This window comes from Syngnathus typhle, linkage group LG9 (genome assembly GCF_033458585.1).
Source record: "Syngnathus typhle isolate RoL2023-S1 ecotype Sweden linkage group LG9, RoL_Styp_1.0, whole genome shotgun sequence".
In the NCBI taxonomy this organism is placed as follows: Eukaryota; Metazoa; Chordata; class Actinopteri; order Syngnathiformes; family Syngnathidae; genus Syngnathus; species Syngnathus typhle.
In genome coordinates this window covers 13,256,069-13,400,247 of record NC_083746.1, presented here as the reverse complement: position 1 = coordinate 13,400,247, position 144,179 = coordinate 13,256,069, and the positions used below count along the sequence as shown (strand labels likewise).

The 144,179-nt window shown below is 44.2% G+C and overlaps 1 protein-coding gene across 19 annotated transcripts; it reads right to left on the bottom strand.

The window, feature by feature from the left end:
* Positions 1-63,499: 63,499 nt before the first annotated feature.
* LOC133160251 (interferon alpha/beta receptor 2-like) lies at positions 63,500-123,054 on the bottom strand. 19 transcript variants are annotated; one of them, XR_009715843.1, is made up of 11 exons: positions 122,824-123,054; positions 122,539-122,627; positions 117,818-117,938; positions 112,492-112,714; positions 98,594-98,609; positions 98,442-98,508; positions 97,359-97,525; positions 91,571-91,727; positions 83,382-83,509; positions 65,156-69,403; positions 63,500-65,057 (listed from the first exon to the last, which is right to left on the bottom strand). XR_009715843.1 is itself a non-coding variant. In XM_061287941.1 (7 exons), the coding sequence occupies exons 1-7, from the start codon at positions 121,028-121,030 to the stop codon at positions 68,702-68,704; spliced, it is 1,569 nt and encodes a 522-aa protein (XP_061143925.1). In that variant the 5' UTR covers positions 121,031-121,646; the 3' UTR covers positions 63,500-68,701. The 19 variants fall into 19 exon arrangements, 4 of the variants coding, with proteins under 4 accessions (XP_061143925.1, XP_061143927.1, XP_061143928.1 ...); XR_009715837.1 differs by having other exon boundaries at positions 98,446-98,609; positions 122,539-122,632; positions 122,824-123,053; XR_009715836.1 differs by having other exon boundaries at positions 98,446-98,609; positions 122,824-123,053.
* Between the last annotated feature and the right edge of the window lie 21,125 nt (positions 123,055-144,179).

Here is a 144,179-nt window from a genome sequence, read left to right as displayed (position 1 = left end):
TGCAGTACCTTGTTGATTTTGAGTATGAATTGTTATAAATCAGGATATTGTTCTATATTTTTTATTAAAAAAAAAATAATAATCGATCGTAGAGCACTATATCGCGATATATCGTGAATGAATCGCAGCAGGCTTTAAGATATCGGCAAATATCGTATGGTAGTTCTTTGTATCGATATTATATCGTATCGTGACAAAACCCGCGATTTACACCCCTACTAACAACCATAAGCACTCGCACTCACACCTAGGGTCAATTTGGAGTGCTCAATTAGCCTACCAAGCATGTTTTTGGGATGTGGGAGGAAACCCAAGTGCCCGGAGAAAACCCACGCGGGCATGGGGAGAACATGCAAACTCCACACAGGGAGAGTCGGAGGTGGAATCGAACTAGTGTTACATGACAACTTGCTCCCATATTACCGTAATTTTTGGACTAAAAGTCGCTCCGGAATATAGGTCGCATTAGCCATGAAATGCACAATGACGTGAAAAAAACATATATAAGTGGCTCTGGAGTATAAGTCGCATTTTGGGGGGAAATTTATTCGACAAAATCCAACATCAAGAACAGACATGAACGAGCAACAACAGGCTAAACAATACATGACATAAACACAAACGAAGAGCTGAGAACAGGCCTGACGTAACAGCTCAGTGGCCTAGTGGTAGAGTGTCCACCCTGAGACTGGAAGGCTGTGGGTTCAAACCCCGGCCGGGTCATATCAAAGACTATAAAAATGGGACCCATTTCCTCCCTGCTTGGCACTCAGCATGACGGGATGGAATTGGGGGGTTAGATCACTAAATGATTCCCGAGCACGGCACTGCTGCTGCTCACTGCTCCCCTCTCCCCCAGGAAATGGATCAAAATCACACGGGGACGGGTTAAATGCAGAGGACAAATTTCACCACACCTAGATGTGTGATGTGACGATCATTTGGACTTTAACTTTTTAACTTTAACATTCAGAGTTATTCAAAAACTATTACATAAATAAAACCATCTGTGTCAGTCCAATTCATTAAATCCATCAATCGTCCTTTATGTCAACAATGCGTGCGCGCCGCTGACGGCGCTTGCACTTCAAAATATTCCACAGGTCCATCTAAAAATATATAAATTATATATCAAGTAACTATTTTATAAGCAATCATATTATCAAACCACCTGTGTCACTCCAAATCATTAAATCCATCGATCAAATTCCTCGTCATTTGTCAACAACGCCGCGCGTGCGCCCTGACGTCAGCCTTGTCGTTATTCCACAGATCTACTATATTACTATATTGTAGCGTTAAAGTACAAGGAAAGACGTGGGTTTGGTAAACGGCTCTTTATTTAATAAAACAAACTTCCAGGCATGTGGCGGCGTGGACTTCCAGCAATGGAGGTGGAAGAGAGATCCATAGAATAGGACCAGGCGTGCGTAAAAGCCATGACTGAGCCCAATCCACCGTCCCCGGATAGCCACTCGGCCGAGCGTCGCCCCCCGACTTCTATCCACGGAGGTGAGAGCTCCGTAGAGTAGGACCGGGAGTGCGTAAAAGCCGTGTCCGAGCCCCATCTACCGTCCCTGGACAGCCACCCGGCGGCGCGCCGGGCCCCAACTTCAATCCACGGAGGTGAAAGAGAGCTCCGTAGAGTAGGACCGGGCGTGCGTAAGAGCCATAATAGTTTTTCAAACCTTTTGTGTCACTCCAAATCCTTAAATCCTTTAAAACTCTTCGTCCTCCGTGTCACTTAGAAACAAAGCCGCTAATGATGCCGGTAGTACGTGGGGCCCTTTGTCATCCCGTGATCTTTGTCTTTTTTGTAAACAACCGCCACGCCGCGCTGCTGACATTACTTGAAATTCAAATTACGGTAATCCTTTGCTACATCGCGGTTCGTTTATCGCAGTTCCCTTTTTGTTTTTAAAATTTTTTGAAAAAATTAACATAATTCGGTCATTAGTATAACCCCACCCAAACTATGAAAAAAAAACGCAATTTATAGTCCGAAAATTACGGTATCTTCCTCCCTGTCTCGAGTTACAACTGTTAGGGTAAAGCGAGTTGCACAGTTTTGTGTTTCCCGACTGCAGATTTGTCACAATCGACATGGAATTTGCCTGATTGCTGTTCAAATTCACAATAAAAACGTTGAACGAAACGTCTCGTTTACACTTCTGACTGACAGGAAGAAATAGCAAACACTAAAAAAATCTGCGAGATTTGAACCCGTGACGTAAAGAAATAAAGGACAGCTCACTTGGGACGGCCTTAACTCCTGTGCTATCGTATACTCACTGCAACTGGATTAAATTATCTTCAATATGGTCAAAACTAAATTACTCGGCGAGGGTACGTGTTGATCTGATGTCTTGTGTATACCCACGCATGTTAACTGGCTCCCCGGAAACAACTTGACATGGTCGCGTTCCCAGGCTTCACGCTAACCTCGCAGCAGGGCATCATGCATTTATGACATGATCAACTTTCTAGACACATAGCGAATAGGTCCAAGCACTAAAGCAGCGGAGGCGTCCAGGAGGCATCCTGATGAGATGCCCGAGCCACCTCATATGGCTCCTCTCAACGTGGAGGAGTAGCGACTCTACTCCGAGTCTCTCCCGGATTACCGAGTTTCTCACCCTATCTCTAAGGGAGAGCCCGGACATCCTGCGGAGGAAACTCATTTCGGCCGCTTGTATCCGGGATCTCGCTCTTTCAGTCTTGACTAGAGATGCACCGATCCGACTTTTTCAGTTCCGATACCGATACCGATGCCGTGGCTTTGCGTATCGGTCGATACCCGATACCGATCCGATATTATGGTTGATTTTTTTTTTTAAACGTTTATTTCGAACATTAAAGAAATACAAGAAAAAAATAAAAATACAGAAAAATGATAACTCCATAATACAATAGAATATAAAAGAAAAAAGATATTGCATCATAATTTTCCTTTATCGTAAAATCATATTTGTTCAAAAAGGGAGTAGAAGGAAGCCTAAGCTTGTACCCCTTGCTACCCCATGTAACTACATGTTTCTATTTAATTCTGTCAAGAATTTGTCCATAGTCAATATATTAAAGAAAGAAAAAAAAAACATACATATATATATATACATATATATATACATACATACACACATACATATATATATATATATACACATACATATATATACACATATATACACATATACATACATATATATACCATATATTTTCTCATTAAAATACAAATCAACTTAAACAACTTCACAGCATGTTACGGTATCCCGTCAATATTTTGTCCTTATACATTTTTTTAAACTTAGGTAAGGTACTACAGTTCTTTAATTCGTCACTGCTGGTGTTCCATAGTTCCACACCTCTAACTGTTATACAATGTAACTTTAAGTTTGTTCTCACCAAATCTCTTTTAAACATACGTGTTCCTCTTAAATAATGGGTACTTTCCCTCCACTCAAACAACCTCTGGATACTGTTTGGTAATTGATTATTTTTTATTTTGTACATGAGTTGGATGGTTTTAAAGTCGACTAGGTCGTTGTATTTCAGTGAGTTCAATTTAATAATTGAACTCACTGAAATAATAATTCCGATTTTATTTAAGAAGCTACATAACTCTACATGTGGAACAGAAAAGACCAAAGGCAATGGCATCAGGCAGACTACACAGTCCTCTGCTCTAAATTAGGGGTGTCCAAACTAACGGTCCAGTTTTTATTGGCCCGCAGCAAATTCTGAAAACATAATTGAATATGACCCGCACAAGAAGCTTGAGCTCAGCTTCTCAGTTTCCACACTAGATGGAGCCCGCCACACAAAGCGTTTGACGTCCCATTAACACCCCCCCGGAAGAGAAGCGAACACGCAGCGTTTGACATCCGATTAGCCCCCCCCCAATTCGGGAGAGAAGCGAACGCGCAGCCTTTGACGTCCCATTAGCAACCCGAAGAGAAGCGAACGCGCAGGGTTTGACGTCCGCTTAGCAACCCGGGGAAGAGAAGCGAACGTTCGCTCCATGTTTGCGTTTGTTTAGAAAACTCTCGTGGCATGCGGCACACGTGCTGCTAGCGTATGACGTAGCCCGCGTCCCAATAGATTAAGGAAAGTATCGGCTCACAGATCGGCTGTATTTTCCGATACCCGATCCATCTATTTTGTTGATATCGGGACCGATATCCGATCCAGATATCGGATCGGTGCATCTCTAGTCTTGACCCATAGCTCGTGACCATAGGTGAGGGTAGGAGCGTAAATCGACTAGTAAATTGAGAGCTTTGCCTTTTGGCTCAGCTCTCTCTTCACCACGACGGACCGGTACAGAGTCCGTATTACTGCGGCGCTGCACCGATCTGCCAGTTGATCTCGCGCTCCATCCTCCCCTCACTCGTGAACAAGACCCCAAGATACTTGAACCCCTCCACTTGGGGCAGGACCTCATCCCCGATCCGGAGAGGGCATTCCACCTTTTTCCGACCGAGGACCATGGACTCGGATTGGGAGGTGCTGACCCTCATCCCGACCGCTTCACACTCGGCTGCAAACCACTCCAGTGAGAGCTGGAGATCACGGCCTGCAGAAGCCAACAGCACCACGTCGTCTGCAAAAAGCAGAGACGCGATGCTGAGGTCCCCAAACCCCTTCAACGCCTCGGCTGCGCCTAGAAATTCTGTTCATAAAAATTATGAAAGGAATCGGTGAGAAAGAGCAGCCTTGGCGGTGTCCAACCCTCACTGGGAACGAATCCGACTTACTGCCGGAAATGCGGACCAAACTCATGCATCGGTGATACAGCCCTTATCAGTTGGCTCAGCACCCCGAAGCACCCTCCACAGAACCTCCCAGGAAACACGGTCGAACGCCTTCTCCAAGTCAACAAAACACATGTGGACTGGTTGGGCGAACTCTCGCACCCTTGGGATGCACCCTCGAGGATCCTGCCGAGGGTGTAGAGCAGGTCCACAGTTCCACGGCCAGGACAAAAGGCACACCGCTCCTCCGGAATCCGAGGTTCGACCTCCCGACGGACCCTCCTCTCCAGCACTCCTGAATAGACCGTATCAGGGAGGCTAAGGTGTGATTCCCCTTCTTAAAGAGGGGAACCACCACCCCAGTCTGCCAATCCAGAGGCACTGTCCCTGATGTCCACGCAATGTTATAGAGGCATGTCAGCCATGACAGCCCCAAAACAGCCAGAGCCTTTAAGAACTCCGGAGTCCCGCAGGCCAAAACGACCCGATAGGACTCTTTCTTCAGCTTGACGGCATCCCTTACCACCAGTGTCCACCAGCGTGTTCGGGAATTGCCGCCACGACAGGCACCAACGACCTTACGGCCACAGCTCCGGTCGGCCGCCTCAACAATGGAGGCACGGAACATGGTCCACTCGGACTCAATGTCCCCCGCCTCCCCAGGGACGTGGGAAAAGCTCTGCCGGAGGTGGGAGTTGAAGCTCTTCCTGACAGGGGATTCTGCCAGACGTTCCCAGCAGACCCTCACAGAGCGTTTGGCCGGCATCTTCCCCCACCATCGGAGCCAACCCACCACCAGGTGGTGATCAGTTGACAGCTCCGCCCCTCTCTTCGCCCAAGTGTCTTAAACATGCGGCCACAAATCCGATGACACGACTACAAAGTCGATCAGCGATCTGACGCCTAGGGTGTCCTGGTGCCAAGTGCACACATGGACACCCTTATGTTTGAACATGGTGTTCATTATAGAAAATCCGTGTCGAGCACAGAAGTCCAATAATAGAACACCGCTCGGGTTCAGATCGAGGGAACTGTTCCTCCCAATCATGCCTTTCCAGGTCTCACTGTCATTGCCCACGTGAGCATTGAAGTCACCCAGTAGAACGATGGAGTCCCCAGAAGGAGCGCTCTCCAGCACTTCCTCCAGGGACTCCAAGAAGGGTGGGTACTCTGAGCTGCCGTTTGGTGCATAGACACAAACAACAGTCAGGAACCGCCCCCCCCCCCACCCGAAGGCGGAGGGAGGCTCCCCTCTTGTTCTCCGGGGTAAACCCTAATGTGCAGGCGCCCAGTCTGCACAATAAGTATACCCACACCTGCTCGACGCCTCTCACCGTGGGCAACTCCAGAGTGGAAGAGAGTACAGCCCCTCTCGCGAGGGCTTGTACCGGACCCAAACTGTGTGTGGCGGCAAGTCCGACTATGTCTAGTCGGAACTTTTCTGCCTTGCACAGCAGCTCAGGCTCCTTTCCAGCGACATTCCATGTCCCAAGAGCCAGCTTTTGCAGTCGGGGATCGGACCGCCAAGGTCCCTGCCTTTGGCCGCCGCCCAGCTTACACTGCACCCGACCCCTTTGGCCCCTCCCACAAGTGGTAAGCCCATGGGAAGAGGAACCCACGTTTCCTTTTCGGGCTGTTCCCGGCCGGGCCCCATGGCCCCAGACGCTCGCCTTCGAGCCCCGCCTCCAGGCCTGGCTCCAGAGGGGAGCCCCGGTGACCCGCGTCCGGGAAAACGAAATCCACGTTTTTCTTCATAAGGGGCTTGTGTGAGCCGTGCTTTGAAGCCCCAGACAACATGGCTCCTAGGATCATAGGGGCACTCAAACCCCTCCACCACGATAAGGTGACGACTCACGGAGGGTGCCCCCCAGCCAAGGAATATTTATTGTTCTGTTAAGTTTGACATCATAGCCCTCCTAGCAAAACGTTGACATTCAAAAGTCCTTAGAGGCATTTGAATACAATTTTGCTCAATTTAGCTTTCACTGTTATTATTATTGTCATTTCCAGTTCACATGTAAGTGTGATTTTAACAAGAATAGCAAATATACAGTCAAACCTCGGTTTTCGACCACAATCCGTTCGAGAAGCGAATAGGTCGAAATCCGAATCTATTTTTCCCATTACAAATAATAGAAACATTTTTAGTCCGTTCCAAGACTAAAAAAAAACCAACCTTTTTTTTAAAGCATTTTTTTATTTGCGCATTTTTGTCCGATTGCGCAACTGCAGCGCACCCCCAAACGTGCAACTGTAGCGCGTCGTCCACCGCGCAACTGCATCTGGTCGCATTATTGTGGCAGGGCCGTCGCTGAAATTTAGAAAATATCTTTAAACTCCTGATGTACTTTCCAAAATTTAAGTGGACCTCAGTGCGCAGGGAGCTAAATTTGGTCCGATCGCGCAACCGCAGCGCGCTGGCCGCTCACTGTCGGATTGCTTTAGGAGCGTCTTTGTGTTTTAGGATGGCTTTACTGCTCCCATTTGCTTTCTTTGGAGGCATGATTAGGGGTTAATACAATCCTCAAAGTAATGAAAATACAATAACTACGGAGTCAGTCGGCATCCGGGCCGCACAGTCGGGTTTTCTCGGTTCCTCATCTCGCGAGGTTCGACCTCCGAATTTTGTTCAACAACCCAAGCAAAAAAATCTAAAAAATTTTGTTCAAATTCCGATTAGTTCGAGAAACGGGACGTTCGGAAACCGAGGTTTGACTGTAAAATAAATAGATGCAGCTCGCTGACAAGTGACGCTATTTGAGCTAATTTAAGAACAGTCCTGCGGGCGACTCATGCGGTCCTCACGGGCGACCTGGTGCCCGCGGGCACCATGTTGGTGACCCTGGTCTAAATTACAGTGCCTTGGCAAAGTATTCGCCCCCCTTGAACCTTTCAACATTTCGCGACGTTTCAGACTTCAAACATAAAGATATAAAAGTTAAATTTTTTTGTCAAGAATCAACAACAAGTGGGACACAATCGTGAAGTGGAAAAAAAGTTATTGGATGATTTAAACTTTTTTAACGAATAAAAAAAATGAAAAGTGGGGCGTGCAATATTATTCGGCCCCCTTGCGCTAATACTTTGTAGTGCCACCTTTTGCTGCAATTACAGCTGCAAGTCGCTTGGGGTATGTCTCTATCAGTTTTGCACATCGAGAGACTGGATTTCTTGCCCATTCTTCCTTGCAAAACAGCTCGAGCTCAGTGAGGTTGGATGGAGAGCGTTTGTGAACAGCAGTCTTCAGCTCTTTCCACAGATTCTCGATTGGATTCAGGTCTGGACTTTGACTTGGCCATTCTAACACCTGGGTACGTCTATTTGTGAACCATTCCATTGTAGATTTGGCTTAATGTTTTGGATCATTGTCCTGTTGGAAGATAAATCTCCGTCCCAGTCTCAGGTCTTTTGCAGACTCCAACAGGTTTCCAGAATGGTCCTGTATTTGGCTCCATCCATCTTCCCATCGATTTTAGCCATCTTCCCTGTCCCTGCTGAAGAAAAGCAGGCCCAAACCATGATGCTGCCACCACCATGTTTGACAGTGGGGATGGTGTGTTCAGGGTGATGAGCTGTGTTGCTTTTACGCCAAACATATCGTTTTGCATTGTGGCCAAAAAGCTCGATTTTGGTTTCATGTGACCAGAGCATCTTCTTCCACATGTTTGGTGTGTCTCCCAAGTGGCTTGTGGCAAACTTTAAAAGAGACTTTTTATGGATATCTTTGAGAAATGGCTTTCTTCTTACCATTATTCCATAAAAGCCAGATTTGTCCAGTGCACCTCAGCTGTAGTTATCTGCAGTTCATCCAGAGTGATCATGGGCCTCTTGGCTGCATTTCTGATCAGTCTTCTCCTTGTTTGAGATGAAAGTTTGGAGGGACGGCCGGGTCTTGGTAGATTTGCAGTGGTCTGATACTCCTCCCATTTCAATATAATTGCTTGCACAGTGCTCCTTGAGATGTTTAAAGCTTGGGAAATCTTTTTGTATCCAAATCCAGCTTTAAACTTCTCCACAACAGTATCTCAGACCTGCCTGGTGTGTTCCTTTGTCTTCATAGTTCTCTCTGCGCTTTAAACAGAACCTTGAGACTATCAAAGAGCAGGTGCATTTATACGGAGACTTGATGGCGGCGCGTGCACACTCTCTCTGTCCCAAACGGTGTTTTGTTTTGTCGTTTAATGTGGGTTTGTCCGATAATTTTGTGTGTTCGTCTCATCGTATCGGGTTGTGCTACAAGTACAGCGGGCTGGTTCTGCTCGACATCGGCGAAAGCGAGTTTTATGGCGATCTGGACTTTGAAGCAGGGACATTAAAGGCGCTCGGTCTGCTCCGTCCTGAAGCGTCGGAAGCGGTGTGCGAGGAGGCTGAAGAGGGTCGAGAGCGGGGGCGTCCGGGCCAGGCTGGCGGCCAACCCGGCTCGCCCGGCCGTGCCTTCCATTCTTCTGGCGAACGTTTGATCGCTGGACATCAACATGCCTGCTGAGATCTACGAACCGGACAGTGCGTAACTGCTGTGCATCTGGAGCGGCTAGCGTGCTATCGGGCGGACCGGGCCATTGTACGAGGGGGAACGTCGCGAGGAGGTGGAATGTGCGTCTACATCCATGACAAATGGTGCCGGGACTCTGTGGTGGGATGCAAGCAATGCTCGCCAAAGTTTGTGATCTCCAGGCTGTGGGGTCCTGAACTCTCTCCCCCGTTGTTTACTTGTATGTTAGTCGTGTACTCTGTCTCGTCACCGTGGGATGGAGGAAACGTAATTTCGATTTCTTTGTGTGTCTTTGCAGGAAGGAATTGACAATAAAGCTGACTCTGACTCTTACACACAGGTGCATTCTATTTATCATCATCAGTCATTTAGGACAACATTGGATCATTCAAAGATCCTCACTGAACTTCTGAAGTGAGTTTGCTGCACTGAAAGTAAAGGGGCCGAATAGTATTGCACGCCCCACTTTTCAGTTTTTTATTTGTTAAAAAAGTTTAAATTATCCAATAGAGTTCGTTCCACTTCACGATTGTGTCCCACTTGTTGTTGATTCTTGACAAAAAATTAAAACTTTATATCTTTATGTTTGAAGCCTGAAATGTGGCGAAATGTTGAACGGTTCAAAGGGGCCGAATACTTTCGCAAGTATGTTGTATTGTGTTATTAGGTTATGTTTGTGTTACACAAGTAAAATTCACCTTTATTGACTTTACAGTTGTTTGTCTCTATTCATCACATTTTAACGGTCCTTACACTACTATTTCAAAATCCATCACCGGCACCCTCTTAACTGTGAGGCGGACGAGCTAACCAGTGCCCCACCGAGCCGCCCGATATAAGGACCGTATGAAGCTAAATAACTAGCACGTAACTAGCACTAAGCAAAACCTTAGCGCTATGGATTTGATTAACTTCTGAGCCCATTTTAAAGGCATTTGATATTAAGAAGTTAGGCTGTTTGATCTTTCTGAATGCTTTATTACAGTGTTACGGATAGCTAGGATTGTATTTTATTCGGAAAGGGGGAAGTTCGCCGAAGCCCCTCGTTCACAGTCACACACAAGTCAAAAAGCGTGGCCGGACACAGTAGTAGAATAAGCGGCTTCTTTATCCTTTCTTCCATCCAATTCACATCGCATCAAAATTACTTACTCAATTCTCCTGATATTTTGATCTGCGTATTGCTTTTCCAAATAAATGTCAACACTGTGTGGGGAGCATTCACGGTCACGGGCGGTAGGCGGACCTCTTCGGCTGCCCAACAACATGCCTGACATAAATTAACGCAACAAAGATCCCTTTCAGTTGCCTAAAAACATGCCTTTCTATAAAAACAAGACTTTCCATACAACGCACTTTGGGGGTTAACGCGATTCCAAAATTCTGGACCCCAAAATCCGCGTCAAATCGAGATTTAAGTGTATTATTATCAACTTTTAAAGTGACTAAAATAATCTGATTAGTACAAACATTTGAGGATGTTGGTATTCATTCAACACATGCACATCCTAGCGAACCTTAGACACACTACATTCTTTTGCTCATCAGCGTTGCTACAGACACAATCTCCCCTCCCTTTAGTGTAGCAACGCCTCTGTAACATGGGCAACCAAAACATTAAATAGAGGAGCACGTGGAGGGAGAACTCAGAATTGATGGAGATTGTAACTGAGTTTCCTCTCTCTATCGTTCTCCTCGCGAGTAAACCTGTTCTGGTTTTTTCTTTCTTGTGCGGACCGGTACCAAAAAAATATTCGATTATTTCCGGAATGATCCTTTATTTTGAAAGTCGACCGGATTCTTTCCTACATCTCGCTCACGTGAACGCTCGTTTGTCACCCACAAGCAAGCAAAATAAATAAAAAAACAAACGTCTTGGAAAAGTTTCGTTGTGAAGGGGAAAAGGCCCAGTGATGAGACAGAACAAAAGCCGACGACTCCCAAGAAAAACAAACCCGCATTCAACAGACTATACCAGGAGTCCTACTTAAAATACGGCTTTATTGCAACAGGTGACGCTCACGCACCGAGCCCACTTTGAATAATATGCGGCGGGCATTTTTCCATTTCATTCGCTATATATTTGTTTTTGTGTTGTATCTGTGGCTTATTTGTTCATTCGTGTTTAAACGTTACCATAGCGACCAGAGTCGAAGAGTGTTCGGCGCACAGTGGATATTACTTGTTGTTTGCACAATGTTACGACGCTGCTAGTAAAGTTGCATTGAAGTCGTTTTTGTGCCAGTTGTATCATTTTACTTTATTGTATTGTTGTGAATTTTTATTCTGGTATCATGCAATGTATATCTCACTAGTAAGCCGAAGTGTGACCGGGTCAGGTTCGTGTGGAATTGTTTGGGGCTTTGTCCAGGAATGTAGGCTCATTGGCACCAGACACATCTGGTTTCCATTAACAACTGCTAAGATATGCACCGCGTAGAGTTAGGGAGGCTGACTGCGGGGTCATAGGTTAGCCAACAGCCCCATGTGCGCGCTCCCGCGTAAAGGGAAGGGCAAGAGTATCAGTTTTAGGGCGAGAGTAGACAAAGGAACTCGACATCTTGGCTAGAGCGCGAGACACTTCTCTCTGACGTCGGTTGACTAAAATCTTTCCCCAACCAGCCGTGTGTGACTGAAGTTTTCCTTCCCCAAGCCAGCCACTTTTTCACCGTTTTGTTTGGAAGACCAGCTGACCATCGAAGAGAATTCACCACAATTTTTGGCGTCACGAACAGTTCTCGTGTCCTTCGGGGGAGTCTCTTCAATATCTCGTCTAAATTTAGACCAAAATTTGGTTGATTAATAGAGGTCAGGGTCAACTGGTTGGTTTGGCCGAATGTCAGGGCAATGTTTTGTGCTTTATTTGCAGGCTAAAATGTCACTCATAATAACAACATTGAGTATCGGTACCAGTTCGCGGAGCATTTGGTACCGGTCCGCACAAGAAAGAAAAAAATGATTCCATTATTTCCGGAATGATCTTTTATTTTGAAAGTCGACCGGATTCTTTCCTACATCTCGCTCACGTAAACGCTCGTTTGTCACCCACAAGCAAGCAAAATAAATAAAAAACAAATGTCTTGGAAAAGTTTCATTGTGAAGGGGAAAAGGCCCAGTGATGAGACAGAACAAAAGCCGACGACTCCCAAGAAAAACAAACCCGCATTCAACAGACTATACCAGGAGTCCTACTTAAAATACGGCTTTATTGCAACAGGTGATGCTCACGCACAGAGCCCACTTTGCATAATATGCGGCGGGCATTTTTCCATTTCATTCGCTATATATTTGTTTTTGTGTTGTATCTGTGGCTTATTTGTTCATTCATGTTTAAACGTTACCATAGCGACCAGAGTCGAAGAGTGTTCGGCGCACAGTGGATATTACTTGTTGTTTGCACAATGTTACGACGCTGCTAGTAAAGTTGCATTGAAGTTGTTTTTGTGCCAGTTGTATCATTTTACTTTATTGTATTGTTGTGAATTTTTATTCTGGTATCATGCAATGAATATCTCACTACATAGTAAGCCTAAGTGTGACCGGGTCATGTTCGGGTCAGGTTCGTGTGGAATTGTTTGGGGCTTGGTCCAGGAATGTAGGCTCATTGGCACCAGACAAATCTGGTTTCCATTAACAACTGCTAAGATATGCACCGCGTAGATTTAGGGAGGCTGACTGCGGGGTCATAGGTTAGCCAACAGCCCCATGTGCGCGGTCCCGCGTAAAGGGAAGGGCAAGAGTATCAGTTTTAGGGCGAGAGTAGACAAAGGAACTCGACATCTTGGCTAGGGCGCGAGACACTTCTCTCTGACGTCGGTTGAATAAAATCTTTCCCCAATCAGCCGTGTGTGACTGAAGTTTTCCTTCCCCGAGCCAGCCACTTTTTCACCGTTTTGTTTGGAAGACCAGCTGACCATCGAAGAGAATTCACCACAGTATTTATTCGCCACACCTCAAAGGCCCGTAGGCCCTAAAAAAGACATTTCCAAGAATAAGAAAACTGGATTAAAATCAGGGCAGAATATCCCGAGATCGCCACAAAAGCAATGAAAACCCTGCTTCCCTTTCCAACATCGTATCTTTGTGAAGCGGGATTTTCTGCGGTTACAGCAACCAAAACAAAGCTACGGAAGTAATGGTGAGTTTTATTTTTTTGCGCTTCCTATTTGTTTTTATGCCAGTCGCATCATTGTCTTTAATTGTATTTATATATTTATTACAAGTATATTGTTTATTTATATACATGTATTATTTATTTATATAAATGTATTATTTATTTATTTCTTTATTAATTTTTAATTTATATATAGGCCGGTCCGCGAAGATATTTCTGACACGTGACCGGTCCGTGGCGCGAAAAAGGTTGGGGACCACTGCATTAGGCGGCCGTGTGATTACGCAATCCTCAGAGGAGGCAAGGCAGGAAGTTGGCTCCTCCGAACGAATCGTCTTCGGTTTTAAAATATTTATAAAAATTCATCAATTTGTGTTCAAAATGATACAAAACTACTGAAATTCAAAGGAAAATGACTTTATAATAAAAACAATTGAATTTATTTTTACCCCTTTTCATGATGCAGGGGAGGCGTGGCCTCTTTTGCCTCTTATCGCACGTCCCTCTTACCGCCGTGTGTGTATGTGTATATATTAGGGGTGTAAATCGCGGGTTTTGTCACGATACGATATAATATCGATAAAAAGAACTACGATACGATATTTGCCGATATCTTAAAGCCTGCTGCGATTCATTCACAATATATCGCGATACAGTGCTCTACAATCGATATATTTCTTTTTTAATAAATAATATAGAACAATAACCTGATTTATAACAATTCATACGCAAAATCAACAAGGTACTGCAAACTCTTTATTTAGGAAATTACAAGAGTATTGTAGTATACAAAGTGCTTATCTTAACACTGAACTTTGATGTCGTGTTTTTTCTTTAAATGTGCGGCGAGATTTGCGTTTCCTGAATATTTGATCACCGCATGGCAGGATTTACAAACTGCACGTGTCTTGTCCGTTGAGTTATCTTTTCTTTGGAATCCAAAGTGCTTCCAAACGAATGACTTGAAGTCTAAAGGGGAGCAGAGACGAGGGTCTTTTTGGACACTAGCCATAGCACCAGCCCAGGAGCCGCGTACTAGTTGTCGACTCCCCTTTTACGTGCAGCAACGCCGCCCACTGCTCCCTGCTGCCGGAAAGAGGAAGCAAGCAACAATGAACTGGATTTCAAAATAAAGTCGCCACACGGCGATATAAATCGATGTTTACGTTTAGCATCGATGCCAATGAATCGTAGAGCATTATATCGATTAATCGATGTGTATTGATGTATCGTTACACACCTAGTATATATATAACATATATAACATATATATATATATATATATATATACACATACATATATATATATATATATATATATATATATATATACACATACATATATATATATATATACATGTATGTATGTATGTATGTATGTAAGTTTGTATGTATGTATGTATGTACCGTAATTTTCTGACTATAAGTCGCTCCGGAGTATAAGTCGCACCAGCCATAAAATGCCCAAAAATGTGAAAAAAAACATATATAAGTCGCTCCGGAGTATAAATCGCATCTTGGGGGGCAATTTATTCGACAAAATCCAACACCAAGAACAGACATGACACACACTATAATAATGTGCTTAACTTTGATGTCTATTGTTATGCAAATGAGGCAGGTGTATTATATTGTTATGCAAATTAGCTTTATGCAAATGAGGCTGGTGTATGTGCATTTTTATGCAAATGAGCTCTGTGCAAATGATGCAGGTTTATGTCTATTGTTTTGCAAATGAGCTTTGTGCAAATGATGCAGGTGTATGTCTATTGTTTTGCAAATGAGCCCTATGCAAATGAGGTGGGGGGTGCACTGTCACTAAGATAACACCAGGAGGCGTTGTAAGGTGTTATGTTGGGGGATGTCCAGGTGTGGGTTTTTAGAGAGGGCTGGACCTACTGCTGGTATATTAAAGGTGGGGCTATTGATCGTTTTGAGAAGACACGCCAGCACATGAGCTCTGATCGGAGGAGTTGGAGTGCTCAAAAGTCGGAGAGCATCAAAAGTTGTTTCGAGATGGTTAAAGGTAAGTCATGTTACTATTTATACTGGTATAATAATAATAATAATACACTGAGGTTGTCATATAAAACATGATGTAATGTGTATGTAATATCATGCAGATATATTTATATATTAGATTTGACGACGACTTTAGTGGAGTTTATTTAACACAATCAGACTACGGTGAGGCAACCGTTCATCTACGCTAGTTAATATGAATGCTATTAGTTGGTGATTTATTTTTATGTATGTAACAGATCTCGTGGCAGCTGCCACTAGACAGAAAGACCCACCGACACGGATTGGTTTTGAGGCAGAACCATCAGAATCGCGTGATAGCAGCCAAATCATACCCTTCTCCGGCCGACAGGAGGTTGTCACGAGCTCTGGACGTCATTTTGAACCATCAAAGACGGCAGAGTTATCAGAGTCACGTGATAGCCCCCAAATCATATCCCCCTCCGGCCGACAGGCGGTTGTCACGAGCATAGAGACGGAAGAGGAAGCATCCACAGACAAAGAATTGGCGGACGCTTTATCTGCTTACGAAGACGATAAGCTTCCTCAAGAGTCGATAAACAAAGTCAGAGGTATTCCTTCTTTTTTCTGTTTTTAAGTTATCATTCGAATGTTTTTTTGATGGTATTATAACGATTTAACTGTTTTTTTCAAAAAGCGACTTCATAAAGCGAGAAAGAGCAGACGTGCAGCCTTCTACAACAGTGGTCCCCAACCTTTTTTGCGCCACGGACCGGTTACATGTCAGAAATATTTTCGCGGACCGGCATTTATGTAAATAAATAATACATTTATATAAATAAATAATACATTTATATAAATAAATAATACATTTATATAAATAAATAAATAAATAAATACGATGAAATAAAATGATACGACTGACATAAAAACAAGTACAAATGACAAAAATAAAACTCATCATTCAACCATTACGTTGAATTAGTGGGAGCACTGAGTTTGTTTCTCAGAAACGAGCCGGTCCCATCTAGACGTAATCGGAGACAATGACACCCGGAGTGATTAAGGTTTGTCTTTTATTGCACGATGCTTGGTGTCCATGTGTTGAAGCAGTTTTGAATGCTTCATTGCCTGGTTAGTTACCCTGTCGCCACATATTAGCTTTGCGGGCTCGACTGGGGAAACATGTCACGTGACCGGGACGAGTGTCTTGACCTGAATTAATTGATCGTCGCAAATTTTTTTTTTTCTGTGCGGCTTGGCGACTCGGTACCAAGTGACCCACGGACCGGTACCGGTCCGCGTCCCGGTGGTTGAGGACCACTGTTCTACAACACGCGCTACTCAACCAAGGGGCCTGAATCGACAAGCGAGAGCCACCACCACAAGACAAGGCATCCTATAAAGTGCAGTGGTAATTGTGTTTACAAAAATCGGTTACAAGAATGTTTTAAGGTAATACGTATTCTGACAGATTTGGCCGAATCAAGATAGGTCCGATTTTTTTTACTACATTGTGTTGTAACAGTCCTGATATTCCTGCTCAACTGTTAAACATGATCCAAAATCTAAATACGCAGCCTCTGATTGATCCAATGACCGTTAACCCTATCGATCATGAGATAGATGTTAATGATGACAGCGCACCAGCGTTTCAAGACATACCCCACCAATCTAACAACAGTGCTTCTGTAATAACTGATCAGCGCGGCGGTTCTGTTGTAGTTAATAGACCGCATTTCAATAATATTGAGGTAAGGCGGCATTTGAATATACCATCACAAACAAACAGCAATGATTTTGCAACCTTTTACCTCCAGATTGAGGAAAAAATAGATGACGTCTTGCGAGAGGTTGATGTGCGAACACAACCAGGTGACGTGATTCAAGTCGAGTTAGTAGCTGGAAATTTACCAGCACGTTTACCAGCAAAAGAGCGACATAAACAGTATCCGAGATCATGTATCGGCTCTGCTTGAACGTCTAGCTCAATCAAATGTAGAGCTTCTGGCTGATGAGAATTTAGAGCTTATTGTCCAAATAGTCACCCCAATACATGGCGGAATGCGTCGTCGACTGGTGAACAGTACCAACAAAGAAATTTTGAAGCGGAAAAAACGACACTTGCACATACCTCGTAATAAGGACAACGATCTATGCTTTGCTCTCTCACTAACCTATCTGCTAAATGACATGCTAACATCAAAACAGGCCGTAAGGCAAGCCAGGCTTTTACATCAGAGTGTGGGTTTAGATTGTCAAACACCTGTGAGTCTGGGCGATGTACATAAATTTGAAAAAGTTCTCAGACGGAAAATAACTGTAATGTACCGAAAAGGAGACAGCCGCCCCATGACTTTCTTTGACACACATTACCCTAAAACAGACGAAGACACTTTTTGTCTTACACCTCGAGAATCATTACTACTGCGGTTGTAAACAACGACGATTTAAACATGTTGTCTGCCCCGATTGTAACAAAACTTGTCGTAATGAGGAATGCTTTGCCAAACAAAGAGTTTTGAGCGACGAATCGTGTGAGCAACTGCACCTCATACAAAAAGTGCTTGCAATGTGGCCTCCAATATTATGTGAAAGCTGATGGTACCGGTGTTAAACATCGTTGCCCCGTTAAAAGATGCGCGGTGTGTGATGAGATCTTAAACCAAGGTGATGATGCTTTGCTGAACCCGCACCTGTGCTATATGCAGCCCATCAAGCCTCAACCACCTTGCAAAAATGATTTTGAAACTTATGTAGATGCTGATGGTTTACACAACCCCTTTCTTATCTGCTGTAAATCAAATAGACTGACGAAACAGTGGTTTGGGACAGACTGTGTTGACAAATTCCTCACATTTTTTCGAAACCCCCGGTTTAAACAAACGACATTTGTTGCACATAATGCGAGAGGTTTTGATTCCTTCATCTTGATAAGGAGAATGCTTGAATTAGGTATCAAACTTGACATTCTGATGCAAGGGAGTAAGGTTCTTTCATTCGTCGATTTAGACACAAAATCTCGTTATATCGACTCATTGTCATTCTTAACGATGCCGCTAAGTGCGATGCCTAAGGCCCTGGGGCTTGAAGACAAATCAAAGGGTTGTTTCCCACATAAATTTAGCTCATTAGAACATCTAAACTACGTAGGATGTCACCCTGACCCTACATACTACAATGTCGAGCGAATGTCATCCTCTCAACGAGCTAAGTTTGATGAATGGTATGTCAAAGAAGCTAACGGTGTGTTTGATTTTGCTAAACAGGCGCTAACCTACTGTGAGAATGATGTTGATTTGCTAATGCAAGGATGTGAGAAATTCAGGAGCGAGTATTTCGAGGCTACAGGAACAGACCCTTTCAACGCTGTCACAATAGCCTCGGCTTGCATGAAAGTTTTTCGCACTAATTTCCTAACTCCTGAAACACTAGCCATTACACCTTCAGACAACTACATGCGACAGTACAAAGCTTTTCACACGATTCTATTCAATACTTGCAATGGGTGATGCATAGTCAAAATATCCACATTAGACATGCATTGAACGGGGGAGAAGTTAAGATAGATAACTACACTGTAGACGCAAAGTACAGGACGCTACGCAGAAAGGGGGGGCGAGTTCAGGATCCTATATACCCAAACAATAAAACGATGACAAAGCTTTTAAAAACAAATGCGTCGTTACTCAAGTCTTTGTTTACATCCAAACGTAAGCATTTACTCCTCAGAGGTCCTAGTAGTTTAGTAAGAGCATTGTGTGAGATTGCTCTGAATCATTTAAAAGGACATCTACCCTTAAAATCAAAACTCTATAAAAAACTAAAAAAGCAGAAGGAAAATATCTGCTTTTGGGCTGATAAGAAAAATACTCTGAAGAAGAAAAGTGCTGTGTTAGTTCAGAAACGTGGTTTCATATTGCCTTTATTAGCGGCATTCGCACCTGTTTTGGGGAGCGTTATTAGAGGCTTTATGAACAAATAATAAAATGAGTTTGAAAACGGCGCAGAAAATATACCTGATCTCCCCTTAGCAGCTCGAGAGGCTCCATAAGTCAGCCCCTACCATTCGCGACACAGCGGAGTATCCTTTGGATGAAGAGATGAAACAGGTTTTGGATAATAAAAATTTAAATCAATATGAAAAGATCAAAATGTATCAATCCCTGATGCAGCGTTATATGGGGTTGATCAAACAAAAAGATTCTGAGCAGATTCCTATTACGATTCGTAATGAAGAGAGGGGCGATGAAGGGGAAAGGAAAACGGCCCAAAAGGTGACAGATGAAGATTGGGCGGATATTTTAGATACCATAAGGCCACGTTATCGCCGCAACGCCTACTATGTTTTGAAAAAATTATCGGCGGAAGATGTAAGGTGGACGCCGCTAAGCAAATTTATTTTTAGAGGGAAAACTGTCAAGGGCTCCCACATGAGCGATTTGATAAAACATTTAATTGTAACCGGTAAGAAACTAGCCGCTCAACCGGCTGGCTGGACAGAATTTCTGCGTACATTAGCACACCTAAATCAAGCATTTCCAACCCCTCTGCTCGTGCTGATTTCAAACTGAAATGAAAAAATGAAGATGATGTTTCTCACGCAAAATATGTAAGCGTAAAAGAAAAAAAAAGGAAAAACAGATCGCCGGTAGTAAAATGGGTTCGTTATTAAAATGTTAGATACGCTAATGTTGTTACTGGAAAAAAAAAAATGACTCTGTAACTCTCTTTAACAATGTTTATTGAATAAAAGAGATTTTATAAAACATTAACACGGTTTCAGACAATGACATTCTTTAAATTTATGTAATGAACATGATATTTGCCCGCCACACAGCCGGTCCGGTCTTCGACATCTCTTGACAAAATTGATAACCATAGCGTCGTTATTCAGAGGGTCGGGATTATATTGCGTCATCACTTCACTGTAGCTCAGCCCCCACCCTCGCTGCGACAAGTAGTAGGCACAGTGTTGGCCACAAGTGTCATTCAATTCGTGTTGGAGTTGTCCGTTATGGTATTCCAAACGATTGGAATACTTCTTCAGAAATCTGTATATACTTGACGGGTAATAAGGACTGTCGGGTGGCAGACCAAAAGGATCAAAGAATGTGGCCGAACCATCAGATTCTAAAGTCAAAGCGAGCCAATGTTCACCAGGCAAACGTCGAGGGTGTGTGTTGACAATATGTCTGGGGGGCGTGTCTTTGACGTCAGCTAGCTCGTCTGACGCGTAAAGACCTCCAAACAACGTCCTTTGCATCCGGGTCATAATCAAGTCCAACTCACGACCATTCATAGCTTTAATAATAGTCCATCAACACTTCCCTCTTGGCATTAATCTCAATAAGGGGATCATAAACCGCGTAAACTGTAATGAATGAACGAATATTGTAATTTCCCACACTAGCTGGTCTTTGAACGGCCCATACTCTATCGCGAGAGCTTAAGTGTGATTCTAGAGTCGGTACTCGAGAGTTGAAGAATAAAGTACCACCAGTTTTCTGTTCAGCACACGGTGTGGCCTGTTTTATGTCAGGACGACATTACATGGTGTCAGAAGTGGGATCAGCCTTTACCGAACCGAGATGTCCAAGTTTAACCCTCCGTCGGTGTCTAACTTCGCTCGCCCAAGTGAATGGCCGGAGTGGAAGCAGAGATTTGCACGCTACAGGCTGGCTATGAAACTGATCGCAGAAAGCGGTGAGGTCCAAGTTTGCTCACTGATTTACGCGATGGGTAGTGAAGCAGAGAAAATCTTTGCCTCGTTTGAGTTCGCGGGGGAAGACAATAAGAAAGACTATGGAGTTGTTCTTGGAAAATTTGATGAATACTTTATACCCAGACGAAATATAATACATGAAAGGGCGTGCTTCTACCAAAGCAACCAACTACAAGGAGAAAAAGCGGAGGCGTACATACGAGTCCTGTATGAATTAGCAGAGAACTGTGACTTTGGGGACAAGAGGGACGAGCACATTCGTGATAGGCTCGTTGTGGGCACAAGGGACAAGGAGTTGTCGCTGAAACTACAGCTCACAGTAGACCTGGCGCTGGCGCATCTTATACAGCAGGTACGACAGTCTGAAGAGGTCACCAAGCAAATTAGCATGCAAGCTAGCGGTCTCCCACCGGAGCTCCAGGTCGCAAGTGTTTCCGTAGAAGGACGTCGAAAAGGACCACACAAAAAGTCCACACAACATACTCAAAGAGAGTCCACAAGCTGTGGTAGATGCGGCACACAGCACTATAAAAAGAACAAATGTCCAGCAGCTAGAAGTGTATGTAAAAAGTGCAACAAAGAGGGGCACTGGGCTCGTGTATGCCATACCAAGGTTGTGAAGGAACTCAGTGAAGCCACCCAATACCACTTTCTAGGTGAAGTCACTGGCTCAGCAGACCCTGAGAAATGGACCGTCACACTGGACATTGCAAAGATGCCTCTGACCTTCAAAATAGATACAGGAGCTGATGCAAGCGTCATTGGAGACAAAAAATTCAGTCTACTCAATAAAAAGTACAAACTAACCCCTACCACAACACCCTTCTCAGGACCCGGAGGTCCACTCCAGTGCTTTGGGATGTTCGAGGCAAACACAGAGTACAAAGGAGAAAACTACACCTTTCCAGTGTACGTGATAAAAGGGAACAGCTGCTTGCTCAGTCGCACAGAGGCGGTCAGGATGGGTTTGGTGAAAAGAGTAGAGGAAATCAGTGCTGTGTTCGGAACTACTGGATTGTTGACAGAACCAGTAAAGATCCTTCTCAAAGAAAATGCACAACCATATGCAGTCCACGTGGCCAGAAGAGTCCCACTCCCACTCATGCCACTCGTTAGGAAGGAATTACAAAGACTAGAAACCGAAGGCATAGTTGAAAAAGTAACCGAACCTACTGAGTGGTGTGCAGCAATGGTGCCGGTCTTAAAGCCTAACAAAGTTGATGTAAGGTGCTGTGCAGACTTGAGAAAACTAAACAAGGCCGTAGCACGGGAGAAATATGTGTTGCCGACAATGGAAGAGATAATGCCAAGACTCTCAGGATCCAAACTGTTCACATCCCTGGACGCTGCGAGTGGGTTCTACCAGATCCCGCTGCACAAAGACAGTCGCAAACTAACCACCTTCATTACTCCCTTTGGGAGATATGCTTTTTGCAGACTTCCATTTGGAATATCGAGTGCCCCCGAGATTTTTCAGCGCAAGATGGCAGAGACACTACAGGGGCTGGAAGGTGCAGAGGTGTACATGGACGATATATTGGTCCACGGAGAGACAGAGGAGGAGCATGACAAACGCTTGGAGCAGGTCCTCAGAGTCATTGAGGAAGCCGGACTGAAACTAAACAAAGGCAAGTGTAAGTTCAGACGGAGGCAGATTAAATTCTTGGGACACATCATTGATGAGAACGGGGTGAGGCCAGACCCAGCAAAGGTTGAGGGGATTGAGAAGTTCCCTAAACCCCAGAACGTCACTGAGCTGAGACGATTTATTGGTATGGTCAACTACCTAGCAAAGTTTGTGCCTGAAATGGCGACAGTTGGACAACCACTCTATGAACTTCTAAAAGCCAGTGTGAAATGGCAGTGGGGTCCGGCACAGGAATCCTCCTTTCAGAGACTGAAATCAGCTTTGGCATCTGCACCGGTTCTCACTTTCTATGATGCCAATAAACCCACAATGGTGTCTGTTAGGGTGGTGCTCACTCTAACTTATTTTGCAAGAACCACACTGGAGACAAGTTAGTCGTTTTAGACACCTGCAGGCGGAGAGTTCACTCGTCGCTGTGCTTACAGCGATGGTCGAATGAAGTCTGACTCAGGCCTCGTCAGGTGCTTATTTATTGAGAGAAACAGAGTGGGGTTGAAAGTGGGGGTGTTGGAACACACAGGATAGGGTGGAGACGCTCCCCTGCTGATCAAATCATAGCAGGGGGCCTTTTACGACTTTCTGTAAACAAAGCAACTTTGATTGCTTCCTCTGCGTCTAGTCAATCAGTTGAAAGGATCTTAGCACTTTGGTAAACTAATTTTGTCTAGACAGGACAAACTAGTTAAATTATTACAGGTTACATTCCAACATAATCATACGATGAAGATATTCTGCAAACCCTAACAGTGTGCGCTGTCGCCAGTAGCTATGGGCTCGGAGGAGTCCTACTTCAGCGACATGGTGAAGATTGGAGGCCAATCGCTTATTGCTCCAGGAGGCTTCGTGATCCTGAAACAAGATACGCACAAATAGAGAAGGAGTGCCTAGCGAGCGTCTGGGCATGTGAGCGCTTTGAGAAATACCTGATCGGACTAGAGACATTTACATTGATCACGGACCACAAACCATTGGTGCCTTTGATGAACGATAAGGACTAAGGTGCCAGAGATTCTTGATGAGACTGATGCGTTTTAATGCAGAAGCAGTATACGCACCCGGCAAGACATTGGCAGTGGCGGACGCACTGTCAAGAGGGCCCCTTGAACAAACCGGTAACGAGCAGCTGGAGGAAGACGTGATGGCTTTCGTGACGTGACTTTCCCGTATTCAAAGCCGACAAGTGTGTTTTGATCTGTTCGAAGACTACCGTTTTTTTCCGTGTATAGTGCGCAAAATTTAACTAATTTATTGTCCTAAAATCTGGGGTGCGCATTATACATGGGTACAAAAAATTTTTTTTTTTTTTAAGTCCCAATGATCGTCACACACGCAGGAAGGCAATGGGTCCCATTTTTATAGTCTTTGGTATGGTCTTAACTAGGCTGGATGTAATTTTTTTTGTTGGCGTTGATTTCTCCCACTGCCCGTAAACGCACCACCGCGCACGGGAAAGAGGCGGCTCTGTATGGGAGAGACGTTGAAGAGGAATAAAAACACCCTTGGAAACCAAAACTTGCCCCTCGTCGTGACTCGGAGCCGCAACAAATGTTTCGGGTTTGTGTAGGGTACATTGTGAGACAGCAAACGAGCAGGTGATCGAGCAAGCCTTGTCTGATACGAGAGCATTGCGGTCGCATGGAGCGTGTTTGAAGTGAACAGCAGAGAAGAAAGGAACAAGGCAAAGTGTTGTGGAATAAAATATTACCTGTAATACGGATTTAGGTAGAGAACTGAACTCTCGCTCTTTATATAGCTGACGTGTCTTGCGCATCCGTTCTGCGCATCTGTAATGGCGGCCTCCGTATGATATCCAGTTTGCGTGTGTGCGCGTGTGCGTGTGTGCGAGAGCGAGAGCGAGAGAGAGAGAGCGCGAGAGAGAACGCTCAACCGTAGCGCGCCGCCGACCGCCCAACTGCACCGCGCTGGTCGCATTAGTGTGACAGAGCCGTCGCTGAAATTTAGAAGATATTTTTAAAGTCCTGATGTACTTTCTAAAATTTAAGTGGACCTCAGTGCGCACTGCGCAGGTAGCTTAATTTGGTGCAGCGCGCCGGGCGCTCACTGTCGCATTGCTTAAAGTGCGCCTTTGTGTTTTAGGATGAACAGCAGAGACCAAAGGAACAAGGCAAAGTGTTGTGAAATAAAATATTACCTGTAATACGCATTTTGTTATTTGCTGATTGAAACTGCTAATTAAACTGTGAATTGAAACTAATAGGAAGAAAACAACTGTCGCTCTTTATATAGCTGACGTGTCTTGCGCATCCGTTCAGTGCATTTTATTTCACAACACTTTGCCTTGTTCCTTTCTTCTCTGCTGTTCACTTCAAACACGCTCCATGCGACCGCAATGCTCTCGTATCAGACAAGGCTTGCTCGATCACCTGCTCGTTTGCTGTCTCACAATGTACCCTACACAAATCCGAAACATTTGTTGCGGCTCCGAGTCACGACGAGGGGCAAGTTTTGGTTTCCAAGGGTGTTTTTATTCCTCTTCAACGTCTCTCCCATACAGAGCCGCCTCTTTCCCGTGCGCGGTGGTGCGTTTACGGGCAGTCGGAGAAATCAACGCCAACAAAAAAAATTACATCCAGCCTGGTTAAGACCATACCAAAGACTATAAAAATGGGACCCATTGCCTCCCTGCGTGTGTGACGATCATTGGGACTTAAAAAAAAAAAAAAAAAATTAAATTCTTTTTAAAAAAATTCATAAAAATTGGGTGCGTATTATACATGGGTACAAGCTTTTTTCCAGCATCAGCATGCCATTTTTAGGGGTGCGTACTATACATGGGGGCGCACTATACACGGAAAAAAACGGTAACTGAAATGGTCTCGATATGAGACCTGCACACGTTTAAATAGTACACAGGATTAAAGGTCTTATTTATAACATCTTCAAATTTTCCTTCAATAGGGAGAGCGCGAAGCATCGGCGCGTAAGCGTCACCGACGGTCTGGGGTTGAACAATATCTGTATAAACGAATAAAAAATATAAACCGGCTTTTTTATCAGCCGGATGTTGTCCATAGACGCCTTCCGGTTTGAGCTGGAGCCAATGTTCCGGATTCATTCCAACAATATACGCTAGGGGGCTCTTGAACATAATTCTCAAACCTTCTTCGCCTGTAAACAGATATCTCCGCATATGCTGGTCAAATTGAATGTCAATCTTTCGTACTGGCTTTGGTTAATAGAGTTTGAATTTCAGAAGCTAACGACTCATGATCGTTGTAAACGCCTCCTCGAATTTTCAGCGTATGTTAAACTTCGGAATCACCATGTAAAGACTCATCTCGCGAGATAAAAGGTTTTGGCTGTTTGAGATAGAAATTCCGAACGTCTTCTCGATTTTTCAGCATATGCCTAATTTCAGAATCACCTTGTAAAGATTCATCTTTACTAAAAGGTTTCGGATGTTTGAGGTAGAAATCCCGTTTTTTCTCAGGAACGTCAGAAATTGAGTTGATGTATGAAATCTCACATAAACCGACCTCCCATGAGCCTTTTAAATCGATATGTTGCGCTAATTCTACTTTAAATTCTGAAAGCGTGTTCTTAGGAAAGATGTGCATGCTAGCATTTGAGGCTAATGTTACGTAGAATTCTCTCTGGACATCACCCATCTTGAAATTGTCACAGAATGACCATCCTATCAGGTTTTAAATACCTTTAACGCTATATGCAAGCACCCAGCTGTCAAATTTGGTTGGCCAGCCAATCCAGTGGACGAGAAACTCCCTTTTGCCTGACACGGAGCGTGATTTAAGAATTTTCTGTATACGGAAAATCTTCCATCCATCCATCCATCCATCCATCCATCCATCCATTTTCTGTACCGCTTAGTCCCGACGGATGTTTCGGATTTGTGTAGGGTACATTGTGACAGCAAACGAGCAGGTGATCTAGCAAGCGTCTGATACGATAGCATTGTGTTTGTATGGAGCGTGTTTGAAGTGAACAGCAGAGAAGAAAGCGCATCTGTAATGGCGCCCTCCGTATGATATCCGGATTTAAAAAATATATATATATATATATATTTCCTTTTTTTTGTACCCATGTGTAATGCGCACCCCAGATTTTAGGACAATAAATTAGTTAAATTTTGCGCATTATACATGGAAAAAAACGGTAACCCTTTTCAAAAACGCCTCTTAGTTTGGAAAGGTGGACTGTATCGCCTGGAGCGAAGCGGAACTTGATTCCCCGTGGGAAAGGGATTGTTTGCGTACAACGTCGCGATTATCCTCTTTCCCCTTATCTGTCTGGAGTCGTAAGGGTATCCCGCTAACTGCTAAGACATCTTCGCATGTCGTCTGACATCTTCACATGCGAAGCTGATTTGGTCTTCAGAACTCGTACAAACGCGTGTTTCGATAAACACATCAATTGTAGTCAGTAAATACTTATATCCGTCATTGTAGCGTGCTAGTGATTGCATATCACATAAATCTGCTTGAAATTGTCTCATAGGACCTCGAACAAAAACTTTATTTCTAGGAAAAGTTATTCTGGCTGGTTTATGTAAAGTATAAGCATCCTGATCTGACAGAAACGCTTTCACTTTTTTAATACTAGTGTTTTTACAGTTAACAGTCGCTCCTTTGTGCAAGTGTCCCTCCCCTCCGTAACTAGCTGGATTATCAGTTTTATAATAGAGCTTTTGAAGACATCTGTCACCCGCCATTGTGAGATGCGGTTTGACGCATAACAAATTGTGGCAAAGCTAATAAAGTATAAAGGTATGAGATTTTTTAATAGAATAAACACAGAAAACAATCACTTTGTTGGTCACATTAGTTTATTACAAAAAAATTCAGATAGTTTTAAAAAGAATATAAAGCACACAGCAGTAAAAAAAAAAAAAAAACATAAGAAAAATAAAAAAGTCTTTCTACAACTCCCGAGATTTAACATAACGTATGAATGAGTAGAAAGCAAATAGCAGTAAAAAATAAAAAACATAGTAAGAAAAATAAAAAAGTTTTTTCTAAGATTTAGCACAACGTATGAACGAAAATAACATAGGCAGTGGTATTTTGGCTTCAATTAGGGCAGTGCTTCTCAATTATTTTCTGTTACGCCCCCCCCTAGCAAGAAGAAAACTATTCGCGCCCCCCCCTCCCCACCGTGACTATCCTAACTTGTCTTGTAAGTCGTAAAATGTTGCACTGTCGCAAACGTCACAGAAGTAACAATGAGAGCGCCACTGCCCCCTGCTGGGAAGATGCATAATTACACTTTATTCTAGTACTGCAAAAAAAAAGCCTGTTCCCCAGGGTCACACGCGCCCCCCCAGGTATAGCACGGCGCCCCACTATTTGAGAAGCACTGAATTAGGGTTTTAAGTCTCCTTAACCATGTAGTTATATCACCCGGCAAATGGTTTTCAATATAGTCTAAAAACAATGCTAGATCGGCAGCCAGCTGGGCCCATGTTTTTCTCACAGCATTTCCCATTGTCTCTTTCCAAAGGTTCTGAATAATAGCCCGACTTCACTCTTACTCAGCACCACAATGTTACTAAATTCTTGTTTTATACAGGGGAGCCGAGCAAAGATCTTGCATTCATGGGCGAGGTCGTGTAAAATGGCAGCAGCTGTGTTGCGTATGTTTTTAAGAGGAGCAGCTGTCCTAAATAAAACAGCATGGTCGATAGTGTGTGAAGAAAGTTAGCATTGCATAGCTCAGTCGTCACTGTTTCATAGTTTGCATAAAAATAAAAGCAGCGATCCTCGATAAACAAACAAGTATGGTGAAGCTGGCTAAGATCATCGAGTGCACATCCGTCACACATCATTTTTGCATGTTGTATTAAGGCATCGTACAACAGATAAGTTATCATTAGTTTCACTTGTACGTAATCTTCCACCACCACCCATGAAAGGGGTTCTACACTCATCGTGTATACGTCCTGATGATCGTGTCGAGTCTCGCAGGTGTTGACGTCAGCGGCAGAATGTTAGGGTAGTCTTCGACAACTGTATCGTCCATCAGCGTCAGGAGATCGATGTAGCTCTCAGAATCATCAACCACCATGGCTAATGGCTCAGGAGCGAGCATGTGGGCAATATCAACGCAGGATAAGTATGGCAAGTCCAAAACGCTTTCAGGATAACTCACACGTGTCGTCGAACAGGTGTCGGGCTGGATATGAAGACCATTGATCACGTTGCTCCGCCCCGTTTGGTAAGCGGGTCTCGTCCCCCGCCGGACCCACAGATGGCGCTGGCGGCCCCGCAGATGGCGTTGGTAGACTCTCTACCAGCTCAAAGGTTGGCGATGGCGCTCTAGTTTCCTCACTCTCCGAACCAGCAAGTGGCGTTAGCTCGAAGGTAGATGGGACTCCAAAGAGGCAATCGAATCTCTGTCTGTAGCCGGACGGCGAGGGGAACTCAAAAACCCTTGATGGTGGATGCATCGCCACCTCAGCAGCCATGTTTGGTTGTGGAGTTGTGATGAACGCCATATCTGCTTGGTTTGTCTCGGGGGTAGAATTGTCAGGGATGGACCGCACGTCACCTGTTTGTGGCCCCGTCCCATACGGCAAGAGGAACTCAAAAATCTTTGATGGTGTCTGCACCGCCACCTCAGCCGTCACGTTTGGTTGTGGAGATGTGATGATGTGTGTCTCTGCGGCAGATTTGTCGGGGCTGGACCAGAGTGTCACCGTACAGTTTGGTACAGTCTGCATACCTCTTGAGAGCTTCTCTCCTGGTCCGTTCTCCACAGGTGGAAAACTCGGTAAAGGTCGTCTGGCAGATATTTTTTGGGTCATCTTCTTGTTGATCTCTCTTTCTTGGCTTCAGGTGTGAGGGGCTGAGTCCTAGAAACGGGCTCCTCTTATACAGAGGTGTGCTAATGATTACACCCCTTCCCCTAAAAAAAACGCCTCCTCTTGTCCATAGATAGGTATGCTAATGATTACACCCCCCATCCCCACCTTCTGTAGCAGTAGGTAAAAAAGAGGGGGGTATATGTGTGTGTGTGTGTGTGTGTGTGTGTGTGTGTGTGTGTGTGTGTGTGTGTGTATGTGTGTGTAGTAAAGTAGTGTAAGGAGGTGGGGAGTTTAAAGTTATTTTTTAGTAAGGCTAATCTAAAGTCAATTTTCGTTTCGCTCCAATGATATTTGTCCAGACACGGCTAGCTACAAAAAGCCTTGTAATACTCTCACCAGATGCTTGCATCTTTTCATGCCATTCTGCTAAAGGCACGTTAAGTATTGTTTAAAAAATGCCGCATTCGCTATTAAACACTTCTAGCGTCAGATACAGTAGATCGATTAGCTCTCCATCTTCTACCCCATCAGTAGTTTGAGGAGAAACTTTAACCCGTAAAAAACATTTCCCGCTGGCCGTAATTCTTGAAACCCAGGTTATGTTCAGCTCGCCTTGTAAGCCGTACTCGTTTAGAAATTCAGTCAAAACCTGGGGTAGGAGCTGATTTAACACCCCCCAGTCATTTGAGTTTAACAGCCCATACGTACTGTTTGGTTCAGAGTTGTTGCTGTTTGATCCAGACAGTTCTCGGTTTTTCATGAAGAAAAATAGCTCCCCATAAATCCCCATAGAGTCTCCGTTGTCAGGTCCCAGTTCTGCTCAAGTTTTTCCGTAGGAGGCTGTTCCATACGTTTGAGATACATATGTTTTTTTCTAGGAGCATTTAACAAACCGTCACCGTCTTTACGGCTAAAATGAATACCGATAGGTGTTTCGGCTATCATGATTTAAGCTTCATAACACCGTCGCTTTAGCTTAGCTCTTTAAACTCATCGCTCAACAGCCCGACCTTTAATATACCAGCAGTAGGTCCAACCCCCTCTCCTTAAAACCACACCTTTGTCACGTGTTTTACTCAAGACATGTTAGACTACTCCCCTAAAACTATCTAAACAAAATGTAACACACGAAATATGTTAGAGGTACAGCAAATATACTGAAATATAAGGCTTTCAGAGGCCTTCGACTGTCTTCTCAAAAATGATCTCCAACACAACCCAGTCATTTGAGTTCAACAAACCAGTTCGTACCAGTTAGTTCAGAGTCGTTGCCTTTGCGAATGGTTCAACTCTAATCTTTCTCCTTTGTCTTGACCCCCTCTCTAAAAACGCACACCTGTGCGAATCCTTCAACTTTGCTTGTAATTCTAATCTGCAGGTTCAGAGTCGTTGCCTTTGTGATTGCTTCAACTCAAATCTTAGGATACTAATTTCCCTCCTTTGCCTTGACCCCTCTCTGAAAACCCACAGCTGTGCGAATGCTTCAACTTTGCTTGTAATTCTAATCTGCAGGTTCAGAGTCGTTGCCTTTGTGATTGCTTCAACTCAAATCTTAGGATACTAATTTTCCTCCTTTGTCTTGACCCCTCTCTAAAAACCCACACCTGTGCGAATCCTTCAACTTTGCTTGTAATTCTAGAGCTACAGGCAACACAGTTGTTGCTTTTGCGAATGCTTCAGCTCAAATAGTCATGAAGGTGAAGAGGATCACGCAGACTCACAAACGCGTTGCAAAATCATTGCTGTTTGTTTGTGATGGTATATTTAAATGCCGCCTTACCTCAATATTATTGAAATGCGGTCTATTAACTACAACAAAACTGCCGCGCTGATCAGTTATTACAGAAGCACTGTTGTTAGATTGGTGGGGTATGTCTTGAAACGCTGGTGCGCTGTCATCAATAACATCTATCTTATGATCGATTATAACAGAACAGTTGTTAGGCTGAAATGGTGGTGGCATGTTACCAGTTATTACAGAAGCATTGTCACGATGGTGTTGGAATACAGGTGTGCTGTCATCATTAACATCTATCTAATGATCAATAGGGTTAACGGTCATTAGGTCAATCAGAGTCAGTTTTTCTCCCTTTGCGAATGCTTCAACCCTAACCCCTAGGATACTAACTTCAAACATGTCCCAACATAACACCTCTATTGCAATTCTAATCTTCAGACATCTTGTCTAAAAAAAAAAACACACCTGGACACCCCCCAACATAACACCTTACAACGCCCCCTGGTGTTATCTTAGTGACAGTGCACCCCCCACCTCATTTGCAAAACAATAGACATACACCTACATCATTTACATAGAGCTCAGTCGCATAACAATACACATACACCTGCCTCATTTGCATAAAGCTAATTTGCATAACAATATAAGACACCGGCCTCATTTGCATAACAATAGACATCTAAGTTACGTGCATTAACGGTACGGTATGCAAATGTGACAAACACAAACGAGGAGTTGAGAACGGGCCTGACGTAACATTCAGTTATTTTAAAAAAATTATTACATAAATAACACATTTATAAAACCATCTCTGTCACTCCAATTTATTAAATCCATCGATCGTCCTTTGTCAACAATGCCGTGTGCCGCGCCGCAGTTCAAATTATTCCACAGGCCCATACAACGATATATAAACTATATTTTAAATAACTATCACATAAACAACAATATTATCAAACCATTTGTGTCACTCCAAATCATTAAATCCATCGATCAAATTTCTCGTCCTTTATGTCATCCTGGTGACAGAGAATATGGCGCTTTAAAGTGTTAATTACTTTATTTGATTTTTTCTCTCTATTTTACATGTTTTGAATATGTTCAAGATAAAGATATCAAAGCATGTGAAGTGATCAACTATACTAAAAATAACTGGTGAAGTGGTCAACTATACTTGTAAGTAAGTGAAGTGTTAATGATCAAGTAAAAATTTGTGAAAAAAAAACCATAAGTTGCTCCTGAGTATAAGTCGCCCCCCCACCCAAACTATGAAAAAAAACGCGACTTCTAGTCCGAAAATTACGGTATACATGCTCCATGACAAGCCGCTCAAAGCACTTCATGATGATGGGCGTAAGTGCCACGGGGCGGTAGTCATTGAAGCAGGACGGAGCAGGTTTCTTCGGCACAGGTACGATGGTGGCAGCTTTGAAACACGACGGGACGATGGCCTGCTGCAGGGAAGTGTTAAAGATGTCTGTGAAGACATCCGTCAGCTCACCAGCGCAGTCCTTCAGCGCTCGACCCGGGATGTTGTCAGGGCCCGCCGCCTTACGGATGTTGATAGCGGCAAGCGCCCTCCTCCTATGTATGTATGTATGTATGTATGTATGTATGTATGTATGTATGTATGTATGTATGTATGTATGTATGTATGTATGTATGTATGTATGTATGTATGTATGTATGTATGTATGTATGTATGTATGTATGTATGTATGTATGTATGTATGTATGTATGTATGTATGTATGTATATACAGTGCCTTGCAAAAGTATTCGGCCACCTTGAACCTTTCAACATTTCGCCACATTTCACGCTTCAAACATAAAGATATAAAATTGTATTTTTTTGTCAAGAATCAACAACAAGTGGGACACAAACGTGAAGTGGAACGAAATTTATTGGATAATTTAAACTTTTTTAACAAATAAAAAACTGAAAAGTGGGGCGGGGCGTGCAATATTCTTTGGCCCCTTTACTCTCAGTGCAGCAAACTCACTCCAGAAGTTCAGTGAGGATCTTTGAATGATCCAATGTTGTCCTAAATGACTGATGATAAATAGAATGCACCTGTGTGTAATCAGGTCTCCGTATAAATGCACCTGCTCTTTGATAGTCTCAGGGTTCTGTTTAAAGCGCAGAGAGAACCATGAAGACAAACGAACACACCAGGCAGGTCCGAGATACTGTTGTGGAGAAGTTTAAAGCCGTATTTGGATACAAAAAGATTTCCCAAGCTTTAAACATCTCAAGGAGCACTGTGCAAGCAATTATATTGAAATGGAAGGAGTATCATCCATCCATCCATCCATCCATCCATTTTCTGAACCGCTTAGTCCCCACGCGGGTCGCGGGAGTGCTGGAGCCTATCCCAGCCGTCATCGGGCAGTAGGCGGGGGACACCCTGAACCGGTTGCCAGCCAATTGCAGGGCACACAGAGACAAACAACCATTTGCACTCGCACTCGTACCTAGGGACAATTTGGAGTCTTCAATCGGCTTACCAAGCATGTTTTTGGGATGTGGGAGGAAACCGGAGTGCCCGGAGAAAACCCACGTGGGCCCGGGGAGAACATGCAAACTCCGCATAGGGAGGGCCGGAGGTGGAATCGAACCCGCACCCTCCTAACTGTGAGGCGGACGCGCTACCCAGTGCTCCACCGAGCCGCGGAAGGTATGATGCTACCACCACCATGTTTGACAGTGGGGATGAGCTGTGTTGCTTTTATGCCAAACATATCGTTTTGCATTGTGGCCAAAAAGTTTGATTTTGGTTTCATCTGACCAGAGCACCTTCTTCCACATGTTTGGTGTGTCTCCCAGGTGGCTTGTGGCAAACTTTAAATGAGACTCCCAGACGCCTCCCTGGTGAGTTGTTCCGGGCATGTCCCACTCGCAGGAGACCCCATGGCCGACCCAGGACGCGTTGGAGAGACTATGTCTCTCAGCTGGCCTGGGAACGTCTTGGGATCACCCAGGATGAGCTGGACGAAGTGGCTGGGGAGGGAGAAGTCTGGGAGTCCCTCCTAAAGCTGCTGTCTCTGCGAGCCGACCCCTAGATAAGAGGAAAAAGATGGATATATATATATATATATACCGTATTGGCCCGAATATAAGACGGTGTGTTTTGCATTGAAATAAGACTGAAAAAGGGGGGGTCGTCTTACATTCGGAGTCTAGTTATACCCATACTATTATACGCATTCACAACACCAGATGGCGCCAGATATCTTTAAAGCAAATCCTTAAGTCTCCAGGCCAAAGCGAACCGCTGTCACGAAGAAGAAAAAAAAATAGCGGTAGCACGAAGAAGAAAAACAAAAAATATCGGTAAGCAAGAAAAGACAAGAAAATAAGAGAAGAGATAACAGAAGATGGAGAAACATAGTGACACTCTGGAGAAAAGTGGGTTGAAGATTGGCCAGGTTAACTGGCAGCTGAGGAGATTGTTATGATGCAACTTCAAGATGATGGTAATAAATGAGGCAGAGTCTTCAAACAATTGCAAAGCAGCTGGGAAACATGGTGTCACACAGTGTAATATACAGAGATGGAGAGCTCAAAAAGATCAGAGAAAAGCGTCCCGTGATCCGCAGAGCGGCTGCTTTCAAGAGCTCAACAGGAGTCTGTGCGCGCACGAGGACAGTGACACTGAGCACAGCGAGGATGTTTGTGAGGAGTAATGTTCTGACATGACAGATCTCAGCTACTCTCAAGTTTAAACCAGTTTGCATTTTTTATTCCAATGTTTGTCCTTATTCAGATTTGTTTCAACACTACAGTAAACAGTTAGACTTCACTTTGATGGTTAATGCAGTTATTGCAATTTTGTTGTTTTATCACAGTAAATTGGTATATTTACATTTCAAAAACCAGAAGCCATTCATTTACAAATGTGATTGCACTTTAGTTTACATATTTAAATGTTCAGATATTAAGATGTGATAGACGGTTTTTGCATGATTTGAATGAGGCAAAATAACATGCTTTTTCTCTCGAATATATTGTCAAAATCATTTGTTTCAGATGTACTGTAATCTTTTGTTCAAAAAGTCTTTTTTCAAACCTGAGTTTTGAAAAAGAGGGTGTCGTCTTATATTCGGGCCAATACGGTATATATATATGTACATATTTTTTATTTCTAACAACTGAGTGGAAAGAGTGATTTATAACGCAGAACACATTATATATGGATCAATTGATGAATTTGTTGAGCCATACTCGTACACAGCACTCTGCCAAAATGTTTCAGTACTAGGGGTGTAAATCGCGGGTTTTGTCAAGATACGATATCATATCGATTCAGAGAAACACGATACGATATTTGCCGATATCTTAAAGCCTGCTGTGATTCATTCACGACACATCACGATATAGTGCGCTACGATCGATATAGAACAATATCCTGATTTATAACAATTCATACGCAAAATCAACAAGGTACTGCAAACTCTATTTAGGAAATTACCGTATTTTCCGCCCTATAAGGCGCACCTAAAAACCTAAATTTTTATCAAAAGTCAACAGTGCGCCCTATAGTCCGGTGCGCCTTATATATGGATCAAGTGATGAATTTGTTGATCCATACTGGTTGTACACAGTGCTCTGCCAAAATGTTTTAGTACGTTTTAGTACGACTAGTAAATTACAAGGTCGCATCGCTTCCCAGCATTACGGTAACTGTAGTCAGAGGGCGTCACCGAATAGCTGTTGTACCCGCGAGGCTATTTCATTTCAAAATAGGCTGCTCCGTTAATGTTTCGAGTAAATCTACGGATCGATATGGAAGGGAAACATAGGTAAGTAGTACCAATGCGTTAGATCGAACTTTAGTCAGTTCTGATCATTTTATAGGAGCTCGTTTGAGAGACGCGATTGTTTACACTTTGCTGAGGCTCATGGGAGATTGCGAGCTGAGGGTCATGGGTTTTTGCGGATGGCTAATGCTATAATGATAGCTGCTATACGCGCGAGGCTATTTCATGTCAAAATAGGCTGCTCTGTTAATGTTTCGAGTAAATCTACGGATCGATATGGAAAGGAAACATAGGTAAGTAGTACCAATGCGTTAGATCGAACTTTAGTCAGTTCTGATCATTTTATAGGAGCTCGTTTGAGAGACGCGATTGTTTACACTTTGCTGAGGCTCATGGGAGATTGCGAGCTGAGGGTCAGGGGTTTTTGCTGATGGCTAATGCTATAACGATAGCTGCTATACGCGCGAGGCTATTTCATGTCAAAATAGGCCGCTCTGTTCATGTGTCGAGTAAATCTACGGATCGATATAGAAGGGAAACATAGGTAAGTAGTACCAATGCGTTAGATCGAACTTTAGTCAGTTTTGATCATTTTACAGGAGCTCGTTTGAGAGACGCGATTGTTTACACTTTGCTGAGGCTCATGGGAGATTGCAAGCTGAGGGTCATGGGTTTTTGCGGATGGCTAGTGCTATAACGATAGCTGCTATACGCGCGAGGCTATTTCATGTCAAAATAGGCTGCTCTGTTAATGTTTCGAGTAAATCTACGGATCGATATGGAAGGGAAACATAGGTTAGTAGTACCAATGCGTTAGATCAAACTTTAGTCAGTCCTGATCATTTTATAGGAGCTCGTTTGAGAGACGCGATTGTTTACACTTTGCTGAGGCTCATGGGAGATTGCGAGCTGAGGGTCATGGGTTTTTGCGGATGGCTAATGCTATAACGATAGCTGCTATACGCGCGAGGCTATTTCATGTCAAAATAGGCTGCTCTGTTCATGTTTCGAGTAAATCTACGGATCGATATGGAAGGGAAACATAGGTAAGTAGTACCAATGCGTTAGATCGAACTTTAGTCAGTTCTGATCATTTTATAGGAGCTCGTTTGAGAGACGCGATTGTTTACATTTTGCTGAGGCTCATGGGAGATTGCGAGCTGAGGGTCATGGGTTTTTGCGGATGGCTAATGCTATAACGATAGCTGCTATACGCGCGAGGCTATTTCATGTCAAAATAGGCTCCTCTGTTCATGTTTCGAGTAAATCTACGGATCGATATGGAAGGGAAACATAGGTAAGTAGTACCAATTTGTAGATTGAACTTTAGTCAGTTCCAATCATTTTATAGGAGATCGTTTTAGAAACGCAATTGTTTACAGAGGGCTCATTTGTTATTGGCTAGTGGGTGCATACCGCAACCCTAGTCAACCTCAGTTTGTTGCAGTAAAGCTTCTATTTTATGCGCCTTATAGGCCGGTGCGCCTTATATATGGACACAGTTTTAAAATGGGCCGTTCATTGAAGGTGCGCCTTATACCCCGGTGCGCCTAATAGGGCGGAAAATACGGTACAAAGTGCTTCCAAACGAATGACTTGAAGCCCAACGGCGAGCGAATTTCCTCGTCTTCTTGGACACTAGCCATAGCACCAGCCCAGAGCCGCGTAGTTGTCGGCTCCCTTTTCCCGTGCCTGCTCTGCTCACAACACAACACGTTGCGCACTGCTCCCGGAAAGAGGAAGCAAGCAACAATGAACTGGATTTCAAAATAGTCACGTCTAATGTCCGAGGTCAAAAACGGGGGATATAGATCGATGTTTACGTTTAGCATCAATGCCAACAAATCGTAGAGCATTATATCGATTAATCGATGTGTATCGATGAATCGTTACACCCCTATTCAATACGTTTCAGTACGACGAGTAAATTGCAAGGTCGCATCATTTTCAGCATTTCGGCAACCGTGGCCAGGGGCGTCACCAAAGTAAGCTACTACTAGTCAATCGCATGACATTTAAAAGAATGTTTTTTTCTATAGGCTAGAATCCATCTCATCGCTTGACTGACATACAGGTAAGCCTGTCACAGTGAACCGCACATGCGCAATAGACAGTGACCACACCCCCTCACCGCACCAAAGCTAATAAGCTAATCAACGCATTACGCATCAACACACACACTCGTTTTTTTCTTTTAAACTAAAGAAAGTTTATGACCACCAAAAATGAGTAAGTAAGAAAGTAAGAAGTAAGAAGCCAAAGCGTATCACTTTCATACGGAATGGGAGTTGGACTTATTTTCACCTCATTGATTGGGTTAACATTCCCTTTAGCACAGCTCCATCTAGTGGATGCATAACGCAACACTAGTCAACCCCAGTTTGATGCAGTAGCTTCTATTCTATGCACCTTTTAATCCGGTGCGCCCTATATGAAAAGAAATTCTAAAATAAAAATAAAATCAATGAAGGTGCGCCTTATAGTGCAGAAAATACTGTAATAAAAGTAGCTCAAAACAGTCTAGAATAGATTTTTGGTTTATATCTAAAAATCTTGAAAATGACAGTATTGAAGTGGACATTCTACCAACTATATCTGACAACAAGGCTATAGTTATTAAATTAAATACTTCTACCTCTCATAATAGATCAGCTTGCTCAGTTAACTGGAAACTATATGGTGTCAGGGTCCGGGAGTTTTCTCCTTTCTGTCCACAGGTGGCGTCCGCGAGCAGGATGGCCGAGGAGCCACAGGTGCCACTGATCAGGCTCATCCAGGGGAAGCTCTTAAGGAGCTTGCCGTCAACAACCCGTCGCCCGAGTGTTAGACGATGTTGGTTTTCAATGTTACGCAGATGACACTCAATCATATATCAAAGTCAAAAGTTAAAGTCAGCTTTATTGTCAATCCCTTCATATGTCAAGACACACAAAGAAACCGAAATTCCGTTTCCTCCATCCCACGGTGACGAGACACAGTACACAATAAACATACAAGTAGACGACACAAAATAAAAACAAGAAGGCACAAACAATAAATAATAAATAAATAAAATGAGTGATTAATAAATAATAAACAAATAACCCAATAAATAAGAGGAGCAAAACTGAGCCAGTGTGCGTACAGCAGACAGTAAGCATAGCGCAAAGTACAGGATGCTACGCAGAAAGGGGAAGCGAGTTCAGGATCCTAACAGCCTGGAGTATGAAGCTGTTGGAGAGTCTGGTGGTGCGGGAGCGCAGGCTCCTGTACCTCTTCCCAGAGGGCAGAAACTCAAACAAAGAGTGAGCGGGGTGACGCACATCACTCACAATCGTGGTCGCCTTGCGGGTGAGATGGGAGGTTTAAATGTCCTTCAAGGAGGGGAGCGAAGCACCAGTAATCTTACTAGCCGTGTTCACTATGCGCTGCAGGGCCTTCAAGTTGTAGTCAGTGCAGCCGCCACCCCAAACAGCAATACAGCTGGAGAGGACGCTCTCAATGGTGCCGCGGTAAAATGTAGTCATGACGGCCAGAGGAGCGCTCGCTCGCCTGCGCTGGGCTTTCTTCGCCAGTGATGCGGTGTTGGTGGACCAGGAGAGATCCTCACTGATGTGCACCCCCAGGAACTTGGCGCTGCTCACTCTCTCCACCACAGCACCGTCAATGGTCAGCGGCAGGTGTTGGGTGTGACCCTTCCGGAAGTCCACAACAATCTCCTTGGTCTTGTCGACGTTCAGCAGGAGGTTGTTGTCCCCGCACCACGTGGTCAGAAGGTCAACCTCCAGCCTGTATTGAGTCTCGTCTCCCTTGGTGATGAGACCCACCAGAGTCGTGTCGTCAGCAAACTTCACTATGCGGTTGTCGCTGTAGGTTGCAATGCAGTCATGCGTCAGGAGGGTGAAGAGCAGCGGACTGAGCACGCAGCCTTGGGGGGCCCCCGTGCTCAGCGTGATGCTGGCGGAGATTTTGTCGCCAACACGTACCACCTGTGGCCTCTGACAGAGGAAGTCCGGTAGCCAGTTGCAGAGGTAGGTACTGAGGCCCAGCGTGTCAAGTTTGCTGATGAGGCGTTGTGGCACAATGGTGTTCAAGGCAGAACTGAAGTCCACAAACAGCAATCTCACATACGAGTCCCTTCTCTCCAGGTGGGTGAGGGCAGAGTGGAGGGCAGAGCAGATGGCATCCTCAGAGGACCGTTTGGCTCGGTACGCAAACTGGTGGGGGGGAGAACGGATCGGATGTGCTCCATGACAAGCCGCTCAAAGCACTTCATGATGATGGGCGTAAGTGCCACGGGGCGGTAATCATTGAAGCAGGACGGAGCAGGTTTCTTCGGCACAGGTACGATGGTGGCAGCTTTAAAACACGAAGGGACGATGGCCTGCTGCAGGGAAGCGTTAAAAAGTGATATGCTGTTATCGATGACAAATCCGCGGGATTTTTGTAATCTTGAGGCGTAATCTTGGAGTAATATTTGACCAAACGCTCTCCTTTCAAAAGCATATTAAGAACATAACTAGAATTGTGTTTTTTCACCTCCGTAATATTGCTAAGATTCGTGCGATTCTCTCGACCGGTGATGCGGAAACTATTATACATGCGTTTATTACGTCGCGTCTGGACTACTGTAACGCATTATTCTCTGGTCTTCCTAAATCCAGTATCAAAAGTCTATAGTTAGTACAAAATGCTGCTGCAAGGCTGGTTTCATGGACAAGGAAATTTGATCACATTACCCCAATATTCGCCAACTTACATTGGCTCCCGGTCCATTTAAGATGTGACTTCAAGGTTCTCCTATTAACCTATAAATCCTTGCATTGCTTAGCGCCTTTATATTTCGTCGACTTAGTTGTTCCTTACGTTCCGTCCCGTAACCCCCGCTCGCAAAACGCTAGTCTTCTCTTCTGAGGGCCAATAAAGTGTCTGCAGGGTCCGGAACATTTTCTATTTGGGCTCCAGAGCTTTGGAATGCCCTACAAATGGATATTAGAACAGCTACCTCAGTAGAAACATTTAAGACGTGTTTAAAGACGCATTTTTATGATATGGCCTTTAATTAACCTGTGGTGGCCGATTCAGCTGGAGTTTGTGTTTTCGCATTGAGGATCCTCAAAGAAAAAAAAAAAAAATTGAAAAAAATTGTAAAACCTAAAACTTCTAAAATTAAGATGGGAAATAAAAACGGTACATCTCTAGCTCTCGAAGGAGATGAGAAGTACATGGCGAGTAAATTTCTTAATTGTATGCAATACATGCCAAAGTGGAAGAAAAAGTATGGAGTAGAAGGGAAGTTGAAGTGTGGAAGATAGTGGTTGATGTTTTGGAGGAAAGTGTGGCTAGGAAGGGACTGAAAAAGAAAAGAAAGGAGAGAGAGTTGAATTGTGCTAGACTGTGGTTGAAAGCTTCAAAAGAGAGAAGAGAACAAATTCATAAGACAAAAAATAGAAAGATAAAAAGTGATGAGGCTGCCATTCAATTAAGATTTGAAAAAGAATTCTGGGTGCACAGTGGCATCTCATTCGATGATGCAGCTGAGAGTGCTTCTCAGCAACATCTTAAAAATGCGCTCCTCACTGGTTTCCCCCCCGACATAGGCAACTGGGTGAGGAAACTCTTGGTAGAAGTGGATACTGCTACTGTTACAACAGCTATGCAGTGGGCCAGACATGCTGAAAAAGTGATCCAAAAAGGCAAAGGTTCTGATGTATTTCATCTAGAATTCTAGATGATGATGGTAATGATCTAGATGAAGATACAACGGTCTTCTTCCAAAGTTCCCAAAGGGGCAGAGGAAGAGTTAGAGACTAACAGGGCCGCCAGTCAATTCAATCTCCACATCAAATTTGAACTGTTGGAACTGTGGGAAACGGGGACACTTGGCAAGAGTGTGTCGTCGTGTAAAACAAGACCAATCAAAGGGTGGAGGAACGGGCAGAGGAAAAGCCAAATTTTCAACATGACAAGCTTCCTCCCCTTTGACCGCTCAAGCTCATACAGAGAAAGAAATAACAGATGTCCATATGAAAGCAAAACATGTCATTGTCAGATTATTAGAACATTTTTTAGATTGTTAGAGCTCCTGTCCATACAAGAAGTATGACAATGCTGTTTGTATGCCCAATGACAAATGACCTGAGATCAAATTGTGCGCACACTAAAGTTAAAATTTGCAAAATAAATGGAAAAGAATTACAAATAGCTTCTAAAAGTAAAATAGAGAATAAATCTGACGAGTAAGACGAGCAAAAAGGTGTTTTTATATGTTGTGTGTCATCCTTTTGTGCTGGTGTGTGCGTGCGTGTGCGCGCAGAGGATCCTCATGAATGTGGTGTAAATGTGTGCGCGAGTGAGATGTGTGTCCTATGGAAGAAATGAGTAATGGAGAATGTTCAGGAGGCTGTTGAGGAATAATAGGGAAATTGAGAAGTGGACGATGATGTGTTTAAGTTGGTTGGAGAAACTAAGATGAGCAGCGTGGGGCAGAAAATGACTAGAACGGTGGTTTGATAGGATGAGAATAAGAGACAGCAAATGTTGTGTAGAAGACAGTGAAAGATGTCGAATGTGAACATGATGAAGGGGCCAACAGCAAAGTTGGCCTGCCCTTTGAGAGGGTGAGACTGATAAACATGCCTGCGCTCGCGCGTAGTCGCGGGGCGGGGCTGTGCGCGTGGGCCTGTGCTATGCTCGTGTGGGCGGTGGGCCGGCATCATGATTGTTGCAGGAAATGGCCAGCCTGTGACCAATCAACATTGATGCTGCCCCCCCCCCCCCCTCGCACGAGGGGTGCTATGGCTGCGGGCGAAGCAGAGAAAGTGTGAGTTTCTCAGAGAATGTTTGAATATTTGAAGCAGGGTGATGCTTAAGGAAGATGTGACAATATTTGCATGAAGGATAAAAGGCACTGATGAAAAAGAAAGTATAACCAAAACGTCAAAATAGAGGATGACGTTTGCGCAGCGTTGTTTGTTGATATTGTTTGTGAGCTGTGTCTCTGCTGTTTTTGTGTTGTCTGTGCGCTGTAAGTGTTATGTGTTAAAAGGATGAAATTGGCTAATATAGGTGCACTAAAGAATTTATTAGTCTGTAGTCTAGCTGATTTGCACAGCAAAACAAAAACGATTTTGTAAAAATAGGAAGGGAAAAAAAAAAAGCAAGCAATTTGTTTGTGGGCAGAAACTGGTCCACACTGCATGCTTAGCGTTGACGAAACAAAATTTGAGAGATGGAAAGAACTTGGTTTCTGGAATTGGATGAAGAAAAATTAAGAAATAACGACATTTCAAAGCTAAATTTAAACTTTGAGAATAAGAGAGTGATTGAGTTAGTTAAAGTTAAGAAACAACAACAATTAACTATTACATTAATTTACTGACAGTTATTTTGTTGATTTTTTTTCCGATTAGTGGATTGGTTTGTCACCTTGAGAAAGGAAAAATTCTGATACAAATGGTCAGCAATATTATCTGCCCATACAAATGAACTGATACAAATGGGCAGCGATATTGAGCCATGGTGTTGTCATATGGTGTAGACCAGTGGTGTCCAAACTACGGCGCGCGGGCCAACTGCGGCCCGGGGTCCAGTTTTTATTGGCCCGCAGCAAAGAAGAAGTACTAGGCAGGCCAACGAGTTAGCGCAAAGATGTTAATTTGCAATCGTGCTAACACGCGCAAACGGACCTCTAAAGGAAATTAAACGAACATTTGGAGCAATATTACATTGTCCTAGACGTTAGACACATGTGATCATTCATTTCTCTTGTTAGGAGACACACATCGCCAATGACTCCTGTACCACTGTAACCGACTTATGTACAAGAACGTAAAAGAGGAAGTGGTATCGCCTGAAAACGGCCTTCAAAATGAATCACCCTACCTCAAATCAAAGCATGGCTGAATAACATAAATAACATGGAGAATTCTTAACACAAATTGTAAATGTGTTTTTAGAACAACTTTTATTATTATAAATTTTTTTATAACAAGGTAGAAGTGTACATACTGTAAATATGTTCTTAGAACTCTTTTATTATTATAACAATTTTCCATAACAAGGTACAACACTGTAAATATGTTTTTAGAACTTTTATTATAATAACCTTTAAAAAAAAAAAAAAAAAAAGGTACAAGTGTACGCACTGCAATTGTGTGGGCACTCATTGCCTTCTGCTGGCGTGTGGGCAAGTTTTGTGCCATAATTCCTCAATTAAGAAGTTTTATTTTGACTTTTAATTCTTTTTTTCAATTTGGGAAAAAAATCTGCGATGTAGTGAAACCGCGATAAACAAACCGTGATGTAGCGAGGGATTACTGTACATCACTGAAAATCAAGGCAATTGTGTTTGTCTAATTTGTAAAGAGACGGTTGCCTTGTTTAAGGATTTCAACTTAAAGAGACACTATCAGACTAAACATGCAAACACAAACGACCAGCTAACAGGGAGTGACCGCGCTGATAAAGTGAAGCAGCTCCAAGCTGAACTGGCATCACAACAGCGATTCTTCACACGGGACTGTGAGTCAAAAATAAATATTACTAAAGCAAGCTACGAAGTGGCCATGTTAAGAGTGTTGATGTTATGGACCTGTTGACCTGACACAAACTATTATTTTCTGAAAGATAATGTAAATGACAAGAGCAAAATTCACTAGTTTTAAGTTTTAATAACAGACAACTTTGCATTACTTATAACTCCCGTTTAAAATGTTCATGAGGCAAAAGTAATTTTAAACTCATGTAAATTTAAGGTATTTCATACAGTTTGTTCAATGTTATCTGACTCTACAGATATGAATGAAAGGCAGAATTTGTGTTTTTAGAGTTGTTCACATCTGCCTGAGTGACTCATATTTGGTTATTTTGTCATTTGAAAAAATAAAGACAATTGTGACAATGAAAATTGTTTTATAACACTGTGTATTTGCATGACATTTTTGTAGTTAAAAAATGTCAGAAAAAACTATTGGTCCCCGGGCCCCTTCACTTTATCAAATCTGGCCCTCCTTGCAAAAAGTTTGGACACCCCTGGTGTAGACACATGGCTCAACAGGGGTGATGAAAGGGCAGTTCAGTCAGCTTTATACAACATATGAATTTGATTCATACTCAAAACATTTATAAAAGAAATAAATAAATAAAATGTAGAGCTTGTTTAACATGTGCTAAACACAATCCACAGGGTTATAATGCCTGGTAAAGGGAAACGTACTTTTGGCAGTTTGCAAACCTATTTGATTAAGGATGCGTTAGACATATATAATCATACCAATATAATTTCTAGTGTGCTCGTGTAGTCGCATGATGAGCGGTAAGGAATGTGCAGGCAACTGTATGAACTTATTTTCTACAAAGTGTTGTGGAACAGGATGTCCAGACAGGGAGGACATTTCAAGGCCGGTGAGGAACGCGAATAACAACTCGTCATTGTGGTCCAGACCCAACCGCCCACAACTGAGACCAGACACCTGCGCTGAGCAGCGGAAAAACCCGAACGAGGAGGAGATGACCATCGACCAATCACCACACAATATTTTGCATGCTTGAATATTCATATTGTGTTTCTTTAAAACTGGGCAACCCAGAAGAATGTGTTGTCTCTTGATGGTCACAAGAACACACGAATCTTAGTGTGAGGGACCCGGGGGACCCAGGCGCCTGTATTAGCTTGCTTTGTCAGGATTAAACAATTGGTAAATTCGGCCTAATTGATCTACTGGTCTTCTCTTTGACAGAACGAACTCGCAAAATTGTTAGGTGCGACAGTGTGTGGATTTGGACATAACAACTCTTGTGTTAAGTGTTGATCACAATTTGGAGTCAGATCAATAACTAAAATCCGTAACCTAACACTGGTCATAATAGATGCATTCTCAAAATGGATTGAATTGGCTTCAAAATAAACACTGAATGCCTTATCTCTAAAATGAATGTGGATAGTTTGTTTCAGGTAACTGGTAAAAGAAACAATTGATTGCTAATGGCAAAACAAGCTGCAAAGACCCATATGTATGGTTTTACGACCAATTCTTTATGTTGTACCGTTGCCATTGACAAAAGATTGTGTGGAATCTGTCACATCTACTGATTGTGAAAGGTGCGACAGTGTTCGATATAATATCTGTTGAGAAAAAAAAAAGAAAAAAAAGAAAAGAAACCATTGCTTTTAGAGAATGTAGTCAACCCAAATATGTATCGACACGCCAAGATCTGTGAAAAAGCTGGAAAAAACCAAAATGTCTTTAAATTTGAGAGGCGACGATGATCTGACTGAAATTGATACAATTAGAGTCCCCAGATGAGTTCCTGATTAATAAGAATTAATTGACCAAATTGCAGCGGGATAGGAGTCCTCCATTTGCTGCTGGTGTACGATGAACAAGAACGTTGACAGAAAAAATTACATCCATTGCAACATGCAAAAATTGGGCAAACGGACACAAGCGGGACTTGAGGCAGTGCACGAACAGCTAGCCACGCCTGCCCTAATGTCAATCCAAAACCGCAATGCTCTTGTTATGTTGTTGTCTGAGAAAGGAAGGGTCTCCGCAATGTTCAGAGAACAATGCTGCACCTTCATCCAGAACGACACCGCCCCTGATAGGAGCCTGACGAAGGCGATTGCAAGCTTGCAATCCCGCAACACGAGGATGAAAGAGCACTACAAGTGGATGACTGTTTTTGGGAAGTATAAAGCCCTTGTGTCCTCAATTACTGCGATACTCACTTTGTGTGGATGTTGTTGTATTACATGTCTGCGTGCTCTGATTAATCGTCTCATCACTACAGCAATATCGCCCATGGAAGACGAGATGGCCCGGGTATGCCTAATGTCTGAACGCCAGCATGTTGATGATAACGATTGTCAGGTTTAATTCGCTGACTGAATAATTGTTCAGAGAAGAGCAACAGCAAACAAACCACAAGTGAGACAGAATATTAAGTATTTTCTCGCAAGGAGTGCAGTACAGATAGCTTACAACAATCTCACTACACTAAATAGCTCTATACACTCCCGCTCTTTTTATTTGGATTTGCCCTACCCACAATCGTGAGACAAGCCCCTAAAGGAAAAAGCATGTGGGCTTTGCCTCGTAAGCAAAAATTACCAGGTGTTATATACTGATAAGAACATGTTAGAAAAGGAGTTTAACTTGAGAAGAGAAAGCCCTTGTTCTCTAGTCAAAACATAGCAAGGGATGTATTACGACCTTGTGTAGGATGAGACAAGCAAGGTTATTTATTACTGGATACGCACCAACATAATCTTACGATCAAGATAGTTTGGAAAACCCTGACTTTAATGGTCACTTGGAGGTTCATCTGGGGTGCAAGACAGCAATGAGGCATGTTGTCTAACAAAGTGGTCTTTGTTAGAAAGGAACTGTCTCAGTAGATGTCTTCTTTTTGCTGAGTTGCCACTGAGTTGCCAGCTGCGTCCTGTCTGACCAAGCCATAACTTTTCTCTTCTGTGGTACATCATAAAAACAGCAAGGCCAAACAGCAAGCATATATTGTGCAGTAATATTGCGGTAAAGCATTGATTAGAGAACGCATGATAACATATATACACATTTTTCTAACAACGATGATGATGATGCAATTTTTGCACTTGAGTTTACAGACTTTTTCCCAGATCTGTGTGTTTTCGAATGATGATGACGCAACATTTATCCTTTTGTGGTTGTTTTGGGTTATGTAAAAATTGAGCAAATGTGTGATATACAGGAGGGAAATGTTGGAATAATTTAAGTGAAGCCTTGGCCTGCCAGACCTTGAGGCCTTGTCTTTACGAGTTTATGACTTTCCTTTTATCTAGGTTCTTCCTCTTTAGTGACAGGGATGTCTTTTGATCCCTGTCAGCTATACAGTATGTATCCTTCCTGTCCTTATGTTATCTGTGTGTTTTTGTTCCTGTAAGAGGCCTTCACTAACAATGAGCAGAGCTTATTTGCATAGGCGAAATGTTCTTATTTGGTTCAAATAAACTTCCTTGGTTCATAGATTGTTGTTGATCAGAACTGTTTTTCTTTGTTAAGTGTTATATACAGTTTGAAGTAGTTGCGTACAAGTTATCCTATGATTACTCAATGTTAAAGGAACTGCATACCAGTTACCTTACATTTACTTAACATTTGTTTTAGTGTTTAAGACAAGTTACCGTTTTTTTCCGTGTATAGTGCGCAATATTTTACTAATTTATTGTCCTAAAATCTGGGGTGCGTATTATACATGGGTACAAAGAAAAAAAAATTTAATTTTTTTTTTTTTTTAAATAAAGTCATGGTACAACAAAACCAACAACAGGGTGACATTACCAAAGACAGGAACAGAATGACAGTAACACATGCAATGATCCAACGGTGAGCGAGGGGCAGACAGGACTTAAATACAAAACACGTTACATCGATTGAGGTGACACAGGAAGAGCGGGGTGACACGAACAGAAACTATGGCAACCTAGACACATAGCAAAACTGGGGACGAGACATGACAAATCTCCCCCGAAATAAAACTCACCTTTCTTCTTGTTTGTTGTCAATCGCGCATCGCATTCAGCCATCCTGCCCAACACACTTAGTAAAATTCATAATTGACGACACATCGTTTGATGCGATGGTGCAATCCTCGATGGTGTGTTATTGTCAAATATTGTTTGTTTTTTAATCTCCATCGCGGACCGGACGTCATACGGAGGCCGCCATTACAGATGCGCAGAACGGTTGCGCAAGACACGTCAGCTATATAAAGAGCGAGAGTTCAGTTCTCCACCTATTAGTTTCAATTCACAGTTTAATTAGCAGTTTCAATCAGCAAATAACAAAATGCGTATTACAGGTAATATTTTATTTCACAACACTTTGCCTTGTTCCTTTCGTCTCTGCTGTTCATTTCAAACACGCTCCATACGACCGCAATGCTCTTGTATCAGACGCTCGCTCGATCACCTGCTAGTTTGCCGTCTGTCACAATGTACCCTACACAAATCCGAAACATTTGTTGCGGCTCCGAGTCACGACGAGGGGCAAGTTTTGGTTTCCAAGGTTGTTTTTATTCCTCTTCAACGTATCTCCCATACAGAGCCGCCTCATTCCCCTGCGCACGGAGCGCGGTGGTGCGTTTAGGGGCAGTCGGAGAAATCAACGCCAACAAAAAAAATGACATCCAGCCTAGTTAAGACCATACCAAAGACTTTAAAAATGGGACCCATTGCCTCCCTGCGTGTGTGACGATCTTTGGGACTTAAAAAAAAAAAAAAAAAAAAAAAAAATTAAATTTCTTTTTAAAAAATTCATAAAAATTGGGTGCGTATTATACATGGGTACAAGCTTTTTTCCAGCATCAGCATGCCATTGTTAGGGGTGCGTACTATACATGGGGGCGCACTATACACGGAAAAAAACGGTACTTATTATTATTGTGTGTTAATTTACCAACTAGATACAGTTAGCCAAGGTTTAGTTGCATTGTTCCACAGGAAAGCGGCAATTCAAGTTATCTGATCACACTCGAGGAAGAGTCAGCCAACCATGGGAGAAGAACAGCTGGTTGAGGAAAGAGGACAGATTCTGCGGGGGTCACGGGCCGACAATGAAGTGCTAATTCACACCACAATACATTCCTTGGCTAATCAGCGTTGCTACAGACACAATCTCCCCTCCATTTAGTGTAGCAACGCCTCTGTAACCAGAGCGGCCAAAACATTAACGTGAGGAGCACGTAAAGTGAGGACTCAGAATTGATGGAGATACGTGGTATCATCTGTCCCAGTGCGCCCCAGTAAAGGGTTCCTGCAAGGAACTAGATCCGCCATCGACAGCGTCCCCACCCCCAGTTCAAACAGAGGCAGAATAATCCTCTTCCCCCTTGGTGGCCAGGTAGTCCACCCTGAGCCACTGAAGACAACGACCACGCAGCAGATATTTCCAAGTTCTCCCCGGACGGAGCAGAGATGCGAAGGGGGTGAGAATTGTGCTCACCCTCCACGAGTGGGCGTGCCAAGCCCCCAACGGCTGACCAATCACGAGCAATTTTTGTCTTGAACTGTTATTATTGATAGCGTTCTGGTCGCCTAAGGCAGAGGGACCGTGTGAGACTTTTCCTACAAAATAATATCTAGCCACAGGTTTTTCACTCATACAAAATTTGGACTGGAGTATTGAGGATAAACCTCATCTTCACTGGAAATTTTTGCTGTCATTGTATTTTCTTACTTATGTTTGATTGATCGGGATTGGCATAATAATATGATAAAACAGGAGGGATATGTTAGGGTTTACAGATTATCTTCATCGTATGATTATGTTGGAATGTAACCTGTAATAATTTACCTGGCTTGTCCTGTCTTAACAAAAGTAGTAGACCAAAGTGCTAAGATCTTTTGAACTGATTGACTAGCTGCAGAGGAAGCAATCAAAGTTGCCTTGTTTACACAACGTCGTAAAAGACGTTTGCTTTGATCAGCAGGCCAGGGGCTTCAACCCCATCCTGCCCACTCTCACCCCCACTCTCACCACCACTCTGTTTCTCTCAATAAAAATGCTCCTGCATGACGCCAGAGTCAGATCTCATTTGACCATCGCTGTAAGCACAGCGATGAATGAACTCTCCACCTGCAGGTGTCTAAAAGGACTTGTCTCCCGTGTGGTTCTTGCAAAATAAGTTAGAGTGAGCACCAGGGCTGTGGACTCAGTCGGATTTTTGCACCGAGTCCGAGTCCGGCCTCTTGGCCATGAGTCCGAGTCTGAGTCCGAGTCCGGCTGTCCATTTTTCTGTTAATTCATGTGACTGCTTAGTCTTTATTCAAGGCTAATTTAGATCAAAATCTAAATAATTACAACAGTTTTGTGATGGCTTTGTCTTTATTAAACATATAAACGAATACAATAAACAGATACTTTCAAGTTTTAATCATTAATTACACCATTATAGCTCAGACATTTATCTAAACACAAATAATTAGTGACGACCCCTTATTTGGAAAGCGAAAAACCCATGTCGTACGGCGTCAGCACTATGTTGTTTTCAATAAAAACATGAACTCACGTTTGCGTCAGTCAATTTTAATTTTTATAAAGGATTATTCTCATTTGATGCCATCCGCGTTCTGCCATTGAAGCGGGGTGCATTCAAAGACCAGTCGTACAGACGGAACACTCATTCACTTCACCAAAACGCAACAATATAATTGTGTAATTATAATTACGTGAGCTCTTTGCATAAACATCGATGCAAAGAAACTCCTCTTTTTGGGTACAGGCTACAAGGAGTATATATTACAAAGGAGACTTTCTACTTAATTGTGATCATCATTTATCCATCCATCCATTTTATTTTATTACTCAGGTATTTTCAAAGCAAATTAATATTGTTCCATTTATTAATTTGCTTTAACATGACAGCGCAATATAATTAAAAGCTAACACGATAGCAATGTCAAACGTGTTCATTTAAGAAAAAGCCACACACGTTTTGTGATCAAATCTTTCATAATGAGAATGATTTGAGTGAATTGATTTTACAATTTTTAGCCCCCTTCCCCACCATCTGTCACTTTGCTTGGGACAAAAGGAGCCTTCAGAACTGAAATTTTGTCTCAACTATCCATTCAAATCAATTCACTCAAATCATTCTCGTTATGAAAGATTTGATCACAAAACGTTTCCGTCTGTACGACTGGTTTTTGAATGCACCCCGCTTCAATGGCAGAACGCAGATGAATTTAAAGACATCAAATGAGAATAATCCTTTATAAAAATTAAAATTGACTGACGCAAACGTGAGTTCTTCATGTTTTTATTGAAAACAACATAGTGCTGACGCCGTACGACGCCGTACGACATCGGTTTTTCGCAATAATTCGGTATAATTTGACGTAGTCCAAACGCACCCAAAGTTAAGGTTTCATGGGAATATTATTGTCATAATTGTCTGGACCATATATTATATTTGTTTAATGGTAGTTATTGATAGATCTTGAAGATGTCAAGTTATAGGTGCATATAGCACGTTCATTGTAAGAGGGGAAGAGATGTTGTGTATTTTGGGCTAACTCAAATTCCGTAGTAGAAAAACCCCGGAAGTGGGATGGGCGCATTCTGTGTTGTTTTGGTACGCCCTGTGAACGCACTGTGAGTAAGGAATAAAGCAGTTATCATTCACGTCGTTGTCCGACCTATTCTTGCTATCTAAGAACCTGGAAAATAGTAAGGATATAACATATATCACGGGTCATTACGGTGAGTTTGGTGGAGTTTTTACTGCTTCTTACAACTCCTACCGCGCTGACTGTAACGTGACACTCTCTGGCTGCGTCTTGCCTCTTTTTTTTTTATTGTCGGACTCGGTGGACTCGGTCAAAATCAGCACTGAGTCCGAGTCCGGCAAAAATGACCGAGTCCGACCGAGTCCCTGAGTCCGAACCGAGTCCACAGCCCTGGTGAGCACCACCATCACGGCTTGAAGAAACCAACAGCACCGCGTCGTCTGCAAAAAGCAGAGATGTGATGCTGAGGTCCCAAACCGGAGACCCTCAACGCCTCGGCTGCGCCTAGAAATTTTGTCCATACAGATTATGAACAGAATCTGTGACAAAGGGCAGCCTTGGCGGAGTCCAACCTTCACTGGGAACGAATCCAACTTAGTGCCGCAAATGCGGACCAAACTCTGGCATCGGTGATACAGGGACCGAACCGCCCTTTCAGTTGGCTCGGCACCCCGTACTCCCGAAGCACCCTCCACAGAACTTTCCGAGGGACACGGCCCAACGCCTTCTCCAAGTCCACAAAACACATGGTTGGGCGAACTCACATGCCCCCTCGAGGATTCTGCAGAGGGTGTAGAATTGGTCCACTGTTCCACGGCCAGGACAAAAGCCACACTGCTCCTCCTGAATCCGAGGTTCGACCTCCCGACGGACCCTCCTCTCCAGCACCTCTGAATAGACCTTACCAGGGAGACTGAGGAGTGTGATTCCCTTGTAATTGGAACACACCATCCGGTCCCCCTTCTTAAAAAGTGCCAATGATCGTCACACACACATCTGGGTGTGGATAAATGTGTCCTCTGCATTTAACCCATCCCCATGTGATTTTAATCCATCCCCTGGATGGTGCCGCGCTCGGGAATAGAATGGGTGATCTAACCCCCCCAATTCTAACCCTTAATGCTGAGTCCCAAGCAGGGAGGCAATGGGTCCCATTTTTATAGTCTTTGGTATGACCCGGCCGGGGTTTGAACCCACAACCTTCCAGTCTCAGGGCGGACACTCTACCAATAGGCTACTGAGCTGATAAAGAAGGGAACCACCACCCCAGTCTGCCAATCCAGAGGCACTGTCCCTGATGTCCAGTCACACAACCCTGAACCGCACTAGGGCGGAAACTCACACAAACCTGAACCGCACTCGGCCAGCACTCACACAAACTCGGGGGACATGAACCGCACTCGCCGGAAACTCGGGGAACGGAACCGTGCTCGGTGGAAACTTGAAAAGTCAGAGCCGCAATCGGCGGCAGTTTGAAGTCCGGACCGCAATCAGCGGCAATTGGAAGGCGGAGCTGTGCGCAGCGGCAAGAGCCACCACGCGCTGCAGCAGTGGGGGTGGGGCCATGGACCATCGCGGGTCCAGCGCAGCTGGCTCGAATCTGGCGACGCCCGCGGGTCCTGCAACGCTGAGGTGGAGCCCGATGGCGGCCGCGGGTCCGGCGTTGCGGCAGCGAAGTCCGATGATTCTCGCAGCCGATGGCGCCGGGAGGACTCCGATGACGGCCGCGGGTCCGGCGTCACGGCAGCAAAGTCCGATGGCGACCGCGGAGCCGATCGCGCTGGAACCTGCCCGGACGATGGATGTGGATCGGGCGTTGCAGTGGGAGCTGTGGTGGAGGGAGGTCCAAGCGCTGGTCGCTGTAGTGGTTGGATCATTCTTTCAGGCTTCGGAGGGGAGTGGGAATGGAGCAGGGCGACCATGCGCAGCTTGGACCAGGGTTCATTGGAAGAACTCAAAATACATACTTGGTACACTAACCTAACTCACTGACAAAACAAGACTGACTGAAAAAGACGGGAAACAAAAATACATCATGACGTTAACACAGCTATAACTAGACTGACTGACCAGGACGGGAGACAAGAAGACAATAGGACCTGACGACAACACACGCAACAACTGACAAGCAATGATCCGACAGTGAACGAGGGGCAGACAGGACTTAAATACAAAACACAAAACACGAGGCAGGTGAACGCGGTTACATTGATTGAGGTGACACAGGAAGGGAGGTGCGACGCGAACAGAAACCATGGCAACCTAGCAAAACTGAGGACGAGACATGACAGAAGCACACTGACATGATCCACGGACATGAGCACACAGACAGACGGACAAAACAATGACAACATGGACGTGACCGAGGACGAATCATGACACGAGTCCTTGGGCATTCTTAATAGTTCTGACAAGGGCTCGACTGATTATCGTTCTTCCAAATAAATCGGGCAGATATCTTTTCAAAATAATCATTATCAGCCTATTAGGCTGAGTATTATTTAAGTCTCTCAAACAGTACATACATGCTGATGTTCCTTTAAAAAAAACTGGACAAATTGCATCCCGGGAGAGATTTCTTTCCCCCATTGTATAGCTGGTAAAAAAAAAAAAGAAATGGTGGCAATGTATCACCAGCAAAGCATTACCATTCCAACATACTTCACTGTGGGAACCACACATGTATGATCCCTCCACTCACCTTTTCTGAACCTTACAAAGACATGGGGATTGGAACCCAAAGTCTTACATTTGGACTCATCAGCCCAAAGGACAGATTTCCACTGGTTTATTGTCCACGGTTTGTGTTCCTCGGCCTATTTTCTCCCTTTTTTTGTTCTTGCTTAGACGTTTTTTCCCACCCAGGAATTCGACCAAATTCCAGATTCATGCCATCTTCTCTAAACAGTAGATGGCGTAGTCGTAGTATCTATCCTTTATTCTTATGTTTTAATCCCATGATTATTTTAATCCACTTTATTAACTGCATCTGGATTAATGCTCGATTTTAATCATTTAAATTTTATTTCATATAATTTTATGATTTTTTTCAAGGTCTTCATATTTTGTTCCTCTTTCTGCTATGCTTTGTTTATGTAAAGCACTTTGAATTGTCTTGTACTGTATTTTTCGGACTATAAATCGCATCTTTTTTTTCATAGTTTGGCCAGGGGTGTGATTTAAACTCAGGAGCGATTTATGTGTGAAATTATTAACATATTATTATATCATTTCACATGTTCTTGTCACACAAAACCGCAGGAGGGCACTCTAGGCCTGTGGAATAATTGGAACTGCAACTGGCAAGTGTATTTTAACGTCATGGGTTTCCACACTTGAAAAGGAAGGACTTAACCAGACTGGGATTCCACTCTTTGTTCGGGTTTTTAATGAGCGAAACAATCAAGGTGAAAAAACGGTAGTCCCTTTGGTCTCCTCTTCCCATAAGTTTTTTCCTTTCTCCGTGAAGCTCGGTGCGATTCGTTGCTACTGCTGTGTGGCTCGCTGATCGAAAGGATTGTTGTTTGCTGCTGCTGCTCACTGGACAAGAGGATTGTGCTGTTTGCTGCTTATGAACCCTGGTGTGTGCGTGCTCCCAATCAGGATAGATTGCACTCAGCTGTTGAGGCGCTCTGAGGAGCGCCACTGTGTGCTGCGTTCACGTCATACACCTGCAGTGACCCCTTGCTGTCACATGCCCCCACAGACAGGTGCGCACCTCCTAGGTCGCCGCAACCATGACGATGAGTTTGACGAAAGCCACGTAGAAGAGGAAGCGCTGCATTGTCTACCTCCGGAGTTAGCGGGGTTGGACGAAGATTTCATTGGCTTTAGAGTGACACGGATGTTTAGGTAAACTTGTTAGCATGTTATTTATAGTTATCCGAATAACTCTTAATATGTTATGTCAGTTCGTTCTCAGTTTGTTCTTTATGTGTGGTGTAACATTAGAGTACCGTACAATTATTCAGTCCATTATTGACGCATGACTGCACTGCAACCTACAGCGACAACCGTATAGTGAAGTTTGCTGACGACACGACTCTGGTGGGTCTCATCACCAAGGGAGACGAGACTCAATACAGGCTGGAGGTTGACCTTCTGACCACGTGGTGCAGGGACAACAACCTTCTGCTGAACGTCGACAAGACCAAGGAGATTGTTGTGGACTTCCAGAAGGGTCACACCCAACACCTGCCGCTGACCATCGACGGTGCTGTGGTGGAGAGAGTGAGCAACGCCAAGTTCCTGGGGGTGCACATCAGTGAGGATCTCTCCTGGTCCACCAACACCGCATTACTGACAAAGAAAGCCCAGCGCCGCCTGTACTTCCTGCGGAAACTCAGGCGAGCGAGCGCCCCTCCGGCCGTCATGACTACATTTTACCGCGGCACCATTGAGAGCGTCCTCTCCAGCTGTATTGCTGTTTGGGGTGGCGGCTGCACTGACTACAACTTGAAGGCCCTGCAGCGCATAGTGAACACGGCTGGTAAGATTATTGGTGCTTCGCTCCCCTCCTTGAAGGACATTTACACCTCCCATCTCACCCGCAAGGCGACCACGATTGTGAGTGATGTGAGTCACCCCGCTCACTCTTTGTTCGAGCTTCTGCCCTCTGGGAAGAGGTACAGAAGCCTGCGCTCCCGCACCACCAGACTCTCAAACAGCTTCATACTCCAGGCTGTTAGGATCCTGAACTCGCTTCCCCGTTCTGCGTAGCGCCCTGTACTTTTACTGTCTGTATGCACACTGGCTCTTATTTGTTGTTTTATCTGTTTATTTATTATTTATTATTACTCTTATTATTTATTGTTTGTGCCTTCTTGTTTTTTATATTGCGTCGTTTACTTGTATGTCTATCGTGTAATATGTCTTGTCACCGTGGGATAGAGAAAACGTAATTTCGATTAGGGATGGGCGATACCAATGATTTTGGAATCGATCCGATACCAAGTATTTCCTACCCAAAATACCCGATATTCGATCCGATATTGATACCGGAAGTGTAATTTCCCGCCAAAAAAACAATTTAAATGCAGTGGCATTCTTGCTCTTGGAGAGTCATCTATTGAATTTTGTAGAAAAAAGTATTACGTCATGTACATGAATTATTAACCTTTTTAGACATTAGAGCATTAGTGGAAGATGCATATTAATAGTATAACTTTAATTAAAAGGAGCTATTCTTTACTTTTTTCTCTCTCTCTCTCTGTTGTTGGGAAAAAGTTTTGTCTTTTAGTATAATCTAAAAAGAGACATGGTACCAACAGAAATGCAGGGCTTAATCGTCATGAGCAGCAAAACGATCAATTTGTAAAGCCACTGGATACTTACATTTAATATTGTAATACTTTAGTGTTGTTTATAGGAAGTGGAGTTACAAATAAAACGTATGGCGTTCGACCACAAATTGAAAAGGGGAAAACTTTATTTATAAATGACTGACTAAAGCGTAGTAATTATTGCTTCAAATAGCACATCAACCACAAATGCTTACGATTTTTGGTTAGCACCTGATACCTGGATATGTCTTGCCTTTCTGAAACGCTGCTTCTAAGGTACTTTGGTACCTTAGCCTCGGTGTGGCTGCAGGGTTTTCCGTCGCTGCCTTAGTGTCTGCGGCACGTTTCAACTGCAGCTCTTCATGAACCGTGGGGTGAATTTTGCTTAAATGTTTTGTCAAGTTTGTGGTGTTGCCACAATATTTAATTGTTTTGTGACATATTTCACATTTTGCCTCTGTTAAGTATTATTGTTTATGTCCGCCCTTAGACTCACTGTGTGTATTAAGGTACCAATTCTGTTTACCTTTATGTTTGTTATATACGGTAATGACGTCACTACATTGATGCTACCGGGAAAGAAAGTCCTGTGACAACGGACATGCGGATTGTTGTATGGAATTGACTGACGGAGAAGTTGTTGCGTTTAGCGCCAGTGTGTTTGTAAAATAAATAAGCTGTGTTTTCAACTGAAAAAGGAACCACGCATCGTCCTACTTTTCTCCACCACGCAGACAGCGGAAAAAGTCACCGCTGCACACCATTTATTTGGTGAAGAAAAAGGAACACCCCCCTTTTTCACTTTACAGGTTATGGGCCCAGGGAAGGTTTGGACATGAGCTAACGTTAGCATCGGTAAGAAGACCGGAAAAAGTTATCGCGAAGTATATACGTGAAACTTGTGTCAAGCTAACAAGAAAGCTATCCGTGTACCAACCACCTGGAAATAAGTGGACGTGTTTAGATTCCCGGAAGAAGTGAAACGTGAGTGGCGATATTTGCATGTGGTAAATGCTAAAGAAGCAAACAACCTAGCTTAGCAAGTGAAAAGTATTTTAGCAAGCTAGAGTGAACGTGGCGCGTCAACAACAACAAGAAGAAAAATGGCAAGCACAACAGCAGGAATCATTGCAGCACAGATGTTATTCGACGGTTCAGAAGATAAATATGAACTATGGGAAACAAGATTCCTGGGACACTTGCACATCCGTAAGTTAAAAAGGACAATTTTGAATGAGCCCGCAACCGACACCAGTGAAGAGGAATTAGCCCAAGATGTAGCTAAAAATGCTGACTGTTATGCAGAGCTGATAAGGCTGTTAGACGACAAAAGCTTATCACTTATCAGACATGATGCAGCTGATGATGGCAGGAAAGCCTTGAAAATGCTCAGAGAACATTATTCAGGAAAAAGCAAGCCAAGAATCATAAACTTGTATACCTCGTTGACCAGACTGAACATGACAGGTAACGAGAGTGTAACAGACTATATGATAAGGGCAGAAAACCTGATTACTGCTCTGAGAGATGCAGGTGAGACTATGAGTGATGGATTGACCATAGCAATGGTGTTAAATGGCCTACCTGATTCCTTCAAGCCACTAGCCGTACATGTAACACAAAATGAAGATACAGTTACATTTACAGATTTCAAGAGAAGGCTACGGATTTATGAAGAAAGTGAGAGGATGAAACTAATAGAGTCTGCAGATAATGTGATGAAAACTTGTGTGAAGCCAAGCCGAGGCTCCACTAAAAAGCACATCAGCAACAGAAACGGTGAAGATTCTGCTGACCTGACATGCTACAGATGTGGAACAAAAGGGCACAAGTCAAGAGGATGTACCAGAAAAGTTTGGTGCAGTTACTGCAACAGCAACACGCATCAAGAGTCCATATGCAGGAAAAAGAGGACTCAAGATGGAGCGAGACAAATCGCAGAGGGAGAGACTGGTAACCAAGATCACCTTTTCAAAGCCGAGCACATGAAAAAGAAGAGACTGTCAGATAACGTGAAGATGAAAGGCATCATGGTGGACGGGGGAGGTACATCTCACATTGTGAATGACATCCAGACGTTCACCAGCTTCGATGAGTCATTCAAGCCTGAGTCTCATTCAGTGGAACTAGCCGACGGGACCAAGTGCAGTGGAATAGCACAACGCAGAGGAACAGCGGTGATCTACCTACGTGACGATGCCGGGCGCCAGCAGACAGCGCAGCTGAGAGAGGCGTTGTACATGCCCTCATATCCTCACAACATCTTTTCGGTGGCAAGAGCAACAAATGGAGGAGCGACTATCACCTTCAAGAAAGGAGACAGTCACATAGTTACCAAAGACGGCAGCAGGTTTGACATCCATGAGAGTGGTAACTTGTTTTATCTGCCAACCATTGAAAAGAATGTTATTGATAAATGTAAACAATGTGTGAGTCATGATGTGCAAACTTGGCACGAGATTTTTGGACACTGTAACTACGATGATGTACAAAGATTACAAGCTGTAGTGAAAGGTATGGAGATAAAAGGCAGTGCAGTAAAACCCGCATTCTGTGAGGTATGCACACAGGGAAAATTCACCCAGACAAGGAACAGAGAGCCAGATAGTAAAGCTAAAAAGCCTTTAGAACTAGTGCACACTGACCTAGCGGGTCCCATGCGGACACCAAGCATAGAAGGGCACAGATATGCACAGTCTTTCACCGATGACTACTCAGGGACCATATTGGTGTATTTTCTTATGTCTAAAGCAGATACAGTACAGGCTACAGAGCGGTTCTTAGCAGACATAGCACCTTATGGGGAAGTAAAATGTATCCGTTCAGATAACGGGACTGAGTTCACAAGTCGAGACTTCCAGACATTGTTGAGGATAAATAGGATTAAACACGAGACGTCTGCACCATATTCTCCCCACCAAAACGGTACAGCAGAAAGAGGGTGGAGAACACTGTATGATATGGGCAGGTGTTTTCTCATAGAGAGTAAGCTACCAGATACGCTGTGGAACTACGCTATCCAAACAGCAGCTTACGTGAGAAACAGATGTTACAATAGACGTACAAAGAAAACGCCATACGAACTGTTAAACGGCAGGGAACCAAATGTATCCAAACTACAAAAATTTGGATCCGTATGTTTTGCTTACAAACAAGAGAAAGGCAAACTAGAGTCAAGGTGCGAGCAGGGTGTGTTCGTAGGTTATGACAAAAACAGCCCAGCTTACCTGGTGTATTATCCAGATACAGAGAAGGTTCAGAAGCATAGATTGGTGAAATTCACCCAAGCAGCCAAAGAGAAGGAAACACAAACACCTGAGTCACATACAGGATGTAATGACATAGAGGTACATCCCAGGGTCAACAAGGATGAAAATGTTGATGATGAATGTGTGTATGTGCCAGATGATTGTACCCAAAGTGATGTTTCCAGAGCTCTACCTGACATGACTGAACGTACACCACGGGGTAGAGCTGCTGAGACTGAGATTAGAAGGAACCCACCGAGAAACAGGAGACTTCCAAGCCACCTACAGGAGTTTGAGACCGAGGACACTGTTGACAAACTGATAACATGCGTGGACTTTTGTTACAAAGCCGTATGCGACATTCCTCAAACCTACCAGGACGCCATAGTGTCATCCAAGTCAAAGCAGTGGAAAAATGCAATGGACGAGGAGATGAGATCGCTGGAGGAAAACAAGACCTTCACCCTCACCCAGTTGCCACCGGGTAAACAGGCAGTGGGTGGTAGGTGGGTCTATACACTCAAGAGTGACATTGATGGGTCAGACAAGTACAAGGCAAGATTTGTGGCAAAAGGCTACAGTCAGAGACAAGGGACTGACTACGAGGAAACATTCTCACCTACAGCCGACATGACAAGTGTGCGAATAATGATGCAAAAAGCGGCGCAAGAAGATCTTATTCTACACCAGATGGACGTTAAGACAGCTTATTTACATGCACCAATTGACTGTGAGATATATCTGGAGCAGCCACAAGGTTATGAAAAAGAGTCTGAAAATGGTGAAAAAATGGTATGTAAATTGCACAAGTCTCTTTATGGTTTAAAACAATCAGGCAGGAACTGGAATGTGATGTTACATACATATCTGAGTGAAAATGGTTTTGAACAGAACCCAGCAGACCACCGTGTGTACACGAGAGAAAAAGATAATGAGAAGGTTATTTTGCTAGTATGGGTGGATGATCTCATAATAGCAGCTAGTAGCGAGAATGTACTGAACAGTGTAAAAGGGATGCTTGCAGACAGGTTTAAAATGAAAGACCTTGGTAAGTTAAACCATTTTTTAGGGATAGACTTTAACCAGACAGAGGGCCAGGTAAAAATGTCACAGAAGAGATATGTAAACAAGATACTGGACAGATTAGAAATGCATAATTGCAGGCCCAGAGAGACTCCTTGTGAGCCAAAGCTTGAGTATTCAGAGCATGCTCAGAAAATGAAAGACTCAAGGAAATATAGGGAAGCTGTGGGAAGTTTAATTTACCTGTCCACATGCACTCGACCAGATCTAAGTTATGTGGTCAGTAAACTATCCCAGCACTTTGCTGATCCAACAGAGGAACACTGGAGCACAGTTAAACATGTGTTCAGATATCTCAAAAACACCACAGAACAGGAGTTACGTTTTAAAAGAAGTGAGACTCTAGGTCTAAGAGTGTACTGTGATGCGGATTGGGCATCAGATGTAACAGACAGGCATAGTACAACAGGATTTTGTGTCAACATGAGTGAGAGGAGCGCTCTCATCTCTTGGAAAACAAGAAAACAATCAACTGTGGTTTTGTCTACATGCGAAGCAGAGTACATGTCCTTAGCATCAGCTATACAGGAATGTATCTACTTAGAACAGCTGCTGAGAGGCATAGACAAATACGAGTATGCACAAACTAAAGTGTACGAAGACAATCAAGGTACTATTGCACTAGCCAGAAACCCAGTAAGCAGGCAAAGATGCAAACATATAGATATAAAGTACCACTTCATCAGAGAACATGTAAAAAGTGGGAAGATAATCTTAGAGTACTGTCCTACTGAGCAAATGGTTGCTGACGTGTTAACTAAACCAGCTACTAAACTTAAACTAAGAAGGTTTGCTCAGGACATGTTTGGTACTTAAATGTGCATAGTGTATTTGTGTTATTGTTTTATTTGGCCCAAAGAGGCAAACTGTGTTATTGTTTTGTTTTTCTAGATAACACAGTGAGTTAAGTGCGAGTGGGTGTGTTAAGTATTATTGTTTATGTCCGCCCTTAGACTCACTGTGTGTATTAAGGTACCAATTCTGTTTACCTTTATGTTTGTTATATACGGTAATGACGTCACTACATTGATGCTACCGGGAAAGAAAGTCCTGTGACAACGGACATGCGGATTGTTGTATGGAATTGACTGACGGAGAAGTTGTTGCGTTTAGCGCCAGTGTGTTTGTAAAATAAATAAGCTGTGTTTTCAACTGAAAAAGGAACCACGCATTGTCCTACTTTTCTCCACCACGCAGACAGCGGAAAAAGTCACCGCTGCACACCATTTATTTGGTGAAGAAAAAGGAACACCCCCCTTTTTCACTTTACAGCCTCGTTGTTATTAAGTAAAATATAATATCCCCAAACCAGACTTCTCTTGCGTTCGGACTGGGCCGCCGCCGTGGCCATGCTTGTTTGTGTTTGTTTGGATTGGAACGGGGGGCGGAGGAGGAGGGCTTGGCTTGTGAGAAAAGGGGGCGGGAGCAGAGCAGAGCAGGACACGCCGGTGCAGCAGGCGGAAGGAAAAGTAGTGCTAGCATGAGTGCAAGTCGTCAAATTGGAGCAGAAAAAAATGAGGAAAAATATAATTAAATAATTGTAAGTATCGATATTTTAGCTAGGGAGATCGATACTCAAAAATGAGCCGCCTGGACCGATATATCGATATTTTGGTATCGATCCGCCCATCCCTAATTTCGATCTCTTTGTGTGTCTCGGCATGTGAAGACGTTGACAATAAAGCAGACTTTGACTTTGACTTATTGCCTCTATTCTATTTTTATTTTAAATGTCTGTTCTTGGTGTGGCATTTGATCAAATAATTTCCCCCATAAATGCAACTTATGTATGTGCTTTTCTTCTTTATTGTGAATGTTATGGCTGGTGCGACTTGTACTTTGGAGCGACTTATGGTCCAGAAAATTGATTGATTGAAACCTTTATTGTCACTTCTGGGGAAAATCAGTTGTCAGTTGTCAAACAGCTCATGACGTTTAAAAAGAGGAAGACAAACAGAAAAACAGAGTTGACAATGTAAAATATAAACACACTGCTGGTCCAATAAATATGCAATGCAAGCTGGAAGTTTTCTAAAATGCATCATGTGCAAATAAAAGTCCCAAGTCAGTTAGCCTATCAACTCTAGCTCCCGGTCTCCCCATGCCGGCAGGGCCTGGTTGTAGAGTCGGAGTGCAGCTCGAATAAACGACTGTCCAAATCTCTGTGTGCTCTGACGGGGGAGGACAAATATGTCGCTGAATTTGCTCCTCATCACTGTCAGCTCGATGTACAGTGGATGGGAGGGATTGGCCAACATGGCCGCCAGTTTTTACCCTCATCCTCTGTTCAGCCACGACCTCCAGGCTGTCCAACCCGGTCCCCACCACCGAGCTGGCTTTCTTCACCCGCTTGTTCAGCCTGGTAGTGTCCTTGGCACAGATGTTGTCTCCCCAGCAGGCCACAGCAAAGAACAGGACACCGGAGACTACTGACTGGTAAAACGTTCTCAGTAGCCTATTAGAAACATTAAACAACCTCAGCCTTCTCAGGAAAAACATCCTGCTCTGCCCCTTCTTGATAAGAGCCTCGGTGTTGTCGGTCTAGTCCAGTTTGTTTTTAATGTGTACCCCCAGTTACCTGTAGGAAACACGCTCCATGCGACCGCAATGCTCTCGTATCAGACGCTTGCTCGATCACCTGCTCGTTTGCTGTCCCGTGCGCGCACGGAGCGCGGTGGTGCGTTTACGGGCAGTCGGAGAAATCAACGCCAACAAAAAAAATTACATCCAGCCTAGTTAAGACCATACCAAAGACTATAAAAATGGGACCCATTGCCTCCCTGCGTGTGTGACGATCATTGGGACTTAAAAAAAAAAAAAAAAAAATAGAATTTAAAAAAAATTCATAAAAATTGGGTGCGTATTATACATGGGTACAGGCTTTTTTCCAGCATCAGCATGCCATTTTTAGGGTGCGTATTATACATGGGGGCGCACTATACAGGGAAAAAAACGGTATTAACTCTTGAAAATGCACATCTTTTAAATGAACGTTGTCAGCATCTTTCCGTCCAGGAGAAGATGGAGTAAATCTGTTTTAATGGCTCAGTGGCACCTGCAGGAGTGGCTGAAGAGCCCGACCTGTGAGTGACAGTCTCTATTACACTTGGTCTAAATCAGGAGTGTCCAAACTTTTTTCATGGAGGGCCACATGCAGAAAAATATATGAAAGGCTGGGCCACTCACTAGAGATGAGGTTTATTGCCTCACCTCTAGTGTATTAAAGTTAACAAAATCAAATTTCAAATGTAGGTAAATTATGCTTAATAATTGAATATGCTTAAAGGAAAAAAAAAAACCTACATCACAACTTTCCATTAATGTATGTATTTATATTTGTTTCAAAAAGGATTGGCAGCTCATTTTCAAAATAGCAGCCTTAGATTGCCTCTTAGTCAGGATGGTGATCCCTCTTCATAGCCCTGTATAAAGGGAGAAAATAAAATATTTATGCAAATAAGTTATTAAATAATTGAGCTTGTGAACACATGAATACTGTAAAATATCTTTTTTAACTCACCTTTAATAGGAACAGCGTTGCACTTAGTGGGAGCAGTGATGCTGCGCTTTGGACTGAAGGATTGCTGGCAGGTCAGGAGTGAGTTTGATGGTTGAGATGCGAAGGACATCATGCAGATGGTCATTTTGGTTCTCAATGTGCTTTTGTTCAGAGTTAACAGAGAAAACGTTTGCTCATATATGTATGCCGAGCCGAACAGACTCATCATCTTTTTTCAGTTTCTTCGCACATTAGCGTCTTTCATCACTGCAACAGTTTTTTGGCAAATCAGACACATTTCCCCTTGACTTCTATGAAGAAATATTTATTTTCCCACCGTTTCTGAAATTTTCTGCATCACCTGCTATCTTGCGTTTCTTTGGTTCTCCCATTTTTTTCGTGGCAAATGTTTTCTTTTATTAATTTTATTTAGTGGAAAACCTGCCTTGTTGAAAACTGGCGCTCCACCTAGTGTTGAAACTAAGAATTACACCACACCAGTGCAAGTTTTATGTGAGGGCGATTTTCAATTATATATTTAAAACTTGCTGCGGGCCGATAAAAAATGGACCATGGGCCGCAGTTGGCCCGCGGGCCGTAGTTTGGACACTGCTGGTCTAAATGAACATTGTTTAATTCTGTCTTGCACTCTCTTCTCCTTCCTCCTAGCACTTTTTCTCAGCAAGGCCCTCATGTTTTGCTTTTTCACCCTCTTACACACTGCGTCTCGTGCAGTCCTCGGCATCGATACGACACTGCTTTAGGTCCTACTTGGACACATCCTAGTGGAGGCGTGGGCATCCGGTCAGTTGAGTAGCCTTCGCCAGTTTGTCTTACAAGAGGTCCATCCTGCAAAGGTGGCCGAGTGTCTCCCTCCCTCTCTCAGGATGGCCACCATGCTCATTATACCGGCATGTACCAGCGCCTCCTGGTCCGGTACCTCATCCTTCGAGATTTGCTGAATGTGAGGCAGTATCTTTGGTGGGAACTGGAGTTTCCTCCACTCTCTCGCATCTGGTTGCAGGCCTTGTTGCCATAGAGGGGAGTCCTGAGCATGCAGGCTTGGTAGACATGCAGCTTGGTCTTCTCCATAAGGCTGGGGTTGTTCCAGACATCTGGTGTAATGCGGATAAGACTGCTCTTGACTGCTGCCTCAGGGTGCGCAAGCTTGTGATGGTGCACATAAGGTACCAATTTTTTCCGTGTATAGTGCGCAATATTTTACTAATTTATTGTCCTAAAATCTGGGGTGCGTATTATACATGGGTACAAAGAAAAAATTTTTTAATTATTTTTTTTTTTTTAAATAAAGTCATGGTACAACAGAACCAACAACAGGACTGACCGACAAAGTCGTGGAACAAAAAGACAGGGTGACATTACCAAAGACAGGAACAGAATGACAGTAACACATGCAATGATCCAACGGTGAGCGAGGGGCAGACAGGACTTAAATACAAAACACGTTACATCGATTGAGGTGACACAGGAAGAGCGGGGTGACACGAACAGAAACTATGGCAACCTAGACACATAGCAAAACTGGGGACGAGACATGACAAATCTCCCCCGAAATAAAACTCACCTTTCTTCTTGTTTGTTGTCAATCGCGCATCGCATTCAGCCATCCTGCCCAACACACTTAGTAAAATTCATAATTGACGACACATCGTTTGATGCGATGGTGCAATCCTCGATGGTGTGTTATTGTCAAATATTGTTTGTTTTTTAATCTCCATCGCGGACCGGACGTCATACGGAGGCCGCCATTACAGATGCGCAGAACGGTTGCGCAAGACACGTCAGCTATATAAAGAGCGAGAGTTCAGTTCTCCACCTATTAGTTTCAATTCACAGTTTAATTAGCAGTTTCAATCAGCAAATAACAAAATGCGTATTACAGGTAATATTTTATTTCACAACACTTTGCCTTGTTCCTTTCGTCTCTGCTGTTCATTTCAAACACGCTCCATACGACCGCAATGCTCTTGTATCAGACGCTCGCTCGATCACCTGCTAGTTTGCCGTCTGTCACAATGTACCCTACACAAATCCGAAACATTTGTTGCGGCTCCGAGTCACGACGAGGGGCAAGTTTTGGTTTCCAAGGGTGTTTTTATTCCTCTTCAACGTCTCTCCCATACAGAGCCGCCGTGTGCGCACGGAGCGCGGTGGTGCGTTTAGGGGCAGTCGGAGAAATCAACGCCAACAAAAAAAATGACATCCAGCCTAGTTAAGACCATACCAAAGACTTTAAAAATGGGACCCATTGCCTCCCTGCGTGTGTGACGATCTTTGGGACTTAAAAAAAAAAAAAAAAAAAAAAAAAAAAAATTTTTTTTTAAAAAAATTCATAAAAATTGGGTGCGTATTATACATGGGTACAAGCTTTTTTCCAGCATCAGCATGCCATTGTTAGGGGTGCGTACTATACATGGGGGCGCACTATACACGGAAAAAAACGGTAGATGATGTTGTTCACAGCCACAAAACATGTGTCCATCAATGGTGGTTTTTAAGGGGTGGTCTGTGCCCTGTCCCATGACGTTCGTCTTGTTCTTGCAGGCATCAGAGATTCAGCTATAAAGTGAAAGTAATTCTGGTGATAAAGCATCATCCACATCATAAAGCTGACTGAGAAAATGAAAAGCATGAGAAACAAGATGACCGCATCGAGAGTGAGCACGTCTTAAGCTCGAGTCTGCCAACTGCTTCCATATTAGCGTACTGAATCCTGAGCGACTTTCCAATTCAACTAATCCCACCTACATCGGAGCCTTAATCTAACAGGACATTTTGTGCACTACTTATAGTACGATGGCTGGAACAAATGATGCTACAGGCAGTGTTGGCTGCTATTCAACAGGTGAGAGCTGATATGCTGCCTCACCTGGACACTAAAATTGATACAGTCCAGACCAGCTTGGATATGATTCAAAGCTCACTATCCACCCAGTCTGAGCAATTCGATCTGCTTGAACAACACATCTCATCTAATGAGGACAACGTAACAATCTCATGACCGGCATTTATCGACTGGAGTCGGACAAACAAAGTTGAGGATCTTGAAAATCGCAGCCGACGTAACAACCTTTGTTTTGTTGGCGTACCTGAGTTTGCAGAATCTGGAGACATGGTCAGACTCATGACACAGCAGATCTTCCACATTCTGGGGCAGGAGAACTTCCCATCACCGCTTAAGAGCTAGAGGGCTCACTGCACTCCTACCACTTTTCCGAAGCGTCCAGATCCCCGCAACAAACCAAGAAGCATCTTAATCAGACTTCTTCATTTTCACGACAAGAATGTTTGTGTGAATGTTATGTATGTTGTATACGTTTGTTATTTGTTATCTGTTTATTTCCATTTTTGCAAAACTTTTTAACATTTTTATTTTTACCTGGTACCCCTTCAAAAATGAGGTGATACATATAAATTTGAACAAAATACCAAGATGTGCAAAGTTGTCTCCGTTAAAAAGTGCCTACTTTGAAAAAAATGAACAGGTAACTGAGGCAACATGTGTGTCTAGTAATTGTTTCTATGACTGTATGTTGCAGAAGCAAATCAGCGTCGCACATATCCTAAGAATTGTTCTTCGTCCAACCTATCTTGTGTTTCAACGTCATCACACTTACTCTCATAGCGAGTTTCACCAAAGCATGTATAGACCGTTGATGTCAAGTCATTTAAGTCTGTATGGGCCAAAATTTCATTTGTGTCTCTGAACATTAAAGGTTCAGAAAGCCTCAAAGAATCAACAAGTTCTTTCTCGCATATGGTTATAGCAGTCAGAGTCACAGATGATAGGTTGACATTTTCAGACACGCTGACAGTATTCTCATTAATTTCCTCTTCCAACTCAAACATGAGTTGCTCCTTGACTTCCATTTCTGGTTGCTGAAACAAAAAAGTGCAATTTTCAACTCCAGTCTTGAATTGATCCAGCTCTGCTGAAACAGTCCCAGATGATATCTTTGATGCATCTGCTTCAGTCTGTGACCTCACAGTCAAACTTGTCCTTAATACATCACCAGAATAACGACAGGAACTTTCCTGTGAGGACGTTTCACCATCTCTGTTAATGTAGAAATCATTTCCTTCATTTTCTTCCTCTTCATCCACTTCCCCCTCATCCTTCCCTGAGCATGTGGTTCTGTGGGCAGGATATAATGCTGTGCCAATAGTGCACTTCTGTTTGTATGTATCTGTGCAAACTGAGATGAAATCAGGGCTCGTTTCCTCTACTGCCAGAGATTTGGCATGGATCTACAGTGGGGGGAAAAAATAAATAGCAATTAGTACTTTTTTTTTCCATTCAAACTTTGATTTCAGGTCACTCCAAGTTAAAGCATGATCACTGCACGGACCTTGGACACAAACCAAGGCTACCAGACAAACAACAGCAAGAGGGGGGGAAAAAGAAACGCAAAGAAAAAAAGGGGGGTTAACGTCAAAGGCCTAGTTAGATCAGGGCGTATTTGCAGAATGACAAAATGTTGTGACATGGCCTTTATACAACACCAGAATGGATGTGATTTACGTGTAGATGTTCAGCTTTAATTATGGGATTTTGTGTATTGTGGTTTTGATGTATTTATTTACATTAAGGAAGTAAGGCCACTCTATGCAGTTAGTCCTTTTAAGGGACTCAATAATACTTGGAAAAGCTATATTCTTGAAAACGTATAAATATGTTTTTCAGTCAATGACTGAAGTCCAAATCCCATTAACATGCATGCACCAACATACAGTATCTCACAAAAGTGAGTACACCCCTCTCATTTCTGCAATGTTTTAATTATATCTTGTCATGGGACAACACTGAAGAAATGACACTTTGAGACAATGTTAAGTAGGCACTGTAGAGATTGGATAGCAAAGTATATTTATTGTTACTTCAAAGTAACTCAAAATACAACAATGAATGTGTAAAGTGCTGGCAACAAAAGTGAGTACACCCCAACTGAAAATGTCAAAATTGGACCCAAATGTCACTATTTTGTGTGGCGACCATTATTTTACAGGACCGTCGTAACCCATTTAGGCATGGCGTTCACCAGAGCTTCACAGGTCGCCGCTGGAATCCTCTTCCACTCTTCCATGATGACATCACGGAGCTGGTGGATGTCGGCGCTCCTCCACCTTCTGTTTGAGGATGCCCCACAGATGTTCAATAGGGTTTAGGTCTGGGGACATGCTTGGCCAGTCCATCACCTTCACCCTCAGCTTCTTTAGGAAGGCAGTGGTCGTCTTGGAGGTGTGTTTGGGGTCATTATCGTGTTGGAATACTGCTCCACGGCCCAGTTTATGGAGGGAGGGAATCATGCTCTGCTTTAGTATTCCACAGTATTGTGTGTATATATATATATATATATATATATATATATATATATATATATACATCCATCCATTTTCTGTACCGCTTAGTCCCCACTGGGGTCACGGGCGTGCTAGAGCCTATCCAAGCCGTCATCGGGCAGTAGGCGGGGGACACCCTGAATCGGTTGCCAGCCAATCGCAGGGCACACAGAGACAAACAACCATTTGCACTCGCACTCACACCTAGGGACAATTTGGAGTGTTCAATCGGCCTACCAAGCATGTTTTTGTGATGTGGGAGGAAGCCGGAGTGCCCGGGGAAAACCCACGCGGGCCCGGGGAGAACATGCAAACTCCACACAGGGAGGGCCGGAGGTGGAATCGAACCCGCACCCTCCTAACTGTATTATGTATTATGTATTCTACATGTTGTCATTCATTATTCCATCAATGAATTGTAGCTCCCCAGTGCCAGCAGCACTCATAAAGCGCCAGACCATGACGCTCCCACCACCATGCTTGACTGTAGGCAAGACACACTTGTCTTTGTACTCTTCACCTGGTTGCCACCACACACACTGGACACCATCTGAACCAAATATGTTTATCTTGGTCTCATCAGACCACAGGACATGGATCCAGTAACTCGTATCCATATCCTGAAGACAAGCAGACTAAGATCTCAAAACTAATCTATCCACAACGTATAATTGCAAATTTCAACTCTATGACTGGGTAAACTTAACTCCTCCTGTTCAAATGACCGGATTGGATTACAGAGGCCTTCAGCCTATCCCTGAGCAGGAGGCGGGCCAAGTTTTCTTGCGGTTATAGGTCGGGCTACTTCCTCTTCTCCCTGGACACTCGCTTCTTGGCGTCTCTCTTGCTGGAACCTTTGGTGAAAATCTCCCCTCTCTGCTGTTGGAGGGGGCCTGAGGTTCTTTGTTCGCGGAACAAGCACATTACCTCACTACTTTGGTCCTGAAATCTATTTCTTGTTTGTTTGGCTGTGTGCCAGCACTGGTCCACATGTCGCTGCTTGCCAAGGCAGTGCGTGTGAGCTCATATCGGTTCCTGCCCAACTCCACCATGGTGGTTTCAGCATGCCAGAACTTCTTGCAAGTCCAAACCAGGCCGGATACTGCAAAAGGCAGGTGTGTATCACCAGGGCAGCACTGGTTGAGAGCTCCCCCTGACCACATGCTGGTCAAAGCCATCCTATTTCAATTTTCCCATTTTTATTTTTATATTTTCTTCCTACATGGCCTGCCTTACTGAAAAGACACTCCCAAACTGCCTCCGGCTTCAGGCAAGAACACAATCAGTGAGTGCAATCTACCAGTGTACAAACACTAGTGCATAGATTAGAGCACAGGTGTCAAACTCAAGGCCCGGGGACCAGATACGGCCCGCCACATAATTTTATGTGGCGCGTGAAGACAAATTGTGCATCAAATTTGTGTCATTACTAGAATTGCAAACCGTATTCTTTTAATATATATATATATATATTTTACCAATATTTGACCAGTTTTTACTCATCTGATTTGAAAATGAGATATTTGTCAGTTTGTTTTGTAGCTTTAACTGTATATAATATGAGGTGCTCATACATTTATTTGGGTTGACAGTCATAATGGCCCTCGGAAAGAAGCTATGGCTACAATGCGGCCCGCGAAAAAAATGAGTTTAACACCCCTGGATTAGAGGAAAAGGAGTTAAGCTTTCTCACCTTTTTGCACATTCATACCAGATCGCTGATTTTATCATTTATCTTGTCTATCCGATGATATTCTTATTTCTTTGCTATTCTTTAGTTTTCTTTCCCAACATAGTCATTATGATTCCCTTGTAGATCTACCCAATAAATGTCCACATTATTAAACGGCATCGGTTATTGTGTGTGTGCGTGTGTGCGTCAGTTCAGGTCAGGTATGGGGGCACGCGTCGCGGTGACGCTTCGCTGCGCTCACCTTCTTGCCCCACTCCATTGGTGACCATACGGCGTAGGACCGAGCGCATGCCCAGCCCGACACCCTCACAGTCTCAAGATGCTTCCCGAGCTGCTCTAACCACCGCGCACGCGGTCGCCCTACTAGGCGCTTCCACCCCCTCGGGTCCGGAGCGGACAGAATCCTGTTCGCTGGATCCGAGGACTGGTAGCGTACCACGTGGCCGTAGAAGCGCAGCTGTCGCTCCCATATCTGTCAGTTGACGGAGTCCATCCCCGCTCGCTCGAGAACCGTCTGTTATAGTGCAAACTAGAGTCATAAACGAGAGTACACTACAGCAATTACACACCGACCTCCAGGCTAAAGACTGGGACAATGTTTATCTGTGCAGTGATCCAAACACGACATATGACAGCCTGGTCCTGGCAATCAGTGCAATATTAAATACCATCCCTGTCAAGAAGGTCATATGCGGCAAGAGGGAAACCTGGGTAACCCAAGGGCTAATTCCATCAAGCAGAAAAATAAATTATGCAAAAGATATTTAAGACAGACAACAATTGAAAATAAAAATAAATATACCGCCTACAAAAATAAACTTACACATTTATTAAGTATTAAGTAAAGCCAACCATTATAGCAAACTCCTGCAAGATGCGCAGGGTGACTCAAAAAAAATCTTGGCACATATTAAACAATGTCCTAAACAGACGCCATAAACAAACTACGGTCCCCGACTCCTTTACTAACAGCAACATTGACCTCACTAATTAATTCAATGACTACTTTATATCCATAGGTGAGAATTTATCAAATAAGATCAGCCAACTACAGGGAGCTTCGTATCAACATTACCTGACAGGTATTTACCCAACCTCTTTCTTCCTGAAATCATTAGACAAAAATGAAATTCTCAACAACATAAAGTCCATGAAGTCCTCCAACTCAGCTGGTCAGGATGAGATTAACAGCAGAATCTTTAAATCTATAGCAAATGTAATTGCTGACCCACTTGCCCACTGTCTCAACCTCTACCTATCCACAGGCATTGTTCCCGAAAGGACAAACATTGCAAAAATCATCCCTAGATACAAATCTGGTGACAAAACTGATAAGACCAATTACCGGCCCATAGCTATACTACCCACCCTCAAAACGTAATTTTGATCTCTTTGTGTGTCTTGACGTGAAGAAATTTACAATAAAGCAGACTTTGCCCCTCCGTGAGTCGTCACCTTATCGTGGTGGAGGGGTTTGCGTGCCCCTATGATCCTAGGAGCCATGTTGTCTGGGGCTTCATGCCCCTGGTAGGGTCACCCATGGCAAACGGGTCCTAGGTGAGGGGCCAGACAAAGCACGGCTCACACGAGCCCCTTATGACGAACAAAATATATGGATCTCGTTTTCCCTCGCCCGGACGCAGGTCACCGGGGCACCCCTCTGGAGCCAGGCCTGGAGGCGGTGCTCGAAGGCGAGCGTCTGCTGGCCAGGCCTTCGCCCATGGGTCCCGGCCGGGCACAGCTCGAAAAGGAAACGTGGGTCCCACTTCCCATGGGCTCACCACCTGTGGGAGGGGCCAAAGGGGTCGGGTGCAGTGCGAGCTGGGCGGCGGCCAAAGGCAGGGACCTTGGCGGTCTAATCCCCGGCTGCAGAAGCTGGCTCTTGGGACATGGAATGTCACCTCTCTCTGGCTGGAAAGGAGCCTGAGCTGTTGTGCGAGGGAGAAAAGTTCCGACTAGATATAGTCGGACTTAACTCCACGCACAGTTTGGGTTCCGGTACAAGCCCTCTCGAGAGGGGCTGGACTCTCTTCAACTCTGGAGTTGCCCACGGTGAGAGGCGTCGAGCAGGTGTGGGTATACTTATTGCCCCCCCCGGCTGGGTGCCTGCACATTGGGGTTCACCCCGGTGAACGAGAGGGTAGCCTCCCTCCGCTTTTGGGTGGGGGGGACGGGTCCTGACTGTTGTTTGTTTCTATGCACAAAACGGCAGCTCAGAGTACCCACCCTTCTTGGAGTCCCTGGAGGAAGTGCTGGAGAGCGCTCCTTCTGGGGACTCCATCGTTCTACTGGGTGACTTCAATGCTCACGTGGGCAATGACAGTGAGACCTGGAAGGGCGTGATTGGGAGGAACGGCCCCACCGATCTGTACCCGGGCGGTGTTCTATTGTTGGACTTCTGTGCTCGACACGGATTTCCTATAATGAACACCATGTTCAAACATAAGGGTGTCCATGTGTGCACTTGGCACCGGGACACCCTCGGTCGCAGTTCGATGATCGACTTTGTAGTCGTGTCATCGGATTTGCGGCCGCATGTTTTGGACACTCAGGCGAAGAGAGGGGCGGAGCTGTCAACTGATCACCACCTGGTGGTGGGTTGGCTCCGATGGTGGGGGAAGATGCCGGTCCGACCTGGCAGACCCAAACGTTCTGTGAGGGTCTGCTGGGAACGTCTGGCGGAATCCCCTGTCAGGAAGAGCTTAAACTCCCACCTCCGGCAGAGCTTTTCCCACGTCCCGGGGGAGGCGGGGGACATTGAGTCCGAGTGGACCATGTTCTGCGCCTCCATTGCTGAGGCGGCCGACCGGAGCTGTGGCCGTAAGGTCATTGGTGCCTGTCGTAGCGGCAATCCCCGAACCCGCTGGTGGACACCGGCGGTAAGGGATTCTGTCAAGCTGAAGAAGGAGTTCTATCGGGCCGTTTTGGCCTGCGGGACTCCGGAGGCAGCTGACAGGTACCGGATGGCCAAGCGGAACGCGGCTTCGGCGGTTGCTGAGGCAAAAACCCGGGCGTGGGAGGAGTTTGGCGAGGCCATGGACAATGACTTCCGGACGGCTTCGAGGAAATTCTGGTCTACCATTAGGCGTCTCAGAAGGGGGAAGCAGTGCAACGTCAACACTTGACTCGGGACGTCGTGTGTCGGTGGGGAGAATACTTCGAAGACCTCCTCAATTCCACCTACACGTCTTTCATTGTGGAAGCAGGGCCTGGGGACTATGAGGCGGACTCTCCAATCTCTGGGGTCGAAGTCACTGAGGTAGTTAAAAAACTCCTCTGTGGCAAGGCCCCGGGGGTGGATGAGATCCGCCCGGATTTCTTAAGGGCTCTGGATGTTGTGGGGCTATCATGGCTGACACGTCTCTATAACATCGCGTGGACATCGGGGACAGTGCTTCTGGATTCGCAGACTGGGGTGGTGGTTCCCCTCTTTAAGAAGGGGGACCGGAGGGTGTGTTCCAATTACAGGGGAATTACACTCCCCAGCCTCCCTTGGTAAGGTCTATTCAGGGGTGCTGGAGAGGAGGGTCCGTCGGGAGGTCGAACCTCGGATTCAGGAGGAACAGTGTGACTTTCATCCTGGCCGTGGAACAGTGGACCAGCTCTTCACCCTCAGCAGGATCCTTGAGGGTGCATGGGAGTTCGCCCAACCTGTCCACATGTGTTTTGTGGACTTGGAGAAGGCGTTCCACCGTGTCCCTCGGGAGGTTCTGTGGGGGGTGCTTCGGGAGTACGGGGTACCTGGCCAACTGATAAGGGCGGTTCGGTTCCTGTATCGCCGATGCCAGAGTTTGGTCCGCATTTTCGTCAGTAAGTCGGATTCGCTCCCAGTGAGGGTTGGACTCCGCCAAGGCTGCCCTTTGTCACCGATTCTGTTCATAATTTTTATGAACAGAATTTCTAGGCGCAGCCGAGGCGTTGAGGGTGTCCGGTTTGGGGACCTCAGCATCGCGTCTCTGCTTTTTGCAGACGACGTGGTGCTTTTGGCTTCTTCAGGCCGTGATCTCCAGCTCTCACTGGAGCGGTTCGCAGCCAAGTGTGAAGCGGTCGGGATGAGGGTCAGCACCTCCAAATCCGAGTCTATGGTCCTCGATCGGAAAAGGGTGGAATGCCCTCTCCGGATCGGGGATGAGATCCTGCCCCAAGTGGAGGAGTTTAAGTATCTTGGGGTCTTGTTCACGAGTGAGGGGAGGATGGAGCGTGAGATCGACAGGCGGATTGGTGCAGCGTCGGCAGTAATGCGGACTCTTTACCGGTCCGTCGTGGTAAAGAGAGAGCTGAGCCAAAAGGCAAAGCTCTCAATTTACCGGTCGATTTACGCTCCTACCCTCACCTATGGTCACGAGCTATGGGTCGTGACCAAAAGAGCGAGATCCCGGATACAAGCGGCCAAAATGAGTTTTCTCCGCAGGATGTCCGGGCTCTCCCTTAGAGATAGGGTGAGAAGTTTGGTCATCCGGGAGAGACTCGGAGTAGAGCCGCTGCTCCTCCACGTTGAGAGGAGCCAGATGAGGTGGCTCGGGCATCTAATCAGGATGCCTCCTGGACGCCTCCCTGGGGAGGTGTTCCGGGCATGTCCCATCGGTAGGAGACCCCGGGGACGACCCAGGACGCGCTGGAGAGACTATGTCTCTCATCTGGCCTGGGAACGCCTTGGGATCCCCCGGGATGAGCTAGATGAAGTGGCTGGGGAGAGGGAACTCTGGGAGTCCCTTTCAAGCTGCTGCGACCCGACCCCGGATAAGCGGAAGAAGATGGATGGATAATATTAGTTTTCAATGCTACGCGGATGACACCTAATTATATATGACAGATCCGCAGGATTGTTGTAATCTCGAGGCGTGCCTTGCGGAGATCAAGCAATGGATGTCTCTCAACTTCCTTCGTTTTAACCCAGATAAAACTGAGATGTTGGTAATTCTTTCAACTCGTTATCAAACTTATTTGAGGAAACCACTATAACTATAGATAACCGTACTATCACTCAGCGCGATACTGTAACTAATCTCGGGGTAATGAGTCGGGGTAAAAACGCTCTCCTTTCAAAAGCACATTAAGAATATCAAAGTCAAAGTCATAGTCTGCTTTATTGTCAATCTCTTCACATGCCAAGACACACAAAGAAATCGAAATTACGTTTCCACCATCTCACGGTGACAAGACATAGTACACGACATACATACAAGCAAACAACACAAAATAAAAACAAGAAGGCACAACCAATGAATAATAAGAGTGATTAATAAATAATAAATGAACAAATAACACAATAAATAAATAAGAAGAGCAAAACGGAGCAAGTGTGCATACAGCAGACAGTCAGAATATAGCGCATAAGTACAGGACGCTACGCAGAAGGGGGGAGAGAGAGTTCAGGATCCTAACAGCCTGGAGTATGAAGCTGTTGGTGAGTCTGGTAGTGCGGGAGCGCAGGCTCCTGTACCTCTTCCCAGAGGGCAGAAGATCGAACAAAGAGTGAGCGGGGTGACTCACATCACTCACAATTGTGGTCGCCTTGCGGGTGAGATAGGAGGTGTAAATGTCTTTCAAGGAGGGGAGTGAAGCACCAATAATCTTACCAGCCGTGTTCACTACGCGCTGGAGGGCCTTCATGTTGTAGTCAGCGCAGCTACCACCCCAAACAGCAATACAACTGGAGACGACTCTCTCAATGGTGCCACGGTAAAATGTAGTCGGAGGAGCACACGCCTGAGTTTCCGCAGGAAGTACAGGCGGCGCTGGGCCTTCTTCGCCAGTGATGCGGTGTTGGTGGACCAGGAGAGATCCCCACTGATGTGCACCCCCAGGAACCTGGTGCTGCTCACTCTTTCCAGCACAGCACTGTCGATTGTCAGCGGCAGGTGTTGGGTGTGACCCTTCCGGAAGTCAACAACAATCTCCTTGGTCTTGTTGACGTTCAGCAGGAGGTCAAAGTCAGCTTTATTGTCAATCTCTTCACATGTCAAGACACACAAAGAAACCGAAATTACGTTTTTTTTCTATCCCACGGTGACGAGACATATTACACGATAGACATACAAGTAAACGACACAATATAAAAACAAGAAGGCACAAACAATAAATAATAAGAATGATGAATAAATAATGAATAAACAGATAACACAATAAATAAGAGGAGCAAAACGGAGCCAGTGTGCATACAGTAAGCGTAGCGCAAAAGTACAGGACGCTACGCAGAAAGGGGAAGCGAGTTCAGGATTTTAACAGCCTGGAGTATGAAGCTGTTGAGTCTGGTGGTGCGGGAGCGCAGGCTCCTATACCTCTTCCCAGAGGGCAGAAGCTCAACCAAAGAGTGAGCGGGGTGACTCACATCACTCACAATCGTGGTCGCCTTGCGGGTGAGATGGGAGATGTAAATGTCTTTCAAGGAGGGGAGTGAAGCACCAATAATCTTACCAGCCGTGTTCACTATGCGCTGCAGGGCCTTCAAGTTGTAGTCAGTGCAGCCGCCACCCCAAACAGCAATACAGCTGGAGAGGACGCTCTCAATGGTGCCACGGTAAAATGTAGTCATGACGGCCGGAGGAGCGCTCGCTTGCTTGAGTTTCCGCAGGAAGTACAGGGGCCGCTGGGCCTTCTTCGCCAGTGATGCGGTGTTGGTGGACCAGGAGAGATCCTCACTGATGTGCACCCCCAGGAACCTGGCGCTGCTCACTCTCTCCACCACAGCACCGTCGATGGTCAGCGGCAGGTGTTGGGTGTGACCCTTCCGGAAGTCAACAACAACCTCCTTGGTCTTGTCGACGTTCAGCAGGAGGTTTTTGTACCTGCACCACGTGGTCAGAAGGTCAACCTGTACCGAGTCTCGTCTCCCTTGGTGATGAGACCCACCAGAGTCGTGTCGTCAGCAAACTTCACTATGCGGTTGTCGCTGTGGGTTGCAATGCAGTCATGCGTCAGGAGGGTGAAGAGTAGCGGACTGAGCACGCAGCCTTAGGGTGCCCCTGTGCTCAGCGTGATGCTGGCGGAGATCTTGTCGCCACTACGTACCACCTGTGGCCTCTGACAGAGGAAGTCCAGTAGCCAGTTGCAGAGATAGGTACTGAGGCCCAGCTTGTCAAGTTTGCTGATGAGACGTTGTGGCACAATGGTGTTGAAGGCAGAACTGAAGTCCACAAACAGCAATCTCACATACGAGTCCCTACTCTCCAGGTGGGTGAGGGCCGAGTGGAGGGCAGAGCAGATGGCATCCTCAGAGGACCGTTTGGCTCGGTACGCAAACTGGAAGGGGTCTATGGTGGGGGGTAGAATGGATCTGATGTGCTCCATGACAAGCCGCTCAAAGCACTTCATGATGATGGGCGTCAGTGCCACGGGGCGGTAGTCATTGAAGCAGGACGGGGCAGGTTTCTTTGTCACAGGTACGATGGTGGCAGCCTTGAAACACAAAGGGACGACAGCTTCCTGCAGGGAAATGTTGAAGATGTCCGTGAAGACACCAGTCAGCTCCCCAGCGCAGTCCTTCAGCACTAGACCCGAGATGTTGTCAGGGCCCGCCGCCTAACAAGTGTTGATAGCGGCAAGCGCCCTCCTAACGCTATCAGCAGAGAGGCACAGGGGCTGCTCTTGTGGAGGAGGAGGGGCCTTCAGCGGGCAAGTGCTGTTCTGAGCGTCGAAGCAAGCAAAGAAGCGATCGAGATCGTTGAGCAGACGGATGTCTCCCTCACAGCTCTGCGGCGCAGGCTTGTAGTCCGTGATGGTCTGAATGCCCTGCCAAAGCCTCCGTGCGTCCTTGCTGTCCTTGAAGTGGGCGGTAATCCTGCAAGAGAACGCCCTTTTCGCCTCCTTGATGCCCCGGGACAGGTCAGCCCTTGCTGCCCTCAAGCCAGCCTCATCCCCCGCTCTGAAGGCTTTGTCCCTGGCCCTCAGCAGCCCAAGGACAGCCCCGGTCAGCCATGGCTTCCGGTTAGCCCGAGTGACGATGGATTTCGAGTGAGTCACATCATCAATGCACTTCATGATGTAAGAGGAAACAGAGTCAGTATACTCCTCAATGTCTGTCCGATCGTCGCAAGTGGCAGCCCGTCTAAACATGTCTCAGTCAGTAGTGCCAATGCAGTCACGAAGCGCATCAGAGGCACCCTCAGGCCACACCCGTACCCGCTTGCGAACCAGCCTGGATGCTCTCACCATGTGTCTGTATGCGGGCAAAAGCATAACAGTGAGATGGTCAGAAAGTCCAAGATGGGGGAGGGGGCAGCTTTGAAACCTCCCTCATGTGAAGAGTAGACCAGGTCCAGGAAGCTGTCGCCACGTGTTGGAAAATTAACATGCTGGTGAAGCCTCGGAAAAACAGACTTCAGATTAGCATGATTAAAATCCCCAGCGAAGATGGTGAAACCGTCAGGGTGCGCCGTCTGTTGTTCACTGACAGCCTGGTACAGTTCACCAATAGCCGCGATCCTGTCGCCTTCAATGTTGGAAGGCGGGATGTATACCGCGACTAGCAGAATCGCGGTAAATTCCCTTGGCAGGTAAAAAGGACGGCACTTAATGATCACAAACTCCGCCAGTGGCGAGCAGTGCTTGCATACCACCACAGAGTCCCGGCACCATTCGTCACGGATGTAGACGCATATTCCACCTCCTCGCGATTTTCCCCCTTTTACAATGGCCCGGTCCGCCCGATAGCACGCTAGCTGCTCCAGATGTACAGCAGAGTCCGGAATGTTGACAGTCAACCAAGTCTCAGTGAACACGAGCACACAGCAGTTACGCACTGTCCGGTTCGTAGATTTCAGCAGGCGAACATAATCCATTTTGTTGTCCAGCGATCGAACATTCGCCAGAAGAATGGAAGGCAAGGCCGGGCGAGCTGGGTTGGCCGCCAGCCTGGCCCACACGCCTCCGCGCTTGCCCTTCTTCAGCCTCCTCGCACACCGCTTCCGACGCTCCCTAACCGGGGGAGGAATAGCAGGAGAGTCCGACGACATTTCAGCACGGAGCAGACCGAGCTCCTTTAATGTGCCCGCTTCAAAGTCCAGAACGCCACAAAACTCGCTTTCGCCGATGTCGAGCAGAACCTGCCTGCTGTACTTGTAGCACGACTCAGTACGACAAGACGAACACACAAAACCTTCGGACAAACACTCATTAAACGAACAAAACACCTCACGAGCGGGACAGAGAGAGGTTGCTGCGTGTGCACGCGCCGCCATCTTGAAAACTTGACGAACTTAATGAAACCAGAATTGCGTTTTTTCACCTTCGTAATATTGCAAAGATTTGTCCGATCCTCTCGAGCGGTGATGCGGAAACTATTATACAGGCGTTCGTCACGTCGCGCCTGGACTACTGTAATGTATTATTCTCTGGTCTTCCTAAGTCCCTCATCAAAGGTCTACAGTTAGTACAAAAATGCTGCTGCAAGGCTGCTCTCACGGACAAGAAAATTTGATCACATTACCCCAATATTAGCCAACTTACACTGGCTCCCGGTCCATTTAAGATGTGACTTCAAGGTTCTTCTATTAACCTATAAATCACTGCATGGCTTAGCGCCTTCATATCTTGTCGACCTAGTTGTTCCTCATGTTCCGTCTCGTAACCTTCGTTCGCAAAACGCTACTCTTTTAGCGACACCGAAGGCCAAGAAAATGTCTGCAGGGTCTAGAGCATTTTCTATTCGGGCTCCAGAGCTTTGGAATGCCCTACCAATGGATATTAGACCTGCTACCTCAGTAGAAACATTTAAGACACGTTTAAAGACACATTTCTATGATATAGCCTTTAATTAACCTGTAGTGGCCGATTCGGCTCTACCCAAGCTGATAGCGGCTATCTGGATTCTCGTGGGCCAATTCAGGATGGGGGAACTGCAGCTCAACCTCCTTGAAGACACTGCCAGGATAATAGAGGGCTCCTCCGGCAGCCCTTCGCTCTGACTTGGAAATCCACTTTTTTTCATTGATTTTCATATTATGTATTATTTGTGCCAGGGCTGTGGACTCGGTCGGATTTTTGCACCGAGTCCGAGTGCGGCCTCTTAACCATGAGTCCGAGTTTTTTCTAATTTTATAAAAATTAAAATTGACTGAAGCAAACGTGAGGTCTTCATGTTTTTATTGAAAACAACATAGTGCTGACGCCGTACGACATCGTATTTTCGCTATAATTCGAGGTAGTCCACCCTCACCCAAAGTTAAGGTTTCATGGGAATATTATTGTCATAATTGTCTGGACCATATATGATAATTGTTTAATGGTAGTTATTGATAGATCTTGAAGATGTCAAGTTATAGGTGCATAAGATTATGTTGTTCATGCATATAGCACGTTCATCGTAAGAGGGGAAGAGACGTTGTGTATTTTGGGCTAACTCAAATTCCGTAGTAGAAAAACCCCGGAAGTGGGATGGGCATTCTGTGTTGTTGTGGTACGCCCTGTGAACGCACTGTGAGTAAGGAATAAAGCAGTTATCATTCACGTCATTGTCCGATCTATTCTTGCTATCTAAGAACCTGGAAAATAGTAAGAATATAACATATATCACGGGTCATTACGACGCGTTTGGTGGAGTTTTTACTGCTTCTTCCAACTCCTATCGTGCTGACTGTAACCTGACACTCTTTGGCTGCGTCTTGCCTCTTTTTTATTGTCGGACTCGGTAGACTCGGTCAAAATCAGCACTGAGTCCGAGTCCAAGTCCGGCAAAAATGACCGCGTCTGACCGAGTCCGAATCCCCGAGTCTGAACCGAGTCCACAGCCCTGATTTGTGCTCTCTCTGCATACATTTCAACCTGGTGATCCTGAAAGGGAGATCCTTCCATCTGTGGTCCCTTCTCAAGGTTTCTCATTTTCCCCTGGCAGGTTTTTTTTTTAGTTTTTCCTTGCTCTTTTGGGAGCTTAAGATCAGGGGATGCTTTGAGAATAATTGTCAATTTTTGTCTATGTGAAGCCCTTTGAGACAGTTTGTGATTTAGGGCTATACAAATAAACTTGACTTGACTAGTTAATGAAAAATGTCAAGTGGGATAGGTTTCTCCCTGCGGTGGTGAACACGGGATGGATGTTATATTAATGTAATAATGATTGCAAAACTTGTATTACTCCTGACAGCCTCTAGAATTGTATATTATACTTAACAGTTTTAAACAATTTTAATTCCTAATGCAATGCAAACGTTTTAATTCATTTTTATCCATTTTATCAAAACACTTTTCTTTACTTACAATTAGTGCTCTTGGAAGAGTTGCTTGAAATTTAGAAGCGAATCCATTGTGGTACAGACAATATGTCAATGTCATCAAGGCACCAATGCAAAAAATCCCAAGACCTATCAATGTGCCGGGAACAGGTACTGTGGAAATAAACACACATGCACACAGACGCAAAATAAAATGTTTGTTCCTTCAACTGCCTCTAGAATGTCAATCTATTAGATAAAGAAAAGAGTCTGAAGGAAGAAGCAAGCAACAATTGTATATGACGAATGATTAATTCAAAACAAAGGCCAAGTTTTACACCTTGTAAAATTGAGCATGGATTTTGAACATTTTGGTGGAACACTATGTTTGGGCAGTTATTTTGTCTCCCACTTTCAAAAGTATATTTTGTTACATATGGGTATTTGACAATATACTACAAAAGCCCCCACCAAATACCTTTACCATTGTGACAGTTGTAAAAAGTCAAGCATATTGGTGGCCTTGCTCAAACACTGACACTGCTTGTATGTTACTGTAGCAGGTCACGACTGGCAGTAAATTGTCAGCACCACTGTGGGTATCAGACAAGATCAGAAAACATAGGGAAAACCATGATCAAATATTGTAGAAAGTAAAATATGAGTGCAATAACAAAATATACATAATAAAATAATCAAATTATAGGATTTGTAATTCATTAATCTAATAATAACATTTTAAGAACATATCCGTAGATTCTTTTCTTCAGACAAATGAACAAATTTTTAGTTACCTGCTGACAGTTTTGACTGCGCAATCTAGTCTTTCTCAGAGCCGTCATCCGACGCGTCATTTATTCATCGGCCGATCTGTCAAAGTCCGCCGAGCCGGCCCGTCCGACCCCGGTGGTCCTTGGAGAAGGGAGTCTCAGGTGTGTGATAGGGTGTACGCTCCCTCGTGCCTGTTGATGGTCCTGCTAGCCCACTTCTTGATTTCGATGGCCTCTTTGGTCCACCGCTTAAATTTGTTGGATTCTGTTATGGTTTTCGCCCGTCCCAGTCCATGGTGATTGTTTTTCTTGCAGTGATCTGTGATGGCTGATTTGAGGTTTTCTTGTTCTGCCGTTTCTCTAAGTGACCTTGTGAATTGCCCCACTGTCTCCTTTTCGCGTTCTTTTTGATGTTCCCTTTTCCTTATGCTGAATGACCTGCCTCTTTCCTCAATGTATGTTTTGTTGCATAACTTCCACGGTATCTCGTAGATAGTCTTGCACTTTTGTTCCGGTGTTATTTTATCTTTGGGATGCACGAGTAGTTGTTGGAGTTTGGTGTAATGTTTGATGGCTGTGTTGATGTGATGTCTCTTCATTGCTCGTTGTATTGGTTCCGTTATCCCTCGGATGTTTGGTAAAATTATGATGTCTGATGGTTTCTCCGTCTCTTGTGTACGTTTTGTATTCCTTTTCCTTGTATTGTCCTTTTTATTTTTGACTTGTTGTTTTCCTTTGTTTCTGGCCCATCTTGGATATTGACAGTGTGAGAGCTTGTTCAATGTGTCTTTCCTCTTCCTGTCTGTCTTTCTCTTCAGTTATGCTGGTGGTCCGGTCGTATAATGTTCTGACTACTGATAGTTTGTGTGCTGTAGGGTGTTCTGATGTCCAGAGGAGGTATTGGTCCGTTTGAGTAGGTTTTCTGTCTACTGTAATCTTGATGCTGCCGTCATCTTTGTGGTTGATGTTCATGTCCAGGAAAGATATCGTCCGGTTTATTTCCTTGTGTGTGAGAATTGTATGTTGCCGGGGTTGTACATGGTGTTCGTAGTGAACGTATTCCATTCTACATCCTGTACAACACAGTCCTGTGGCGATCAGGAAGTGGTAATGGGGGCAGGACAGTGAGGTCTGGCAGCCCCTAGCCACAACCTGGCACACAGGCGGTGGGTGTTAGATTCAGTCGTTAAGTTCTTGGACGGAGGCAGAAGAGCTTCTCAGCAACTGCACCCATGACTAAGCAGCCCTATTTAGGATCAACTCTGCTCACCCCATTTAGGGGAGGGGGTTAGAAAAGGTACCCTAAACATAGCCTGCCTCACAAATTCCGGTCTGGAATACCGCATCCAGAGGGATCACCATCACGCGGTCAGAAACAAAAACATGGACACATTGGAGCCTGGAACGTGCGGACCCTAACGGACAACCAAGCCAGTGATCGACCTGAAAGGCAAACTGCCATCATCTCCAGAGAGCTAAGGAAGTTCCAGATCGACACCGCAGCACTCTCAGAGACCAGACTAGAAGATAAAGGGCAGCTGAAGGAGGAAAAAGGTGGATATACTTTCTTTTGAAAAGGAAAACCTGCAACTCAGCCAAGAATCCATGGTGAGGGTTTTGCAATAAAGAACCGCCTCAACCACCTCCATGAACTCCCTGTGGGCATTAACGAGCACCTAATGACCATACGCCTGATGCTTGCCAACAATCAGATGGCCACGGTCATTAGTGCCTATGCACCAACACTTGCTGCACAGGACGAAGTTAAGGAGGCCTTCTACGCTGACCTAGACAAAGTCCTATCGGAAGTCCCCAAGGAGGATAAGCTAATCCTGCTTGGAGACTTCAACGCCAGAGTGGGACGAAACCACCACCTATGGAGGGGTACGCTGGGAAGAGAATGGGTTGGAAACACAAACTCTAATAGCACATTACTACTAACCAAGTGCTCAGAACACAACCTGGTCATCCCCAACACACTTTTCCGTTCAAAACATCTTGGATGCATCCTCGCTCCAAACTGTGGCATCTCATCGACTATGTCATTGTCCGCTCTAAAGACCGCCGCGATGTCCTAAACACCAGAGCAATGACCAGTGCAGACGACTGCTGGACCGACCATCGCCTCATGCGCTCAATCATGTCCATCCGCCTAATGCGGAAAAAACGGATGCAGAAAAGACAATGCCGGCCAAGAATAAACATCGAGCTGTTGAATGACAACGCCTACCAACAACAGCTGCAGGAGGCTCTTAGTGCATCGCTGCCCAACCACTACCCAGAGGATACTGAAACACACTGGAGCACACTTTCGACTACCATAATGAACACCTGCAAAAAAATACCCGGGCACAAAAAGCAGACGCATCAAGACTGGTTTGACGAGAATGACACTGAGCTCCAGCAGCTAATTAAAAACAAGCGGCAAGCTTTCATCACGTGGCAAAATGACATCCACTGCAAGGTGAAAAGAGGAGCCCACGCCAAAGTGAAGGCAGCCGTCCAAACACAGGTTAGGAAACTGAAGAACCAATGGTGGACAAAGAAGGCTCGGGAGATCGAGCAGCTTGCTGACTCTGGAGACACGAGAGGCTTTGATGCTACAAGAGCGGTGTATGGTCCCAGCCACCGCTGCCTAACCCCGCTTCGCTCAAAGGATGGCCTGCTGCCGAAGGTCAAGGAGGCAATTGCAAACAGGTGGAAAGAACACTACGAGGACCTCTTAAACAGGGACACTATACCCGAGATGGAGGCTCTTGATCAACTACCACAACAGCCCACAGCTGAAAACATGGGAGAGCCACCCAGCCTGAACGAGCTGCAGGATGCCATTGGGAAGATGAGGAACAACAAGGCTGCTGGGCCCGATGGAATTCCAGCAGAGGTCTTGAAGAAAGGCGGACCCGACCTTTTCAGGCACATCCATGCCCTGCTTCTTAAGATCTGGGAAGAAGAGGAAATCCCTGCGCAGCTCAGAGATGCCTTAATCGTCTCCGTTTTCAAGAAAGGAGACAAGGCAAACTGCGGGAATTAGCGTCGCATTTCTCTCCTCTCCACCATAGAAAAAGCCCTCACTCGGGTTCTGGCCAACAGACTCACCCCCCAGTCAGAAACCATCCTTCCTGAGTCTCAGAGTGGATTTCGCCATTGCTCGACAACTGCAAGAAAAATGCCGGGAACAAAATCAACCACTATACATGGCCTTCATAGACCTCACCAAAGCATTCGATTCAGTTAACCGTCAGGCTCTTTGGCTGGTTCTATCCAAGATTGGCTGCCCAGACAAATACATCAGAGTACTGAGACTACTGCATGATAACATGTCAGCCACAGTGCTCAGCGGCAGTGGAGACGAGACGGAACCCTTCAGGGTTGACACAGGTGTCAAACAGGGATGCGTCATCGCTCCAACACTATTTTCCATCTTTGCTGCTATCCTCCGCCATACAAGCAAGCATCTGCCCCACGGAGTCAAAATCATGTACAGAACTGACGGTCAACTTCTCAACATCAACCGACTCAGGGCTAAAGGTCAACCCACCACCATATCCATCATGGAGCTGCAGTATGCGGACGACAATGCCCTTGTAGCCCTGTCGGAAGAAGAACTACAGAGTATTTTGTCTGCCTTTGCGAAGGCATACAAACAGCTTGGTCTAGCCATATATATAAAAAAGACCCAAATCCTCCACCAACCACTACCAAACTGCAGTTTGCTTGTCCGCCCACTAAACATCTCTATTGATAACATCCGATTGGAAAAGGTTGACCACTTCCCCTATCTTGGCAGCCTCCTGTCATCTAAAGCCACCATTGATGATGAAATTGACCATCGCCTCAGCTGTGCCAGTGGGGCTTTCTCAAGGCTACGGAAGAGAGTCTTCGAGAATCGTGACCTCCAACCAAAGACCAAAATCCTGCTCTACAAAGCTATGGTCCTCCCCACCCTTCTGTATGGGTCAGAAGCCTGGACCACATACAGCAGGCACTTAAGGGCACTGGAGACCTACCATCAGAGATGCCTCCGGAAAATCCTCAGGATCAGCTGGAAACACCGACGCACCAACACCAGCGTCCTGGTGGAGGCTGGCTTGCCTACCATCACTGCCACCATTGCCCAAAACCAACTGAGATGGATTGGCCATGTAATCCGCATGCCTGACTCTCGCCTCCCAAAACAAGTTCTTTATTCCCAGCTCGCTGAAGGAAAGCGGGCCCCGGGAGGTCAGAAGAAGAGGTTCAAGGACAACATAAAAGCAAACCTGAAGAAGTGTCACATAAACCTTAAAACTTGGGAAGACAAGGCCGCAGACAGGACGGCGTGGAGAAACCTTGTCCGTGACGGCGCCGCTCAATATAACGTTGACCTCCACCATGCCGCTCAAGTCAAACGCAGACGCAGAAAGGAGGCCCAACCCAAACCTACCACCATTACATCCCCCTGTCCACACTGCACCAGAGTTATCGGGTCCAGGATCGGCCTCTTCAACCACCTGAAGACCCACAAAGACGAAGAAGGAGGACCGTCATACTCAACTACGAGTGACCGCCGATGATGATGATGACATGGTGTTCAGATGGTTAGTGAGTTCTTGTGTGTGTCCAGATTTAATTTTTTCCAGGATGTCATCAACATATCTTTTCCAGAGTGTGGGTTTGCAGAGAGTGGGTGCTGTGTTGATGGCTTTGGTTTCTAGGTCCTCCATGAAAAAACTGCTCGGATAGTTCACATAGCATTGCGAATCCTTCTGTCCGTGTGTATATTGTTTTTAAAATGACTGTGGATTTGGCTACAAAATTAAGTAATGTGGTGATTTCACTAACTGTCAGGTTTGCGCGTTTTTTGAGGGTCCGGTCTTCCTTAAGGCCTTCTTGTACAATGTGTAATGTGATGTCAACAGGGTTTTTTGTGAATAATGAAACTACATTTTGGGAAATGAGGATTTCATCTTTTTGCACTGTTATATTATTAAGTTCATGTGCCAGTTGTTTTGAATTTTTACAGTGGTGTTCTGTTGTGCCAAGGAGGGGTTTGAGTATGTCAACGAGTACTTTTGATAGATTATATGTGAACGATCCAATGCTGCCAACTATTGGGCGTAACGGGATGTCTTTTTTTATGTATTTTAGGTGTACCATATATCCGGCGGACTTTGACAGGTCTGCCGAGCCGGCCGATGAATAAATGACCAACACATCGGATGACGGCTCTGAGGATGACTGGAATGCGCAGTCGAAACTGTCAGCAGCAGGTAAACAACTACTTTTTTTTTTCATGTATAACACGCCCCCATGTATAATACGCACCCTAAAAATGGCATGTCGATGCTGGAAAAAAGCCTGTACCCATGTATAATACGCACCCAAATTTTTACTCCTACTTAAGTCCGTAAACGTAAAATTATTTCAGAAAAAAAAACATCTTTGGGAACAACCGGATGTTATTCTGCCGGTCAGTATCACTGCGCATGTGAAAAAGGCGGCTCTGTATGGGAGAGAAGTTGAAGAGGAATAAAAACACCCTTGGAAACCAAAACTTGCCCCTCGTCGTGACTCGGAGCCGCAACAAATGTTTCGGATTTGTGTAGGGTACATTGTGACCGTAAACGAGCAGGTGATCGAGCAAGCGTCTGATACAAGAGCATTGTGTTTGTATGGAGCGTGTTTGAAGTGAACAGCGGAGAAGAAAGGAACAAGGCAAAGTGTTGTGACATAAAATATTACCTGTGATACGCATTTTGTTATTTGCTGATTGAAACAGCTAATTAAACTGTGAATTGAAACTAATTAGAAGAAAACTGAACTCTCGTTCTTTATATAGCTGATTAGGGGTGTAAATCGCGGGTTTTTTCACGATACGATATAATATCGATATAAAGAACTACGATACGATATTTGCCGATATCTTAAAGCCTGCTGCGATTCATTCACGATATATCGCGATATAGTGCTCTACGATCGATTTTTTTTTTTTAATAAAAAATATAGAACAATATTCTGATTTATAACAATTCATACGCAAAATCAACAAGGTACTGCAAACTCTTTATTTAGGAAATTACAAGAGTATTGTAGTATACAAAGTGCTTATTTTAACACTGAACTTTGATGTCGTGTTTTTTCTTTAAATGTGCGGCGAGATTTGTGCTCCCTGAATATTTGATCACCGCATGGCAGGATTTACAAACTGCACGTGTCTTGTCCGTTGAGCCATCTTTTCTTTGGAATCCATAGTGCTTCCAAACGAATGACTTGAAGCCTAAAGGGGAGCAAATTTCCTCGTCTCTTTGGACACTAGCCATAGCACCAGCCCAGGAGCCGCGTACTAGTTGTCGCCTCCCCTTTCACGCGCGTGCTCTGCTCACAACACAACAACGCCGGGCGCACTGCTCCCGGAGAGAGGAAGCAAGCAACAATGAACTGGATTTCAAAATAAAGTCGCGTCTAATGTCCGAGGTCAAACACGGCGATATAAATCGATGTTTACCTTTAACATCGATGCCAATAAATCGTAGAGCATTATATCGATTAATCGATGTGTATCGATGTATCGTTACACCCCTATAGCTGATGTGTCTTGCGCATCCGTTCTGCGCATCTGTAATGGCTGCCGTATGGTATCTGGTTTGCGATGGAGATTAGAAAACAAACAATATTTGACGATAACACACCATCAAGGATTGCACCATCGCATCAAACGATGTGTCGTCAATTATGAATTTTACTGATTAAGTGTGTTGGGCAGGATGGCTGAATGCGATGCGCGATTGACAACAAACAAGAAGAAAGGTGTGATTTCAAGTTTTATTTCGAGGGAGATTTTCTCCAAAAATTGTTGTACCCATGCATAATGCGCACCCCGGATTTTAGGACAATAAATTAGTTAAATTTTGCGTATTATACATGGAAAAAAACAGTAAGAATTCTTTTATTTGTCTGAAAAAAAGAATCTACGGCTAGCATTCAGAAGACATTATAAAGCTAATTGAAATAATTTTAAGCTCATATCTGGTAAAGGGTCCCCAAATAAAGATTTGGGATTCTAGAACATTACAAAATTGCATGACTAATCAGTTGGGTACAGAAAAGAGAAGATTTGAATTCTACCTTGAAATTGGTGAAGTGTGCTTGGTAAATGAAGTTCAAAAGGAAAAAAAGTCACACACGTCAGCAAACAAGCGCTGCATGCTGTGCTCCAAGCTTTTGCTGCACTGTATTTTTGTTGGTTTTGTGAGTTTCATGAACGACATTCTCATTGAGCTGAAGTTTAATAAAATATGCTGAAGCAGACGCCATCAGACACAGGCCAAGTTTGACCTTATTTGACAACTGAGGCATAATTTCCCCCTTTTGTTTTCTTTCAGTTTCCAAAATTATTCAGCCTTTATGTGCATGACTGGAGGCTCCACTCTGTCAGAAAAAGTCACAATTTACAAACTGTGGTAGCTTTTACTGTTCACCTTACCTCTGATCAAATCTGCAGTCGTACTTGAGAAGGTGCATACCCAGGTTGATGGCTTAGTATTATTATTCATGGTAATTTCAGTTTGAATCTGAACACAGTACTCTTTGCCCGTCTCCAAGTTGTCAATTTTAACACTACTGGCTTCAGTTTTGCAAACCTGCAAATCAGAGGTAAAATAAGTGAATGCAGAAATACAGCGTTGGGAATTTTATCAATGCCCCTTTCACTGACAATTGATACAAACACACCAGCCTGTTCCGCACGTGGGTTACTTCGAGAGGACTGCACTGACTATACAGGTGCTGGACAGTAAATTAGAATAGTGTCAAAAAGTTGAATTAATTCAGTAATTGGATTCAAAAGTGAAACTTGTACATTATATTCATGTCCTGCACACAGACTGATGTATTTCTGAGACGAAGCCTGAGAGACCATTTAAAGGCCTTTACAGGTGTTTTGAGTTATTCAGCGGATTATTGTGGCACCAGGTGGCCTCTATATTGAACCTTTTCAAATTATTCAAACTTTCGGAGATGCTGAATTTGGTGTTTTCATAAGTTGTCAGTTATAATAATCAAAACTAAAATGAATAAGCACTTGAAACTAGGGGTGTAACGATACATCGATACTAGGGGTGTAAATCGCGGGTTTTGTCACGATACGATATAATATCGATATAAAGAACTACGATACGATATTTGCCGATATCTTAAAGCCTGCTGCGATTCATTCACGATATATCGCGATATAGTGCTCTACGATCGATTTTTTTTTTTTTTTTAAATAAAAAAATATAGAACAATATCCTGATTTATAACAATTCATACGCAAAATCAACAAGGTACTGCAAACTCTTTATTTAGGAAATTACAAGAGTATTGTAGTATACAAATTACTTACTTTAACACTGAACTTTGATGTCGTGTTTTTTCTTTAACTGTGCGGCGAGATTTGTGCTCCCTGAATATTTGATCACCGCATGGCAGGATTTACAAACTGCACGTGTCTTGTCAGTTGAGCCATCTTTTCTTTGGAATCCAAAGTGCTTCCAAACGAATGACTTGAAGCCTAAAGGGGAGCAAATTTCCTCGTCTTTTTTGGACACTAGCCATAGCACCAGCCCAGGAGCCGCGTACTAGTTGTCGCCTCCCCTTTCACGTGCGTGCTCTGCTCACAACACAACAACGCCGCGCACTGCTCCCGGAAAGAGGAAGCAAGCAACAATGAACTGGATTTCAAAATAAAGTCGCGTCTAATGTCCGAGGTCAAACACGGCGATATAAATCGATGTTTACCTTTAGCATCGATGCCAATAAATCGTAGAGCATTATATCGATTAATCGATGTGTATCGATGTATCGTTACACCACTAATCGATACACATCGATTAATCGATCTAATGCTCTACGATTTATTGGGATGATGCTAAACGTAAACATCGATTTATATCGCCGTGTTTGACCTCGGACATTAGACGCGACTTTATTTTGAAATCCAGTTCATTGTTGCTTTCTTCCTCTTTCCGGGAGCAGTGCGCCCGGCGTTGTGTTGTGAGCAGAGCAGGCACGTGAAAGGGGAGTCGACAACTAGTACGCGGCTCCTGGGCTGGTGCTATGGCTAGTGTCTAAAAAGACGAGGAATATTGCTCCCCTTTAGGCTTCAAGTCATTCGTTTAGAAGCACTTTGGATTCCAAAGAAAAGATGGCTCAACAGACAAGACACGTGCAGTTTGTAAATCTTGCCATGCGGTGATCAAATATCCAAGGAGCACAAATCTCGCCGCACATTTAAAGAAAAAACACGACATCAAAGTTCAGTATTAAAATAAGCACTTAGCTTGTTGATTTTGCGTATGAATTGTTATAAATCAGGATATTGTTCTATATTTTTTATTACCGTTTTTTTCCGTGTATAGTGCACCCCCATGTATAGTACACACCCTAATAATGGCATGTTGATGCTGGAAAAAAGCTTGTACCCATGTATAATACGCACCCAATTTTTATGAATTTTTTAAATTTTTTTTTTTTTTTTTTAAGTCCCAATGATCGTCACACACGCAGGGAGGCAATGGGTCCCATTTTTATAGTCTTTGGTATGGTCTTAACTAGGCTGGATGTAATTTTTTTTGTTGGCGTTGATTTCTCCGACTGCCCGTAAACGCACCACTACGCTCCGTGCGCGCACGGGAAAGAGGCGGCTCTGTATGGGAGAGACGTTGAAGAGGAATAAAAACACCCTTGGAAACCAAAACTTGCCCCTCGTCGTGACTCGGAGCCGCAACAAATGTTTCGGATTTGTGTAGGGTACATTGTGACAGACAGCAAACTAGCAGGTGATCGAGCGAGCGTCTGATACAAGAGCATTGCGGTCGTATGGAGCGTGTTTGAAATGAACAGCAGAGACGAAAGGAACAAGGCAAAGTGTTGTGAAATAAAATATTACCTGTAATACGCATTTTCTTATTTGCTGATTGAAACTGCTAATTAAACTGTGAATTGAAACTAATAGGAAGAAAACATATCTCGCTCTTAATGTAGCTGACGTGTCTTGCGCATACGTTCTCCGCATCTGTAATAGCGGCCTCCGTATGACGTCCGGTCCGCGATGGAGATTAAAAACAAACAATATTTGACAATAACACACCATCAAGGATTGCACCATCGCATCAAACGATGTGTCGTCAATTGTGGATTTTTTTGACTAAGTGTGTTGGGCAGGATGGCTGAATGCGATGCGCGATTGACAACAAAGAAGAAGAAAGGTGAGTTTTATTTCGGGGGAGATTTGTCATGTCTCGTCCCCAGTTTTGCTATGTGTCTAGGTTGCCATAGTTTCTGTTCGCGTCTCCCCTCTCTTCCTGTGTCACCTCAATCGATGTAACGTGTTTTGTATTTAAGTCCTGTCTGCCCCTCGCTCACCGTTGGATCATTGCATGTGTTACTGTCATTCTGTTCCTGTCTTTGGTAATGTCACCCTGTCTTTTTGTTCCACGACTTTGTCGGTCAGTCCTATTGTTGGTTTTGTTGTACCATGACTTTCTTTAAAAAAACAAACAAAAATAAAAAATAAAAAAAAAAAGAAATTTAAATTTTTTTTTTTTGTACCCATGTATAGTACGCACCCCAGATTTTAGGACAATAAATTAGTTAAATTTTGCGCACTATACACGGAAAAAAACCGTAAAAAAAAAAAAAAAATCGATCGTAGAGCACTATATCGCGATATATCGTGAATGAATCGCAGCAGGCTTTAAGATATCGACAAATATCGTATCGTAGTTCTTTGTATCGATATTATATTGTATCGTGACAAAACCCGCGATTTACGTACACCCCTAGTCTTTAGGTCTAAAACTCACAAAGTCACAAACTGCCGCAAACATCTCACGGCTTTGCTTTGCTCTCACAATCCTAGCCGGCTGACGTGGCTGCGCATATCCAATGAGGAACTGCGGGCGCAAGTCAGTGCTATTCACTGCCACCTGTGCCCGTGATACTGGCTGATAGGGTGTGTATTTAAAGCCAGCAAGTCTGTCAGTCTGCAGGGGTTCGTCTGCCTTGATACACGTATGCCTGCCATCTGTTTCTGCCATGATACCTGATTTCTATTTGCCTGATCTGCTGTGTAGCGTGATGACTTTTTCCTGTTTCGCTGTGTAGCGAAAGCCTGTTTTTATGATCTGCTCTGGACTCTGGACTTTGGCTCAACCATCTGCCTCTCCCCAACCACGAGCTTGCTACTTTGCCCGTCTGCATCAATGATGCACAACATGCGGTTGGTGACCGGCTCGTCAGCTTGCCTCGTTGTCCTACTCTGCCGGCATTCCTTCGCTCCTTTTTCTATCTATCCATCCATCCATCTTCTTACGCTTATTCGGGGTCAGGCCGCGGGGGTAGCAGCTTTAGGAGGGACTCCCCTCTCCCTGGCCACTTTATCCAGCTCATCTCGGGGGATCCTAAGGCGTTCCCAGGCCAGCCGAGAGACAAAGTCTCTCCAGCGCGTCCTGGGTCGGCTGCGAGGTTTCCTACGGGTGGGACATATCCGAAACACCTCCCCAGGGAGGCGTCCAGGAGGCATCCTGATAAGATGCCCGAGCCACCTCATCTGGCTCCTCTCAACGTGGAGGAGCAGCGGCTCTACTCCGAGTCCCTCCCGAATGACCAAGCTTCTCACCTTATCTCTAAGGGAGAGCCCGGACACCCTGAAGAGGAAACTCATTTCGGCCGCTTGTATCCGGGATCTTGTTCTTTCGGTCACGACCAAAAGCTCGTGACCATAGGTGAGGGTAGGAGCGTAGATCGACCGGTAAATTTAGAGTTTTGCCTTTTGGCTCAGCTCTCTCTTCACCACTACGGACTGGTAGAGAGTCTCCGCATTACTGCCGACGCTGCACTGACCCGCCTGTCGATCTCGCGCTCCATACTGCCCTCACTCGTGAACAAGACCCCAAGATACTTGAACTCCTCCACTTGGGGCAGGATCTCATCCCTGATCCGGAGAGGGCATTCCACCCTTTTCCGACCGAGGACCATGGCCTCGGATTTGGAGGCGCTGACCCTCATCCCGACCGCTTCACACTCAGCTGCGAACCGCCCCAGTGAGAACTGGAGATCACGGCTTGAAGAAGCCAACAGCACCATGTCGTCTGCAAAAAGCAGAGACGCGATGCTGAGGCCCCCAAACCGGACACCCTCAACGCCTCGGCTGGACCTAGAAATTCTATCCATAAAAGTTATGAACAGAATCGGTGACAAAGGGCAGCCGTTGTGGAGTCCAACCCTCACTGGGACAGAATAAGACTTACTACCGGAAATGCGGACCAAACTCTGGCATCGGTGATACAGGGACAAACCGTCCTTATCAGTTGGCTCGGCACCCCGTACTCCTGAAGCACCCTCCACAGAACTTCCCGAGGGACACGGTCGAATGCCTTCTAAAAGTCCACAAAACACGTGGACTGGTTGCGCGAACTCTCATGCCCCCTCAAGGATCCTGCCGAGGGTGTAGAGCTGGTCCACTGTTCCACGGACAGGACGAAAGCCACACTGCTCCTCCTGGATCCGAGCTTCGACTTCCCGACGGACCCTCCTCTCCATCACCTATAGTTGGAACACACCCTCCGGTCCCCCTTCTTAAAGTGGGGAACAGCCACCTCAGTCTGCCAATCCAGAGGCAACGTCCCCAATGTCCACGCAATGCTGTAGAGGCGTGTCAGCCATGACAGCCCCACAACATCCAGAGCCTTTAAAAACTCTGGGCGGATCTCATCCACCCCCGGGGCCTTGCCCCCGAGGAGTTTTTAGTGACTTCAATCCCAGATTGGAGAGTCCACCTCAGAGTCTCCACGCCCTGCTTCTACAATGGAAGGCGGGTCGGTGGAATTGAGTTTGTGTTTGTGTTTTCGCTCCCCCAACCATACTGTAAATATGTTTTTAGAACAGCTTTTATTATGAGAATTATTTTTTATAACAAGGTACAAGTGTACATACTGTAAATGTTTTTAGAACTCTATTATTATAGCAATTTTTTCTAACCTAGTACAACACTGTAAATATGTTTTTAGAACTCATTATTATAACAATTTGTGTAGTGTACGCACTACAATTGTGTGGGCACTCCCTGCCTTCTGCTGGCGTGTGGGCAACTTTCGAGACAAAGTTTTATTTTGAATTTTAATTTCTTTAATTTGGAAAAAATAATCCGCGACGTACTGAAACCGCAATAAATAAACCACGATGTAGCGAGGGATCACTGTACTTTAACATCTGTGAGTAGAATTCCTTACCTCAGTTTTGTTAGATTTCTTCCACAAGACCCTGAACTTTCCTTTGTAGAAGGCCAGGATGTCATTGTTTGGTATTCCTGAGCTTTTGTCAGCCTTGGGCAGGGATATGTTGATAAGAATGCAGTTGCCACAGTCAGTCACCATTACCTTTGGAGGACCTATCAGAGCTAGGAAAAATAAGAGAACATATTTAACATAGGTTGCGTTCACACTGCAGGGCTTGATGCCCAATTGGGATTTTTTGCCAAATCCTCATTTTTTATGTGGTTCTTCACATTACAAAATCAAATGTGATAATTTTGGAGAATTAATTAAAGCCATTATCTATTAAATTAAAGCCATCGTGCTCAAGCGTAATTACTGTCTGTTGCTAGCGTATATGATGCCCTTGTGCATTTGATAAGATGCCTACATGTCACTTGTGAAGGCATATAAACTGAACCTTTGCATTAACAAATGAACTTCCCACTCTCACAGCCAATGTGTCGTGTTATTATTTTCCACAAAAACTTCTACGGTATTTTACGGACTATAAGTCGCGTTTTTTTTCACAGTTTGGGTGGGGGGGGGGGCAACTTATACTGAGGAGCGACTTATGTGATTTTTTTTCACGAATTTTCATAATTTAAAAAAAAAAAAAGTGAAGCCGTAATAAATGAACCGCGATGTAGCAAAGGATTACAGTAGCGAGTGACGTCAGCAGCGCGGCGGTTGTTTACATAAAGGACAAAGGATTCGATCCCGGGATGACGAAGGGCCCCACGTACTACCGGCATCATTAGCGGCTTTTTTTGTAAGTGACACGGAGGACGAAGAGTTTGAAGAATTTAATGATTGTTCTTGGTGTTGGATTTTGTCGAATACATTTCCCCCCGAAATGCGACTTATACTCCGGAGCGACTTATATAAACTTTTTTTTTCATGTTATTGTGCATTTTATGGCTAACGCAACCTATATTCCGGAGCAACTTTTAGTCCAAAAATTACGGTAAATGAAACATTATCACCATATAAGTGCACCATATGCTTCATGTTTTAAGTGGGATTAAACAAAAGTTTTCATGTAAAAATGTTCATGCTTACATACTTTGTTCAAAAGGAGTGAACGAGATTTCTTCAGACTCTGGAGACCAGGTTCCATTGAAGAATGCTTGGACAGTCAAATAGTACTTATAATCATCCAACCTCAGCTGTAAAGACGTTGCAGTTGTGTAGTCATTCAGTGCTTCTTTTACCTTTTCACCGCTTAACCTGCACAGAGACATTTTTCAACGTATTCTAGTTTCCTTATGCCAAATAAGTAAATTAAGGCAACAACGTTTAAATGTCCTGATACTTAAAGACTTGAGGGCCATGAGAAGGTCAATTATGCAGAATGCAATCAATAAATAATGGCATTAGGGTTGTTCAATCTAAAAATAATAATAAAAAAACATCAAGCAAAATTTTCACTATGACTGTTACAAGGAATGGGTTTCCTGCAGGTGCCTCCATATGAGATAAGTGGTGTTGCCATCTGATGTGAATTAATTATCCTATCAGTCAAGATTAAGTTCTCTTGCTGCCTTCGTGTGCGTATTAGCTAGCACTACATTATCAGACCATATGACATTATTTTGGCCCATTCACTGGATTTAATATGCCTTATATCATCCTTGAGAGTCGTTGGTGACTTGTTCTTCTCTGTTCCAGAAACTACACTCGCACTCCCAGACATGCATCCCACATACACATACAAAAACCCATCCATACCTGTCGGTCGGCACAAACAATCATCAGCTCACCTACGCAAATACACAATAATTTACCTGATTGGAGACTGCACACTACTGGATACCAAACAGTGTGGATATATTAATTAAATATGGAATTAAACTAGAATTTTGCAATTTCTGGAGAAATTGCGTGTGAAGGCGAAATGTATGAATAACTTTTTCGGGGAATGCTGCCGAACGATGTTGAAACGTGTTGAATTACTTGAGAAATGTAGAATATTTGGAGAATTTGTGGTGAATTTCAAAATTGAAAGTTTGGAATATTTGGTAAGTGGGAAGTTGTGGAATAGGTAGGCAAAAGATGAACAGTTGAAAGTTGGAATGGGTTGAATCGGTAGAAAAATGTAGAAGTTAGAGTAGAAAAACGAAATTTTGGAGAATTTGGTTGAATTTTAAATTTGGAATTGTTGGTAAGTGGGAAGTTGTGGAATAGGTAGGCAAAAGATGAACAGTTGAAAGTTGGAACGGGTTGAATCAGTTAAAAAATGTAGAAGTTAGAGCAAATGTTGAATCCCCATAGAGAATGAATGGGAAAATAAAAAAAGGCAATTGTGCCAAAATCTTTCTAGATTTGGAACAAAACCAAAAAAAACGGCCTCAGGAGGTTCACTTTTGGGGTAAAAATGTTGAAACTGGTTAAATCGGACAAAAAACGAAGACGTAAGCGCAAATGTAGCTATTTGGGGCACTTAGTGTTGAAATAAGGTCACTTCCGGCTTGATTCGGGTCATTTCCGGTCTAATTTGGGTCACTTCCGGTTTATTTGGGTCACTTCCTGTTTAAAACAGGTCACTTCCGGTTTAGCTGAGGTCACTTCCGGTTTATTTGGGGTCATTTCCGGTCTAAAAAGGTCACTTCCGGTTCATTTTGGGTCACTTCCGGTTTGATTTGGGGTCACTTCCGGTTTACCAGAGGTCACTTCCGGTCTATTTGGGGTCACTTCCGGTCTACTTGGGGTCACTTCCGGTTTATTTGGGTCACTTCCGGTTTAATTTGGGTCACTTCCGGTTCGTCTAAGGTCACTTCCGGTTTATAAGGGGTCATTTCCGGTCTAAAAAGGTCACTTCCTGTACATTTGGGGTCACTTCCGGTTTGATTTGGGGTCACTTCCGGTTTACCTGAGGTCACTTCCGGTCTATTTGGGGTCACTTTCGGTTTGATTTGGGGCACTTCCGGTTCATTTTGGGTTCATTGGGGGCACTTGAGGGTCAATCCAAGATGGCCGCCACACTGGAATTGGGGGTCAAGGGTTGAATGTGTAAGCGTAGTGGAAGTGGGGGTGAATGGGAGTGAATGTGGGAAGCATAAGGTGAATAAGGGGAATAAATGTGGAATGGGTTGAATCGGTCGAAAAATGTAGAAATTAGAGTAGAAAAACGAAATTTTAGAGAATTTTGGTTGAATTTCAAATTTGAGAATTTGGAATTTTTGGTAAGTGGGAAGTTGTGGAATAGGTAGGCAAAAGATGAACAGTTGAAAGTTGGAACGGGTTGAATCGGTTGAAAAATGTAGAAATTAGAGTGGAATAACGGAATTTGAGAGAATTTTGGTTGAATTTCAAATTTGAAAATTTGGAATTTTTGGTAAGTGGGAAGTTGTGGAATAGGTAGGCAAAAGATGAACAGTTGAAAGTTGGAATGGGTTGAATCGGTTGAAAAATGTAGAAGTTAGAGGTGAAAAACGAAATTTTGTGAAATGTCGAATGTGCCATTAAGAATGGATGGGGAAAAATTTGTCGGAATTTTGGGAATTTTGCGGAATCGGAAAATTTTCGGAATGAGAAAAATACAAGCCACCCTTTCCTGAATATTTGGAATACGTGAAAAGTGGAATGGAGTGAATCGGATGAATTATGTGAAAGATGAAACGGGACAAAAAAGTGAGGAGAATAAAATAGAAGAATAATAATAAAGTAAATGGAGTAGAATAACATATGTGTGAAGGCCTTCGCCTTCACACAATAAACCAATGTGTTATTAAATGTGTCGATTACTTGAATTTCCCTTGTAAGTGAGAGTGCGAATGGTTGTTGAATTGTGTGCTGTGCGATTGTCTGGCAACCAGTTCAGGGAGTCCTCTGCTCACTGCCCGAAGTCAGCTGCCATAGGCTCGAGCGTGCCCGTGGCCCTCATGAGGAAAAGCAGTTCAGAAAATGGATGGATGGTTATAGGAAAACATAGATACATAATTATTCCTAGCTTGCATTACAATTTTCATGGGGTGTGTTACAATGTGCAATGAATTTATTTTAACTGTCAAACTCACCCATCAAAGTTTGTTGGGCAGGTCCTCACATGATTGGTTAGCCTGCTCATCAAGTCAGGGCAAATCAATTCCACAATAATGGATTGATACAGAGCTAGTGGCATACTCTGATAAGTTGGGTGGCGCCATTCCGTTCTTTGTTGGTGTGAATACATAAACCAACTAAGCGTCTTTGGGTACCGTATTTTCCGCACTATTAGGCGCACCTAAAAACTTACGTTTTACTAAAAAAAACACAGTGCGCCTTATAATACAGAGCACCTTATATATGGATCAATTGATGAGATTGTTGATTCATACTGGTTGTACACAGTGCTCTGGCAAAATGTTTCAGTACGTTTTAGTACGACTAGTAAATTACAAGGTTGCATCGCTTCCCAACATTACGGTAACTGTAGTCAGGGAAACATAGGTAAGTAGTACCAATGCGTTAGATCGAACTTTAGTCAGTTCCGATCATTTTATAGGAGATCGTTTGAGGAAACGCGATTGTTTACAGAGAGGTCGTTGGTTATTGCGCGCGCACGCAGACACACACACACACACACACACACACACACACCCTTCTGCTCAGCCAAATTTATTGTGTGACATTATTATGTCACGCACCAACATGATAATGACAAATTGACTCATACAGTACTAAAACCACAGAACAAAGACCATTTTCAACAATGAACATTGTGTGCATTGTCTCACACAGACAAACTCTCAGTTCAACAAATTCCACAAACAAAAACATAAGTTTTTTCACTTACTATGTGTGGCGGGACGGACCATTCGTTTTAGTTTGTCGTTTTCAGGAGACAAGATTTCAATAACGACACTGAGGCATTATTTAACAAACTCCACTTCATTGTATGGCTTTTTAGCCCGTGCAATGTTCCAAGCCAGTTGAAACAATGCAAGTGTGACAGTCTGAGTGCTTTGTAATTTCTTTGAAAAACTGTACCTATTTTTCTGCCTGACTTTTCAAAGTCTCCAAACTTGTGCTTGCGAAATTCAGTCCCTTTTGCAAAGTCCTTATCGATATTGGCATGAAGTGAGCTGAAGTGCCGCTGACCATTTGAAGCTTTTAAATGCGCCGATGACGTCCGACATATCAGGCAGAATGGCTTGCCATAGCGTTCAACAAAAAACAACTTTAACTCTGTTAAAAACGTCCTGCGTTCATTGTCATATATTCGTTTAGCTGTGAATTTCGTCCTTGCCATTTTGGCAAGCATCTTGTCAGCTTTTCTGGACCTAATGGGCCCCCGTAGTCACAGTCGCTATTCATTAAAAAGCCAGCAAAATCAATCGCTCTGTTTGTCCCTCCTCCTTTGCGGGATTTTACCTCATGCGCATGCGCGTTTGACCAAAATACCATATTGAAGTCAAGCGTAGAAAATACACACGAAAAATAAACACAAATGTTGATATGAACGTAAAAGAGCCGCATGAAACCAGCCAAAGAGCCGCATGCGGCTCCGAGCCGCGGGTTGGCCACCGCTGCAGTATAGCTTCTACCGTTTTTTTCCGTGTATAGTGCGCCCCCATGTATAGTACGCACCCCTAAAAATGGCATGCTGATGCTGGAAAAAAGCTTGTACCCATGTATAATACGCACCCAATTTTTATGAATTTTTTTTAAAAAAAAAAAAAATAATTTTTTTTTTTTTTTTTTTTTTTAAGTCCCAATGATCGTCACACACGCAGGGAGGCAATGGGTCCCATTTTTATAGTCTTTGGTATGGTCTTAACTAGGCTGGATGTAATTTTTTTTGTTGGCGTTGATTTCTCCGACTGCCCATAAACGCACCACCGCGCTCCGTGCGCATGGAGCGTGTTTGAAGTGAAAAGCAGAGAAGAAAGGAACAAGGCAAAGTGTTGTGAAATAAAATATTACCTGTAATACGGATTTAGGTAGAGAACTGAACTCTCGCTCTTTATATAGCTGACGTGTCTTGCTCATCCGTTCTGCGCATCTGTAATGGCGGCCATCATATGATATCCGGTTTGCGTGTGTGCGAGAGCGAGAGAGAGCGAGAGAGAGATTGCGCGAGAGAACGCTCAACCGTAGCGCGCCGCCGACCGCCCAACTGCACCGGGCTGGTCGATTATTGTGACAGAGCCGTCGCTGAAATTTAGAAGATATTTTTAAAGTCCTGATGTACTTTCTAAAATTTAAGTGGACCTCAGTGCGCACTGCGCAGGGAGCTTAATTTGGTGCGGTCGCGCAACCGCAGCGCGCCGGGCGCTCACTGTCGCATTGCTTAAAGAGCGCCTTTGTGTTTTAGGATGAACAGCAGAGACCAAAGGAACAAGGCAAAGTGTTGTGAAATAAAATATTACCTGTAATACGCATTTTGTTATTTGCTGATTGAAACTGCTAATTAAACTGTGAATTGAAACTAATAGGAAGAAAACAACTCTCGCTCTTTATATAGCTGACGTGTCTTGCGCATCCGTTCTGTGCATTTTATTTCACAACACTTTGCCTTTCTTCTCTGCTGTTCACTTCAAACACGCTCCATGCGACCGCAATGCTCTCGTATCAGACGCTTGCTCGATCACCTGCTCGTTTGCTGTCCCGTGCGCGCACGAAGCGCGGTGGTGCGTTTACGGGCAGTCGGAGAAATCAACGCCAACAAAAAAAATTACATCCAGCCTAGTTAAGACCATACCAAAGACTATAAAAATGGGACCCATTGCCTCCCTGCGTGTGTGACGATCATTGGGACTTAAAAAAAAAAAAAAAAAAAAAAATTAAATTTTTTTTTTTTTTTTTTTTTTTTTTTTGTACCCATGTATAATGCGCACCCCAGATTTTAGGACAATAAATTAGTAAAATTTTGCGCACTATACACGGAAAAAAACGGTATTTTATGCGCCTCATAATCCGGTGCACTTTATATATGGACAAAGTTTTAAAATGGGCCGTTCATTGAAGGTGCGCCTTATAATCCGGTGCGCCTAATAGTGCGGAAAATACGGTACTTGAAAAGTGCTATATAAATTGAATGAATTATTATTGTTAGGGCGGACACAGTGGTGCTCGCTCTAACTATTATCATTTGTGTGAAGGTGAAGCCGAATAAGCTAGTATGGAAGGCGCCTGCTGTTGTGAGCACAGAGCTACCTGATCTGGCATCTACACCAGGTCAGCAAGTGTTGGCGAGGCTGCTGTCTATCAAAGACAACCCCGAACACCCACTGTACAGCACAGTCACTGGGCAGATGAGCAGATTTAGTGACAGGCTGCTGACACCGTCTTGCTCCACAGAGAGGTTGAGGGGTTCCATCCTTCCCTATGCCGTGATTATTTTTAACTCGTCGCGGGGTTCGGGGGCGCGCTCATGAAAGTGACACTGTTTATTTATTTGATCCATTAATTATTAAACTATTTGTTTATTTATTTGATCTATTTGTTTATTTTATCTATTAATTATCTATTAATATGTTATCTTCTGTTATCGATGTTAGTATTGTCTATCTGTTTATCTATCTGTGTGTTACTGTATCTAACTGTTAGCTCCTGAATTTCCACCGGGGTTCAACAAAGTATCAAAGTATCTATATACACTGCTCAAAATATTAAAGGAACACTTTGAAAATACATCGGATTTCAAAGGTGACAACAAAAATGTTTGATATCTACGTATACTGATATGGACAGTTTAATGTCTCATGTCTCTGATGACACAACTTTTGATGGAAATAAAAGTTTTCAGCCTACAGAGGGCTCAGTATATAGACACCCCAAAAATCAAAGTGAAAAAATTATATGGCAGGCTCGTCCATTTTGCCTAAATTCAATTTCTGCAACTCAAAATTCTTTTCAATATCTTGTGTGGCCCCCCAAGTGCTTGTATGCATGCTTGACAACGTCGCGGCATGCTCCTAGTGAGACGACAGATGGTGTCTTGTGGGATGTCCTCCCTGATCTGTCTAAGGGCATCAGTGAGCTCCTGTAAAGTCTGAGGAGCAACCTGGCGGCATCTGATGGACTGAAACACTATGTTCCAGAGGTCTTCTATCGGGTTTAGCTCAGGTGATCGTGAGGGCCATTTAATTGTGTCAATTCCTTCATCCTCCAAATACTGTCTACATACTCCTGCTACATGAGGCCGGGCATTGTCGTGGATGAGGAGGAACCCAGGACCTACTGCACCAGCATAGGGTCTCACCATGGGTGCAAGGATTTCATCCCGATACCTAATGGCAGTCAGACTCCCGTTCTCTAGCCTGTAGAGGTCTGTTCGTCCCGCCATGGAAATGCCTCCCCAGACCATCACTGACCCACCACCGAACCGGTCATGCTGAATGATGTTGCAGGCCGTATAGCGCTCTCCTTGGCTTCTCCAGACCCTTTCACATCTATCACAGGTGGTCAGGGTAAACCCGCTCTCATCTGTGAAAAGCACAGGGCGCCAGTGGTGGACTTGCCAATTCTGGTGTTCTATGGCAAATGTCAATCGAGCTCCACGATGCTGAGCAGTGAGCACAGGGTACACTACAGGACGTCGTGCCCTGAGGCCACCCTCGTAAAGTATGTTTCTGACTGTTTGGACAGAGACATTCACACCAGTAGCCTGTTGGAGGTCATTCTGTAGGACTCTGGCAGTGCTCAACCTGTTTCTCCTTGCACAAAGCAGCAGATATCGGTGCTGCTGATGGGATGAGGACCGTCTACGGCCCTGTCCAGCTCTCCTAGAGTAACTGCTTGCCTCCTGGAATCTCCTCCAGGCTCTGGGGATTGTACTGGGAGAATCAAATCTTCTTGCAACAACACGCATGGATGTGCCAACCTGGAGGAGTTGGACAATCTGCGCAACTTCAGGAGGGTTAAGAAATCGCCTCATGTTCCCAGTCGTGATAATGACTCTAGCTCAGGGGTGGGGAAACTACGGCCCGCGGGCCACATCCGTTTAATCCAGCCCCCCAACCCTGAATAAATTGTATTATTAAACATTTTTTTGGGTCATTTTGTCTGGAATTACTGCGTTTCCGCAGTAGATGGGGAACCGCTCGCCTGGGCATTTACTACCGAAAGCCGTGTCAGAAAGCTCGGTGCACACTCACAAGTGCGTGTACGTACTCAGTAGTACGGACATGGCGCACTCGCGCTCTATTTGTATCAGTCCCGAATTTAGAGCGTGGGCTGTGACGACAGCATTCTTGTAATTCGCGCGCTGAGCTTTCAGATACAGTTTTACGCTAAAGCCACCCACAAACCTTCCCCTGGAATCCTTCTATTAAAATGAGTCGCCCAAGGAAAAGCAAGGTGGGATCATTGGGACTTTAACTTATATTTAAAAGAGTGGCCAATTTGGCTCGACGTACGCGACGTGACGTTCAGCCACATGAGCATCAACATCAACCGGTCACAGATAGAGGTAAACGGACCAACATCTCGGATCTCTCCTAAGAATTGCCACAACAAATTCTACTCCAGACTATGACGCACTAGCAAAAAAAGGAGACCAACAACACTGTTCCCACTGAAAATGAAGGGGAGGCTCTCAAGTTGGTTGTAAAAAAATGCATTTTGAATATGATTTGTACACATAGCAGGGATTGAAACTAGCGACCATTCTCATTTTCAAACAATGCAGGATGCTCAAGGACATTGATGGACCACCTGTTTGCGACTAATCTTAACCTGTAAAGTTCTTAAGGCTTACTTTAAGGAAGTGTTTCTCGTTTGCTCACCTCTGTTACCAGGTGTTTGTGAGTTAAAACTCTGCTCTGATTTTCAGATACCCCTCACCGTGTTGCCGTTTTGATTACTTTATTTGGATGTATGCTTTCACCGATTCTTCAAAATGATATATTTGGTCAGAATGTTTGCCGTTTGATGTGATCTCATAAGATAAACATCTTTCATTAATCTGACCTGCAGGCACTGAAGTGATGTAGACTGTTATTCATAATAACAGTGTTGTATTTTATGAGAATCACTGATGGCAGCTTTTTAGTGAATTATTATTATTTCTTTATTGCTATTAATAAATGCATTTGTTTTCAAAAAACTTGTTTGGAATATCCATGCTTTACTACCTACTAAAGGCCAAAATATTTTATGCAATGACCTTTACAGGTCATTTATATTACTTCACACAAACACTAGTACGTCCATCTGCTCCTGGTTCGGCCCTCTGGGAAGAGGTACAGGAGCCTGCGCTCCCGCACCACCAGACTCACCAACAGCTTCATTCTCCAGGCTGTTAGGATCCTGAACTCTCTCCCCCCTTCTGCGTAGCGTCCTGTACTTTTGCGCTATATTCTGACTGTCTGCTGTATGCACACTTGCTCCATTTTTGCTCCTCTTATTTATTGTGTTATTTGTTGATTTATTATTTATTCATCACTCTTATTTATTCATTGTTTGTGCCTTCTTGTTTCTATTTTTTTGTGTTGTTTACTTGTATGTATATTGTGTACTATGTCTCGTCACCGTGGGAACGTAATTTCGATTTCTTTGTGTCTTAGCATTTGAAGAAATTGACAATAAAGCAGACTTTGATCTATCTATCTATCTATCTATCTATCTATCTATCTATCTATCTATCTATCTATCTATCTATCTATCTGTCTTTTACCTGCCAAGCGAATTTACCGCGATTCTGCTAGTCGCGGTTTACATCCCGCCTTCCAACATCGAAGGCGACAGGATCGCAGCTCTTAGTGAACTGTACCAGGCTGTCAGTGAACAACAGACAGCGCACCCTGACGGTTTCACCATCTTCGCTGGGGATTTTAATCATGCTAACCCGAAGCCTGTTTTTCCGAGGCTTAACCAGCATGTTAATTTTGCTACGCGTGGCGACAGCTTCCTGGACCTGGTCTACTCTTCGCATAAAGGAGCATTCAAAGCTGCCCCCCTTCCCTATCTTGGACTTTCTGACCATTTTACTGTTATGCTTTTGCCTGCATACAAACAAATGGTGAGAGCATCCAGACCGGTTCGAAAGCGGGTACGGGTGTGGCCTGAGGGTGCCTCTGATGCGCTTCGTGACTGTTTTGGCTATACTGACTGGGACATGTTTAGGAGGGCTGCCACTTGCGACGATTGGACAGACATTGAGGAGTATACTGACTCTGTTTCCTTCTACATCAGGAAGTGCATTGATGATGTGACTCACTCAAAATCCATCGTCACTCGGGCTAACCGGAAGCCATGGCTGACGGGGGCTGTCTTCAGGCTGCTGAGGGCCAGGGACAAAGTCTTTAGAGCGGGGGATGTGGCTGGCTTGAGGACTGCGAGGGCCGACCTGTCCCGGGGCATCAAAGAAGCGAAGAGGGCGTTCTCTTGCAAAATTACCGCCCACTTCAAGGACAGCAGGGACGCACGGAGCCTTTGGCAGGGCATTCAGACCATCACGGACTACAAGCCCGCGCCGCAGAGCTGTGAAGGAGACGTCCGTCTGCTCAATGACCTTAACCACTTCTTTGCTCGCTTCGACGCTCAGAACAGCACTTGCCTGCTGAAGGCCACTCCCCCTTCACACGAGCTGCCCCTGTGCCTCTCCGCCGAACAGCGTGAGGAGGGCACTTGCCGCTATCAACATCCGCAGGCGGCGGGCCCTGACAACATCCCGGGACGAGCGCTGAAGGACTGCGCTGGCGAGCTGAAGGATGTCTTCACGGACATCCTTAACACTTCCCTGCAGCAGGCCATCGTCCCGTTGTGTTTCAAAGATGCCACCATCGTACCTGTGCCAAAGAAACCTGCTTCGTCCTGCTTCGATGACTACCGCCCCGTGGCACTCACGCCCATCATCATGAAGTGCTTTGAGCGGCTTGTCATGGAGCACATCCGTTCCGTTCTCCCCCCCACCATTGACCCCTTCCAGTTTGCGTACCGAGCCAAACGGTCCTCTGAGGATGCCATCTGCTCTGCCCTCCACTCGGCCCTCACCCACCTGGAGAGAAGGGACTCGTATGTGAGATTGCTGTTTGTGGACTTCAGTTCTGCCTTCAACACAATTGTGCCACAACGTCTCATCAGCAAACTTGACAAGCTGGGCCTCAGTACCTACCTCTGCAACTGGCTACTGGACTTCCTCTGTCAGAGGCCACAGGTGGTACATGTTGGCGACAAAATCTCCGCCAGCATCATGCTGAGCACAGGGGCCCCCCAAGGCTGCGTGCTAAGTCCGCTACTCTTCACCCTCCTGACGCATGACTGCACTGCAACCCACAGCGACAACCGCATAGTGAAGTTTGCTAACGACACGACTCTGGTGGGTCTCATCACCAAGGGAGACGAGACTCAATACAGGCTGGAGGTTGACCTTCTGACCACGTGGTGCAGGGACAACAACCTCCTGCTGAACGTGGACAAGACGAAGGAGATTGTTGTTGGGTCACACCCAACACCTGCCGCTGACCATCGACAGTGCTGTGGTGGAGAGTGAGCAGGGCCAAGTTCCTGGGGGTGCACATCAGTGAGGATCTCTCCTGGTCCACCGCATCACTGGCAAAGAAGGACCAGCGCCGCCTGTACTTCCTGCGGAAACTCAAGCAAGCGAGCGCTCCTCCGGCCGTCATGACTACATTTTACCGTGGCACCATTGAGAGCGTCCTCTCCAGCTGTATTGCTGTTTGGGGTGGTGACTGCACTGACTACAACTTGAAGGCCCTGCAGCGCATAGTGAACACGGCTGGTAAGATTATTGGTGCTTCACTCCCCTCCTTGAAAGACATTTACATCTCCCATCTCACCCGCAAGGCGACCACGATTGTGAGTGATGTGAGTCACCCCGCTCAGTCTTTGTTTGATCTTCTGCCCTCTGGGAAGAGGTATAGGTGCCTGCGCTCCCGCACCACCAGACTCAACAACAGCTTCATACTCCAGGCTGTTAGGATCCTGAACTCGCTTCCCCTTTCTGCGTAGCGTCCCGTACTTTTGCGCTATGCTTACTGTCTGCTGTATGCACACTGGTTCCGTTTTGCTCCTCTTATTTATTGTGTTATCTGTTTATTTATTATTTATTCATCACTCTTATTTATTGTTTGTGGCACAAACTTTGTGCCTTCTTGTTTTTATATTGTGTCGTTTACTTGTATGTCTATCGGGTAATATGTCTTGTCACCGTGGGATAGAGAAAACGTAATTTCGGTTTCTTTGTGTGTCTTGACATGTGAAGAGATTGACAATAAAGCTGACTTTGACTTTTCTGTACCGCTTAGTCCCCACAGGGGTCGCTGGCGTGCTGGAGCCTATTCGAGCCGTCATCGGGCAGTAGGCGGGGGACACCCTGAACCGGTTGCCAGCCAATCGCAGGGCACACAGAGACAAACAACCATACGCACTCGCATTCACACCTAGGGACAATTTGGAGTGCTCAATCGGCCCACTTGCATGTTTTTGGGTTGTGGGAGGAAACCGGAGTGCCCGGAGAAAACCCACGCGGGCCCGGGGAGAACATGCAAACTCCACACAGGGAGGGCCGGAGGTGGAATCGAACCCGCACCCTCCTAACTGTGAGGCGGACATGCTACCCAGTGTTGCACCGAGCCGCCTCTATCTATCTATCTATCTATCTATCTATTAGGGGTGTAATGATACATCGATACACATCGATTAATCCAGTGGTTCCCAAAGTGGGCGGTACCGCCCCCCTGGGGGCGGTGGAAAGATCTGGGGGGGCGGTGAGGAAGAAAGGGGCGGTAGGGGGGCGGCAGTCCGAAGTCAGAAGTTTGAATGTTTGTTTGACGATTTGTACACAACACGTGCAGCAGGACGAGTCTCTGACTGCTATCAAGTGCTGTGGAACAAGGTCAAGATGTACTTTATTGCCTTCCCAACATCATATTTAGTAGAATGGGCCTTCAGTGCCGTCGCCTTGCTTCTTTCCAAGCAAAGAAACAGACTGAAAATTACTGACCGCGGGGATCTACGACTTCTTCTTAGTGAGCTTCAGCCTGATGTTGAGAAGCTTATGTCCCTGCACCAAGCACATCCATCCCATTAATATTAAGTGCGAGACAATGAAGTTTACTAGTGGAATGTTTATTTACCATTCTATGTTGCTGAAACAGTTAAAACTGCTAAAAAATGAATTGGTTTACTAAATTGGGTTTTATTTGTGAAATACACATTTGTGTTTAACCTTTCTCTTTTCAAATTACAGCATACCAAATATCAAGAAAGAGGTGTTTGTTTCCATATGTGTGTGTGTGACGGGGGGGATGGGCGGGTGGGGCTAGGAATTCACTGGGGAGCCAAGGGGGCGCCAGCCTGCAAAAGTTTGGGAACCATTGGATTAATCGATATAATGCTCTACGATTTATTGGCATCGATGCTAAACGTAAACATCGATTTATATCGCCGTGTTTGACCTCGGACATTAGACGCGACTTTTTTTGAAATCCCGTTGCTTGCTTCCTCTTTCCGGGAGCAGTGCGCCCGGCGTTGTTGTGTTGTGAGCAGAGCAGGCACGTGAAAGGTGAGTCGACAACTAGTACGCTGCTCCTGGGCTGGTGCTATGGCTAGTGTCCAAAAAGACGAGGAAATTTGCTCCCCTTTAGGCTTCAAGTCATTCGTTTGGAAGCACTTTGGATTCCAAAGAAAAGATGGCTCAACGGACAAGACACGTGCAGTTTGTAAATCCTGCCATGCGGTGATCAAATATTCAGGGAGCACAAATCTCGCCACATATTTAAAGAAAAAACACGACATCAAAGTTCAGTACCTTGTTGATTTTGCGTATGAATTGTTATAAATCAGGATATTGTTCTATATTTTTTATTTTTTTTAAAAAATCGATCGTAGAGCACTATATCGCGATATATCGTGAATGAATCGCAGCAGGCTTTAAGATATCGGCAAATATCGTATCGTAGTTCTTTGTATCGATATTATATCGTATCGTGACAAAACCCGCGATTTACACCCCTACTATCTATCTATCTGTTTCATGGCACATTTGTTTGATTTATTGAATTCAATTGTAATCAATAAATAAAACATTTAAAGAAAATTATAATTAAACAATTCTTGCAACCAGTTCAGGTTGTCCCCCGCCTGGTTGTCTCACACCCTCATGAGAATTAGCGACTTAGAATGAATGAATTTCATGGTTTGCTTGATCTTTTATCCATGCCTGCGTCCACCATGCCTGCGTCCACCATGCCTGCGTCCACCATGCCTGCGTCCACCATGCCTGCGTCCACCATGCCTGCGTCCACCATGCCTGCGTCCACCATGCCTGCGTCCACCATGCCTGCGTCCACCATGCCTGCGTCCACCATGCCTGCGTCCACCATGCCTGCGTCCACCATGCATGCGTCCATTTTGACACTTTTGGTTCTACATACCATGTGATCCTGAACAGGAAAGGTAATATTGACAAGTTCAGGAGGGAGGTACTTTCGACGGTGCATTGAGACTCACTAAGCTCTCTATGGCAGCAGATCCTCTGTAGAACTAAGTTGTTCCATTAGTCATGGGATGTTGGTTTCAAGCACTGCGATAATTTCCACTAATATAGTACATCAAGATTGCTTTATCACAACCAAACATAGCATCCATCCATTTTCTGAACACTTATCCTAATGAGGTTAGACACCAAATTGTCTTATACAATGGCTAAACTTTCTCCTAATGTGCACACACACACAATCAAACCTCGGTTTTCAGACGTCCCGGTTCTCGAACAAATCGGAATTCGAACAAAAAATTCAAGATTTTTTTGCTTCGGTTGTCGAACAAAACTTCAGAGGTCGAACCTCGCGACATGAGCCGAGAGGACCCGAGAAAAACCGACCGCCCGGCCCGAATGCCGACTGACTCCGTTCGTTGTTACTGTATTTTCGTTACTTTGAGGATTGTATTAACCCCTAATCATGCCTCCAAACAAAGCAAGTGGGAGCTTTCCTAAAAGCCATCCTAAAACACAAAGACGCTCTTAAAGCAATGCGACAGTAAGCACACTGCGGTTGCGCGATCGGACCAAATTAAGCTCCCTGCGCACTGAGGTCCACTTAAGTTTTGGAAAGTACATCAGGACTTTAAAAATATTTTCTAAATTTCAGCGACGGCTCTGTCACAATAATGTCACCAGCGCGGTGCAGTTTCGCGGTTGGCGGCGTGCTACGGTTGCGCGTTTGGCGGTGCGCTGCAGTTGCGCGATCGGACAAAAATGTGCAAATGAAAAAATGCTTAAAAAAAGGTGTTTTTTTTTAGTCTTGGTATTGTATATACCGTTTTTTTCCGTGTATAGTGCGCAATATTTTACTAATTTATTGTCCTAAAATCTGGGGTGCGTATTATACATGGGTACAAAGAAAAAATTTTTTAATTTATTTTTTTTTTAATTATTATTATTATTTTTTTTAAAAAGTCATGGTACAACAAAACCAACAACAGGACTGACCGACAAAGTCGTGGAACAAAAAGACAGGGTGACATTACCAAAGACAGGAACAGAATGACAGTAACACATGCAATGATCCAACGGTGAGCGAGGGGCAGACAGGACTTAAATACAAAACACGTTACATCGATTGAGGTGACACAGGAAGAGCGGGGTGACACGAACAGAAACTATGGCAACCTAGACACATAGCAAAACTGGGGACGAGACATGACAAATCTCCCCCGAAATAAAACTCACCTTTCTTCTTGTTTGTTGTCAATCGCGCATCGCATTCAGCCATCCTGCCCAACACACTTAGTAAAATTCATCATTGACGACACATCGTTTGATGCGATGGTGCAATCCTCGATGGTGTGTTATTGTCAAATATTGTTTGTTTTTTAATCTCCATCGCGGACCGGACGTCATACGGAGGCCGCCATTACAGATGCGCAGAACGGTTGCGCAAGACACGTCAGCTATATAAAGAGCGAGAGTTCAGTTCTCCACCTATTAGTTTCAATTCACAGTTTAATTAGCAGTTTCAATCAGCAAATAACAAAATGCGTATTACAGGTAATATTTTATTTCACAACACTTTGCCTTGTTCCTTTCGTCTCTGCTGTTCATTTCAAACACGCTCCATACGACCGCAATGCTCTTGTATCAGACGCTCGCTCGATCACCTGCTAGTTTGCCGTCTGTCACAATGTACCCTACACAAATCCGAAACATTTGTTGCGGCTCCGAGTCACGACGAGGGGCAAGTTTTGGTTTCCAAGGTTGTTTTTATTCCTCTTCAACGTATCTCCCATACAGAGCCGCCTCATTCCCCTGCGCACGGAGCGCGGTGGTGCGTTTAGGGGCAGTCGGAGAAATCAACGCCAACAAAAAAAATGACATCCAGCCTAGTTAAGACCATACCAAAGACTTTAAAAATGGGACCCATTGCCTCCCTGCGTGTGTGACGATCTTTGGGACTTAAAAAAAAAAAAAAAATTAAAAAAAAATTTAAAAAATTCATAAAAATTGGGTGCGTATTATACATGGGTACAAGCTTTTTTCCAGCATCAGCATGCCATTGTTAGGGGTGCGTACTATACATGGGGGCGCACTATACACGGAAAAAAACTGTATATATATTTGTATGTGTATATATATATATATGTGTATATATATATATGTGTATATATATATATATATATATGTATGTATATATACCGTTTTTTTCCGTGTATAGTGCGCAAAATTTAACGGATTTATTGTCCTAAAATCTGGGGTGCGCATTATACATGGGTACAAAAATTTTTTTAATTTTTTTTTTAAATTTTTTTTTTTTTTTTTTTTTTTTTTAGAAAACAAAACCAACAACAAGACTGACCGACAAAGTCATGGAACAAAAAGACAGGGTGACATTACCAAAGACAGGAACAGAAAGCAAACAGACATCATGACAGTAACACATGCAATGATCCGACGGTGAGCGAGGGGCAGACAGGACTTAAATACAAAACACGTTACATCGATTGAGGTGACACAGGAAGAGAGGGGCGACGCGAACAGAAACTATGGCAACCTAGACACATAGCAAAACTGGGGACGAGACGTGACAAATGTCCCTCGAAATGAAACTTGAAATCACCAAGTTTTGGTTTCCAAGGGTGTTTTTATTCCTCTTCAACGTCTCTCCCATACAGAGCCGCCTTTTTCACGCCCGCACGCCTCTTTCCCGTGCGCGCACGGAGCGCGGTGGTGCGTTTACGGGCAGTCGGAGAAATCAATGCCAACAAAAAAAATTACATCCAGCCTAGTTAAGACCATACCAAAGACTATAAAAATGGGACCCATTGCCTCCCTGCGTGTGTGACGATCATTGGGACTTAAAAGAAAAAAAAAAAAAAAAAAAAAACATTCATAAAAAAAAATTCATAAAAATTGGGTGCGTATTATACATGGGTACAGGCTTTTTTCCAGCATCAGCATGCCATTTTTAGGGTGCGTATTATACATGGGGGCGCACTATACACGGAAAAAAACGGTATATACATATGTATGTATATATATATATATATACATATGTATGTATATATATATATATATATATATATATATATATATATATACATATGTATGTATATATATATATATATATATACATATGTATGTATATATATATATATATATATATATATATATATATATATATATATATATATACACATATGTATGTATATATATATATATATATATACACATATGTATGTATATATATATATATATATATACACATATGTATGTATATATATATATATATATATATACACATATGTATGTATATATATATATATATATATATATATATATATATATATATATACACATATGTATGTATATATATATATATATATATATATATATACACACACATATGTATGTATATATATATATATATATATATATATACACACACATATGTATGTATATATATATATATATATATATATATATATATATATATACACATATGTATGTATATATATATATATATACACATATGTATATATATACATACATACGTACGTACGTACGTACGTATATATGTATGTATGTATGTATGTATGTATGTATGTATGTATGTATGTATGTATGTATGTATGTATGTATGTATGTATGTATGTATGTATGTATGTATGTATGTATGTATGTATGTATGTATGTATATATATATGTATGTATATATATATATATATGTATATATATATATATATATACATATATACACACACATACACATACATGCTCAGTGGCCTAATGATAGATTGTCCGCCCTGAGACTGGAAGGTTGTGGGTTCAAACCCTGGCCGGGTCATACCAAAGACTATAAAAATGGGACCCATTGTCTCCCTGCTTGGCACTCCGCATCATGGGTTGGAATTGGGGGATTAGATCACCAAATGATTCCCGAGCACGGCACCGCTGCTGCTCACTGCTCCCCTCTCCCCCAGGGTATAGATCAAAATCACACGGGGATGGGTTAAATGCAGAGGACAAATTTCACCACACCCAGTGTGTGTGACGATCATTAGGACTTTAAATTTAACTTATATACACAGGGTCCGGGAGTAAGATCAGACACATTTGTAGGTTTAATTAAATGCAAATAAGATTCGAGATTCATGAAGTTTATTGGCCATGTTTGGGCATGCCAAACAAGGAATTTGACTCCGGTAGATCTCAGCCTCTGTTCAACATTTAGGTGACTAACAATATTCAGGACATGTGCGAAAATTGACATTTATTCTCAAACATCCCTGATCTTAAACTCCCAGGAGGGCAAGGAAAACTCAAAACTCCTACGAGGGGAAATGAGAAAATAAAATTAAAGAAACCAAAACGTTTATTTTTATTTTCGAAAAGTACATGTAATGCCATTTTGTTTTGTTTCCTTTCATTTTCGTTTAGTTTTCGAATAATGTTATTTTGGTTTTACCGCTTCCACATTTTCTGGAGTTCTGGCGGTGCAAGGTCAGCAGGTTGATTTTCATTTCAATACTGATCCACTCGCTTTGAAGTTAGTAACCCATAACACGATCGTGTTTCGAGCAGGTACGGGGTCATGTCTACCGAGTTTGAAGCGCAAACGGAACGCTCATTGTGTTGCAGGTACAGATTCGTTCTTGATCAACATTTCCACAATAAAAGCGCGATGCTCCAATTCATGTTAGCAACTGAAACAAAACAAAATAAAATTATTCGAAAACGAAACGAAAATGAAATGAAACGAAACAAAGCAAAACGGCAATATATATACTTTTCAAAAATTAAAAAAAACGTTTTTGTTTATTTAATTTATTTGCATTTTATTAGACCTACAAATGGGTCAGATCATTTTGCCAGACCCTGTATACAAATAAACTTATAACAATGCTACGTTCAAACATCAAATGCTTCCTTGCAATACGAAGAACAAGCACATTTAAAATGCTTACATGAGACTCCCAACAGTTTCCACTCCATTGAAATTCTGTCATAGTTGGATTACAAAAAAATATGTTTCATGAATTTACTGTACCTTGAGAAGACCGTGTACTGTACACCTGGTGGGGTTCCAGGCCCAGGATCCCAATGCAGGATGTGAAGGAAGTTAACGGAGTTAACAGATAGATTAGATGGCGTAGGGAGTGTACCAAGGACTGTGTAAAACATGATAGTCATGTTAGTGTCGCAGATAAAGTTACAGAAACACAAACACAAAGCATCATCATAATTTTGATTACCATATTTTCCGGACTACAAGTCGTGGGTTTTTTCATTATTTGGGTTGGGGACTTATACTAAGGAGCGACTTATATATGAATTTTTTCACAAATTATTACTTGATCATTAACACTTTACTTACTAGTACATATAGTTGATCACTTCACATGTTATTTTCACTTTAAACCGCATGAGGGCGCACTATGGCTGTGGAATAATTGGAGCCTCACTGACAATGAGTTCCATTCACTGACTTCCAAAGTCGGGAGATTTAATGATTTGGAGTGACACAGATTATTCGATAAACTTGTTATTTATGTTAGAGTTATTTAACATATAGTTTATTTAGAGTAGCAACGTGTATGTTGTTAGACTTCAATAGTTTCCGATTTTCTAGGGAGGCCGTGAAGGAAGCAGTGGGGGGAGGCGGAAGAGCGATCCAGGGCGCTTGCGTGTGTTGGCTCACATGTTGAACTCTTGATTTGTGAAATAAAAGAGCCGGTTACCAAACCCACGTCTTGCCTGGCACTTTGGTAATGCTAGAATATAGTTACCGCGTTTTTCCATGCATAATGCGCAAAATTTAATTAATTTATTGTCCTAAAATCTGGGGTGCGCATTATGCATGGGTACAACAATTTTTGAAGAAAATCTCCCTCGAAATAAAACTTGAAATCACACCTTTCTTCTTCTTTGTTGTCAATCGCGCATAGTATTCAGCCATCCTGCCCAACACACTTAGTTAGCAAAATTCATAATTGACGACACATCGTTTGATGCGATGGTGCAATCCTTGATGGTGTGTTATTGTCAAATTTTGTTTGTTTTTTAATCTCCATCGCAAACCAGATATCATACGGCCGGCATTACAGATGCGCAGAACGGATGCGCAAGACACATCAGCTATATAAAGAGCAAGAGTTCAGTTCTCTACCTAAATGCGTATTACAGGTAATATTTTATTTCACAACAATTTGCCTCGTTCCTTTCTTCTCTGCTGTTCACTTCAAACACGCTCCATACAAACACAATGCTCTCGTATCAGACGCCTGCTCGATCACCTGCTCGTTTGCTGTCACAATGTACCCTACACAAATCCGAAACATTTCTTTGCTATCGAGTTTGCTAGCGCATGCGCAGTGATACTGGCAGAATAACATCCGGTTGTTCCCAAAGATGATCTTTTTTCTGAAATAATTTTACGTTTACGGACTTACGTAAGTAAGAGTCAAAATTTGGGTGCGTATTATACGTGGGTACAGGCTTTTTTCCAGCATCGACATGCCATTTTTAGGGTGCGTATTATGCACGAGGGCGCATTATGCATGGAAAAACACGGTATATACGTAGATATGTGGAATAATTGGAGCTGCCAACTGACAACGAGGCTGACGTCAGCGGCGCACGTAGGTCCGGAATCGACAGCTGTTCTTTTTTTGTTGTTGTTTTTTGACACAGAGGATGAATATTCAGGTGGATTTAATGATTTTGAGTGACACGGATGGTTCGTTAAAATTGTTGTTTATATTACATTTATTTGATATATCTAGTCTGACGTCAGCGGCGCACATAGTTCCGGTGTTAACAGCTGTGTTGTTTTTTTAAGTGACATAGAAGCCGAAGATTCTGATGAATATATTGATTTGGAGTGAGACGGATGGTTCGATAAAATTGTTGTTTATTACATATACTTGATATATCTAGTCTGACATCAGTGGCTGCAGTTGCGCGATCGGACAAAATTAAGCTCCCTGCGCACTTAAATTTTGGAAAGTACAGCAGGACTTTAAAAATATTTTCTAAATTTCAGCGACGGCTTTGTCACAATAATGTGCCCAGCGCGGTGTAATTGCGCGGACGGCGACGCGCTACGGTTGCGCGTTCGGCGGTGCGCTGCAGTTGCGCGATCGAACAAAATTAAGCTCCCTGCGCACTGAGGTCCACTTAACTTTTGGAAAGTACATCAGGACTTTAAAAATATTTTCTAAATTTCAGCGACGGCTCTGTCACAATAATGCGACCAGCGCGGTGCAGTTGCACGGTCGGCGACGCGCTACGGTCGCGCGTTCGGCAGTGCGCTGCAGTTGCGCGATCGGACAAAAATGCGCAAATGTAAAAATGCTTGAAAAAGGCGGGTTTTTTTTTTTGCTTGGAACGGATTTTTTTTTCTCCATTATTTGTAATGGGAAAACATGATTCGGAATTCGAACGATTCACTCCTCGAATAGCCTTCTGGAACAGACTGTGGTCGAAGACCGAGGCACCACTGTACGTATAATAAGTTTAATATTGTTATGGAAGTTAAATCTATCTTCTCATCATACAGCATAGTATAGTCAAGTGGTCCGTCATTCTCTCCAGGATGTGCTGCAGGAAAAATAGAAATCAAACACGAACGCTCCTTATGTATTTGTACCCTACTTAGCCATTGGATAGTAGGCTAATATAGCTAATATAGACTCAGCCCATGTTGCGTTTATTACTATAAGGCTAATAAACGATATAAGGCTTATATCAGACTATTCTTTTTTTTGCGGCTCGAGACAGATCTGTTTTTTTGTTGGTCCAGTACTGCTCTTTAAACATTTTGGGTTGCTGACTCCTGGCGTAGGCATATGAACTCGTTTTTTTTTTCTTTTAATTCACGAGATGTCATCTACAACCTACAGACCTCCCATTTCAGCTAACTATGTACATAGCTTGGCATGAGTCAGACATTTGAAAGGCAAAAACCGAGTTTGAATTAAACATCACAAAACAACACTATTTAAAAAGACAACGTGCTTAACCATGGTAGAAGTGCCAAAGACCCCAAAATGATGTCCCAAAAGCGTATCAATGAGAATGAAAGGATGGCTACTGTTTACAAATAGCTCTCTTTTACTTTTTTTTTCCCACCTGAAGTCAACTCTTCAGCGTTCCCCCGTGATCTTGTGAATGGAGATTTCCGGAGCCGCAACGCAGTTGATTGCCGCCGTTGTGAGTTGCAGTGCGCCAGTGTTCCGCGGATAAACTGCGCCGCAGCCATTTCGTACCCGGTGTGAGCGAGAGAAAGAGAGAGCGAGAGAAAGAAAAAGAGAGCGAGAGAAAAAGAGAGCGAGAGAAAAAGAGAGCGAGAGAAAAAGAGAGCGAGAGAAAAAGAGAGCGAGAGAAAAAGAGAGCGAGAGAGAAAAAGAGAAAAAGAGAGAGAGAAAAAGAGAGAAAGAGAGAGAGAAAGAGAGAGAGAAAGAGAGAGAAAGAAAGAGAAAGAGAGAGAGAGAAAGAGAGAGAAAGAGAAAGAGAAAGAGAAAGAGAAAGAGAAAGAGAAAAAGAGAAAAAGAGAGAGAAAGAGAGAAAGAGAGAAAGAGAAAAAGAGAAAAAGAGAGAGAAAAACAGAGAGAAAAAGAGAGAGAAAAAGAGAGAGAGAAAGAGAGAGAGAAAGAGAGAGAGAAAGAGAGAGAGAAAGAGAGAGAGAAAGAGAGAGAGAGAGAGAGAAAGAGAGAAAGAGCGAGCCAGAGAGCCAGAGAGCCAGAGAGCCAGAGAGCCAGAGAGCCAGAGAGCCAGAGAGCCAGAGAGCCAGAGAGCCAGAGAGCCAGAGAGACAGAGAGACAGAGAGACAGAGAGACAGAGAGACAGAGAGACAGAGAGACAGAGAGACAGAGAGACAGACGCTTCACACTTCCGTGTTAGCAACCGTTGGGAGGTACATCCGGTGCTGTCAAGTAATGTATTTAGTGTACACGTGATCACCAGCTCATTCAAATGAATGGGAGCGAGTCTGTTGTATTTTTGTAGCAATGCACGTCTTCCTCAACTGTAATCTGTGGATTTTTTTTTTCAACAAAAAGTCGTACAATAAAACACTATTGTATGAGGAGCCTCAAAACCTGACAGGTCAACGTACCATTGCTCATTGTGCAGTGGTGATGTTTTTTTGTCTCTATATCAGTGTTTTCCAACCAATGTGCCATGGCACACTGTTGTGCCGTGAGAGATGTTATAGATGTATATAATATATATAATAATCTCGCTGTCTCTTGCACTCGCTCTTCGCACTCTTTCTCTCTCTCTGAATAGGACTATTTATATAGCACTTTCACAACATCTTTTGTCGCAACATAACTAATTATTTGTGGCGGTGACATTTTTTCGAATGAAAAAGTGTGCCGTGGTTGTAAAAGTTTGGGAAACTGCCCTATCGCCAACGCTACCATTAAGAGATAGCTAGATAGCTAGATAGCTAGCTAAACACACAGGTTTATGCCGTTGATATATGCCCGCAGAAAGACTTTTGCTATAGCATGACATTAGAATTAAACATTAGTTGCAGTAAAATATGATTTAAATACAACTTTTTATTGACAACTTTATGGCTGTCAGTAAATTCTAATAAAACTACTACACTTTCACTTCATCTGTTTTATTCTTTATAGAAAATCTTAGTTTTCATTGAACCCATTGTAAAATTATTGCTGTATCCTGAGAGATGCAAGAATATCAAGAAAATAAATGTTGCCCCACAACCCTTGTTTATGTACTGCTCACAATTTTACTCACCTGAATCAAGCAGAAACATCACATTTAAGGAACAAAACACCCAGTTCATCTTGCCATATGCCTAGGCCATCGCAGTTATTCCTTAAGGACTGCACTTGCCATGTTGAAAAAAAACAAAAACATGTCAGGCATAGTATATATTCAAAATGATTTGGTTTGATAATTGTGGTTACGTGTAAATCAACAGATATCTGAAATTTTACACACATCTATATTCAGTACTCCAAAGACAATTCCAAACTTGCTGTCACATGCTTAAGTATCCAAATGCTAACGTTCACTCACCCGGTTTCCTGACAAACCATAAGCTCTTTCCGTCGTTCCGGCTAGTGAACCGTAATGCCGTTCAATTCTTCTAAACACTCGCTTTACAGCTAAATTCAAAACAAACATTCAAGACGGTCGCCACAGAATGACTTGACTAAAATCGCCCGCTTGTCTGAAGGTGGTTGCCGATATGCAATTCTGTTGGGGTGTTGGCGGTTATCACTTATTCCATAACCTGTGTTTGGAGACAACTTCCTGTTAGATTTTCAAAGTAAAGTCTAAGGTTTCGTTCCAAACGCTCATTCGGCAGCTGAAATATATTTGTTTTGGTTTCTATTCTTGTGCTTTCCAAACGTCACACGGTGGTTTCCAAGTTCTAACTTTCCAGTTTCTTTCATAAGTATCGCAGGTATATTGAGGTTATGTTTTGTACTTGAAAAAAACAAACAAACTCATATTAAAAAAATTAACAGTTGAAACTGAAATTAAACCTATTGAGTTTGAATTTTGAGAAATCAAACAATATATTGAAATCAATAATACTTGTATGAAATATTTTCCCGGGTTGAAGATAGTTTTGATAGATAGGTCGAGATTAAATATTAGTGAATGTTCTCATGTTGGCATATGAATTAAAGTAATATTGAGTCAAACATATAACTGTTGAGGTCCATTTGTTTTAGTTATGTTCCCGAAGACACTGTCTCTGGGAGTGGGTCCAGCCAATCTTGTTCAGCTGTCACACTTGAATCCATGCCCTGCTCAGCAAGTACCACACCCCCCACGCCACATAAGTGTGAAGCTTGAAAAAAAGATCCATCCATCCATCCATCGCTTATCGGTTGTGTCGCGGGGGCAGCAGATTTGGGAGGGATGCCCAGACTTCCCTCTTCCTAGCCACTTCGTCCAGCTCATCCCGGGGGATCCCAAGGTGTTCCCAGGCCAGCCAAGAGACATAGCACGTCCTGGGTCATCCCCGGGGTCTCCTGCCGGTGGGACATGCCCGGAATACCTCCCCGGGGAGGCGTCCAGGAGCCATGAGACACTCGAGCCACCTCATCCGGCTTATCTCAACATGGAGGAGCAGCGGCTTGACTCCGAGTCCCTCACGGATGACCAACCTTATCACCCTAGGGAGAGCCCCGACATCATGCAGAGGAAACTCATTTCAACCGCTTGTATCTGGGATCTTGTTCTTTCGATCACAACCCATAGCTTGTGATCATGGGTGAGGGTAGGTGCGTAGATGGTAGCTTGGGTAGCAGAACGAAGTGGGCCATCTTGCTGAAACGGTCGATAATGGTGAGGATGACAGTTGCCTTCGGACGGAGGAAGGCCGGTGACAAAGTCCACCGCCAGGTGCGACCACGGGTGCCATGGGATGGGCAGCGGCTGAAGCGTGTTTTGTTCGCGGACAAACTCCTGGTTGTCATTCCTCTTGGTGGGCCACCAAAAACGTTGCTTGACCAGGAACACTCCACTCCCGGGTGAAAGGCAAGGGCGGAGTCATGCCCCCATTGAAGCACCTGGGGACAGAGATTCTCTTTAACAAAAAGTCTGTCATCTGGACAGGTGCTGGAGCCCACTTGGTCCATTTCACTTGCTCCTATATGTCCGAGGAAACGTCCGCGACCATGACTGACAACAAGGACCGGAGCTGGTAGCTGACCCTTAGCCGTTGGGCGAGGTTCGAGTCCATAATGTTGGCCTCCGCTCTGAAGTCGACCAGGGCAGTCAGCGTGTTGGTGTCGTTGGCGAGCATGAGACGGGCTAGCAATTAGGAGCTCACGGATCCCTTCCTGCGCAAGTCTCTGTCTTTCAACGGGCACGAGGCCGCTCGATTACCCTTGCCTCTGCAGTACAGGCACAGATTAGAGAGAAGCCGCCCCTGGCACTCCTCCAGTGGAGGCATGGTCCGCCCAACCTCCATGGGCTCTACCCGAATTAACGGAGGTTGCGGCTAGAGTAGGCAGAGTTCCTAACATTGGTGGTGCTGGCCCTGCTTCTTTCTCCGCGCCTGGATGCGGCGATCAATTCACGTGGTCAAGTCAATAGCCTTGTTAGAGTGGTGCTCACTCTAACTTATTTTGCAAGAACCACTCGGAGACAAGTTAGTCGTTTTGGGCACCTGCAGGCGGAGAGTCCATTCGTCACTGTGCGTACAGCAATGATCGAATGACGTCTGACTCTTGCTTCCCACAAGACCATCTTTATTAAGAGAAAAAGGGTGGGGGTGACAGTAGACTGAATAAACAAGTTAAAGCTCTTGCTTGACCTCTAGGTAAACAGAGCAGGGGATGTTTTACGACATTGTTTAGGATGGGACAGAGTTAGGTGGTTTATTACCGGTTACATACCAACGTAAGCATAAAACTAATCCACCTAAGTTATTTATTACCGGTTATATACATTCCAACATAATCATAGATCAAGATAGTTTGGAAAACCCTGACAAGCCTCGTCAAGCATGGTGGGAAGCTCGTATGACACCGACTCATCGGCCAAACCATAGTAGAGTACATCCACCACCGCTGAGTCATTCCATGAGCTTCTTTATCAGGCCACTATGTGAAAGTCCAGGGCGTAGTCGGTCAGCATACGGCTACCCTGGCAGATCTTTATGAGGTCTTGGGACGGATCTGTCTTGGAAGAGCCCTCGTCAAAACACCTTGATCATTCTCTGTGCAAATGAGTCAAAGGAGGTGCAGATGCCAGTCGGGCTGTCGAATTCCACGGTGCCCCAGAGGTAAGGCCTTCCGGTGATATGGGTAATGGTGTAACCCACCTTGGCGCCCTGTGTGGCAAAAGTTCGGGGCTGGAGGGCAAATTGAATCTGGCAACTAGACAGAAAGGCCAGGACCTGGCTGGGATCATTAGCAAAATGTTGTAGGCTGCCGACCTTGGGTTCCGCAGTCTCCAGGGCTGGCACCAGGGACACAGGAGATGGTTCCTTGAAGGGTCAACGCAGTTGCGCCAGGCGAATGGGAGTGGACAAAGTAGTGGTGGCACCAACACTCCGGAGCACCTGATAGAGCAGTTGTGTGAGGTGCTTTACCTCATCGGAGAGTTCGCTTGTCCAAGCGTCCCTCGGCACGGACAACAGGATCCACCTCCGGCAGTGTGCGCTGGTCATAGGTATGGTCAGTTCATGCTGACATAGACCAGACAGAACAACCAAGTGCGTCATACTCTGTTTGTTGTTCTTAGGGGAAAAGGGACGTGGAGATCGGGGGCAGCGTGGCTATAGGGCGATGCGAAGACATAGTCGGGACAGGCGTCGGTCAGGGCTGGTGGCGTTCAGACATAGTCGAGGACGGGCATTCGGTCGGCTTGCAGTGTTCAGGCGTGGTCAGTCACTTGAGACAGAACGAGATCAGCAACTGGAAACTAGCACAGGCAACACGCACAAGGCAGGAGGCAAAGGAGCAAACATGGCATACGGGGACATACTGACAAAGACTGACTGGCGCGTGGCTTTTGAAAAGAGGAGTTAATGAGCTGGGAGTAGGTGTGGTGATTATTAACGAGGGACAGATGTCAGACAATGAACGCTGATTGCTCTGTGACTGATGTAAACATTAACGGGGAACTGACCAGGGTGCTAGAAGAGCTGGAGCTTCACATTGTGAGGAAAGAAATATGCAATCATTCTATAAATGTTCAGCTCCAAAACTAACACATGCATAAAATTAGATCTGCTCAGTAGTCTGCCTCTTACAAAGGAGTAATCACACCTTGGATAGCCACCAAGTGGACTGACATGAATCATGGCTCCAAAACGAGATACGTCGTATGTATTACAAGATCTTAATACAGCCTCTTGCCACCTCCTGCATGAAGATAAGAACTTTAAAAAAAACACACACACACACAAATATTGAGTCGGAATGTCAGAATTATGCACACCAGTTGCAGGAAATCCCTACTTTAGGCAGAACACAGATTTTTATAGGAAAGGCTAGACCTTCAGCAGAACTGTAATACATCCTGCAGAAGAAATCCTTCGCAGAGCATAGTGGCATTGGAGACGAGGAAGAGAGGGAGCTAAGAAGCGGGCAGCCTTGATTGCCAAACCCTTTGCCTTTACAAAACAACTGCTCGGGGAAAAGCGCAGCATCCGGCATGAGTGATTCAGTGAGCTATCCCATGAGAGAGCAAGAGTGAGAACCCAACAAAGCCCTCATCAACCCTACTCGTTCAACAACAGAGGTGTGCCAGAAACAGCCAAGCATGAAGGTGGTCGAGAAGATAATTAAGGCTCGCTCAGCATCTACAATCCCTGGCAAAAATTATGAGATCACAGACTTCGGATGATACAAAACTGAAATCATTTCGAATGGCAACGTTTTAGCTTTAAGACAAGAAATTTAAAAAAATCAATAAATCAAGTATATCAAGAAAAATAATTTTGGCATTCAGTAACGGGTACTGCTTTAGACCAAGCAGAGAGAAAACATATGGACATTGTTTGATTTAGCCTCTTTTAAGAGTTTGATTGTCATGATTCGTCCCCGGTCACGTCCATATTGTCATTGTTTTGTCCGTCTGTGTGCTCATGTCCGTGGATCATGTGTGCTTCTGTCATGTCTTGTCCCCAGTTTTGCTAGGTTGCCATGGTTTCTGTTCGCGTCGCCCCTCCCTTCCTGTGTCGCTTCAATCAATGTAACCGTGTTCACCTGCCTCGTGTTTTGTGTTTTGTATTTAAGTCCTGTCTGCCCCCGTTCACTGTCGGATCATTGCTTGTCGGTTGTTGCATGCAATCGCCGCTGTCACGGTAACGGCACCCTGTCTTTCTGTTCCACGTCTTGTTAGGGCAGTCCTGTTGTTAGTGTGGTAGTTATGTCAGTCTACCAAGTCAGTGTTTTGAGTTTGCTTCAATAAACCCTGGTCCAAGCTGCACTTGGTCGCCCTGCTCCATTTCCACCATCCGAAGCCTGACATTGATCATGCTCTCTTTTGTTTCAATTGAAATACTATCTACCTACCTACCTACCTACCTACCTTGACAATTTGGCTCGACCTACGTGTGAGAAGACGTTCAGCCACATGAACGTCAACAAAGCCCGTCACAGATTTAGGTTAACGGACCGACACCTCGGCTCTATCCTAAGAATTACCACAACAAATTTTACTCCAGACTATGATGCACTAACAAAAAAGGGAAACCAACAATACTATTGATTTCTTTATTACTTTATTTAGATGTATTCTTTCACTGATTCTTCAATATGATGTATTTGGTCAGAATGTTTGCCGTTGGATGTGATTTCGCCTCATTAGATAAACATTTTATAAATCTGATCTGCAGGCGCTGAAGTGATGGAAAATGTTATGTTGGAAAAAATATACTTTTTAACATTGGATTCTATGTATCTACTTATGTGTGCAAGATCGTCAACAGGATGTGACATTTTGACCTTGTGATGTTGATTTGGGAGCATATGGCTGGCTAAGGAACTTATGTCTGGAGTCACGAGTCGCGCTATACAATAAGCCCCATTGTTAGCTATCCATAAACAGGACATGAGGTTGTCATGCAATAGCTGAAGCAGACAAACGTCCTATTTAAGTGGAGGTCATGAGACCGCCACAGGGGTATCCGTCCCATAGGCACTAAGACTACGTCTTTCGTCTAGCTAAAGTCACGAGCCGACCATACCGCTTCTGTCCGGGATAGTATCCTGGTGTGCTGTGGGATGTCCTTCCTGTCTAAAGAAGCTATGCATTCATTTACACTTGCCCCATTGTTTGTTCCTCAATAAAAGGCACGACCAAACTGAGGGAAGGCGCGGATCTCAGCCACACTCGCTTTGTGTCTGGGGTTGTGCCCTTCTGCAGAAGTCGCTTGCCATCGAAGACATATCCCGCCTCTGTGAGATTCTGTTCAGATAAATGTTGTGACCCCAACATGTTATTACCGTTTTTTTGCGTGTATAGTGCGCCCCCATATATAATACGCACCCTAAAAATGGCATGCTGATGCTGGAAAAAAGCCTGTACCCATGTATAATACGCACCCAATTTTTATGAATTTTTTTTATGAATTTTTTATTTTTATTTTTTAAGTCCCAATGATCGTCACACACGCAGGGAGGCAATGGGTCCCATTTTTATAGTCTTTGGTATGGTCTTAACTAGGCTGGATGTAATTTTTTTTGTTGGCGTTGATTTCTCCGACTGCCCATAAACGCACCACCGCGCTCCGTGCGCGCACGGGAAAGAGGCGTGCGGACGTGAAAAAGGCGGCTCTGTATGGGAGAGACGTTGAAGAGGAATAAAAACACCCTTGGAAAAAAAAACTTGGTGATTTCAAGTTTCATTTCGAGGGACATTTGTCACGTCTCGTCCCCAGTTTTGCTATGTGTCTAGGTTGCCATAGTTTCTGTTCGCGTCGCCCCTCTCTTCCTGTGTCACCTCAATCGATGTAACGTGTTTTGTATTTAAGTCCTGTCTGCCCCTCGCTCACCGTCAGATCATTGCATGTGTTATAGGGGTGTAACGATACATCGATACACATCGATTAATCGATATTATGCTCTACGATTTATTGGCATCGATGCTAAAGGTAAACATCGATTTATATCGCCGTGTTTGACCTCGGACATTAGACACGACTTTATTTTGAAATCCAGTTCATTGTTGCTTGCTTCCTCTTCCGGGAGCAGGGAGCAGTGCGCGGCGTTGTTGTGTTGTGAGCAGAGCAGGCACGTGAAAGGGGAGTCGACAACTAGTACGCGGCTCCTGGGCTGGTGCTATGGCTAGTGTCCAAAAAGACGAGGAAATTTGCTCCCCTTTAGGCTTCAAGTCATTCGTTTGGAAGCACTTTGGATTCCAAAGAAAAGATGGCTCAACGGACAAGACACGTGCAGTTTGTAAATCCTGCCATGCGGTGATCAAATATTCAGGGAGCACAAATCTCGCCGCACATTTAAAGAAAAAACACGACATCAAAGTTAAGTGTTAAAGTAAGCAATTTGTATACTACAATACTCTTGTAATTTCCTAAATAAAGAGTTTGCAGTACCTTGTTGATTTTGTGTATGAATTGTTATAAATCAGGATATTGTTCTATATTTTTTATTAAAAAAAAAAAAAATCGATCGTAGAGCACTATATCGCGATATATCGTGATTGAATCGCAGCAGGCTTTAAGATATCGGCAAATATCGTATCGAAGTTCTTTATATCGATATTATATCGTATCGTGACAAAACCCGCGATTTACACCCCTAATGTGTTACTGTCATGATGTCTGTTTGCTTTCTGTTCCTGTCTTTGGTAATGTCACCCTGTCTTTTTGTTCCACGACTTTGTCGTTCAGTCCTGTTGTTGGTTTTGTTTTCTAAAAAAAAAAAAAAAAAAAAAGAAATTTAAAAAAAAAAATTACATTTTTTTTGTACCCATGTATAATGCGCACCCCAGATTTTAGAACAATAAATTCGTTAAATTTTGCGCACTATACACGGAAAAAAACGGTAATCATAACAGTGTCGTATTTAATAAGAATTACTGATAGTAGTTTTTTGGTGGAATATTTTTTTTTAATGCTGTTAATGCATTTGTTTTCAAAAAGCTTTTTTTAATATCCATGCTTTAGTATCTACTAAAAGTAAAAACCTTTTATGCAATGACCTTTACATGTCGTTTATATTACTTCACACAAACACTACATCCATCTGCTCCTGGTTCGGCCCCCCGGTCAAAATTTAGAACCCAATTTGGCCCGCAAGTCAAAAGGTTTGCCCACCCCTGATCTAGGATGTCATCAGTGATGGCCTGAGTCAGACCTCATTCGATCATCGCTGTACGCACAGCGACGAATGACTCCCCACTTGCAAGTGCTTAAAAAAGGCATACTGTCTCTCGTGTGGTTCTTGCAAAAATAAGTTAGAGTGAGCACCACTCGAACAAATTGATCGATTGATTAGCTCAACGTTTAGTAGCATTGTGTCATAACTGTTTCACAATATTTGACTGTGTGCCGGATGACTGACTGAAGATTCATACGATAATGACTGAATGAAATCCACAAAGACGGGTGTGATTTCAAATTCTGTCAAGGTCGTTGCCCACTTGCTCATGAAATGTTTGACGAGTTGGCTTGAACACAGATTGGCATTCTCCTGTCGTTGTAGTGCACTGGCTCTGCCTTTTTTTTTTGGTAGCCCTCATGACTCATGCTGCCTCATGCTGCATGTTAAAAACGTTTTCAGCCCAGTGATTGCTCAAAGTACTTTGGATACATTTTTTTAAAAAAACTATATAAATATAAATAAAATATTTTACTATATACAATGATGCTGATAATAATAATAATAATAATAAAAATAAAATGGTTCTGTGCCGTCAGTGTCTGGTCAAGTGTAACTTATGAACTCCTTAGCGGCACCTCAATAACTGTTTCAAGATACAAGTGCTTTAAGTGTCCCGGGACGCAGGCGTACAGAGAAATGGTATTTCTCGGTTTTAGCCTCTAGCGTACAGGTGTTCTAAAATGTCTTCCTACCCGTCAAGATGTCCTACCAATGCCCAGTGCACTTGTAGGAAGGAATTTGGTCTCTCATATACATCCCTAAACTTCCCTTTCCCTAGCCACTTCTTTCAGCTCTCCTGTAGGATGTTTCCAGTCCGGCTTCGAGACTTAGACACTTCAGCATGTCCTGGGTCGTTCCTGGGGTGTCCTGCCAGTGGAACATGCCCGTAACATCTGATCAGGGATGCGTCAAGGATGCATCCTTATCAGACTCCCAAGCCACCTCATTTGGCTGCTCTCAATGCGGAGGAGCAGAGGAGGCACTCTGAGTCTCTACCGCACTGGTGTCAAGATCAAGGGCCGGGAGCTAGATACGGCCCGCCACATCATTTTATGTGGCCTGCGAAGACAAATTGTGCATCAAATTCGTGTCATTACTAGAATTGCAAATTGTCTTCACTTTTAATAATATCTTTTTTTTTTAAATATTTGACCCGTTTTTACTCGTCTGATTTGAAAACGAGTTATTTGTCAGTTTGTTTTGTAGCTTTTACTGTATATAATATGAGGTGCTTGTTAGGGTGGTGCTCACTCTAACTTATTTTGCAAGAACCACACAGGAGTCAAGCAAGTCATTTTAAACACCTGCAAGTGGAGAGTCCATTCATCGCTGTGCTTACAGCGATGGTCGAATGGAGGTCTGACTCAGGCCTCATCAGGTGCATATTTATTGAGAAACAGAGTGGGGTTGAAAGTGGGGGTGTGGGAACACAGGATGGGGTGAAGCCGCTTCCCTGCTGATCAAAGCATAGCAGGGGGCCTTTTACGACGTTCTGTAAACAAAGCAACTTTGATTGCTTCCTCTGCAGCTAGTCAATCCGTTAAAAAGATCTTAGCACTTTAGTCTACTACTTTTGTTAAGACAGGACAAGCTAGTTAAATTATTACAGGTTACATTCCAACATAATCATACGATGAAGATATTCTGCAAACCCTAACATATCCCTCCTGTTTTATCATATGATTATGTCAACCCCGATCAGTCAAACATAAGTAAGAAAATACAATGACAGCAATAACTTCCAGTGAAGATGAGGTTTTTCGTCAATACTCCAGTCCAAATTCTGTGAGAGTTAAAAACCTGCGGCTAGATATTTTGCAGGAAAAGTCTCACACAGTCCCTCTGCCTTAGGTGACCAGAATGTTATCAATAACAACAGTTCGAGATAAAAATTGCTCGTGATTGTTCAGCCGTTGGGGGCTTGGCACGCCCACTGGTGGAGGGTGAGCACGATTCTCACCCCCTTCGCAGCTCTGCTCCGTCCGGGGAGATCTTAGAAATTATTCTGCCTCTGTATGAACTGGGGCGGGGACTGTCGATGGCTGATCTGGTTCCTTGCAGGAACCCTTCACTGGGGCGCACTGGGACAGATGATACCACGCATCTCCTTTGCCGGCCAGCCGGACGGCATGTGAGATGTGCTCCACCAATTTATAGGGTCCAGTCGACGCAGGCTCCGTCCCCCTCCTTCTTGGGACCTTCAGCCAGAACGTTGGGGTGATCTGGACCTCGGTCTTTGCTTCCGTATTCGCAGTAGTTTGCTGAGCAAATCCCTATCTGGATCCGCCACCGAAAGGACAGGAGCACGTCCGGAAAAACAGCAATAAACAGCACATTTTCTGCAACCTTTGCATTAGTCATTTGAGATGTTTCTTCTGCTCCTCTCATCACTGTTTTGGTTGCCCTGGTTACAGAGGTGTTGCTACACTAAAGCGAGGGAAGTTGTCTGTAGCAACGCTGATTAGCTAAGGAATGTAGTGTGGTGTGAATTAGCACTTCATTGTCGGCCCGTGACCCCCGCAGAATCTGTCCTCCTTCCTCAACCAGCTGTTCTTCTCTCATGGTTGGCTGATCCGTCCTCGAGTGTGGTCAGATAACTTGAATGCAACTAAACCTTGGCTAGACTTTCTCTACTTAGTAAATTAACACACAATAACAATAAGTAACTTGTCCTAAACACTAAAACAAATGTTAAGTAAATGTAAGGTAACTGGTATGCAGTTCCTTAAACAAACATTGAGTAAATATAGCATAACTTGTACGCAACTACTTCAAACTGTGTTTAACACTTAACAAAGTCAAACAGTTCTGATCAACAACAACAATCTATGAACCAAACCTACAGTTAACTAAAAGGAATGGAGTTTCTTTCAACCAAATAAGAACATTTCGCCTATGCAATTAAGCTCTGCTCATTGTTAGTGAAGGCCTCTTACAGGAACAAAAACACACAGATAACATAAGGACAGGAAGGATACATATGGCTGACAGGGATCAAAAGATATCCCTGTCACTAAAGAGGAAGAACGTAGATAAAAGGAAAGCCATAAACTCGTAAAGACGAGGCCTACAGGTCTGGCAGGCCAAGGCTTCACTTGAATTATTCCAACATTTCCCTCCTGTTTATCACACATTTGCTCAATTTTTACATTATCAAAAACAACCCCTTCTCTTGATTTTCAGTTGTCGGATCTCAAGTATGCGCACAAATATGTTTACACCAAAAAGGATAAATGTTGCGACATCATCATTCGGAAACACACAGATCTGGGAAAAAGTCTGTAAACTCAAGTGGAAAAACTGCATCATCATCATCGTTATCATCAACATGCTGGCGTTCAGACATTAGGCATACCCGGGCCTTCTCGTCTTTTATGGGCGATATTGCTGTAGTGATGAGACGATTAAACAGAGCACGGAGACATGGAATACAACAACATCCACACAAGGTGAGTATAGCAGTAATTGAGGACACAAGGGCTTTATACTTCCCAAAAGCAGTCATCCACTTGTTATGCTCTTTCATCCTCGTGTTGAGGGATTGCAAGCTTGCAATCACCTTCGTCAGGCTCCCACCAGGGGCGGTGTCATTCTGGATGAAGGTGCAGCATTGTTCCCTGAACATTGCGCAGACCCTTCCTTTCCCAGACAACAACATAACAAGAGCATTGCTGTTCTGGATTGACATTAGGGAAGGCGTGGCTAGCTGTTCGTGCACTGCCTCAAGTCCCGCTTGTGTCCGTTTGCCCAATTTCTGCATGATGCAATGGATGTAGTTTATCCTGTCAACGTTCTTGTTCATCGTACACCAGCAGCAAATGGAGGACTCCCATCCCGCTGCAATTTGGTTACCGTTTTTTTCCGTGTATAGTGCGCAATATTTTACTAATTTATTGTCCTAAAATCTGGGGTGCGTATTATACATGGGTACAAAGAAAAATTTCTAAAATTTTTTTTTTTTTAATTTTTTTTTTTTTTTTTTTTTAAATAAAGTCATGGTACAACAAAACCAACAACAGGACTGACCGACAAAGTCGTGGAACAAAAAGACAGGGTGACATTACCAAAGACAGGAACAGAATGACAGTAACACATGCAATGATCCAACAGTGAGCGAGGGGCAGACAGGACTTAAATACAAAACACGTTACATCGATTGAGGTGACACAGGAAGAGCGGGGTGACACGAACAGAAACTATGGCAACCTAGACACATAGCAAAACTGGGGACGAGACATGACAAATCTCCCCCGAAATAAAACTCACCTTTCTTCTTGTTTGTTGTCAATCGCGCATCGCATTCAGCCATCCTGCCCAACACACTTAGTAAAATTCATAATTGACGACACATCGTTTGATGCGATGGTGCAATCCTCGATGGTGTGTTACTGTCAAATATTGTTTGTTTTTTAATCTCCATCGCGGACCGGACGTCATACGGAGGCCGCCATTACAGATGCGCAGAACGGTTGCGCAAGACATGCACGTCAGCTATATAAAGAGCGAGAGTTCAGTTTTCCACCTATTAGTTTCAATTCACAGTTTAATTAGCAGTTTCAATCAGCAAATAACAAAATGCGTATTACAGGTAATATTTTATTTCACAACACTTTGCCTTGTTCCTTTCGTCTCTGCTGTTCATTTCAAACACGCTCCATACGACCGCAATGCTCTTGTATCAGACGCTCGCTCGATCACCTGCTAGTTTGCCGTCTGTCACAATGTACCCTACACAAATCCGAAACATTTGTTGCGGCTCCGAGTCACGACGAGGGGCAAGTTTTGGTTTCCAAGGTTGTTTTTATTCCTCTTCAACGTATCTCCCATACAGAGCCGCCTCATTCCCCTGCGCACGGAGCGCGGTGGTGCGTTTAGGGGCAGTCGGAGAAATCATCGCCAACAAAAAAAATGACATCCAGCCTAGTTAAGACCATACCAAAGACTTTAAAAATGGGACCCATTGCCTCCCTGCGTGTGTGACGATCTTTGGGACTTAAAAAAAAAAAAAAAATTAAAAAAAAATTTAAAAAATTCATAAAAATTGGGTGCGTATTATACATGGGTACAAGCTTTTTTCCAGCATCAGCATGCCATTGTTAGGGGTGCGTACTATACATGGGGGCGCACTATACACGGAAAAAAACGGTAATTATTTCTTATTAATCAGGAACTCCTCTGGGGACTCTAATTGCATCAATTTCAGTCAGATCATCGTCACCTCTCAAATTTAAAGACATTATGTTTTTGTTTTTTCCAGCTTTTTCCCAGATCTTGGCATGTCGGTACATATACAATTTTGGTTGACTACATTCTCTAAAAGCAATGGTTTCTTTTTTTTTTTTTTTTTTTCCAACGGATATTATTTAGAACACTGTCGCACATTTCACAATCAGTAGACGTGACAGATTTCACACAATCTTTTGTCAATGGCAACGGTACAACATAATCGGTCATAAACCCATACACATGACATTCATTATTTTTCCTGTCTTTGCAGCTTGTTTTGCCATTACCAATCAATTGTTTCTTTTACCAGTTACTCTTATAGTCACCTAAAACAAACTATCCGCATTCATTTTAGAGATGGTGATTCCATCCTTTAACATCTACAGCAGTTGTTGACAAGGTATTATTTCTTTACATAACGTTTTTGCCACTGTTAAGGCATTCAGTGTTTATTTTGAAGCCAATTAAATCCATTTTGAGAATGCATCTATTATGACCAGGCATTATAACCCTGTGGATTGTGTTTAGCACATGTTAAAAAATGTGCAGCATGAGCAGGTGTTTTGGCAAAATTTGTTATATTTTGTCCCAGTTCTTTATCTTTAATGCTTGTTATGCTAATAGGAATTACGAGGAAGTTGGCTTCTCAGTTTAACTATTTAATGTATGACAGAAAGACTGAGACACGGCTGTGGAGACTTCTCTACATGATTGCAGAAGAATGTCTAATATATATAATATAATATAATATAATATAATATAATATAATATAATATAATATAATATAATATAATATAATATAATATAATATAATATAATATAATATAATATAATATAATATAATATAATATAATATAATATAATATAATATAATATAATAATATATAATATATATATAATATATAATATATATGTGGAGAGGAGCCACAGCCAAATACCTACAACGAGTAAGGCAAGTCCTCAGAAGTCAGCTAAATGGCAAGAACAAGATCCGGGCAATAAACAGCTACGCCCTGCCAGTCATCAGATACCCTGCAGGAATAATAAACTGGCCAAAGGAAGAGACGCAAACCACAGATGTCAAGACACGGAAGCTCCTAACCATGCACGGAGGGTTCCACCCTAAGTCAGGCACCCTGAGACTGTACACTAGCCGTAAAGAAGGAGGCCGAGGACTACTGAGTGTGAGAGCCACTGTTCGGGATGAAACAGCCAAGATCCATGAGTACATCAAGGAAAAGGCCCGAACGGATGACGTGCTCAGTGAATGTCTCAGACAATGGCAAACAGAGGAAGAGTGGCTAGAGACACCATCATGGGAGGACAAACCCCTACATGGGATGTACCATCGGCAGATAAGTGAAGTGGCTGACATCAAGAAATCCTACCAATGGCTGGAAAAAGCTGGACTGAAGGACAGCACAGAGGCACTCATCATGGCTGCACAGGAACAGGCTCTGAACACCAGAGCAATAGAGGCCAAGATCTACCACACCAGACAAGACCCAAGGTGTAGGCTGTGCAAAGAGGCCCCTGAGACAGTCCAGCACATAACAGCAGGGTGTAAGATGCTAGCAGGGAAAGCATACATGGAACGTCATAACCAAGTGGCTGGCATAGTGTACAGGAACATCTGTGCAGAGTATGGACTGGAAGCCCCAAGGTCAAAGTGGGAAGCACCCCCTAAGGTGGCAGAGAACGGGCGAGCCAAGATCCTGTGGGACTTCCAGATCCAGACTGACAAGATGGTGATGGCGAACCAACCGGACATTGTGGTGGTGGACAAACAGCAGAAGAAGGCCGTTGTAGTGGATGTAGCAATACCAAGCGATGGCAACATCAGGAAAAAAGAACTTGAGAAGCTAGAGAAATACCAGGGCCTCAAAGAAGAGCTTGAGAAGGCCTGGAAAGTGAAGGCCTCGGTGGTGCCCGTGGTCATTGGGGCACTTGGGGCAGTGACCCCCAAACTGGAGGAGTGGCTACAGCAGATTCCAGGAACAACATCAGACATCTCAGTCCAGAAGAGTGCAGTGCTAGGAACAGCCAAAATACTGCGCAGAACCCTCAAGCTCCCAGGCCTCTGGTAGAGGACCCGAGCTTGGAGTGGAAAAAAAAAAAAAAAAAAACACCCGCGGAGGGTGAGAGGGGAATTTTTTTTATATATATATGCATACATATACACATATACATATACATACATACATACCCATATACATACATACATACCCATATACACATATACACACACACATACATACATATATACATACACACACACACACACCTACATATATATACACATATACATACACACCTACATATACATGCATACACACACACACAAGTAACCAAACAAAAGCATAACAAGCTATATATTAATTTGTCATATTTATACATGCATACATAATACGCATGTGTATGCATATATACATAAACAAATACACTATACAAAATGAGAAACAAGAGAACAAAATAGTCACATAGCGATGTTGAAACAATCAAAGAGACACCAGGTAGGAGTAGCTTAGAGGGGACAGAAGAAACTGCAAGCAGAAAATAATAAAAACAAGGAAGAATCAGAGTATAAATTGTGGTTTAAGTTGATGTTCTTAGTATGAATCAGCTTAGTGCGGTGGAGTAATTATGGTACTGGTAGGATCATGAGTAGAGAAGGAGGTCTTTCAGCTGCTTTCTAAAAGCAGCCTGTGAAGATATGGATCGGATGTGGATTGGTAGCTCATTCCAGAGTGAGGGCCCTCTAAAGGAGATATTATATTGATGGCGTGATGTTCGACAGGAAGGTGGGTGGAGATTGTCCCTCTGTCTTGTTGGATAAGAATGAAGATCAGATACAAATGTGAAGAAATTATAAAAGGTGTCTGGAAGACAGTGTTTCCTATATATATATTTGTGGATGAGTAGACAGGTTTGATGAATGTTTACTTTATCAATTGGCAATAGTGAATAATTTTTAAACAGCGGTGCCGTTGGTTCATATCTATTCGAGAAAGAGATCATTCTTAGGAACTTTTTTTGTATGATGAGTAATTTGTTGAGGTATGTTGGATATGTGGCTGCCCAGACTGTGTTGCAGTAATTAAGAAAAGGAAACAGGAAGCTATAATACAGAGTGAGATGAGCAGAAGGATGGACCAAGGGACAAACTTTTCGTAAAATACCTAGCATTTTCATAGATCTTTTGCAAACCAAATCAATGTGTTCAGACCAGTTTAATTGTTTGTCTACTATAACTCCTAAGAATTTGGTGCTAGCAACTTGATGGATTTCGTTATTGTTTATGTAAATTTTGGTCTGTTCTTTGGGGTAAGATTTATTTATATTGCAGAAGATCATGAAGTTAAATTTTTTTATATTGAGTGACAACTTATTTATTTTGAACCATTTTGTAACAGCGTGCAATTCAGTATTTACACTTGCAATGAGGAAATTAAAATCATCGTGGGTAGCAATAAGATTAGTATCGTCCGCAAATAACAAAGGGAGAAAATTTGAACAAGACATGGAGAAATCATTTATGTACACCAAAAATAATAGAGGACCCAATATTGAGCCCTGCGGGACCCCAGATAGTATTTTCGATCTGTTCGAAGAACAACCATTTATATATACATATTGTTCTCTGTTAGCGAGATAGTTTGTGAACCATTTCAGGGCGGAATTGTTCACTCCATATCTCTCTAGCTTAGCGATAAGGATCTTATGGTCGATCTTATCATGGTGGAGGGCTTTGCGTGTCCTAATGATCCTAGGAGCTAAGTTGTCTGGGGCTTCATGCCCCTGGTAGGGTCACCCATGGCAAGCGGGTCCTAGGTGAGGGGCCAGACAAAGCACGGCTCACAAGAACCCCTTATGACGGGTACTACAAATTTCCCTCGCCCGGACGCGGGTCACTGGGGCCCCCTTCTGAAGCCAGGCCTGGAGGTGGGGCTCGAAGACGAGCCTCTGGTGGCCGGGCCTTCGCCAATGGGGCCCGGCCGGGCACGGCCCAAAAAGAAAATGTGGGTTCCCCTTCCCATGGGCTCACCACCTGTGGGAGGGACCAAAGGGGTCGGGTGCAAAGTGAGCTGGGCGGCGGCCAAAGGCGGGGACCTTGACGGTCCGATCCCCGGCTCCAGAAGCTGGCTCTTAGGATATGGAATGTCACCTCTCTGGCTGGAAAGGAGCCCGAGCTGTTGTGCGAGGCATTAAAGTTCCGACTAGACATAGTCGAACTTGCCTCCACACACAGTTTGGGTTCTGGTACAAGCCCTCTCGAGAGGGGCTGGAATCTCTTCCTTTCTGGAGTTGCCCATGGTGAGAGGCATCGAGCAGGTGTGGGTATACTTATTGCCTCCCGGCTGGGCGCCTGCACATTGCGCCTTTGGGTGGGAGGACGAGTCCTGACTGTTGTTTGAGTCTATGTACCAAAAGGTATCTCAGAGTACCCACCCTTTTTGGAGTCCTTGAAAGAAGTACTGGAGGGCGCCCCTTCTGGGGACTCCATTGTTCTACTGGGTGACTTCAATGCTGATATGGGCAATGACAGTGAGACCTGGAAGGGCGTGATTAGGAAGAAAGCCCCCCCACCCCCGATCTGAACCCGAGCGCTGTTTAATTATTACTTCTGTGCTCGACATGGATTGTCCATAATGAACACCATGTTCAAACATAAGCGTGTCCATGTGTGCACTTGGCACCGGTACACCCGAGGCCGCAGTTCAATGATCGACTTTGTAGTCGTGTCATCGGATTTGCGGCCAGCCGCATGTTCTGGACACTCGGGTGAAGAGAGCAGTGGAGCTGTCAACTGATCACCACCTGGTGGTGGGTTGGCTCTGATGGTGGGGGAAGATGCCGGTCCGACCTGGTAGACCCAAACGTACTGTCAGGGTCTGCTCGGAATGTCTGGCAGAATCCCCTGGAAGGAGGAGCTTCAACTCCCACCTCCGGCAGAGCTTTTCCCACATCCCACAGGAGGGCTATTGAGTCCAAGTGGACTATGTTCCGTGCCTTCATTGTTGAGGCAGCCGACCGGAGCTGTGGCCATAAGGTGGTTGGTGCTTGTCGTGGCGGCAATCCCCGAACCCCCTGGTAGACACCGGTGGTAAGGGATACCATCAAGTTGAAGGAGTCTTCGAGACGTTTTGGCCTGCGGGACTCCGGAGGCAGCTGACAGGTACCGGATTGCCAAGCGGAACGCGGCTACGGTGGGTGCTTAGGCAAAAAAAACGGGCGTGGGAGGAGTTTGGCGAGGCCATAGAGAACAACTTCCGGACGGCTTCGAGGAAATTCTAGTCCACCATCCGGCGTCTCAGGAGAGGGAAGCAGTGAACCGTCAACAGTGTTTATAGTGGAGATGGCGTGCTGCTGACCCCGTGAGTCGGTGGGGAGAGTACTTCGAAGACTTCCTCAATTCCACTAACACACCTTCCATTGTGGAAGCAGGGCCTGGAGACTCTGAGGTGGACTCTCCAATCTCTGGGGTTGAAGTCACTGAAAACTCCTCGGGGGCAAGGCCCCGGGGGTGGATGAGATCCGCCCAGAGTTTTTAAAGGCTCTGGATGTTGTGGGGCTGTCGTGGCGGAAACCCCCGAACCAGCTGGTGGACATCGGCGGTAAGGGATGCCGTCAAGCTGAAGAAGGAGTCCTATGGGCCGTTTTGGCCTGTGGGACTCCAGAGGCAGCCGAGAGGTACCGGACGGCCAAGCGGAACGCGGCTTCGGCGGTTGCTGAGGCAAAAACCCGGGCGTGGGAGGAGTTTGGCGAGGCCTTGGAGAATGAAATTGAGCTTGAAATTACCATGAACATACTTCTCACCACTGAATGGTGTGCCTGCATTCACGAGTGCCTTGCATGCTGGGAAATGGCAAAGGTTTGGCTGAGAGAGCTGGGAGCTGAGTTCTGTACATAATGCTCTCACGTTGTCATCGGCAGTACTGACAAGTTGCCCCTGGCCTTGTAGCTTCTTGTTCAGTACATTAAGCTCATGTGTTATATCACTTAGCACAGGACGAGCCACCCCGTCCTTCTCCATGAAGCCTTTTACTTCTGCTCCCAACTCAAAATATTTCTTCAATACGTTTCCCCTCCTGAGCCAACGTACTTCCGTGAAGTAGAGCACATCCCCATATTCTGACTCCATTTCCTCTAAAAAAGCACAGAACTTTCTATGCTTTAAGCCCCTGGATGTGATTTGGTTGATGCATTTCACAACGACAGACATCACATTGTAGAACTTCAGGCATCTGCTGCAAAAGGCCTGCTGATGGATAATGCAGTGCAGAGCTATGGCCTCCTCGACACCCTCTTCTTCCAGTTTTTTTTTTTTAACAAGTGCTACCAGTCAATTCAGAGGCGTAGCCAGGAATTTTTCCAGTAGGGGCGCACGCCCACAGGAAAAAAAAATCGAACATCACCCTCGCCGTTCGCTGATTGCTAAAACAACATCCGGGTCCGGGAGGCAAACGGTGAATGGATAACATCGCGCACATCGAATAGCGCAAGCGCATTCGCGCAAGACCGAAAGAAAAAAACGGCATGAAAATGAAGGATCGAAAAAGCTCGATTTTTTTTTTTCAACCGGGGCGCAGGGAGTCCTAACCGGGCGCCGCCCCGGCTCGCCCCGGCTTGGCTATGCCTCTGAGTCAATTCTTCATCCCTGTCATTGATGGAGACCCATCAGTTATTCCAACAAAGCTCTTCCATGGCATCACACAGCTGGTGAAATATTCATTTAGCGGTGGTCTGGCCATGCATTAGAATTACTGTGAGCAACTCCTCCATCACTTCAAAATTGTCAGCAACACCACGGACACATATTGCAATCCGGGCAGTGTCTGTGATGTCTGTGGTCTCATCAAGAACCACTGAATATACACTGAAACATTTTGCTTTCTCACACAGTTAATCATAACTGTCACCTGACAGGTCAGAAATGCGCTCTGCCACGGTGTTGGCAAAAAGGCTGATGTTGTGAAACTGACAATTTGTGCAGCCTGTAATATACACTTTTTGACAAATTCACCTTCTGTGAATGGCTTTCCTGCTTTAGCAATCAATTCATCACGTCGTAGCTTGCTTAGATTGCTGCATTATTCTCTTTGGTTGCTTTCTTAAAGAAATCTTTTTGCCTCAGTAGATGTCTTTTAAGACTGGCAACCTGGTTGGCTCTCTCATCTCCCGGGTATTTTTCGTACTCCTCGGCATGTCTAGTTGTATAATGACGTTTCAAATTGTATTCCTTGTGCACTGCAACTTCTTCAGTGCAAATAAGACACATCGGGGTGCCCCTGTGCTCAACAAAGAAATATTGCACTTCCCACTTTTCCTGAAATTGTCTGTGCTCATCACTGACCTTTCTCTTCACTGCAGGCTTTGAAAGAGAAATCGGCTCTGTAATATGTGATTCCACTTGGAGTAGGTCTCAGGTTTAACTTTAACTTTCAGTTGCGTGGGGCTGTGGCGCATGCGCACTTTTGCTCTTCGATCGCCCTCCGAGCGCCATCCGAGCGGTTTCATGGCTTCTCTTCCGGCCAGCTGACTGGAGGAATGAATGAAAGTGAGCGAAGCACTGGACAGCTCAGCTGATGTCCCGCCCTCCAGAACCATATACCTCACCGTGATTGGTTCCTTCAGCTCCGCACACAAGTGTCATTCATATCAATCTTGCAGGCCGCACAAACATAAATCTTTCATATTATGACAGGGGCCTGGGGGCCGCAGTTGGGCCGCGAGTCGGAGATCCCTGTCGTGCACAAACTGATCTTTTCCCTGTAGCTTCACGTTCAGCTCATTCATGTGAGAAAATAGCAAACAAAGTCACAAAGCCAGTTCTTGTCACTCAACACTGGAATCACTACGTGATTATGTTGCAGCACAGACTTACACAGAGATTTCTGATGAATAATGGAGTGAAGTAAAACAGGTCAGGGTTTCTCTTTCACTTTAACCTGGATTCTTTTCAGCAGCCTGACGTTTTTTCCAGTTAAATTTGGCGATCCTTCTGTGGTAATATTGACAAGTTTCCTCCAAGGTTGCTTCATTCTCTCGATGCCAGTAGACACCCTGTCATATAAATCCTCTCACTGCATTTTTCCTTTTTGGGACTCCATGGTTAAAAACTCTTCCATTATCTCAAAACCTTTGTTAATACGCCATATAAAAACTAGGAGGTGCGCAGTGTCTTATTTCATTACTTTCATCCAGTGCTAATGAATATATTGTAAAGGATTCTGCCTTTTTATTTAACTCACCGGCAATATTTTCATGAATCGGTTCCACCCGGTGAGTCACTGTCCTTCATGATAAACGGATCTTTTCAAACTTGCCTTTGTC

What these genes read in the sequence shown, in the direction of transcription:
- LOC133160251 (XM_061287941.1), bottom strand. Translation starts at nt 121,030, where the DNA reads ATGGCTGCGGCGCAGTTTATCCGCGGAACACTGGCGCACTGCAACTCA. An exon ending in CAGTACACGGTCTTCTCAAG is followed by an intron (nt 98,610 to 117,817) that starts GTACAGTAAATT and finishes GTCTCTGTGCAG; the next exon opens with GTTAAGCGGTGAAAAGGTAA. An exon ending in GACTGCAGATTTGATCAGAG is followed by an intron (nt 83,510 to 91,570) that starts GTAAGGTGAACA and finishes TTATTTCCACAG; the next exon opens with TACCTGTTCCCGGCACATTG.